The following is a 144179-nucleotide window of genomic DNA, read 5'->3' on the forward strand; positions in this document are numbered from 1 at the left end:
TAAAGAGAACAATTTTACTCTTATCAGAACACATTTGTCCTCGGGCTCTTTGGTAAACTTAGTTCTTTAGGTAATTTTAACAGATTTTGCATATGCTTTTTAATGGTTAAAGATTTATTTATTTTTTGACGCATAGGCTGTTGTTGCCCAAGCTGCTTTTGCTGCCACTTTACAGCCTTTGAGAGTATTTTACATGAACATTGAATAATTTGTTGTACTTTATTTTCACTTTTTCTTTCTCCAATCAACTTATATACTGTACATACAATAGTCAAAATTATTAGCTTTTATGTGATTTTTTTCTTTTTCAAAGATTTTCCAAATGTTGTTTAAAAAAGTCAGGGATTTTTCACATAATTCCTATAATTTTTTTTCTTCTGGAGAAAGTTTTAATTGTTTTATTTTGGCAAGAATAAAACACTTTTTTCATTTTATATAAAAAAACATTTTAGGGTCAATATTATTAACCCTTTAAGCAATATTTGTTTTTCGATAGTCTACAGAACAAGCCACTGTAATACAATGACTTGCCTAATTACCCTAACTTGCCTAAACTAATTAACCCAGTTAAGCTTGCTTTAAAAATAGCACTTTGGGCTGAATACTAGTATCTTGAAAAAATATATAGTAAAATAATATGTACTATAATCATGGAAAAAAATAAAAGAAATCAGCTATCAAAACTATTGTTTAGAAATGTGATGAATTATTTTTTTCAACAAACAATTGTTTTTTAAACAGAAATTGGGGAAAAACATACATACATATTCGTGTATATGAAATACGATTTTCTTGTTTAATGCATTTTACAGTTTTTTACAATTGCTATGACACTTTTATCAATACATTTAACAAGTTTCCTAAACTCTTAACACAGTTAGCACAACATCCGTCTTCGTGGGCTATACAATTAACACATTTCTTGTTGTTTTGACAAAAATGCATCCAGTTAACACAAATTTAAAATGCTTTAACTTCTTTTACACACAAGCACAACCAAGAACAAAGCAATGTAATTTTACAGTCAAATTTACAAATGCTTTAACACAGTATGTCAGAACAGATAACACCATGTTCTAAACAGAAATTATATAGGATAAAGTCAAAGTGAACAGCTGTTTTAATTGTGAATTGAAACACAAATTTATTTATTTATTTATTTATTTATTTATATAACTGCAATATGCTGTTTCTCATTGGCAACTGAAAAAAAAAAAAAAATATATATATATATATATATATATATATATAGATATATATATAAAACCGCAATATGAGTCTCTCATGTGTATATATATATATATATATATATATATATATATATATATATATATATATATATATATATATATATATATATATATATATATATATATATATATATATATATATGACAGCTGATTCCCATCTAGAAAGCACACTCATGTCTTGTTTTGGTTTTTCCAATCACATGATCATATGTTCTAATAGAGGACTCTTGTCTCTTGCCGTAGGAAAATCATAATAGGCCTAAGGGCCACAGTTACCGTGCCGGGCCACAGAAGATATCAAGTATAATGTGGATGAGAACATGTGGCAAAAGACCGGGCAGAATAGAAGATTACTTTGTTATTTTATTATAATTGTGGTGCTTTTTCTGTTTGCAGTGATGTCCTTCTGCAAAAAAGGGTTGTACTGCAGAAATTCTGTGTCTGTATTTTTCTTTACATAAACTGTAAATTTTATAAAGCAATTTTTTTTCTTTGTTTTGTATTGAATTTTTGCCGTAAATGAAAGAAAATGCATGCATTTACTTAACCCAACGAAACAAAACTGTAACGAGACTTCAAATATAAGGGCAGAGCTGACACATAAACTAATGCAGTTTCTGTAATGTTAGCTGATGATAGTGTTTTTATTGTCAGTGTGTTCTGATTGACTGAATGTTTATGTTGGAAGAGAACATGAGTTTGTGTTTTAAACAATAATTTCATTTTGAAACATGATTGCAGTGTTTTGTTAGACATAGTGTAGTGTGTTCGTTTATTATTGTATTTTGAAAAGTAGTTTAGAGGTTTAGTTTATAATGTTTGATTTTGAGCATAAAATTAACTGTTTTGCCAATTGTGTATTTTAGGTGTGTTGCTGTGTTAAGAGTTTAGCAAACTTGTTAAATGTATTGAAAAAAGTGTCATAGCCATTGTAAAAAACTGTATTACATTACAGTTTTTTACAATTGCTATGACACTTTTATCAATACATTTAACAAGTTTCCTAAACTCTTAACACAGTTAGCACAACATCCGTCTTCATGGGCTATACAAATAACACATTTCTTGTTGTTTTGACACAAAATGCATCCAGTTAACACAAATTTAAAATGCTTTAACTTCTTTTACACACAAGCACAACCAAGAACAAAACAATGTAATTTTACAGTCAAATTTACAAATGCTTTAACCTAGTATGTCAGAACAGATAACACCATGTTCTAAACAGAAATTATATAGGATAAAGTCAAAGTGAACAGCTGTTCTAATTGTGAATTGAAACACAAGTTTATTCCCTGTATTTTATTCAATTGCCAATGAGAAACAGCATATTGAGGTTATAAAAATAAATAAATAAATGTGTGTGTGTGTGTATATATATATATATATATATATATATATATATATATATATGACAGCTGATTCCCATCTAGAAAGCACACTCATGTCTTGTTTTGGTTTTTCCAATTATATGATCATATGTTCTAATAGAGGACTCTTGAGGTTTTTGAAAGGAACAGTGAGCGCATCAAAGAACTCTGTCACCAATACGTCCATGTAAGATTATGCAATACAGTCATTACTGTACTATACAAAGTGTTTTGCAGTAAACTACTCTTTAAACCTGGAGTTCATTAGTACATACAGTACATATACAGTACAGCATTTGCATACACTGTGTCTAATTACTTTCAGAGAGTCATGAAGTTAGAGGCCAATCAAGTACCACATGAAATTTTCAATGTTGACAAGGCTGGGGATGTCGCCGTAGGAAAAACATAATAGGCCAAAGGGCCACAGTTACCGTGCCGGGCCACAGAAGATATCAAGTATAATGTGGATGAGAACATGTGGCAAAAGACCGGGAAGTATAGAAGATTACTTTGTTATTTTATTATAATTGTGGTGCTTTTCCTGTTTGCAGTGATGTCCTTCTGCAAAAAAGTCTGTACTGCAGAAATTCCGTGTCTGTATTTTTTTTACATAAACTGTAAATTTTATAAAGCAATTTTTTTTCTTCGTTTCGTATAGAATTTTTTAGAAAAACATACATACATATTAGTGTATATGAAATACGATTTTCTTGTTTAATGCATTTTATTACATTACAGTTTTTTACAATTGCTATGACACTTTTATCAATACATTTAACAAGTTTCCTAAACTCTTAACACAGTTAGCACAACATCCGTCTTCATGGGCTATACAAATAACACATTTCTTGTTGTTTTGACACAAAATGCATCCAGTTAACACAAATTTAAAATGCTTTAACTTCTTTTACACACAAGCACAACCAAGAACAAAACAATGTAATTTTACAGTCAAATTTACAAATGCTTTAACACAGTATGTCAGAACAGATAACACCATGTTCTAAACAGAAATTATATAGGATAAAGTCAAAGTGAACAGCTGTTCTAATTGTGAATTGAAACACAAGTTTAGATATCAAGAAAGATATCTAGAGAATTGTGGTGCTTTTCCTGTTTGCAGTGATGTCCTTCTGCAAAAAAGTCTGTACTGCGGAAATTCCGTGTCTGTATTTTTTTTTTACATAAACTGTAAATTTTATAAAGCAATTTTTTTTCTTCGTTTCGTATAGAATTTTTGCCGTAAACGAAAGAAAATGCATGCACTTACTTAACCCAATGAAACAAAACTGTAACGAGACTTCAAATATAAGGGCAGAGCTGACACATAAACTAATGGAGTTTCTGTAATTTTAGCTGATGATAGTGTTTTTATTGTCAGTGTGTTCTGATTGACTGAATGTTTATGTTGGAAGAGAACATGTGTTAGTGTTTTGAACAATAATTTCATTTTGAAACATGATTACAGTGTTTTGTTAGACATGGTGTAGTGTGTTCGTTTATTATTGTATTTTGAAAAGTAGTTTAGAGGTTTAGTTTATAATGTGTGATTTTCAGCATAAAATTAACTGTTTTGCCAATTGTGTATTTTAGGTGTGTTGCTGCGTTAAGAGTTTAGCAAACTTGTTAAATGTATTGAAAAAAGTGTCATAGCCATTGTAAAAAACTGTAAACTACTATAAATTAAAGCTGATGGGGGAAAGGGAAAAAAACACCAGTTTCTCACAATCCTAATACATTTTTCTATTACTGAACATGTTCTCTAGGACTCTGTGAATTCAAAATATTACTCAGTTTAATTTTTCTGTAAAACAGGAAAGCAATTATAGGGGATTTGACAATACTATGTGGTTCCTTACTTAGATTAAATGTTTTTTACTTTATTTTTTATAATATTTACTATATTTACTTTATTTTTATAATTTGTGTCTTTCAGATAACATCTTGAAAGATGGCACCTCTTCTTTCCACACTCCTGACCTCATCGTTGAAGCCTCAAGGGCCATTCACAACAAGGACGATAACTATAATATAATGATAAAGACATTCTAGTTCTAATAATCAATCTAAGTGTAAAAGAATAGAGGGGTCTACAACATAACTATAATGGATATGGCAAAGAGTAACAAAATCAACAGAAAAGCTTTCAATACTATGTTTCAAGTGCATATCTTATGCTTATTCATATGCTTATTATTGTCTAGTATATGCAGTGGTGCAAAAAAGTGTTTTGTCCTTTAATGATTTCTCTTTTTTTTTTGCATATTTGTCACATGCACTTTAATGTTTCAGATCATCAAACAAACTAAAATAGTAGTCAATGATAACACAATTCAATACACTATTCATCATAATGGAACACAAAATACAAAACTACACAGCTGGTGTGCTTTGGATCAATTGTCCTGCTGCAGAACCCAAGTTAGCTTCAGCTCGAGATCAGATGGCCGACAATTCTCCTTTAGGCTGTTTTGGTATACAGCAGAATTTGGTTTCATTTATCACAGCAAGTCTTTCAGGTTCTGAAATAGCAAAACAGCAACAGACCATTATAATGCCATCACCACATTTTACCGTTGGTATAATGGGACACATGCCTGGTCAGTCCATAGAGTATTTCCCAGAAGTCTTGAGGATCATCATGATTTCTGGTAAAACTGAGACAAGGCTGAATGTTCATTTTGTTCACAGCAGTCATAAGCGCACCTTAAATTAAGCAAGTGAGACCTGCAATACTTTGGATGTTGTTGTGGGGCCTTTTGACCTCTTGGATAAGTTGTCACTGCGCTCTTGGTATAAGTTTGGTTGGCCAGCCAATCCTGGGAAGGTTCTCGCCCGTTCCATGTCTTTCTATTTTTATATAATGGCTCTCTGGTTAACTCCAGTCTCAATGCTTTAGAAATGGTTTTATAACCTTTTCCAGACTGGTAGATTTCAGTTATTTTCTGTTTCATTTATTTTTTAAATCTATTTGGATCTCAGCATGATGTCTAGCTTTTGATGATCTTTTGGTCTACTTCTTGTCAGGCAGGTCCTATTTAAGTGATTTTTTGATTGCGAACAAGTGCGGCAGTAATCAGGTTTGGATGTGGCTATAAAAATTGAACTTAAGTTTGAAAAACCAGAGTTAAGGTATGTTTTAACAGGGGGTAAACACTTTCACACAGGGCTATAGAGTTTAGATTTTGGTTTCTCACAATAATAAAAACCTTCATTTAAAAATTGCTTATGTTTACTTGTGTTATCTTTGACTAACATTTAATTTTGTTTGATGATCTGAAACATTAAAGTGTGACAATCATGCAAGAAATTAATAAGGGGCAAACACCTTTTCACACTTCTGTAGATATAAAGTTATTTTCAAATGATAAACGATATGGTGTTAATTCTGCATGAGTACAACAAATGTTTCAGTTTCATATTTTTTTCATATTTTCATGTTTCAGTTTCATATTTTTATTCTTCAATTATGTCTATCAACATTTTGTGCAGACATAACATCACATACAAAAATTAGTAATACCATTGCTGTTTTTTATCACACCCTAATCCTCTATCCCCTATTATACCAACCATTCAACACAACAAAGTACAGATGATCTTTTAAAATAAATCATAAAAGTTAAATGAGGTCATTATGAAATAATACAGTAAATGTACAAAAAGAAAAATTGGTTATGCCTCTTCTGCTTCAAGATCAGTAGTATCAATATAATTCTACAAAAGTTTCCATTCATTTATTGATTCATTTTCTTTTCGGCTTAGTCTCTTTATTACTCTAGGGTTGCCACAGCGGAATGAAACGCCAACTTATATAGCGCATGTTTTACGCAGCAGATGTCCTTCCAGCCACAACCCAACACTGGAAAACACCCATACACTCTTGTATTCACACACATACACTACGACCTTCTTGCTTTGAGGCGATTTTGCTAATAATTTTCAATGTCTTTTAAATTAAAGCTAAATTATTTGTAATAAAGAGTAGTTAAGATAACTATTGTTTTATCTAATACAAACTATTTGCATTTGCAAATAAAAGGCTGTTGCGACAAGTGACAGTAGCCAGCATGCGCCTGTAGCTGATAAATACTGCTGGGAGGAGGGTAAGGGTAATATCAGTAATTGCTACTCTAAAGTGAATGCACGTCTTAATTGTAGCTTGGCTAATAACAGTTAATGACTAGAAATAACAAATAATAGTGGAGTCAAATAAACAAAACCACTATGTTCATAAGATATGTTTAAATGTCAAGTGTTTTCTTTCTGTGCTTTACCTTATTTTGTACTCTTTGAGATTTCTAATTAATATGCATTTCATGTGACGCTTTTGTGTTTGCCTTCTGTTTTCATCAAACCTCATGTTGCAGATTAGAGAATAGAAGAGATGTAAAGAAAATGCATTTTGCAATCACAAACACAAACACATATGTTGTTGATTAGACAGCTCTCAATTGTCAGGCTTCATGTCATTATATGGTGTGTGAGTGTATGTTTGTCAATTTGTGCAAATGTGACAGGTTCACACATACCATATTGCTGTGCAATGGAAGACAAACATAAACAAACCAAAAAAATTTAAAATGCTAATCACCAAGTAAAAAAATGTGTTCAGTTTTTTTTTTTTTTGCTGTGCAATTAAATTGAGTTAAATATAGTATACACTTTAATTATGTATATTAATCAAATTAATCTTATTAATCAAATATATGCTTAGACAATGAACGAATGAATGAGTCAATCAACATTTTACTCTGCCGACCTTCACTGCCTATTGATGATTTATGTTTTTCTAAGTAGATTCACAGAGAGAAAGAAAGTCAAACAGGTTTGGCGAGTAAAGGATGACAGAATGCTTTTTCTAGGTAAACTATACCTTAATAGCACGGTTTGACAGTCTGTAAGCCATTTTGCAGCTATTCTACCTGTTGATGTAAATACAGCAAATCTAAGTCAAAGAATCTAAAACAATGATAAAGCGGACATCTGTTAGATGCCAACCATGTTATATCTTTCCATGATGCGCAGCCTATATGAACAGTTTGCTTATTCGCCGGTTCGCTATGATGAATCGACCTTACTGCATGAGCTGACGCAAATGACCCTGCACTCTTTGAAGAACTCTTTCAAAACGAACATGGCGGCAACTTAACATCTGGCAAAATGACTTTGGATCCTTTGGCGAGGAAAGATCCCACCTTGTCGGACCGAGGAGGCGAAATTCGGCGTGGTGAAACGAGGAGTCCTTGCGCTTTTCTCCAGAATCAGAGCGAGCGGCCAGACAGTGGCTTTTCCGTGTTGTAGCGGCTCTGCGCAAACGGTAAGAGCGGAACCCATGACAGACGAGCAGGGAGAGACATGTTGCTACAGATAGCTGGGTTTTTCTCCGGAGGAGGACGGAAAGAGGGGATACGACAATGAAACCAATAATCCCCCTGAACACAGCGACTGATTGGAAATTGCAGTTAATCGCGGAGGTGAGCAACGAACGCTCGTTAGCCATCGTTTAGTAGGCAAAACTCAAGGCAGACCTCCCGTCAATGACTATTGTGGCAGAAAAGCCCTCACGGTGGAGTCAGCCAGCGCTGCGCTTTCCTAAAATATGACCAGCGGTGCTCGAAAGTGTCGGCAGCGAGATAACGGCTTAAAAAATTGGTGTGCTCCCCGCGAGAACGAGAAGCCATTCACCGACTCCGAGAGGGCCCAGCGATGGCGACTGTCCTTAGCGTCCCTCTTATTTCTAACCGTTCTGCTTTCTGATCATCTGTGGTTCTGCGCCGAGGCCAAAATGACAAGGACCCGAGACAAGTTAGCATCAGAGGACATGAGCGCAAACCACAGACCCGACCTCCCTCCAACACACAGCAGCCTCAGAAGAAACGAAGATGCTATTTTTGTAGTCAATTCTACCAAACCTTTGTGGCAACTTGAAACTTGCCACACGGATAGTTTGTCTGAAAACTGCTTCACTTTTGTCGACGCCGACCACTTGTGCAGGGGCCTTTCGGAAACGGAGGGGACGCGGTGGGTGAACATGAGCGATTTGTACCTTTCCTTTTGTAATTCGTACTCCCTTATGGATTTGCTTTATGGATCATTAAGTCCGGACAATTTGAACTGCAGCCTCGACGCGGTCATGGACGGCGATCAAAACAGATGCAGTCTGTGTGTTCAAGCATACCAGCGTTACGACCTGCACGCACAGGAGAAATATGAGGAATTTGAGATGATGACAGACAAATACGAGACGGATGTGTACTCAGTGAGGACCTGCATGGAAGAATGCAAGGTAGGAATTTATGATCTGGATCTCTCGCTTTTGTACAGCAGAGTTGGTTCTTCGTTCTCAGTCGTCATGGTAACTGCTGACAGTAACGTGGTGATGATGATCATGATGATGATGATGTTTTAGGGGGTTAAAAGTGCATTTCGCTTCGCTTGTTGATGCCAACTTTGCTCTCATCTCATTCGTTGGAAACTTTTCTTTTGCTTGCTATCTTATTTTTATATTCAATGCTGGGGAGCGTGAACAACACGCATTGTTCTGGTCTAATTTTACGGAGGCAAATGAATGTTTCTGCTGATTCAAGGTTACTGTGTCAATGGACAAAAGCTGCAAAGCCAATCTTTCAGCGTGCGTGCGTCATTCTATAGCACGCAGGTGCCCGTGTGGCGTGTCTCGGAACTGAATAGAGCTGCTCCGCCAGGTGTTCATTCACGTCGTCCACCACACTGAGCAGACTACATTTCAATAACGCTAATAGGGCACTAGTGCTTTCTCAGCTAATCTGTCACAAGAGTCTTTTCCCTCGCTCATTTGTCGTGTTTGCACAGCACTCTGCGCTCGCTGCAACAGGGTGCCCTCTTAACTGCCATAAACTTGACATTAAGGTTAATTTTCGAGCTCCTGCTGTCATCTTTAATGGATTACTCATGGGCGACGAAAAAAAAACGACACTGTGTATAGCTCCTGAGTGCTGATAAGGAAGCGATCTTGCCTTACTCTTTACGTTTGTGTTGCTGTGTATAATTAATGGTCAAACATTTACCGAGAGCTTGTAAGTTGTCTTTTAAATGAAAGAGACATAGATAAGCTGCTGATTAAGTGGGTGGCTTGATTTGTTTGTTCACTGGTTCAGCTGGCAAAGGACTCCTCACAAAGGCTTTCTCACAGCACCACCACCGACGCGCCCGCATAGAGTCCGTCTTTGCTGCTTGGCTCTTCGCTGTCCGTGGTGCTGAAACATGCTAAGGTTAAGTTGAAGGGTACATGTTTTTTGATGCAGGCAGGGGCATGCAGTTTTCTCTAGATCATTACACCAATGATAATCATGAAAATGGGTGTTTGCTTCTACTTTTGTACCTGTCAAAAGCGTTTGAGTCATCTCAGTGAGAGTGTCTATCAACTTGTTGATAAGTTATCACAAATTTGTAGGCTACAATTGACTTATGCTACCACATGATCACCTTCTCACCCTTAGAAAACAGACTTTTTCCTGCATTAACATAACTGTCAAATCATGGTATTGCGGCTTGACAAACTACCAGTAAGTGTGAATGAAGACCATAATGTAGAGGGAAGGGGCAAGAGTCAGTCAGAGCCTCTAGCAAGCAGCTGCAAGGGAAAGCCAGTCACAGCTGTGATTAAGCAGCGAGAAATAGAGACAGAAAGAAAGACAGAGAGATAGAAAATGAGGGGAAGGGTAATCACTGTGACATGTTGTCTCTGACAGCTAGATCAGCCTTCAGGCTGATTTAATTCGGCATCTTCCAATCACTGCATTGGAGTGTGGGAAACACTGTTGCTTTTGTCTGTGTTTGAATTTGTAGCCTATTGTGTAAATGCGCTAAAGGTTTTGTTTCTTTGAAAATACTACACATATAGGTAGCAACCAATTGAACAAAGGCAGGTGGTTGTAATTAGAGAAATAAACTCAATAGTATGCTATTCTAGGAGTCTTCTATTCAAAAATACCACACACACACACACACACACACACACACACACACACACACACACACACACACACACACACACACGTGTGTGTGTGTGTGTTTTTCTCCAATTTGTATAAATTAAATAAATTATAATAATAGTTTGTTCTGTAGACTATCAAAAAAAACAAAAAAACAAAAAAACAAATGAGCTTAAAGGGGCTTTTGCTTTTGTTCTAGCCGAAATAAAACAAACAAGACTTCCTCCAGAAGAAAAAATATTATCAGACATACTGTGAAATTTTCTTTGCTCTGTTAAACATAATTTGGGAAATATTTAAAATAGAAAAAACAAAACAAAAGGGGCTAATAATTCTGACTTCAACTGTATATATTTATATACAGTTATACTATATACAGTATATATTTAAAATAGAAAAAACAAAACAAAAGGGGGCAACAAAATATGTGCTAATATATGAATGGAAATTTTATTTTTATTTAACTGAAAAAAAAATCCTATACTGCAAAACAATTTAGGTGCTTGTAATAGATAGTATTTATTATATTTTTTCTATTTTTATGAATTCTATGCTGTAAAGGACATGCAAACACTGCTAAATATTTAGCTATAAATTCTACTGACGGGCTTCTCCCTGGAACAATTTGACATAAGGAATCAACCTCCTTTCCTTAAATTGAACTTAAAATTCATGTAATTTTGTATTTCATTTTAAATTTTAATAGCAGTTTTACTTTCATACAGCAAGATTTTTGATCACGCCCCCATCACAAAGTCTGAGCTACTGAATGCAGATATAAAGTAAGGACTGAAAGGAGAGAGTTGTTTTTATGTAATTTAATACCACACACCAATAGTATAAACGTGTTCTGTGATGATGAAGGTGTGTGTCTCGAGTCTCCTGAAGCTCACTGTGTGTGTGTGTGTGAGCGCATGCAAATGTGTCTATGGTCTTTTACTGACTCTGTAGGTGTAGAGAACAGTGTCAAACAGTCGTGTGTGTATGTCTCATCCTGTCGCAAAATGCGACTAAAAGACCTACATGACGGTGATAGTTTGATTACGCTCTTTACTTTGCACTTCAATAATGCGTCTGAAGTAGGAATACTTCACATGATACTTCACATGAAGTGTTATTTTATCGCATAAATATGAAGCATGGTTAATGTGTGTGTCTGCAGTTGTAACCACTGTTGGATACGGCAGTAGCTGAACTCCAGTACAAAAACGACAACTAAGTTAAACAAGTTACACGCGCGACTCCTAAGCCCAGCCTGGGTTGCCAGGTGTGTGCAAAGCTGATTTGCAGTTCAAATCAATTCCTGCCTCAAATCTTCAGTGCTAATTTCACCCTTACGCTCCATCATAACATTACAACTCACTACTTTTCACCTTGACGAGAATAGAGATTCTAATTCTTTTTTATTAATGTTATGTTAGAATTATGAACTTTTAGCATGTATGGTGAACACTTTTTAATTCACTTTTAAAGTATGTGCTCTACAAGTGTAAAACCTAAATAATCAAACATATTTTAATCAAAATTAATTTATTTTCTTTGCAAGGTTTTGCAATATACAACTGCTAAAACCCATGAAACAATTTCAATTTCACAGGTCCCTTGAAACAAATACACTAAAACATCAAAAGTTTTGAAGTAAACATTATTTATGAGGTCTTTTAAAGTTCAACTGGCATCAATAATTTAAAAATACTCCAGCTTAGAAAGATTAAATACACAGAATGTTAAAATTAGGCAGCCTGCCCTAAAATACTGCTAAACTCCATTTCTGATCTTTACAATCAATAGCATTGAACATTCAAACTGGCCTATTTTTGTAAACATCCGCAAACAGTAAAAATAACAGTTGAATGTAGTGACCGTTCTGAAGTACCACTTCTTGCCACTTCCTTCAAATATTGTAATAAAAATTTGACTTAAAAAAAATAAAGAGTAATTTTTTTTTAAGACAGGCAGCCTGTCACAAAATGCTACAGTGCTCAATTGCTGATATTACAAATCATTTAAGCTAAACCCACCACAAAAATAGCAGTTTGTTTCAAAAAGAAAAAAAAAAAAAACTATGAATGTTTACTATTGACTAAAATGTTCTTTTACTATGTGCAACTGCCTTCAAATATTGTAAATAAACTTTATTGGAAATAGAAAAGGAACGTTTTGGACAGGCAGCATGTCGCAAATACTACAGTGCTCAATTTTTGATATCTTAAATTGTTCAAACCATTGATAAAGAAAATATTGAAACTGACTTCTAATCTTTGTAAATAGCCACAAACAATTTTACCAGTTAAAGCTGCCGAATTCCATTTAAAAATTTGGTGCTATCAACAAAGATAACATTAAAACTGGCCCCTACCTTTCAAACCAGAAACAATTAAAAATGTCACAAAAAAGCTTCTTCCTCTATTTCTTCCTTTATTTTTGAAGGTTGTGTACAAAACACAAAAAAGTAACACTGTTTATAGTCAAGTTAATTCCATCAAAAATACAGGTTGTAAATTTTGGAACATTTTGTATTAACTATGTGACTGTGATTGTGAAAACTGATAATTGCTTAACCCGGATCTTTAATATATCTGCTTAAACGAATCTGCAAAACAAGAGACAAATCTTCAAAAGCTACCATGTGTGAACGTAATCTTTGTAAGCACTCGGTCAAGAAGGTGAAGCAATATTGTAGCCAATGAGAATCATGTGTTGATTATGTGATGGTCAATCAGCTGCTTCAGAATCTGCTCAGGAGTGCTCAAAATTCCCCCAGGAAATGCTGGCATAATCACAATCTTTAAATTTCAGTACTGACTGGTACCGAAGTTCGTACTTTTGACAATCCCAAGTTAAATAAACTTTGTGTATTGATATTTCTTGACTATATTATGGGAATTTATATGGTTTAAATATTCACTGCCTGAGAACTCCTTCGTGAGGTTTTCATAGTCTTCATTAAGATACACAGAAGTGCTCTGAGAATGCAAGCTCTCAGAGTTAAAATAATATAATTCTGTAGAAGAGAGACATTAATTATAGACAATAAAAAAACACCACACTAAAGTGGTAATTATTTACAAACATCATTAATACAGAACAAACCTGATCAATGGTAACCATCATTTTGCAAATTTTACGTCCTGCAATTTCTCCTGTTTTAAGGTAGGTGCTGGCCAGCTTGCTTGTGTAACCATCCAGCTTTAACATAAATGTTTGAATTAGTGAGACAGTAGTGATTTGACTGAACTCAGCATCAATCTGTAGATTTAAGACAGATTATAATAAGGATAGCTTTCAAGTTTAAAAAATATATATTCATATTTATTGACATCTGAACACAAAAGCATTTAGGCTAACACTGCATGGACATGAAAAAAGCACTATTAAATTGAGTTAGGTAAATTAATTACTATATTTGTTTCATCATTTAATCATTCAACTATTAAAGGCATAAGTAGTTATAATATTTTATTTATCTCATGTTCACAAAACAGAGCTGGCCATCTGCTTTTGAAGTCAACATTAAAGTGCATCTCTTCAATCAATTCATGTCTTCTGGAGAATTTTTTTTTTCCATTTTGTTTTTAATAATTTGATGGTTGTCCCTTTTCTGAACCTCTTCCTCTAGGCTTTGTTTGTTCTCTTCAGCTGAATAATCAGTGTAAAAACTGACTTCAGCCTTCTTTGGCTTTTTGACTTGGTTTGGTTTTGTAGTTTCACTATGTTTGTGTTTTAAAGAACTTATCATTACTTCAGAACAGCTAACTGCTCACAGTGTACGCTGATAGTTCGTAGACTGATTTTCCAGCCATAGAACCGATCCCTGATCCCTTTTCCTGTAGGCATGGATGCTTTGTAATCAGCGCTTTTGCAACCTCTTTGTATTATTTAGTCATAGGGTACACTTTGTACTTCACTAGTTCTGCAGCCAAGGATTTCAGAATTTCAGAATTTTAGTTTGGGTTTTGATTCTATGTTCAGTAAAGTAACTCATCATGGGCTTTCTGCAGTTCCAGCTCTACCTCATAAGGAAATGTAGGGATTGGAAAGTTAGTTGGCCAGGTTTCACTCCTCAGCTTTGAGGAAGACAGCTCAGAAGTTGAGGCAGAACTGGCAAGCAAGATGGTCAATAAGATTGAGTTGATGAGCGTATATCAGTGTCTGCCATGACAGTTGAGGTAAGATTTAAAAAAAATCATCAAAGTCCATATCAAGATACTGCAGCCTGAAATCGCCTGTAACACCACATTGTTTCCTGATCTCAGATTTAAATTCCTCAACAGACTTGTGTATCTTTAATGAATCACTGTGTCCTAGAACGATTTTGAACTATTCAGGAGCACTCATTTTCACTGTTTGATCAATAACTCTAAAAAAGAAAAAAGACAACTGGTCAAACAGCGTGTTTGTAGCTTTTTAAGGTAACTATACAGATAGCACCAACTTTAGAATCACAGAGAGGATCACGGTCTGCCAATTCTCCCAGCTCTATGGATGAAACCCTTGGAGGTGGATCCAATTCAAAGGATCAATAGTGCTCATTGTACCAAGAACCTGTTTTGCCATAAAAAGCTATTTCATCTTTCAAAACACAAATCTCCACTATTTCTGCAAAATCAGGCAGCCCACTATTCCTTCCATGCACAGTGATCATGCCCTTTGTGTACTTTATGCCATTAGAAAATACTGTCTGAGCTAATTTAATAGCAGAAGTGTCCGGGTATCTTTGGTTAGAAGTGTGAGCAATGTCTTCATGGAGAACATCGACAAGGACAGCTGAAGTGCAAGTAACCTCTACAGGTAATTCATCGAACTGGGACGACTGCATAAATTGAACAACCATGAGCTGATGTTTTCTGGCCAAAGTATTGATGATGTTTTTGAAACAGTGAGTGTGCCTAGCTACTTGCTTAAAAAATGAAACAGGTGGACGAAATAGATGGATCATCACTGGATAAAATTCCAATAAATTGAAGTTATGGCAAAACATCAATCTCTCTGGAAAAAAGTAATTTGAACCGATTAAAGTGTTCAGATATTTTGCACTCTAAGTATGCAAAAGACAACAAGTTCAACAATTTCTTTCAGGAGAAGAATGAGTTCCCAGATCCTCAGGATGAACCGTTCTTTACCTACTCTGGGCCACGTCACTAGTCCACCAATGTATGCGGGAAACCACTAGAAAAAGCGGTGACATTGAAAAAGCCATTCATATGGACATAAGCGGCGCCCTGTAGTGTTTGTTTTAAGACAAAATGCAGCCATGCGCACTCCTAGCTAAATGATTTGCCATCTCCAGCAATGTATATTAGGGGGGCATGCTTTCAGAATGAGTCTATGTTGTCTAATTCAGCCCAAATGAGTTCTATAGAGTTAAGACCAGGACTCTGTGCAGGCCAGTTAAGTTTCTCCTCACCAAATGCTTCCACATCTTTATGGACCTTGCTTTGTACACTAGTGCTCAGTCATGTTGCAATGGGCCACCCTGAAACTGTTCCCAGAAATTTGGGAGTATGAAATTGTCCAAAATATCATGGTATACTGAATCATCAAAAGTTCCTTTTACCAACTAATACCGGTTTGTTGTAATACCACTAACAGTTGCCTGTGCAATATTAAGCAGTGCGTTCATGAATGAACTTATTGCACAGGTGGCTGCATGGAACTATGCTCAAATTCACTGAACTCCTGCAAATGACCTGTTCTTTCACAAATATTTGTAGAAGCAGTCTGCATGCCTATGCACTTGATTTTACACACCTGTGGCCATGGAAGTGATGCAAATTATATAAAACAGAAGACCCTTTGCTGTTATCATGTTTATGAAGGCACGTGTTTGCTTTGTCCTTTTAGTTTAGAAAAAGAAAACAGTCTTTCTCTATGTCTCATTAATACTATCCCTTTATTACTGCTTATGGTGGATGGAAGAGCCACTTTGTTTTTCTCGGTTTTATTTTAACATGGCATTTATTAGTTTCAGCTAACAGAAGATGACTATCAGAAGGCTGTTTTGTAAGACCTATTTTTGTTTTATCTAGATGTAACACCAACATAATATAGATCTGGATTTACACAGGACAAATATTGATGACAACCAAAAACCACTCTGGATGATTATATTAGAAATAATCTATCTGTCATCTGCTACATCAGATTTATACTCTACCTTAATTTGTACTTGTATTTTTGATAAAAATGTTTGTTTCAGATTGTGGAACATATTCAGCTTATATGTTCAGCTTATATATAAGAAAGAATAAGATAAAAAAGTGAGTAGATATGAAGCATACTGTAACAAGAGCTACAGTACAAACTGATTTTTTTCTCATGTAAGAAAGAAAGAAAGAGAGATTGTGAATGTGTGTGTATGTGTGTTTTCAATATTTGAGCCAGGCCCATTCACTTCAAGCTTTGCATAATCGGGTTCTTTTTTAATCATCCTAATGGATGGCATCCAGCTTATCAGGTAGTTGTTCCCCATTCTAAATATACACCTCACCATGATGTTTACAATCTTTTTGTTCAGGTTCAAATTTAGTGTAGCATGTAGAGACTGAAATGTGCTGAAATTTTTCACACATAATTTTTCGCCCTTCAATTGTGGATTCAGTCACATGCAACATTTAAACTCTTTATATTTTATAGTTTGTATAATGCATTGATAGGGAAGGAATACTATTCAGTTAAACTCTGGCTGGTATTTAGACCACCTGCTACCCCTGTTCGTTAAAATAAAGCAGTATATTGGATGGGATTAGAGTGATGGGTGGAGCTAAAAGGTTATTTCTGTGGCTGGGGTCAGGTCTCCATGGTTGCATTAGAATGCTGAGCATGTTTGCTTGTTCATAAAAGCCTGCCATGAGCTGCTGCAGCAGTTTTCCAGTGAGGGACACAACCGCAATGAAGGTCAGTGTCTCAGAGCTTTATTATTTCAGTGGCACTGCAAATAGGAGTCTGTATAAATGTGCCTGAGCAAAACATGGATGCTTACATTTACAATGTGTCTACCAGTGACCACTTGTTTTCTTTTCAAGTTTTTTGGCATCATTTTAAACAAACAAACAAACAAACAAACAAACAAACAAACAAACAAACAAACAAACAAACAAACAAACAAACAAACAAACAAACAAACATATATGTAAAGACAAAAATGTACTCCAGTAATCTATGTTCTGTTGTTGTTGTAGCTTTCAGCATTCCCATTAATTAACCATAACCTAAAGTCTCTTCTTGACAATCTGAAGTGTCTCTTTTCTGTGCCCTCTTACTACAGATTTTCTTCCCTCACCTTCCTGGCATCTTGTGTTCAAATGTGACCATCTTAGGGTGTTTTCCTTGAATGAGAGGGTCATGTTTAGGTGCTCATGTTATTCTTGGCCCTGCACACTCCACAGTGCAAGCAAATGTTTGTATACATTTGTCTCTCTATAGATCTCCATAAATTCACTGTTATCATCATAACGTCTCCTGAGTATTTACATACATTTTCAAGATGGTACATTAACTTGATAATATTTCACTGATTCAATTGAAAGCCTCTCACAGATATAGCTTCATATGTGTATTTTCACATACACTCAGTGCTTTACATATTCAGCTATTCTCCAGTAATCTTCTCATAGTGTTGCTTTTGCATCCTTTTCTGCAGGCTGCTCATCTTACACACATAGCACCGTTTTAGTGTGGCTCAGTTCTTCTTAAATACTTTTTTACCCATCTTTAGTTTACATGCTAACTGTACAATACTCATTCATTTTAGAGAATAAAAAAATAATCTTCATTGTTAATGCGATTTATTTAAGAAAAGGAAGACTGCTACTGACTATAGCATGCAGTTGTGTCTGTGATAAAGGTCAGAACACCACTGTATGGGTCAGCATTGCCTTTGAGTATAGGTTGTCAAGGAGACTGTATAGCAGCTTAATGAGTGTCACTGTGAGTTTGACGTCAACCAATCAACAAGAGCCTTGCGACTTCATGCAGATTTACTTTCTTTAATCTCCAAGACAGGTTTTTAAAATACTTTAGAGAATAGAGACTTCCATCTCTCTATTCTAGGCTTTAATTCATCATTGGGTATCCTTTAGAGGTAAAAAAACTAAAACAAAAAAGCCTTTTGTCACATAGCTCACCTAAAGTAAGTAAGAATATTATGCCAGAATTTACTAGCCCTCTTATTTCAAATGTTTCTTTGTTCCTGATTGATAGATTAAGTAAGTAAAGGGTACAATGGATACAATTTTTTTAGGCAACCTAAAAGAAAGAAAAAACACAAATATAAGGATGTTTGTTTGTTTATCCATACTACTACTACTACTACTACTACTACTACATAATGATAATAATAATAATAATAATAATATTTTATTAATTACGATGATTAATTACCCAGGCCTTGTACAGTTCTGTCTTTTTTCTTTGTCTTTGGCTAGGCAGAACCTCGGTCTTTAGCACTACATAGTGTTGAATCTGGTAATCATGCAACATTATATCTGGCTCATGACCACACAAAACAACATTGTTGGCATCCAAAGACTTGTAGGCCTTCAACTTCTCTCTTATTAAATCACCTGGAGATTGAATATTTATAATGAGATTGTATATTTCGGGCTGGATGCTTGGTCATTTCATCGTATCCAATATTCATTGGGAGGGTGCTAGCAAATGGACCTGTCAGATGAACATCGCTCACTTTAATGTTAATTTTTGCCAAATCACTGTGCTTATCAGTGCTGGGTGACGAGCTGTTATAATACGCTGAAAGCATTATGTAAATATTAAATACAATATATAATCAATGAATTTTATTTCTTAGACAACAACAAACTCTGTACCGCATCGGATGTCATTCCCTCGCTGTAAATGCTAGTGCTCCCGTTTTTTTTCCTGCCACCTCCCTGTGCTGAATGTTTACAGACATAGTAATTTGTCTATAGGAAGTACAAATACAAAAATAAAAAACAAAAACTTCATTGTAAATAATTTATTGCATTACATTTCCTAAACAGGTTACATTACATTGTCTTACAGAATACTAGATAACTATAATACAAGCCATAACAGCAGCCTCTGTAATTGTAGACCTTTGGTGACTTGATCTCTTGTTTCTTGAATAATGATTGATTTCACACTTTCCATCCTCTAAATAGTGTTTAAAGAGGTGACTCAGAGAACATCACCACATAATCATCCAGCTGGGGCTAAAACAGGGTGAGATATATTTAAGTCTACTTAACTATTACAGTGTGGCTGCACGTCAAAGAGAGCTCAATATAGGTTTCCACACCACATGATCTGTCAAGAGACACACGAAAAAGTGACAATAAACTAATTTCCTAACTCACACTCATAATTGAATGGAAAGTATAAAGACTGCAAAGAGGAGGTGAGAGAAATAAGAATGAATTCATGTGTTACAAACAGCTAGATGGTGAGCCATATATTGTATGTACAGACACCTACAGTATCAAATTGAGGCATGAGGGAGCACTGGATCAGGATCAGTATTGATTATTTCCTGTTTTTTTGTGTTTTTTTTTCTACGAGCCCAGTTTACTTCTGTTTGTCCTGCCTACTGCTGTTACTATCTGTTTCTCTTTTCACTGCTGCAACTAATTCCGTCACTGCTTTATCCTGATTGGTTCCTGCTCTACAACTCAACACCAGTTTCAGCCACTTTGATGCTCATAAATAATCATAAAAGTCCTCGTGCTGCAGGTATTAGGAGGTTTGCTGAAGGTGAAGCTGTCGTGCAGTGAGGGATTTGCGTCTTTAATAAACTATGACAGTTTGGGTTCATTGATCAGTAAGAATGATTAATAAATCCATATGAAACAGTCCCTTAAAAGTGATGTCATGTCTTATGTTTCAGTCTCAGGTGTGCTTTGCACTCAGACTACAATGTACCGTGCCAAAGCGCAAGTAAACCGCACCCTGGCACAACTCTTCCAACTAGGCTAGGTCCAGCAAACTGAACCGTGCCTGAGCCCAATTCAGAGCACTCCCATTTCTCAAACGAACCAGAAGCGTGCCTGGGCATGGTTAGGAGGGCATAGATAGAATGCACCCTTTGTCATCTGGCATACAACACGGAGATTTAGAGATACATTGCACATCTAGAGATACTATATAATAGGTAAGATGGTTTGTACCAACCCTTGTATTTTTGGTAAATTATTAGGGTAGATTAGGTTAAGATGTCACTGATATTGAATATTTATTCTTTTTCATATCTTTCGTTTACCAGATTAGATTCAAGGGGATTATTTTAGGATATTAAGACAAAAATAAAATATAAAGCTGAAAATAAAATGAATGAATGAATGAATGAATGAATGAAAAATACACAAGCATAGTCTCACCAATACATCTATACACATATACACTATGGCCAATTTAGTTTATTTATTTCATCTAAAGCAAATGTCTTTGGATTGTGGGCGAAACCAGAGCACCCAGAGGAAATCCACGCTAACCCGGAGAGTACATGCAAACTCCACACAGAATTGCCAACTAACTCAAACCAGCGACCTTCTTACTGAGAGGCAACAATGCTAACCATTGAGCCACCGTGTCTTATGCACTAAAATCAACTCATTTCAAATATATCAGTAGTTAATTTTGTAGTCTTTTTAAAGTATGCTAAACTTTGTGCTACCAGCGTAAAACTGAACACAACTCTTGTACAGCAGTTAATGTATTTTTACTATTAAATTTACTTGTAGTCTATTCGATAAGTTGACTGTAATTGCATAGATGCACTACAAATAAAGTGCATCAACCAACGTATTACAGTTTACCACTTTTGTTAGACTGCAAGAAAAGAAACACAGTTTTTCAAGCATCAATGGTTGCAGGAGTGTGCAGGACTATTTTTGAGTGCTGTGTATGTGTGTGAGTGTAAGTGGGCTTAGTGAACCCCAGAGTATTCTTGCTCTTGGAAAACCTACAGTAGTAAATCAGCAGCAGCAGCAGCCATTGACAGTTGGCATACAATCTAGCTCTTATAAAACAGTCCAGCTCTGAAGGTCCATATGAGTAGAGCTTATAATATGCTGGCAAACCACCATCAGTGCCTGGCACCCCCTTAGTGGAGCATATGCCACAGCATAACAATGCTCTGTACCCCCTCTGGTCAATGGGAAACACTGGCATATGGGTATATTCTTCTGCTTAGCCCTTTTCTCCCTACTCCGGATTATTGGTTGCTGAATCCTGGCATGGTTGATCAGCTAATCCGTGTCTGGCTGCTTCCCAGAGCATTCAATAAGTATCGCCACCAGCTTGCCTGAGGGCATCGAAGCTACTCTCTCTTGTGGTCAAGTTATATGTGAGCTTTGTCTTATGATCTTACAAGTTGAATTATCAACCATTCTTAAGACATAGCAAGTTGTAAATGACTCCTCTGTGTCTCTTTATATATATATCTTCTTCTTCTTCTTCTTTGGCCTTAGTCCTGTATGGTTGCGGGGTCGGATCTTTGGAAATGCTCTTTTAGACTTGTCCATATGATAACGACTTTTTTTTTACACATTCCGGTCGGTATATAAGTAAAGTTATTAACTAATCCTTAATCTGTTCACTTTGAAGGCTTTCACATCCTCAATTTAAATAACATTTTTAAATTGTATCCTCTAAAGTGCATGTGTGCAGAATTTGTTCCATCTGTATAATGGTCAAAAAGTTTGTGATTTAGAGGTTTAGGTCTGTATATTATGCACAAGCTATGCATGTTAAAATACATATTTATATATATGCAACAGTAGATATTTACTTAAAAGGTAAAGATGCGCCAGATATTTGTATGTGAAATTAAAAATAGAAAATCTCTTATTTACAGTTTTTTACAATGGCTGTGACACTTTTTTCAATACATTTAAATAGTTTCCTAAACGCGTAACACGATTAGCACAACGTCTGTCTTTTTTGGCTATACAATTACAGTTTTTTACAATTGCTATGACACTTTTATCAATACATTTAACAAGTTTCCTAAACTCTTAACACAGTTAGCACAACATCCGTCTTCGTGGGCTATACAATTAACACATTTCTTGTTGTTTTGACACAAAATGCATCCAGTTAACACAAATTTAAAATGCTTTAACTTCTTTTACACACAAGCACAACCAAGAACAAAGCAATGTAATTTTACAGTCAAATTTACAAATGCTTTAACACAGTATGTCAGAACAGATAACACCATGTTCTAAACAGAAATTATACAGGATAAGGTCAAAGTGAACAGCTGTTCTAAATGTGATTTGAAACACAAATATATTCCCTGTATTTTATTCAATTGCCAATGCGAAACATCATATTGCGGTTATATAAATAAATAAACAAATAAATGTGTATATAAATATATATATATATATATATATATATATATATATATATATATATATATATATATATATATATATATATATATATATATGTAAAAGATATGTATAAAATAAATAAATAAATATATATATATATATATATATATATACACACACACACACACACACACACACACACACACACACACACACACACACATATATATATATATATATATATATATATATATATTTATTTATTTTATACATATATTTTACATATATATATATATATATATATATATATATATATATATATATATATATATATATACATTTATTTATTTATTTATTTATTTATATAACCGCAATATGCTGTTTCTCATTGGCAATTGAATAAAATACAGGGAATATATTTGTGTTTCAATTCACAATGAGAACAGCTGTTTACTTTTGACCATATATTTCTTTATTTATTTATATAACCGCAATATGCTATTTCTCATTGGCAACTGAAAAAAAAAAAAAATATATATATATCTAGAAAGCACACTCATGTCTTTTTTTGGTTTTTCCAATCACATGATCATATGTTCTAATAGAGGACTCTTGAGGTTTTTGAAAGGAACATCAAAGAACTCTGTCACCAATACGTCCATGTAAGATTATGCAATACAGTCATTACTGTACTATACAAAGTGTTTTGCAGTAAACTACTCTTTAAACCTGGAGTTCATTAGTACATACAGTACATATACAGTACAGCATTTGCATACACTGAGTCTAATTACTTTCAGAGAGTCATGAAGTTAGAGGCCAATCAAGTACCACATGAAATTTTCAATGTTGACAAGGCTGGGGATGTTGCCGTAGGAAAAACATCATAGGCCAAAGGGCCACAGTTACCGTGCCGGGCCACAGAAGATATCAAGTATAATGTGGATGAGAACATGTGGCAAAAGACCGGGCAGAATAAAAGATTACTTTGTTATTTTATTATAATTGTGGTGCTTTTTCTGTTTGCAGTGATGTCCTTCTGCAAAAAAGTCTGTACTGCAGAAATTCTGTGTCTGTATTTTTTTTTTTACATAAACTGTAAATTTTATAAAGCATTTTTTTTTCTTCGTTTTGTATAGAATTTTTGCCGTAAATGAAAGAAAATGCATGCATTTACTTAACCCAACGAAACAAAACTGTAACGAGACTTCAAAAATAAGGGCAGAGCTGACACATAAACTAATGGAGTTTCTGTAATGTCAGCTGATGATAGTGTTTTTATTGTCAGTGTGTTCTGATTGACTGAATGTTTATGTTGGAAGAGAACATGTGTTTGTGTTTTGAACAATAATTTCATTTTGAAACATGATTGCAGTGTTTTGTTAGACATGGTGTAGTGTGTTCGTTTATTATAGTATTTTGAAAAGTAGTGTGTTGCTGCGTTAAGAGTTTAGCAAACTTGTTACAGTAAATGAAAAAAGTTGACAAAAGTGTCATAGCCATTGTAAAAAACTGTAACACATTTCTTGTTGCTTTGACACAAAATGCATCCAGTTAACGCCAATTTAAAATGTTTAAACTTCTTTTACACACAAGCTCAACTACGATTAAAACAATTTAATATTACAGTCAAATTTAAAAATTCTTTCACACAGTATGTTAGAACAGATAACACCATGTTCTAAACAGAACTTATATAGGCTAAAGTCAAAGTGAATTGTGAATTGAAACACATATACCTTCTCTGTATTTTTTCCATTGCCAATGAGAAACAGCTTATTGCACATATCACAGCTGATTCCCATCTAGAAACCAAACTCATGTGTTGAGTTTTTCCGAAACGCATGATCATATGTTCTAAAAGAGGATTCTTGATGGTCTTTGAAAGGAACAGTGAGTGCATCAAAGAACTCCGTCACCAATGCGTTCAGGTAAGGTTATGCAATACAGTCAGTACTGTACTAAACACAGTGTGTTTTGCAGAAAACTACTCTATAAACCTGGAGTTCATTAGAACATACAGTAGATATACAGTACAGCATTTGCGTACACTGTGTCTAATTACTTTTAGAGAGTCATGAAGTTGGAGGGGAGTCAAGTATACCACATGGAATTACCTATGTTGACGAGGCTGGGGATGTCTCCGTGGAAGAAACATAATTGGCCAAAGGGCCACAGTTACCGTGTCGGGCCATATCAAGTGTAATGTAGATGAGTACATGTGGCAAAATGCAGAAGACCGGGCAGAATAAAAGAATACTTTGTTTTTTTTTTATTATAATGGCGGTGCTTTTTCTTCTAATATATCTTGCAGTGAATTGCTTTTGCAAATAATGTCTGTACTGTAGCAATTCGGTGTCTGTATGTTTTTACATAAACTGTAAATTTTATAAGGCAAATTTTTTCTTTGTTTTTTGTATTGAATTTTTGCAGTAAAAGAAAGAAAATGCCTGCATTTTCTAAACTCAACAACACAAACTGTAGAGAGGCTTACAGTAAAATATATTTATGACACATAAAATAATGCAGTTTCTGTAATTTTAGCTGATGATAGTGTTTTTATTGTCAATGTGTTCTGATTGACTAAATGTTCCTGTTGGAAGAGAACATGTGTTAGTGTTTTGAACAATGATTTCATTTTGAAACATGTTTGCAGTGTTTTGTTTGACATGGCGTAATGTGTTAGTTTATTATTGCATTTTGAACATTAGTTTAGAGGTTTAGTTTACAATGTGTGATTTTGAGCATGAAATTAACTGTTTTGCCGATTGTGTGTTTTAGGTGTGTTGGTGCGTTAAGAGTTTAGCAAACTTGTTAAATGTATTGAAAAAACTGTCATAGCCATTGTAAAAAACTGTAAGTCAGGTCCTCAGTTAAAGTATACTGCATACCTTTTTTCTTCACACTTTTTGGCTGTCAACATAAAAAAGACAACATTTACATTTTATGTGACTCTTGTTCAGTTTGTTAAAATATAATGTACTAAATAACTTTGGAAGTATTCATTGATGAGTATTTAGTGAAAGCTAGTTTTGTTAGATCTAAGCCAAATAATTGTCAGCAACCCCAACACTTTAAAACAGAGAGACCAAAATCATGATGTACATGACAAAAAAAGTTTTGTTTATAACAATATAATATAAAAAAGCTATACTGCATTACTTTTGTGGACGAGTATTATCTCATAGAAAACTCAAACACACACACACACACACACACACACACACACACACACACACACACACACACACACACACACACACACACACACACACACACACACACACACACACACACACACACACACACACACACACACATATGCATGCATATATATATGGCATGCATATATATATATATATATTAGGGTTGTGACGATGAGGAAATTTCCCCACCGGTTAATCGACATGTGATAACACCGGTAATACTGGTATCACCGTGGGAGTGGGCGTTTCTTCTTTTTCTCTTTTTTTTCTGCTTTTTAAATGGCTTATAAATGCATGCGTATAATACTTTCACTTTCAGTTTTGCGGGAATTGCCAATTCGGCGTCAATTGTTTGAATGGACGAAAAGGAAACTACAAAAAAAAAAAAATCACTGTTATTAAACAAACATAACTTTTATTGACATAACGAATAAAACACAACAATGCTACAGGCTGAAAAAACTGTGGTAGTTAACTTGGAACCATACAAATAACAACCATAAATGCATGTATTATATATTAACAGTTTAATCCTTATGAACAATCCGTTTATAAAATACACTATTAACGAATCTATATTCTATTGAAGAATAAACCGAATATGAAATATGATCCTTGCATAATGATCACAACTAAACAGGCTGGCACTCATTTTATATATAAACTATGAATAAAAAAATGTTAAGAAAAGGAACATTATGTAAAAAAAAATGTAAAGACTACAGGCTAAATAAAGGCCTCCTCAGAGCTAAACATCACAGCACGCGTGTCAGTTTACAGCTTCTGTAAAGTTCAGACAACCTATACAGATCACACAATCTCAATAAACAACATGAAAATGTATAAATATTTCGATAAGTATTGTTATGGAATATTTATAACGATATGATCTTGCGTTTTGGTTATATCGATACCAGCTTTGATCTCTCTTAAAAGCGGCAGTTACAGGCGCTGCATAAGGGCGTCTTACACTGTCAGTGGCGGAATACACACAGCACTGGCAAAACGTTTTATTTTTAGATTTATTTGTTGCAGATTTGCGTGTTGCTCTTTTTTAAAAATAACTTTTATTTTTAAAATCTCTCAAGTTAATGTTGTCTATCGAGTAACACAATCTCCCTCGGATTGGAGTTCGGTGCGCAGTAAGACTAGTAGACCAACACCGCCCTGTAAGTTTACACACTGCATAGACTGTACAGGTCCACAGCTCTGGTGTGGTATGAATTACATGTTTTAAATGACAGCGGGACATGCTACGTTTAGTTTTATTGTAAAATATACATTATAACCCAGTACACAGTAAAATAATATGTTTTGAATGGCTTGTCTATTGGCGGCGTATAGCCGTTAAATTTAAATAGGCTAAGCATGTTTTCATTAATATTAAAACACATTAATACAAACTAGCCAGCCTTTGATTTTTTTTCGTTTACGTGAATTTTTATCAAACAAAAAATGCAATGAATTGTTTATTTTGGTTTTCATTTTATTATAATTAATAGGCCTATAATTACAGTTTTTTAGGATTGCTTACACACTAAAATTAAAAGTAGTACACTATTAGCAAAACCTTACACACAAGTATCAAAACATCAGCCCATATTTGCACAACTGTAAGCACATTGTCAACTTAACACTTGTTGCAAAACTCTACACACAGTGATTTTCAAAACACTAAACACACTTAACATACATTACACACTAAAATCTATCATGAAGTCACTTCATTGCAATACCAAAGCACGGACTGTCAAATTACTGCACCGTCCAATCAACTTGTTCAACACAGTCATCAGGTGTGCAAACACTTGTTTGATTTATTGTAGACACAACAATCAGGTGTTTAAGCACTGTAAAATGCCAGTTTCAATGAAAACCATCAGGTCTCAATATCAACACTGGCACACACCATAAAAAAAAAAAAAAAAACATATTCAAATGAAGCAAATTTATGGAGTGCCTTTAGAGCACAATTTCGAAAGGGTGAAAAGACTGTGGCATGATTATGCAAAGGTATGTATTCACTTTAGCAGTGTGATCTGGCAATCTGTCTCATTATATTTTACTGTACTGTAATACTAGATCTACACTGAACTACACAATTTTGCCTGACACTGTTCTTCAGGTAGTTTTACGAATAGATAGAGAGGAGATCCAGGTAGTTTTAGGAATGGATAGAGAGGAGATCCAGGTAGTTTTACAAATGGATGGAGAGGAGATCCAGCATGAGTTCATTATGTAGATGATTGTGTGTTCAACCTGACGAGAACACAGAGAAGAAGAAATATTGGCCACAGGGCTATAGTCAATGTCCCAGGGCAACGTGGGGGAAATATACAGTAACACATGTGCAGCCATTACAAAGAATGGGGTCCTCCACTGCCATGCCCATATGGGCCCTTACTGTATAACACAGCACATATACTTACATTCTTGGACCAATTGCACAACATAACAGCAGCAAATCAAATTGGTCATACCCAGTACATTGTTGTCTGGAACAATGTGTCTTTCCACCGTTCTGCTCTGGTTCAGAACTGGTTTTAGCAACATCCACATTTTACCGTCCTATATCTTCCACCATACTCTCCATTCCTCAACCCTATAGAAGAGTTTTTCTCGGCATAGTGGTGGAAAGAATATGATCTTCATCTCCGAGCTGAGGTACCCCTCATCCAAGCCACAGAGGAGGCCTGTGACCAGATGGAAGTAGCAGCAATACATGATTCTACATTCAAGACACTTCTTTCCAAGGTGTCTTGCTAAGGACAACATTGCAATTGATAATTCTCATGCCAGATCCAGCTTGGCGAAGAGACAATGTCTAACTTACAGTTCAATACGTAAAGTGACAGCATTGTTCATTGTTCTTGAGTAGTGTTTGGTGAATTTACTTTATATTTGTACTTTGTTGATGGTAGCCTACTCTAATCATAGGGAAGTAGAAGTGCTAAAAGTGTTTTAGGTTTATCACAGCAGTGTGTAACTCGTGCAAACAGTGTATAGTAAATGTGAAAATGTGTGTTTCTTATGGTACAAAAGTGTGTTTTTTAAACATAAGTCTATAGTTTTTATAAGAGTGTTTAATTATGCAAAGGATCTGTAGTGTTTTGCTAATTGGGTGTGTGGTTGTGCTAATTGTGTGTACTGTTTTGAAAACACGGGCCCTGTTTTGAAAATTGTGCTTAAGCAATCCAAAAAAACTGTAATAGGCTACACAACTCTCACATAACTTTGTCTCCAATTGCGTTTTACAGATATCCTACCAATAGACTTTTTTGGCTCAAAGACACTTATGCCTGTTAAATTCAGTGGTGTATTTTGACAGATTTCGCAAAGGGTTCAGCTATTCTACCTGTCTGCACCTGCCTAAGTTTTGCGACTTGACTTGTGTTGCGGCTTGATGTTTGAATGAGAGAAAGGGGTCTATTTTGACGGTCCATGCGCAGAGCGCAAAACGCAGGGCGCAAACGCTTTCAGGGTGTGTCAGAATGCATTTTTGCTAATTTATGGACGGGAAAGTCCGCTTTGCGCCAAGGCCCATGGTCTAAAAGGGTTGAGTTTATTTTCTTAATGAGTTATAGGTGTGTTTTGAGAATAAACCAAGTATAGTCTCATCTTCCATTCCCTTTAAGAGCCAGCTGCGTCGCGCCAAGAGCGCATTCGCTATTTACAGGACATAAAGTAAGTCTAAGTGGAAAAACTGAGCATTTCACTAGCTAACAGTCAACAGTTTTTTTTAACAGAAAACTGCTAAACAGAGCATCTACTGCGTGAGAATGAGAGATAATGGAACACTTTTACTTTCACTCTTGGATAGGGAAACCTTTACGCACAGACATCAATTAGTCTATAAATAATTAATTGCGTTTGTTAAGCGCAAATATTCGTTTCAAAACTATTTCTAAATTTAGTTCTGATTTCCAGCAAACGAATAAATGAACAATATTAACGAAGTGTGTTCAAAAACCTGAGTTATATCCTAAAACACATGCTGTGCCCCTAATGGTCTAAAACCTGACAGGTGGGCAAATCTAAGCTTGTTTTTAATAAAACAAATATAAATATGGATATAATAAATAATACTGCTAATAATAATAACATTATAAAAAAGCTAATTTTTATGTATGAACTGAAAAAGCCTCCCGAGATGAAGAAGGCATAAAAGCAGTGATTTTTCATATTTATGTTGGCTAGAAAATAATGTTTTGTAATATTTTAATCCTTTATATTTTTATCCAATATCTATTTTTATTATATCCTATATGTATCCTTAATATTAAATTTTTTTCATATGTAAAGATATTTGCCTATTGCTCTCTTGTGCGTATTAAGCAGTGCGTAAGCGAGGCGCAACTCTGCGCCGGAGTTTAGACCGGGTTTGTTTTGGTCTAATGAAAAATCTATTTTAGTTTCTCAAAATAGCGACGCGCCAGCAGTGCGCCTCAGAACGCCTGCCTTTTTAGACCAGAACGCCTATGGACGCACATATGAGCGCTAATGTATTTGCTATTTAAACAGCGTAGCGCAAGGCCTGAAAACGACTCTTGCGCCCAGCTGAAACTATTGCGCCGCGCCTTGTGCCACATTGCGCCGGGTGTATGATAGGGCCCAGAGAGAGAGAGAGAGATCAGCCCACAGATTCGATGTGTGGCCACACGTCTCTATAATATTGGCTCATCTAAATGAACTTTTCATTCGATTAAAAGCCGAAATATTGCCAGACAGACGAAGCAACTTTCGGTTTTTGAAGAGAGCGGCCTCAGTTATAAAAGATGCGCGCACACACAGGGTGCACTCTTGTCGGCCTATTCATTATAGATTTTTTTTAACATTGAACACATAATCAAGTGGAAAAAAGAATAGCTGAACTTCGGAAAAAGTGCTCACGTTGCCACAATGTTGTTTCTCTGCAGTTGGATTGTTAATGGCGCGGCATTGCTAAATTACTCGTTTTAATAAAATAATAAGATATTTATTATTAAACATTGTGAGATGATGGTCGAGTGATTTTTAAAATGAGAGTATGCGTTGCCTATTTATGGTCATCGATCTATCCGCGACCCACCCATAGTTAAACATGAAGGTGGGTGTATAAATTAGTTAGCCTATGTTTCCTCTAGATACTGCCACCTTTGTCAGGCAAAGTTTGCAGATTGCCTCATTAACGTCTTCAGGTTCTCTTTTGCATTTAATTTGAACCCAACATTTTGCCAAACAGGGGCTTTTGCATTGCGTTTTGACACTAAATCGTCCGCCATCCTCTTTCTGTAAATTCGACTCCTCTTTTCTCCTCATGTGATAAATGAAATATGACGCATTGTAGCTATGTTTAGATTTTAATTATAGAGCATGCTCTCGTCTTAAGTCTATTTATAATTATATTTTCCATTTAATTCAAATAAATGTTTAATAGAAAAAAAAAACGAATACTTAAAAAAAAAAAACAAATGTATGTGGGCACGGTGTCACGGCGGAAAAGTGATGTCACCAGTGTTGCGTCTTAACACCGGTATCACCGTCAACACCGTCTATCGTGGCAAGCCTAATATATATATATATATTACACACACATACATACAGTATATATACAGGAAGGTAATGTTGTTTTGTGATGTGGCAGAATCAGGAGAATAAAAAGATGATGCAGATTTATAAGGGTTCTAGAAAAAAAAACTTTCTAAATAATATAGTTTAACTATATTAACTCATTTCTAATGTGCATTATTTTACCAGTATCTTACAAAATGTTGAATTTATATTTGGTGTAATTATGCTGTGGAATTAACTGTTATTAACTGTGGAAGCGGTAGGCTGAGAAAAATAATTGTACATTTCAGCTGCCATTGTCAAGTTACTTTTTGGCAGTGGACTACAATTAATGTAGCACACATCCAAAACACACAAATGCATATGCACACACTTATTGCCCTATTGCTTAATTTCCTGGACATTTACGTCAATGCCTTAATGAAGCCTCCAGGACAAACTAAATAGGCCCCTACACCATGTTAAATCAGATAGCTATTGTCACTACTCCAGAAAGCAAATCAGTAACAGCCTCTCTGGAACAACAGAGGACTGTGTTCAGTCAGGGAACCATATGAATGGTAAACAAAGACAAAACAAAAGAGGACTTTTATGATTGGGTACAACATTTTAGCTTCTCTTGCTTTTTTTCTGGGATCTGTTGAAGACATTTTAACTTTTTTTAAATGGCTTAAATATTATATATACATTGTTAATGTTATATAAATATTGTATATTAATAAAAAAAATATATAAAAATATATAAATATATATATAGATGGATGGATGGATGGATGGATAGATAGACAGACAGACAGACAGACAGACAGACAGACAGACAGACAGACAGACAGACAGACAGACAGACAGACAGACAGACAGACAGACAGACAGACAGACACATCCCTCAAAATTTCATAAATAGCGAGCACCAGATCCTCCTGAATCCTCTGAATGGCAGGCACCAGATCCTGCCAAGTTCCCCAAATGGCAGATGACAGATATGCCCGAGTCCTATTACAGTTTTTTTTTTACAATGGCTATGACAGTTTTTTCAATACATTTAACAAGTTTGCCGAACTCTTAACGCAGCAACACACCTAAAACACACAATTGGCAAAACAGTTAATTTCATACTCAAAATCACACATTGTAAACTAAACCTCTAAACTACTTTTCAAAATGCAATAATAAACTAACACATTACGCCATGTCTAACAAAACACTGTAAACATGTTTCAAAATGAAATAATGATTTAAAACACTAACACATGTTCTCTTCCAACAGAAACATTTAGTCAATCAGAACACACGGACAATAAAAACACTATCATCAGCTAAAATTACAGAAACTGCATTATTTTATGTGTCATAAATATATTTTACTGTAAGCCTCTCTACAGGTTGTGTTGTTGGGTTTAGAAAATGCAGGCATTTTCTTTATTTTACTGCAAAAATTCAATACAAAAAACAAAGAAAAAATTTGCCTTATAAAATTTACAGTTTATGTAAAAAAATACAGACACAGAGTTGCTGCAGTACAGACTTTATTTGCAAAAGGATTTCACTGCAAGATGTACAAAGAGAAAAAGCATCGCAATTATAAAAAATAAATAAAAAAAAGTATCTGACCAGCCACATTTGGCCACATGTTCTCATCCACATTATAATTGATATCTTCTTTGGCCCGGCATGGTTACTGTGGCCCTTGTGGTACTTGATTGGCCTCAAACTCCATGACTCTCTATAAGTAAATAGACACAGTGCATGTAGATGTACTGTACTGTACTGTCTACTGTATGTACTACAGTTTTTCCAATTGTTTACACACATTTTCTAAGAGCAGGTCTCATATTGTCAGAACTCTACACACAAATCACAAAACACACACACATTGGGCAAAACTCTTCAATTCTTCTGCAAAATGAAACTCTATGTTCAAAACAATGTGATTTCTTCTCAATATGGTCTTTTGTTTTCAAATGACACACACAAACCATCACATGAATAGACATTCATAAGATCAGTTAAACACTGATGTGTTTAATGTAAAACACTCTGACCACTTCTTCTCCATTCATCATAATGACTTTCTGGTAGCCTTTTTTTGTTCAGTGTTACACTTTACTACAGACAGTAGGTCTACAGAAGTGTATTGTAAAATATTTTAGAATATTGTTTTTATACAAAACAAACAAATACCAAATGTATTTTACTGTATTTTCCCCACAAATACAGTTTACACAGAGTTCATACCAACCAACACAAAGTAGCAGATAACGTGGTCTACATATACCGTCAACAGAAGTATTTACTGAATACAGTCACAGTAAAAAAAATAAAAAATAAAATAAATAAACAGCTATACTGCATCCTCTTTTCTGTTTTGGTCTGGCCAAGCAGTGGGGGAAATGTCACCTTGCATGGCGAATCCAGCCACGAAAAGCATCAACTGCTATGGCTTGGAGAAGGGGTGTGTGTGGATTTCGTGCATACACTTTACATCTCCAGGCAGAAAATAAATCCTCAATAGGTTTGAGGGATGGAGAATATGGAGGGGGAGATAAACAACTAAAAAACATGGGTGGGCAGTAAATCAGTTATGAATCAGATAAGCTCTAATTTCTAAATTGCAATTTTGTGTGACAGGTGTTTACTCATGTGATAAGTTAGTATACAAGGCAAGGCAAGGCAAGGCAAGTTTATTTATATAGCACATTTCATACACAATGGCAATTCAAAGTGCTTTACATAAACAAGAATAAAAGAAACAAGTAAAATAAAAATAAAAACAAATAATAAAAATGCGTAAAAACAAAACAAAACATAAAAACAGGTAAAATGTGATATAAAAGAATGAAGAAGAAGAGAAAAACATGATAGTGCAATCTGTCGGACGCAGCACAGTGCTCATTCAGTAATGCAAAGTAGAAAAACTGACTTTACAATTGTGAATGACAGTGTTTTCCTTCTGAAAACAAAAGATTTTCTGCATGAAAATTGTGCAAAATGCAGAGAATTGAAGGTTGTGTTTTGAGAAAAAGTGTTTTTGAAACCTGCAATTTGAGTGTAAAGCAGGAATTGTGCTTGTAGTTAAGCAGAATTGGATCAGGGGGTTGGGGCATCAGTTACATGTTGTAGTCATTGTGTCTGAAGTACAAGTTATAGTGTGTAAACAATTGGAAAAAACTGTAATAAACTCCAGGTTACAGTTTTTCTTGATTGCTTTGATGTAGCCGTCAACTGAAACTCCACATTTTCAAAACAGTTAACACACAGGCCTAAACAGTGGCACTCTTGGTCAAAATGACACATTTTGCTTGCAAAACACACATACTGTGTCAAAACATTTACAACATGCAACAAAAGCTGGTTTTACCTTCAACCAACACATCTTGCAAACATGTATATGAGCTCTTTCAATTAATCATTACACAATGGACAACAAAATACAAAACACAGAACTTTGTGAATCAGTTTCTTGCTATTGTAGCTTATTGCCAATGCCATTTGTTGTCTTTCTATTTGGGCTGTCAAATTTGCCTTTTTGCAGAAAAATTGGATCCTGAATAAGAAATGCTTTGATTAAATTTATATTGAATTCATGACTATTCAGTATTAAAATAAAAAATGAATTCAGTAATAAAATACTGTAAATATTAGAGAAAACACATGTAAACCAATATACAGTCAAATCTATTGAGAGTATAGGACATAATGACCTCCTCCATCCCTGCTGGCACAACTATATAACAATACAGACCTTCCACCGTTTTTATAAGGTTTGCAGACTGATTGCTAATTGAAGTTCCCCTTCGAGTGGGAAACTCCAATGCTATTAGTGGATTTGATTCTAAGAAAATCCATGAATGGGAGGATTCGGTTCAGAAGCTGTTTGTCTGAAAGAATATGGAACGGGCCAATGAATGCCAATGAATTCGCAGCGTAAGCTTGCGCACGTGTGCTTCATTGCCAATTAACCCCGCATAAAAGCACAGATGGAGCAAGCATTCGCTATCCTTTTCACTTCAGAGACTTTCTGATCGAGTCGATGAGGGTTCTTCTTGCTGAGTTCAGTGATTCCGAGCGATCGAGTGTCTCCCGGTCCAGAGTGGGTATGCGCCGCGGCAGAAGGTTGAACTGGGATTCTCCCTTGCCTGGCGTTCTTTGGGTCCGGTCCTCCAAAGCGGTGCGTATAAGTTGCTTTTTTTTTTCCTAAAAGTGCAACACAGTCGTGCAGCACGTCCTTTTCAGGATGTCGCTCTGACTGTGCATTTCTGGATGCGGGGGTTTCCTGTCTCCGATTGACACGATCACTCCATTACATGTTTGGGGGTCCAGCATGTTAATGTAGTGCTCGCAGGCGGTCCATGTCGTCCGATGTCATGACCGTTGCACAGCTAAGATCGTGGCTAGCTTTCATAAGAAAGCGAACCACCCCTGCTGTCCCCTGCTCTGCAGCGGGCACTCGGGCAGATCTGAGGGTCTCAGCGGGAGATAATCCGCCGCCCACGGGCTCGCGGACCTCCCGCTCCTTCAGGCTCTCTATCCAAGCTTTGGGCAGTGGGAGTGATCCGTCTAATCAGATAGTAGCAGATCCCTTTGATCCACTTGATTCAGTATCTTTAAGATTTCTGTCCCTGAAGACAGCTCTGCTGGTCGCATTGGCTTCCATTAAGAGGGTCGGGGACCTGGAGGCACTTTTGGTCAGTGACTCGTGCCTGGAATTCGGGCCGGACTACTCTCACATTATCCTGAGATCCCGCCCGGGTTATGTGCTCAAGGTTCATATCACACCCTTCAGAGATCGGGTAGTGAGCCTGCAAGCGCTGCCCCCGGAGGAGGCAGACCCAGCCCTTTCTTTGCTTTGTCCAGTTCGCGCACTGCGTATCTATCTGGACCGTACTCAGAGTTTTAGATCATCTGAGCAGCTCTTTGTCTGTTATGGCGGTTGGCAGCAGGGAAGTGCCGTATCGAAACGAAGATTATCCCACTGGATTGTGGAAGCCATTTTACAAGCTTATCAGAGCAGAGGTGAGTCGTGTCCCCCGAGAGTGCGTGCGCACTCCACTCGGAGCATTGCATCCTCTTGGGCGCATGCACGCGGAGCCTCTCTAACAGACATCTGTAGAGCTGCGGGCTGGGCGACACCCAACACATTTGCAAGGTTTTACAATCTGCAAGTGGAGCCGGTTTCCTCAAGGGTATTAGGTAACCCTTGGTGATTGAGGAAACAACTCGGTGAAGGTGTTGAAACACGCTTGCTGCGCCATTCTCCCTAACACGGAGATACGTGCGACTTTTTATCTGTCAGTAAAGTTCCCCGTCAGGTGAGCCCTGCAGATTCTTCCGAGGCCCCCAGCACTGACTCAGCGGAGGAGTCACTTGCTGGCCCACTACGTTGTAGGTCTGCCCACTAATCAGCCCGCGTTTTGGGTATAGGTGCCCGCTATGCGTGATACCCACTAGGCGATCCCATACGCTTATTCTGCCACGGTTCAGTCCCCCCCCCCCTCGGGCGGACCCGTGTCTTCCCTCTCCGCTAACCACCTTTTATTATGCGCACTACCCTCCTTAGGGCTAGTCCATATGTATTTGCTATCCCCACTGGGTAGCAGATGGCCTCCGCAGCGTCCTCACTTCGGGACTGCACGCTTCCCAACGTACTGTCGTATTATTCCTAGAATTATCTAGATGCTTGCGACTTCCCAAAAAATATATCTAAATCCGTAAACTTCTGTTGAAGTGAGATAAGTAAGGGCCAGGGACACGTTGGAGGACCCGCCTCCCATGATGTAGGAGCGTTCACGCTTGCTTGACAATCCTCTCATCGGAGGCGTTGGTAAGGTGCAGTCATTATGGCGTTTTCCATAGTTCTCCCATTCGTGGATTTTCTTAGAATCAAATCCACTAATAGCATTGGAGTTCCCCACCCGAAGGGGAACGCTCTGGTCCTTAAAGTAACCCTCGTTCCCCGAGGAGGGGAATGGAAATGCTATTTACCATTGCCATAATGACTGTCCCTTAGCTGTTAGTAAAGTCTTTTCAGCTTAAAAGGATAGCGAATGCTTGCTCCACCTGTGCTTATATGTGGAGTTAATTGGCAATGAAGCACACGTGCGCAAGCTTACGCTGCCAATTCATTGGCATTCATTGGCCCGTTCCATACTCTTTCAGACAAGCGGCTTCTGAACCGAATCCTCCCATTCGTGGATTTTCTTAGAATCAAATCCACTAATAGCATTTCCGGTAACTTTAGTAACCAGAGCGATTTGTGTGAAGGAGTGTCAAACCGGTGCTTCAGTAAATTCATACTGATCTTGGTAGTTTCTAATGGTTAGGAATAGATGGTTTCTGTTTAGTTACCATAGCTAAAACAATCGAGTATGGACTGCTTGAATGACATCTTTGTTAACTGTTTTGAAAAATGGTGGGGGAAATGTGTCAACATTTGAGAAAGGGTTTACACATTTGCAAGACCTGTCTTCTGCTCTGCTGGGATAGTGATAATGAAACAAAGTGGAACCTAGTTTCTTTAACCAGGTCAAAGCAAACAGGAAAAACTGTAATAGAGTAGTTTACTGCAAAACACACTGTGTATAGTACAGTATTGAGTGTATTGCATAGTTATATGTTTCATTTTTAACTTTCGACTTCTGTTGTAAGAAAGAAAATCCTCCGCATTTCGTGACTCGGTGTTCCTTTAAGGTAATAAAACCACTGCTACATTGGCTACACGGTAGAAGTATAATCTTAATCATATTAAAATCGGTGTATAAGTGTCTTATGTGAATGTACTCAGAAAGTCTATGGTGAAGTTGCGAGCTGTCAAAGACAGGGCATTACTCTGCCTTTCAGCATGAGCCCTCCAAGTTTAGCGTGTTTCCTCATTAAACGCAACGAAAGCGTATGCTTCGCATTGTTGTGTCAGAATCCTTGTGAAATACAGTAATACTTTAGGACGCTTAGTTTAAGCAAATTTGATGAACGTGATCATGCGTGTTGAATCTGAGGGGAGTCGCTCCAGTATGGAAGGCCGTTGGGGTCAAAATGTCTGCAGCGCGTTGTGTGTGTTTGTGTGTGTTTCTGTGTCAGGCCCGTTGAGGGGTGTCAGGGGTGGAGTGAGCAACGTATCTGAGTAGAGGCGTGTGCGCGCGAGACGTACCTGAAGGACGGTGGGGGTGAGTTGCGTGCGACATAGGCTACCTGAAGACCTAGGAGGGATGCGGGGGAGAGGGGTGTGCAATGTATTTAACGACCGGTTTGCAAGAAATTATCATTCATTTGCGGGCATTTGGGAGTCACTGTGCACTTGCGGGATACTCCTAGTCTTAGCAACTGGATGAATGTAAAGGAGGATTAAGCAAAATTGTTTCTACTCTATAATTAATGTTCTCAACTCACAGCAATAAAACTTTACAATGAGTGCAACAGTTTGTATTCTATAGTATATTATTATAATTTTTCATTTTCCATATCTGTAATGCCTGTATTTTAGCATTTTTTGCAGTCCACTTAGAATTCAACATGGAAATCAATGTTTTCTTTATTGGCATTGATTGTTTTGAAATTTAAATGTCATTAACATGCCTGTGTTTTAATTTCTTTAATAAATATGGCTGTCAAGCCAGGATCTTGATGGTTTATTGTGGGTATGTTGTTTACATGAAGAAATCTTTGTTACAAGTTAAACAAAAATTCTATTAAACAATCTTATTTTGAATTTTAATTCTAATAAACAGTTATATTTTGAATTTAAATAGTTTTTGTCTTGCGTTTACATTAATTTTACATTTGAATAGCCAAAATTACAAGTTTCAGTATTTTAAATGCGTTTCATTCAAAAGGGTATCTGTATGCCTGTTTTGTCCAGAATTGTTTTTTGGTCTTTTTCCTCCTCCTCCTCATCTCCCTTCTTCTTCACTATGTCCTCTTCTTCCTCCTCCTTTTCCTCCTATCTGGTGTCCTTCTTCTCCTCCAACACCACTCTGGTGTCCTTGACCTCCTCCTCTTCTTCTTCTTTCTTCTTCACCACTCTACTTCTTTTTCTTCTTTTTCTGTTTCATCCATCATTTCAAACCTGAATGAGTTGATTTTAGCCCTTTTATTTATCCATCGAAGTTTCTAACTGGTGTGTGATAAATTTTGACTCCTAGTGTTTTCACTTGGTTAATTATGTGGTGAGCTCTTGCTGTGCTGACTTTAGTTAACATTGTTGAATGCTAGTGCTTTCTAAATGACCACATGATATGAGCACAGAAAAACTTAGGAATTAGTGTGTAGAGTTTTGCAGTTACAGTTCACTAAACAAAACTTATGTGTCAAAGCAGGGAATATTGTTATGGAATATTGAAGTGCCATGAATGGGAGGATTCGGATCAGAAGCCGCTTATCTGGAGAGTATTGAACGGGCCAATGAATGAAATTAATTGGCAGCGTAAGCTTGCGCAGGTGTGCGACATCTGCAATCATCTCAGCATATAAGCACACCTGAAGCCAGCAGACGCCATCCTTTTAAGCTGAAGAGACTTTCAAACAGCTAAGGGACAGTCATTATGGCGACGGAATATGGCACTTCCGTTCCCCTCCTCGGGGAACGAAGGGTTACTTCTGTAACCTCGAACGTTCCCCTACGGTTGGGGAACTTCAGTGCCATGAATGGGAGAATATGGAAAGCGCCATAATGACTGCACCTTACCAACACCCCCGATGAGGAGATAGTCAAGCAAGCGTGACGCACCCACATCATGGGGGGCGCGGTCCTCCAACGTGTCCCTGGCCCTAATTTATCCTACTTCAAGAGAAGTTTTACGGATTTAGATATATTTTTTGGGAAGTCGTGAGCATCTAGATAATTCTAGGAAATACGACAGTACGTTGGGAAGCGTGCAATCCCGATAGGGAGGACGCTGCGGAGGCCATCCGTTACCCAAGGGGGGGATAGATGGCAGAATTTACCTATGGACTAGCCCTAAAAAGGGGGAGTACGCATAGCAAAGAGTGGTTAGCGGAGAGGGAAGACACGGGTCCGCCCAGGGGGGGGACTTAACCGTGGCGGAATAAGCATATGGGATCGCCTAGTGGGGATCACGCATAGCAGGCACCTATACCCAAAACGCGGGCTGACCAGCGGGCAGACCTACAACGTAGTGGGCCAGCAAGTGACTCCTCCGCTGAGTCAGTGCTGGGGGCCACGGAGGAATCTGCAGGGCTCACCTGACGGGGAACTTTACTGACAGATAAAAAAGGCGCACGTACCTCCGTGTTAGGGAGAATGGCGCAGCAAGCGTGTTTCAACACCCTACCGAGTTGTCTCCTCAATCACCAAAGGGTTACCTAATACCCTTGAGGAAACCGGCTCCACTCGCAGATTGTAAAACCTTGCAAATGTGTTGGGTGTCGCCCAGCCCGCAGCTCTACAGATGTCTGTTAGAGAGGCGCCGCGTGCACGCGCCCAAGAGGATGCAACGCTCCGAGTGGAGTGTGCACGTACTCCCGGGGGACACGGCTGACCTCGACTCGAATAAGCGAGTGAAATGGCATCCACAATCCAGTGGGATAATCTTTGTTTCGATACGGCACTTCCCTGCTGCCGACCGCCATAACAGACAAAGAGCTGCTCAGATGATCTAAAATTCTGAGTACGGTCCACATAAATGCGCAGAGCGCGAACTGGACAAAGTAAAGAAAGGGCTGGGTCTGCCTCCTCCGGGGGCAGCGCTTGCAGGTTCACTACCTGATCTCTAAAGGGGGTGGTAGGAACCTTGGGCACATAACCGGGGCGGGGTCTCAGGATAACGTGAGAGTAATCCGGCCCGAATTCCAGGCACGAGTCACTGACCGAAAATGCCTCCAGGTCCCCGACCCTCTTGATGGAGGCCAACGCAACCAGCAGAGCTGTCTTCAGGGACAGAAATCTTAGAGATACTGATTCGAGTGGCTCAAAGGGATCGGATCGCAGACTCGTGAGAACGAGGGCGAGATCCCAAGAGGGCATGAGAGGGGGGCGAGATGGATTAATTCGCCTAGCACCCCTAAGGAACTGGATGACCAGGTTATGCTTTCCCACGGTGCCGCCAGCTACCGCGCTATGATAAGCGGAGATGGCGGCCACGTAAACCTTGAGAGTGGAGGGCGACAGCCTGCTGTCCAACTTCTCTTGAAGGAAAGAGAGCACAACACTAATCTGGCAATTTCGGGGGTCTTCTCTGCGAGAGACGCACCATTCAGTGAATAGACTCCACTTCAGGGCGTAGGCGCGCCTCGTGGAGGGGGCTCTAGCCTGAGTGATGGTATTAACCACCGCAGTCGGTAGGTTACCTAAGTCTTCCTCGCGTCTAGGGACCACACGTGGAGGTTCCAAAGATCGGGGCGAGGGTGCCAGATGGTGCCCTGTCCCTGAGAGAGTAGGTCCTCTCTCAAAGGGATCCGCCAGGGGAGGGCCGTCGCGAGGAGTGAGAGCTCTGATATCCAGGTCCGGTTGGGCCAAAGGGGCGCAACTAGCAGAACCTGTTCCTCGTCCTCCCTGACCTTGCACAGAAACTGCGCGAGCAGGCTCACTGGGGGAAACGCATACTTGCGCATGCCCCGAGGCCAGCTGTGGGCCAGTGCATCCGTGCCGACAGAGCCCTCGGTCAGGGAAAAAAACAACTGGCAGTGAGCGTTCTCGGGGGAAGCAAACAGATCGATCTGGGCCTCCCCGAATCGCGCCCATATCAGCTGAACAGACTCGGGGTGGAGTCTCCGTTCTCCAGGGCGTAACAGCTGTCGTGAGAGCGCATCGGCTGCACGATTGAGCGTGCCTGGGACGTGAATGGCGCGCAGCGATTTCAGCCGCGGGTGACTCCAGAGGAGCAGATGGCGGGCGAGCTGAGACATGCGGCGAGAGCGCATACCCCCCATGCGGTTGATATACGCCGCCGCCGCCGTACTGTCCGTCCTGACCAGCACGTGTTGCCGCTCCAGCACCGGTAAAAAGCGGTGGAGAGCGAGGAACACTGCCAACAGCTCTAGGCGATTGATATGCCAATGCAGCTGGGCACCCTTCCAGAGGCCCGCAGCCGCATGCCCGCGACACACGGCCCCCCAACCCGTGTTGGAAGCGTCTGTTGAAACAACAACATGGCTGGACGCCTGTCCTAGAGGCACACCGGCCTGTAGGAACGAGGGGTCGTTCCAAGGGCTGAGGGCGCGGCGACACAGCGCAGTAACCGAGACCCGGTGTGTGCCCGCGTGCCATGCGCGTCTGGGGACCCGATCGTGAAGCCAGTGCTGAAGTGGTCTCATATGGAGCAACCCGAGCGGCGTGACGGCGGCTGCGGATGCCATATGCCCCAGGAGCCTCTGAAAGAACTTCAGTGGGACCACTAGTTTGCTGTCGAGCTCCCTCAGACAGTTCAGCAACAGGCGAGCGCGTTCCTCGGAGAGGTGCGCTACCATGGTGATCGAGTCCAGCTCCATCCCGAGAAAAGAAACCCTCTGCACGGGGGCGAGTTTGCTCTTTTCTCGGTTGACCTGAAGCCCCAGTAGGCGGAGATGCCGAAGCACCTCGTCCCTGTGCATAATCAATTGCTCCCGCGAGTGGGCTAAATCAGCCAGTCGTCGAGATAACTGAGTATGCGAATGCCCGCGAGCCGAAGGGGCGCTAGGGCACCCTCCGCGAGTTTGGTGAAGACCCGCGGAGACAGAGAGAGCCCGCAGGGGAGGACCTTGTACTGCCACGCTCGACCCTCGAACGCAAACCGCAGAAATTGGCGGTGGCGTGGAAGAATGGAGACATGGAAATACGCGTCCTTCAGGTCTATGGCTGCAAACCAATCCCGAGGACGAACGCATTGGAGAATGCGCCTCTGCATGAGCATTCTGAACGGCAGCTTGTGCAGACAGCGGTTCAAAACGCGCAGATCTAGGATTGGCCGTGACCCACCGCTCTTTTTGGGTACGATGAAGTATGGGCTGTAAAACCCACTCTCCATCTCGGCTGGAGGAACCGGCTCGATTGCACCCTTCGCCAGGAGGGCAGCAATCTCCTCTCGCAAGACAGGGGCGGACAGGGGGTTGACCCTGGAGAAATACACGCCCGTAAACTTGGGGGACCGTTTCGCGAACTGAATCGCGTAACCGAGTCTGATTGTGCGTATGAGCCACCGCGAGGGGCTGGCCCGCGCTAACCAGGCAGGCAGAGCCCTCGCTAATGGAGTCATCGCTACAATCGCTGACGTACCAGCGGTGGGGCAGCGCGGAGTGGGTGTGCTGATCCGGGAAGCACGAGGGTCCCGCGGAAAAGCTGGAGGAGAGCGATTCGCTCTGGCTCCGCACCCTGACTCCGGAGAGGGGGCTGGAGGGCTGAGGGAAGGGAGACCGTCCCCCCAGCGCTCGTGAGCCACTGGCGAAGCATGTAGAGTCTGCGAGCCGGAAGGCAGCGCGTCCCGGACTGGCAGAACTCGTGCAGTCACATCCGGGGAAGGGAAAAAGTGCTCTTTTACTGATGTTTTGGTGGCACTGAAAAGTACCGTTGTTATCGGGGCCCCGCCCTCCAGCGGGGAAAGAGCAAGTTTCCTCTTCTCCGGATGGCCTGTCTCAGGGACGCTTCGCGGTCCGTTTACCGGACTTAACGGCGCCCTGGGCAGGAGGGGCTGCCTGCTTTCGAGGTGAACGCCGCGCCCGCTTGGCCGGAGGCGCAGGCGGGGGCGGGGCAGCACTCGTTGGCGGGCACCCTCGGCGAGGAACAGCGGAGGTGGATGGCTCGGCGGGCGGAGCGGGCTTACGGCCACGCCGATAGATGACATTGCCCATCGCATCCGACTGCTCTTTCACCGCCTTGAATTCCTGGGTGAATTCACCGACGGTGTCGCCGAACAGGCCAGCCTGGGATATGGGCGAGTCAAGAAAGCGAACTTTGTCAACGTCGCGCATATCGGCCAGGTTTAGCCAGAGGTGGCGTTCCTGAACCACAAGTGTGGACATCGTCCTCCCCAGCGCACACGCGGCGGACTTAGTAGTCCGAAGAGCGTAGTCGGTCGCGGTGCGCAGCTCATGTAATAAGCTTGGGTTGGACCCGCCCTCGTGCAGCTCGGCCAGCGCCTGCGCTTGGTAGCGCTGGTAGGTGGCCATCGCGTGCAAAGCAGAAGCAGCCTGGCCCGCAGCCTTATAAGCTCTGGCTCCGAGGGAGGCAGACAACCTACAGGCTTTGGACGGGAGGCGGGGCAAACCCCGCCACGTAGAGGCGCCGCGCGGACAAAGATTGACCGCGATAGCGCGCTCCACTGACGGGATCGCCTCATACCCCCTGGCAGCTCCGCCGTCAAGGGCGGTGAGGGCGGAGGCACTCGCAGCACGGGCAGAGAAAGGTGCCCTCCCGGACTGCGTGAGCCTACTGTGCACTTCCGGGAAGAAGGGGACGAGAGGCTTCGAAGGCTTCGCCTTCTGGTCCTCTACGTAGCACCCATCTAGTCGGTCCGGCCGCGGAGCTGGGGGATAAACCATCTCCAACCCCACGGCCGAAGCAGCCCGGGAAAGCACGGCTAACATGTCCGCTTCAGGATCCGATTTGACAGCGCTCACCTGCCCGGAGGGGGCGAGCGGGTCCGGATCTTCGTCAGACAGTGAAAGCCCACCCTCCGATGCCGCGGAGGACATCTGATCTCCGGTGTCAGCGAGTGTGAGAGCTACCATCTGGTTAGACGGATCACTCTCACCACCCGAAGCTTGGATGGAGCGCCGTGAGGAGCGAGAGGTCCGCGAGCCCGTGGGCGGCGGATTAGCTCCCGCTGAAACCCTCAGATCTGCCCGAGCGCCCGCTGCTTTTTTAGAACAGGAGGCAACTGGGGTGGCTCGCTCTCTTGCGAAAGTTAGCCGCGATCTTAGCTGTGCAACGGTCATGGCATCGCAATGACGACATGAACCGCCCGCGAGCACCGCATTAACATGCTGGACCCCCAAACATGCAATGCAGTGATCGTGTCCATCATCCGGAGACAGGAAACCCCCGCATCCAGAAACGCACAGTCGGAGCGCCATCCTGAAAAGGACGTGCTGCACGACTGTGTTGCTCTTTTAGGAAAGTTGCAACTATACGCACCGCTCTGGAGGACCGGACCCAAAGAACCGCAGGCAAGGGAGTAACCCAGCTCGACCGTCTGCCACCGCGAAGACCCACTCTGGACCGGGAGACACACTCGTTCGCTCTGAAGTGCTGATCAGCAAGAGGAACCCTCATCGACTCACTCAGAAAGGATCTGAAGCGAAAAGGATGGCGTCTGCTGGCTTCAGGTGTGCTTATATGCTGAGATGATTGCAGATGTCGCACACCTGCGCAAGCTTACGCTGCCAATTAATTTCATTCATTGGCCCGTTCAATACTCTCCAGATAAGCGGCTTCTGATCCGAATCCTCCCATTCATGGCACTGAAGTTCCCCAACCGTAGGGGAACAGATGTGATGGCAGGTCAGTGTATATGTTCCGGTGTATGTGCGTGGTATGTATGCAAATGTAGTCTTTCTGGGAGTCCTAGTGCACTACAGCACCCTCAGGTGGTCACTGACGGATGTGACAGAATTTAAGTCGTGGAGTTGTTTTTTTTTTTGTATGGCTTCCTGTCTGATTTTTGCTCTCTTATTATTACAGTAAACATTGTCTTTGACTGCGGTACCTTGCTGTTTGATGTTGTAGAACTGTTTCCATTTTTTTTTTAAGATTTATTTATTAGATTTTTTTTGACAGTTAACAAACAAAGTAAAAAGAGACAATAACAGTTCAAACAGAAAAAAATACATAATAGGACAACATTGATTAAAAAATTTATTAATTAATAAACCACACTATAACCCTCATATTGTGCGAAACACAGTATATGACATGCATAGACACTATATGATGTGCATAAATCAATTTTCAAATTGAGCATATAAACAGGTCTGTACCAGACGTTGAGGTTGACAACATGGTGTATTAAGTAAAATAAACAGTAATAATAAAATAAAATAAACAAATAGAAAAAAATAGAAAAGAAATAAAAAAAAAGCAAGAGAAAAGGGAAAATGTATTAAACTAAATAGGCTGGGGGGTGGCACATTCTTAACTTGTGGTTTTATGTCAAGAAAAAGTTGTATATTCGTGCTATATCAGCAGCACTAATACTCAACTGGAAGCACAGATCAAAACAAAAATGCAAGAATGGCACCCATTCACTCCACAGTAATTGCCTCAAGTCTCAGAGATTTGACATGTTCCAAAAAAGGCAACCAAATATTAGAAAATTTGACCACTGAACCTCGAAGACTATGTTTAATTTTTTCTAATTTAACAAAAAATAAGGCATCTTTAATCCACTGAGTATGGGATGGGGTTCAGGAGACTTCCACTGCAACAAAATGCATCGCCTAGCTAATAAAGACAGAAAAGCTATTAATTCAGAAAAATAAAATGGTAACTCACAGTCAGGGGGAAGAACTCCAAACAGGCCAATTAACGGAGAAGGATCAATATTAATAGATGTAATTGCTGAAAATGAATCAAAAACAGACTCCCAAAAAGGAAACAAAGCTGGACAGGTCCAAAACATGTGAACTAGATTTGCAGGTTCAGCATGACATTTGTCACAGGTTGGATCAATAGCAGGGAACATGCGAGCCAGTTTACACTTAGACCAGTGAACTCTGTGAACTACTTTGCACTGTAAAATCCCATGGCGAGCACATACAGATGATGTATGGACCTTTTGTAAAATTGTTAACCAAATATCTTCTTTTATGTCTATGTTAAGATCCCTAGCCCAAATAAAACGCAAATTTTCAGATGTAGAAGTATGAGACGTGAGCAAGGAGTTGTATATTTTAGAGATGGCTCCATTTTGACCGGGATTTATATTAGAGATGGTATCGATCAGGGTAGATGGTGGTATAGTAGTGGTATAGTGGTATAGTAGTGGTATAGTCACTGCTACACATGCTACTCTTTGTGCTAATTTCTCTTTTTCCCACACTCCTCGTCACACAGGGAGAGGGGGTGGGACTGGACTACTAATTTCCAAAGAATGGAAATTTACTCTGATAACGTCCCTGCCTACAATCAGCTCCTTTGAATTCCATGCAGTCACCATTATCCACCCCTTCTACATAAATGTGGTTGTCATCTACCGCCCACCAGGTAAATTAGGTCACTTCTTAGATGAACTGGATGTTCTTCTCTCATCTTTTTCTAATTTTGACACTCCCTTGTTGGTGCTAGGTGACTTCAACATTTACGTTGACAAACCGCAAGCTGCAGACTTTCAGACTCTGCTTGCCTCTTTTGACCTAAAAAGAGCACCTACCTCTGCTACCCACAAATCAGGTAATCAGCTAGACCTTATTTACACACGACACTGCTTCACTGATCAAACAATAGTAACTCCACTACAAATATCGGATCATTTCCTTCTGTCTCTCAACATCCACATTACTCCTGAGCCACCACACACTCCGACACTGGTTACCTTTCGCAGAAACCTACGATCTCTCTCACCCAATAGACTATCCATCATTGTTTCAGACTCTCTTCCTCCATTTTGCAAACTCTCTGCACTTGATTCGAACAGTGCCACTGATACACTCTGCTCCACACTAGCATCATGTCTAGACCAATTATGTCCTCTTGCATCCAGGCCAGCCCGTGCCAGTCCTCCTGCACCCTGGCTCTCGGATGCTCTCCGTGAGCATCGCTCAAAACTTTGAGCTGCAGAAAGAATTTGGCGGAAAACTAAAAATCCTGCACAGCTCTTAACATACCAAACTCTTCTGTCCTCTTTCTCAGTTGAGGTTGCTTTGGCAAAGCAGACATATTACCGTCTGAAAATCAACAATGCCACTAATCCTCGCCTACTTTTTAAAACATTTTCCTCCCTCCTCTATCCTCCTCCTCCACCCGCATCCTCCACACTTACTACTGATGACTTTGTTATATTCTTTTGCACCAAAACTGCAAAAATCAGCGCTCAATTTGCTGCACCTACAACAAACACGCAAGGTACACCAGCAACACCACACACACTCACCTCTTTTTCTCAGCTCTCTGAGTCTGAGGTGTCCAAACTCGTGCTATCTAGCCATGCAACCACCTGTCCACTCGATCCCATTCCCTCTCATCTCTTGCAAGCCATCTCTTCTGCAGTCATACCAACACTGACTCACATAATTAACACATCTCTTGACTCTGGTTTATTCCCCACTTCATTTAAGCAGGCTAGGGTAACCCCACTGCTAAAGAAACCCAACCTGGACCATACGCTACTTGAAAACTACAGACTAGTATCCCTGCTTCCATTCATGGCCAAGATTCTGGAGAAAGTAGTGTTCAATCAAGTCCTGGACTTTCTTACTCAAAACAATCTCATGGACAACAAGCAATCCAGCTTTAAGAAAGGCCACTCAACTGAAACTGCCCTGCTCTCGGTCGTGGAGGATCTCAGACTGGCTAAAGCAGACTCTAAATCATCAGTCCTCATTTTGCTGGACTTGTCAGCTGCTTTTGACACTGTCAACCACCAGATCCTGCTATCTACGCTCGAGTCACTGGGCGTTGCGGGCACTGTTATACAATGGTTCAGATCCTACCTCACTGACAGGTCATTCAGGGTGTCTTGGAGGGGAGAGGTGTCCAACCTACAGCATCTAAACACTGGGGTACCTCAAGGCTCTGTTCTTGGGCCACTTCTCTTCTCCATCTACACATCATCTCTAGGACCAGTCATCCAGAGACATGGATTCTCCTACCACTGCTATGCTGATGATACCCAGCTATACCTCTCTTTTCATCCTGATGATCCCTCGGTTCCAGCTCGCATCTCAGCCTGCCTGTTGGATATTTCACACTGGATGAAAGATCATCATCTTCAGCTGAACCTCGCAAAAACGGAAATGCTTGTAGTTTCTGCCAACTCGACCCTACACCATAACTTTTCAATCCAGATGGATGGGGCAACCATTACTGCATCCAAAATGGTGAAAAGCCTTGGAGTAACGATTGATGACCAACTAAACTTCTCTGACCACATTTCTAGAACTGCTCGATCGTGCAGATTCGCACTCTATAACATCAGAAAGATCCGACCCTTCTTATCTGAACATGCAGCTCAACTCCTTGTTCAAGCTCTTGTTCTCTCCAAACTGGATTACTGCAACTCTCTACTAGCTGGGCTTCCAGCTAGCTCTATCAAGCCTCTTCAACTGCTCCAGAATGCAGCAGCACGAGTGGTCTTCAATGAACCTAAACGAGCACATGTCACTCCGCTGCTAGTCCGTTTGCACTGGCTGCCAGTTGCTGCTCGCATCAAATTCAAAGCTCTGATGTTTGCCTACAAAGTGACTTCTGACCTTGCTCCTTCTTATCTGCTCTCGCTTCTGCAGATCTATGTGCCCTCCAGAAACTTGCGTTCTGTGAATGAACGTCGCCTCGTGGTTCCATCCCAAAGAGGGAAGAAATCACTTTCGCGAACGCTCACGCTCAATCTGCCCAGTTGGTGGAATGAACTCCCTAACTGCATCAGAACAGCAGAGTCACTCGCTACTTTCAAGAAACTACTAAAAACCCAACTATTTCGTCTCCACTACACTTCCTAATCTGCAATTGCCTCTCTGAATATCACACTAACTGTACAAATAAAATAAAATAAAATAAAATAAAAAAAACTAATACTACTAATACTTCCCTTCTTAGACTTTACAGACCTGAAACTTGCCTATAGCACTTATTCATTGTTGCTCTTGGTTGTGTAAATTGCTTCCTTGTCCTCATTTGTAAGTCGCTTTGGATAAAAGCGTCTGCTAAATGACTAAATGTAAATGTAAATGTAGTAGGGAAACCGGGAAAGTATTTACGGACAAAATCCTGAATCTGAAAATATCTGAAAAGTTGTGACTTTGGTAGACTGTACTTTTGAGTTAGTTGTTCAAATGACGCAAAAATATTATCAATGTAGAGGTCTTTGATAGAAACAATTCCACATCTCACCCATGTTACAAAAGCCTTATCATTAAGCGAGGGAGGAAAAAGAGGGTTAGAGTGAACAGGACATAGAAGAGGTGTGATCTGTAAATTGAAGTGACGTCTGAGCTGAACCCAGATCTTAAGACAATTTTTAACTATAATATTTTTAGAATACTGGGATGGTGAAAATGGTATGTTTAGGCATAAAAGAGAAGTGAGTGAGGGAGTGCCACATGAAGCCTCCTCAATCCGTAACCAAGCAGGAGGTTCAGCATTAGAAAGTTGCCAGAATAGCATGTTGCGGATATTTGCAGACCAGTAATAAAACAGGAAATTTGGTAATGCTAACCCACCCAACTCCTTATTTTTTTGTAATATGCCTTTTCGAATTCTAGGAGTTTTTCCATTCCAGATAAAATGAGAGATGGCACTATCAAGGGAATTAAAGAAATGTTTTGGAATAAAATTGGTATGGATTGAAAAAGATAAAGAAACTTGGGCAGTATGTTCATTTTAATACAATTTAAAACAAAAAAAAAAGAGTAATTCTTGGTTGTCTTGGGAGTTTAGAAAGTTGGTATGCTTCAGCTGGAGAATTTATAGGCAAAAGTTCACTTTTATGAAAATTTAGTTTATATCCTGAAACTAGCCCAAATTCCTTCAGCAGGTCCAACACACAAGGTATAGATCGGTCCGGGTCAGAAACGAAAAGTAAAAGATCATCCGCATAAAGGGACAGTTTGTGCACTGAGTCTCCTCTAATAATTCCCTTCATATGGCTGGACCTGAGAGCTATCGCCAGTGGCTCAATAGCAATGGCAAACAGTAGGGGTGAGAGTGGACAACCCTGACGAGTGCCACGCTCCAAAGGGAAATAATCAGAATAATCATTATTGGTACGGACACGGGCCAGGGAAAGGGCATAAAGAAGTTTAATCCATGACATAAACTTACTGCCAAATCCAAATTTTTTTAATGAGTAAAATAAATAAGGCAACTCCACCCGATCAAAAGCCTTTTCCGCATCCATTGAAATAACCAATTCTGGGGATTTTGAAGTAGAGGGAGAGTATAAAATATCAAATAAACGTCTAATATTGTGGAAAGAATGTCTACCCTTTACAAACCCTGTTTGATCGGAGGAGACAATTGAGGGCAAAATATCTTCTAAACGCTTTGACAGCATCTTAGCTAGGATTTTAACATCCACACATAACAGGGAAATGGGGCGATAATTACTGCAGGAAAGAGGATCCTTTCCTTTCTTTAAAATAAGAGAAATTGTGGCCTGTCTAAGAGTGAGAGGTAGTGTGCCAGATTCTAAGGAGTCATTAAACATATTTAAGAGTAGTGGAGAAAGCTTATCAGCAAAGGCCTTGAAAAACTCAGTAGGAAATCCATCGGGCCCAGGGCATTTCCCATTCTGCATAGCCGACAATGCCTTTTTAACTTCTTCTACTGAAAAGGGCACATCCAATCTGGAAGAGGTTTCAGAGTCGATTGAGGGAATGTTAAGGGACTGAAAGAAGTTATCTAATTGAGCTTCATCAGATGAGGACTCAGACTTGTATAATAAATAGTAGAAATTCTTAAATTGTTTATTAATATTTTGAGGGTCGATTGAAATACCATTGTCAGTGTTAATTTGTGTTACGTGTTGCGCTGAAGCATATTGTCGAATCTGATGGGCTAAAATTTTGCCAGGTTTGTCTCCAAACTCATAATACTTATGACGTGATTTAAGTAACGCTTCAGTTGCTTTATTAGCCATCAAGATATCAAATTCTGCCTTCTTCATAAGTAAATCTTTATTGAGTTCAGGGTCAGGTGTATCCACACATCTAGATTGCAAATCTGCCAGTTCTTTAGAAATGGTAGTGCTTTTTTCTGCAGTGAGCTTCTTACGGTGGGCAGAATAAGATATTATCTCTCCACGCAGGTAAACCTTACAAGCCTCCAAATTGTTGACGCGGACACATCTGGAGTAATATTAGTAGAAAGAAAAATATCTAAGAGATTATTAATGGTTTGAATAAAGTCAGGATCAGTGAGTAAGAGTGAGTGAGTTAAAACGCCATGGCGAACGTGTTGAAGGACTACCCGGAAAAGATATGTCCATTGTGACAGGAGCATGATCTGAAATAACTATAGGATTATATGTACAGGTTTTTACAAAGGGGAGTAGTTTCTTGTCGATGAGTAAATAATCAATTCGTGAAAAAGATCCATGCACGGGGAAAAAGAAAGAAAACTGTTTATCGCAAGGGTTGAAAAAGAGCCATACATCAGAGACTGAATGCTGCTCCATAAATAGCTTTATGACTTGGTAGATGAACGATCCAATAAAAGACCTAGGCAGCAATTAAAATCACCACCAAGAATAAGCTGGCAATAATTTATATCTGGAAGAGAATACAGGAATTTACTAAAAAAATCCATGTTGTCTCAGTTTGGGCCATATACATTAGCAAGAATTAAATTGTTGCCATTGAGCTTCCCTACTACAACAGTAAAGCGACCATTAGGGTCTGAGATTATTTTAGTTACCAAGAGTCAGGCCCGGATTGGCTAATCGGGAGGACCGGGAGAATTCCCGGTGGGCCGGTCCGTTTTTTGGCCGCGAGGGCCGGTGTCCCTAGCTGCAGAATCTGTCGCTCTCAGCAGTCACACTTTTTAAAAAATAATTTATTTATTTACTTGACCACAGCCTTCTTATTCATCATGTTACCGCAGCTCTGCTCTTTTTATCTATTTTCTCTCAGCCTCGTGAGCAAGATGATAAGATAGATAAGTCACCATTTATTTACAGCTGTTGTGGTACAGTGGTTAGAACTTTAAGTTTTGGCACCACCAACCCGGGTTCGGTCCTCGACAGAGTAACATTTTTTTTTTTTCATTTTTATTGTTAAGACATATAATACTGTAAGGGTTGTTGAACATTTGAAGTTCTAAAACAGCTGTTTTCTCAAAAAAGACGTGATAGTGTAATTAGAAACTGAATTAGAAATGACCTTATTTTAATATAGTCAGTGGTGAACTGAGGTGGGCTGTTTCTAAGGCTTGAAACTCCAGGGCTGAAAAAGAGTCCCACTCCGGCCCTGCCAAGAGTGGTACTGACTTGTGCACAAGAATAGCGGTGCCTCTTGCCTTATTTGAAAATGAAGAATAAAAAAGCTGGCCCACCCATCCTTTACGAAGTTTAAGATGGTCCGCTGGTATTAAGTGCGTTTCTTGCAAAAAGGCGATTTTAGTGTTTAAAGATTTCAGGTGGTCAAACACTTTGCTGCATTTTACTGGCGAATTTAACCCTTTCACATTCCAGCTAATGAGTCTCAGTGTACCACTTGGTACTGTTCTTACATTACTTGACATAAAATCATTTTAGAGATCATGAATCTGTACATATTTGCTCTACACTTCAATTGTGCCCCCGGTAGCACACAAAAATGAGATGATGAATAAAAAATCAAAACAAACAAAAACAAAAGAAAAAAGAAGAAAAAAAGAAAAGAAAAAGGAAGAGAAATAACAACATTAAACAAATCAACATTTAAATGAGTGATGCGCAGTCTCGCTGGGTACAGGAGCGCTGGTTTGTACCCCCGCTTGTATAGCTCGGCCATCGGACCTCTGTATTCAGCACGCTGTTTCAAAACGTCAGGGCTGTAATCATCAAAAAGGCGTATTGGGTGGCTTTTGTAGTACAAGGTTCCCCGTTTACGAGCTTCGCGGATAACCAGGTCTTTAACTTGGAACCGGTGAAAGCGTAAGATTACTGGCGGTGGTTTTCCTCCTGGAGCTGGTTTTGGAGCAAGGCTTCGATGTGCTCTATCAAGTTCGGGGGGTGAAGCAAGGACATCCGTGCCAAAAACATCCGCAAGTAGTTTGGAAAAAAACTCGGTTGGACGGGGACCCTCGATTGATTCAGGTAAGCCAATGATCCGTACGTTTTGGCGTCTGCTGCGGCCCTCCAGGTCAGATACTTTAAGTTTGAGCTGCTCGTTATCCTTCTGCAAATCGGAACAAGTTTTTTCCAGCTGCTGCAGCCGCTGGTCAACGAGCGTGGCATTTGTTTCCAGAGAGCCAATGCGTTGCCCGTGGTCGGCAACAGTGGAATTAATGCTGTCCAACGTTGAAGCGAGGGACTCAAACGAGGAATTAAAATCGCTTGACAGGCCCTCTCTGTGTTCCTCCAGGAGCGCGCTAATGTCGGCCATAGTTATGCTAGATGCTGACGAAAGTTCCTTGTCTTTTTCTGATTGCTTTCCTTTAGCCTTTGACATGGTAACGCGATCAAATTGACTGCAGTAAGTTATGAAAACTGTCGTTAGCCCAATAACTGAAAAAACGATGTCTATTAAGATAATTAAAGTAAAACTGTGGGAGCAAGCGGAGCACGCGACTACCCTGCACGCCTCATAACCGGAAGTCCGCTGTTTCCATTTATCTGGCACCAATTGCCTGTTTCTCTGCTGCCAGATTGGTGCTCCTGTGGCTTCCCTCAGTCCTGCAACTTCCCAGTCCCACTTTACAATGAGGTTTCTGCACACAGGAAACAGGTGTGGAGTCCAAATGCTAGTGACAATGGAATTTATTTAAATAAACACCAAATGTCATAAACAGTCAAGCATGAATCCCAAATAGTCCATAGAGCACAGGATGTCATACGCCATCAGTAAAGTTTAGTGCAGGTTATATTCAGTGATCAAAAATACTTCCAATTACAAAATGTAACAATTTTCGAGATCAACAAATTGTCACTAGACAGGAAGATTCAGTCCTGACAAAACATGAACAGAAAACTTGAGAAAACAACAAACTGACAAAGCAACACTAAACTTTCGGCCAGTAAATTGAGGAACACCTGGACCTCTCTGATGAAAGAGCTGAGCAGAAAAAAACAGAAGCCATTTGATACAAACACAAACACGTGCAAAGGACAACCAAAACACACAGCAAGCGCTCACACAACATAGGTGCACAGCGAGAGCACACAGAGCTATATACAGTAACAGATTCATTAGTCAATGCTAGTGATTGTATTTACTAACATGAATTAATGAACAATACTTGTACAGCATTCATTAATTATATTTCAACATTTCCAATTATTGATTTCCGATTATTTATTCTTAAAATCCAAAATCATGCTTGTTGCTATTAGTTTACAAACTATAGGTTAAGATGAACTACAAATTCACAACTTGTACCTAATGTTACTAATACCTAATGTACTAATGTTAACAAATATGAATAAATACTGTAATAAATGCATTGTTCATTGTTTGTTATTGAATACATGGACTAACACTAACTAATACAGCTGTACTGTAAAGTGTCCCAGTGTCAGCTAATATGATAACCCATGGTGAAACTTGTTCTACCAGTCACCTCATGTTTTCTTGCCTCTATATCCATTTTCCTCGCTGCTTTTTTTATTTTTATTTTTTTGCATTTTTGCAGAACTTTGATTTTGTTTCTGAGTGAGGCATTTTAACAATATGTGAAGCAGAGACAAAAGAAAACCAAGGAGAGCAGAGAGTGTAGGGATGGACAGTGAATGGAACATTGTTCTAATAGTCCTCTCAGTAAATGTTAAGAATCCTTGATCGGCTCACACTGTGTTTTCTTGGGTGATTTTTCTTTTTTTTGGGTTTATTTAGGTATAGTCAAATAATTAGAGCTCAGATCATGAAAAGTGCCATTCCATAAGGTTCAAAAACCATTCTTTTCTAATTCTTATGCAAGTAATGTGACTGTAAAACCCAGTGAAAAACAGGCCAATCAAAACACAGTATCGACTATTGCAATGCTCACGGGGATATTCATTAGCATATCTAAACATTTAAATGTACTTTATGTCACATTCCACATCATCTAGATATGAGAAGTAGCATCGTTATCAGTTCAGCAGACAAAACACAGGATCATTACTTTTTTTTTTTTTTTACAGTTAGACGTTATGAATGTGTGATTAGTGTTTTGAAAATATGAGGCATAGTTTCAATAAATGTGTTTAAGCAATTGACAAAAAACTGTCAAATGCATGTCCATGGCTGTGTTAATTTACTGTGTACATTGGACTTTCATTATAAAAATGGTAGATCCATGATCCATCTGTTTGTTAGGATGCAAAAAACTGGATATATAGTTTATAGGTTTATTCAGCTCCAACCGATAAGGCATAAAGTATGCTTAATTGTGTCTTTTGTTAATTTATTGTGTTTATTGTGAAATTTGCTGCATTTGTTTCAACAAACACAAGTGGACTGTTGCGTATAAAATTTATGACAAATGCATCATGTCATTGCATCAAGTTTAGCACTTCAATTGGTTTTTGCTTTTCTGTAAGAGAGGTCACGCTGCAAGAAAGTGTCTGAAATCTTCTGACACAGAGAGTTTTATTGCAACGGCCAGTAAATAGCTGTCAGTGAACACGTCAAACCATCAATCAAAGATCACAGATTTTTGCTGTGGATTATAGGATTTTTTTAGGATTTCCAAAATATATCTCAATTGACTAAAAAGTGTTTGGAATCGCACAATGTAAGCAAGATTTTACAGTGTCTTTTTCCTCTATATTGGTAGTCTTTTTGTATTATTGTGGCAGTCTTATTATTAGTCCAAGCCCTGGCAGCTTTTCTGAAAACAAAAGATTCAATGTAATAAATTAATGCTGAAACTCCTTATTCAATATTTTAATGTGATGTTGTTTGTGTGAGAAAATATTTATTAAACATTTAAAAAATGTAATTAAATGACTAATATAATTAATTATTATAATTAATAAATGTACTGTAACCTTTTCCTGAGCCGTTTAGTTACACTGAAAGATCTGATTAAATGTTAACAAAACACACCTGTGCTCATTTCAAATATACCTATTTTTAGGTGCTTGATTACAAGATTAATGTCATTGAGTAGCTCAGATCAGTGCTGCTTTTGCAGATTTCAAAGGCTATTTCATTTCATGTCGAAGTCTTCTGTGGAGAACTATGAATTTGGAACAAAAAGACAAAACCTGAACACAACTCTCATGCTGTCCTATCAAAATTAAGAGGGCAGTTAAGAAAAGGTATAGAGTGAAATCAGTAATCCAGTTAGAAACCTGTTTTGCTAAAATATCAGAATGTATTTAGAAATCAACAGTCTATTCAGTACTTTACAAACAGATAATAGCCAGATCGAAGACAACTAAGTTTGAAAAAAAAAATAAATAAAAAAAGGTTTGGGAGTAAGTTGCTGTAGTTTTAGATTTTTTGAGCTCTTTGAAAGCCAATTGCTATCTTAGTTTATTGTAGCCCAATGCCCAGGTAACACAAATTTTTGTTTTGTGTTTTGGCCAATGATGGAAACACACACATGGCATTAGGTTGGCTACACCTGAGGTCCTGGCAGGCTTTTAAATCTCTCAAATATATAAATATGACCCATTTCTTTTATTCTCTTCATCTCTGCAGAATGTGATAGCATGGAGGTACAAACACCAACATAGTAGAGTATAATCCAAACTGCTAAAAAACTTTTCCATGTGCTTTAATATAAGTTAAGAAGATATAAGAGTTATCTTCAGCTTTTTGTCCCACACATTCTCAGTGATTGAAGAATTATATTTAAACACATCAATGGGCTGTTTGCACACAGACTTTTAGTTTTCAGTGAGCCAGCCCAAGCGCTTTCAGTGAACGGCCTTTTCATTACAAAATCACTACTTTTAAGATGAATAAATTTATTTTTTTTATTTAAACAGGGAAATGCACAAAAATTACATTAACCTAAAAAAAAGGAAAGATTCATTGTGCCAGGTTGAAGGATTGCTATTTACCACCTGCAATCCCTGGGCAGGTAAAAAACAAAAACAAAAAAAACAATAATAGCCAATTAAAAAGTCAGTTTAAAACATACAGGCATAATTGCATATAAACTAAAACACTGACAAATCAAAAACATCTCACTTAGTGTGTACAAATTTGATTTGACAAAAACCACCTCCTAGTCAGGCATGAAAACATCTTATAATTTGTACATGTGATTATTTCTGTTGGGAGGGTATTCCATAGATTTGTGGCTATATAAATGAAAGAAGATTGACCAAAAGAGGTCTTACGTCTAGGGACAATACATTCCCCTCTTACCATAGAACTTGTCGTTTGCAATGTAGGGAGGGAGAGAAACGGAATTGACCATCAGCTATTGTAAACGTCTCTGGCCAGGGCCGAGGCAATGTCACAGCTATCAGCCTACAAGGGCTACTTCACCATCATACCATCAGAAGTTTTTTTTTTTTTCCTAGAATGGTAGTGAAAAGGGTATGACAAAGAACCTTATGAAGGGTATGACAAAGACTATTTTGTTTTTGTTGTTGTTGTTCTGTGTGTGTGTGTGTGTGTGTGTGTGTGTGTGTGTGTATGTGTGTGCGTGTATGCATGTGTGCGTGTGTGTGTGAGTGTGTGTTTGTGTCTGTGTGTGTGTGTGTGTGTGTGTGTGTGTGTGTGTTTGTGTGTGTGCGTGTGTGCATGTGTGCGTGTGTGTGTAAGTGTGTGTTTATGTGTGTGTGTGTGTGTGTGTGTGTGTGTGTGTGTTTGAGGCCTTGTGTGTGATGGAGGAAGACAAAACTTGTAGTCTATTATAACATCTACAAAGATGCTATTAATGTGAAACTAAACATTGCGATGGTGTAGTGGGTAGCACGATCACCTCACAGCAAGAAGTTGCTGGTTTGGGCCCCGACTGGGTCAGTTGGCATTTCTGTATAGAGTTTGTATGTTCTCCCCGTGTTCGTGTGGGTTTCCTCTGGGTGCTCCGGTTTCCTTCACAAGTCCAAAGATATAAGGCAAAGGAAAATTGGGTTGGCTAAATTGTTCATAGTGTATGTGTGAGTGTGTATTGATTTTTTCTAGTAATGGGTTGCAGCTGGAAGGGCATCCGCTGCGTAAAACATATGCTGGATAAGTTGGTGGTTAATTTCGCTGTGGCGACCCCTGATTAAAAAAGGAACTGAGCTAAAAAGAAAATTAATAAATTAATAAATGAAAAAATCACATAATTAATAAATATCAAACAAGTTATAACTAGTTTTATTTATGTAAAACTTTCCATTTAGTAGTTTAGTGTGTGTGTGTGTGTGTGTGTGTGTTCCTGTGTCTGTGCCTACTTGTGGGTCTGTCTCTGCACACTCCCATGTCCAATCAAACTTCATTAACCGTGAGTTCCTCATTAATGATTCAAATCTAATTAAAGTGCTTCCGAGGATCATTATAAAGCATCAATGTTAACTAATTACATGAAAAAAAGACTTGCCACATTAATACAGAACACGATTCGATTAAGAAACCTGGAGTTTATGCAATACTGGATATGATTTAAATGTGAATTAAATCAGCTGTAGTTGAATTTTAAGGCCATGTGAAAATGGTTCTCCTATATCCCTGTTTATTATGCTTATGCTTTTTTTCTTTGATTGTTTAATGCTTTGGACTGCAGCTTTTTTAAAGTAGAGGTGATACTAGTAGTCTGTTCTCAGCCACTTTTGTTTCTTACAGATGACCCGTGCTGTTTAGTTCAAACTGCCCAACAAAATTAGCATTTCTAGCTGTAATATTAAAATGGTCAAAAATAATGAATACCAAACATGCATGCAATAATTTAAGGTCATGAGCTTAAACAATAAAACTGAAAAGCCTCCAAATATGTTGAATATGTTACAATTTGTTTTCATAAAACTACACACAGATTTCTCTTTAAAGCGATATAGAAAAATCATGCAGACCCTTTAGCTTCACCTAGTGGCCTGATTGAGGACCTCATATGCCAGTCTGAAACCCCCTGATCTGTTAAGATGATTCATAACAATGTTATTTAACTGCTTTTGCTTGCCAGCAGTAAAGAGATAGTTTTGTTCAAGTTACATTTTTGTCATAAATAGCTTACACTAATTTTGTTAATAGCACATGCAACTTTTATATCAAACAAACAAACAAACAAACAAACAAACAAATACCAAACAAACAAATAAAGACAATGCAGTGATATAGAAAGAACAAAAATCAGCTACTGTATTTGAGCAAAATTACAGATACCCAAATAAATATTACTCCATGATAATTTACTGAATACTTCTTAATAATTTACCTTAATAAAAGTACTATTTGTTTTTAGATACAGTACTTAAAAAATTGAGTCATCAATCACTCATTCACATGCCACTTCTTTCTCATCTTGAACACAAAATAAAATATTTTGAAAAAGCCAGTGGCTATTTGAGATGCTATTATAGAGATGCTATTTAGACTAAGTTCAAATTGCATCAGATGCTACACAATATAACAAAAAGTATGGTAGATGCTATTTGCACTCACCTTATAGAAAGTAAATGTCATTAACTCTTTTAGTGTTTATAGAAGGTAGATGCTATTTCAGTGTTACTAAAAGTATGATGTTATTTACACTAAAAATTAATCATACACTGCTCTATAGGACTTGATAAACTAAATGTTATTATTTGGTTTATGCCATTTACAGTTAAAACATGGTATTTACACTACATATTAATAAACAGTAATTGCTGTTTAAAATACACTGGTCATGTCACATTACTGAAGTAAATCATGAAAACAAATACTGATTGCTGTACATGTTCATACCTTCAGTACTCAACATTTGTTACAAATCCTTTTTACTTGTCTCAAGTAATATTCAAATTTTATGAGATTCTGATTTGAGTTTTTATTAGCTGTAAGCTACAATGTTCAAAATGAAAAGAAAAACACTTGAAATAAACCAGTCTGTGTGTGATGAATGTATATAATAAAGGAGTTTCAGTTTCACTTTTTTAATTTACAGTTTTTTACAATGGCTATGACAGGTTTTTTCAATACAATTAACAAGTTTGCTAAACTCTTACCGCACCAACACACCTAAAACACACAATTAGCAAAACAGTTAATTGCATGCTCAAAATCACACATTGTAAACTAAACCTCTAAACTAATGTTCAAAATGCAATAATAAACTAACACACTTCACCATGTCTAACAAAACACTGTGAACATGTTTCAAAATAAAATTACTATTCAAAATGCAACACAACTCTTCCAACAGAAACATTCAGTCAATCATAACACACTGACAATAAAAACACTATCATCAGCTAAAATTACAGAAACTGCATTAGTTTATGTGTCAGCTCTGTCCTTATATTTAAAGACTCTCTACATTTTCATTTTGTTGGGTTTAGTAAATGCATGCATTTTCTTTCTTTTACTGCAAAAATTCAATACAAAAATAAAGAAAAAAATTGCTTTATAAAATTTACAGTTGATGTAAAAAAATACAGACACAGAGTTGCTGCAGTACAGACTTTATTTGCAAAAGTAGAAAAAAAGCATCGCAATTATAATGAAAAACTAAATAATTTTCTATTCTGCCTGGTCTTCTGCATTTGCCCGTCTTCTTCTCTGGCCCAGCATGGTAACAATGGCCCTTTATATATATATATACTAGTGATATACTAGATATATATATATATATATATATATATATATATATATATATATATATATATATATATATATATATATATATATATATATATATATACATACTAATGAACTCCAGGTTTATTCCCTATATATATATAGGAAATATATTTGTGTTTCAATTAACATTATGAACAGTTGTTCTCGTTGGCTTTAGCCTATATAGGTTCTGTTTAGATCATGGTGTTATCTGTTCTGACATACTGTGTGAAAGCATTGGTAAATTGGACTGTAAAATTACATTGCAATTACAACATTCTTGGTTGAGTTTGTGTGTAAAAGAAGTTCAAAAGATTCAAAGTAAATCGGCACACTGCCACTTTAGCTCTCAAAAAAATTTTAATGTCAATATTACAAAATCACAACGTTTCGACCGACATGGTCTTCATCAGGTAAAGCGTTGCAAATGGAAGTCCTCCAGAAACAGTCAAACAGCTCTACACAGCACCTGCAGTCAATTATCACAATCAGCAAACAAGCCGGTAAACAGGAACATTTGCATACAATAATATACATCGAAACAATGTGAAAAACCTGCATACTATTACAAACAGACATTTAAAATACAAATACAAATTCTCACTATAGAATTCCTCGGAGACAGTATTCTATAGGCTAAATAGATATAGCGCATCACACCTGCACAAAATCACATCAATCAAAAACAAGGCCAGAAGACCTTTGTTTTTTGATCGTGCACCTGCCTTAAGGATTTTCTAGATGTGCGCACATTTCTGTTTTTTAAAAGAAGTTCAAGCATTTTAAATTGGCGTTAACTGGATGCATTTTGTGTCAAAGCAACAAGAAATATGTTAACTGTATAGCCCACGTAGACGGATGTTGTGCTAACTGTGTTAAGAGTTTAGAAAACTTGTTAAATATATTGAAAAAAGTGTCATAGCCAGTGTAAAAAACTGTAATCAGTATTATATTATGGAATCATTAACTTAATATTGAATAAAAGGTAGTACAGATATTAAAATAAAATCACCCAGTAGGTGGCGGTATGATCTTAAGGCATTAATAAATCAGTAAATAATGATGAAACTGATTGCATTTATAGAGGACTTTCTAATACCAGGTACTCTGAAAAGATTTAATAAAGATTTTTTTTACTCATACTGGAACATTTACAAATAATAGTTAATATAAATGTATATGCATAGCAGCATCAAATTAATTAATAAATTTATTATTGAGGAAATAAACTAAATAAATTAAACAGTTGAAAATATATACTTTAATTGATAAACAGTAGTTTACTCATATTCCAAAATAACTTAAAAAATATTTTTCAAACTCAGAAATCAGTTTAGTATTAAAAAAATATATTTGGACACATGCCAAAAATTTAATAGTCTTAAAATCACAATGTTCATTTTTTCAGTTGTAAATTTTCTCAAGTATCCCATTCATTCAAAGGTAAACTGGAACTAATACACATACTTAACTGTATATTCTTCATTTTCTGAAAAACAATTAAACATCAACATCAGTTACTACCATTGGCAGAGAAAAATATATCCTAAATATAAAAAGAGACGCAAGTTATACCTGACTCTTATGATCACTTTAAACTTGTTTTTATAAAATCATACTGTTTCTGTTTTAATTGGGCGAAGCAGTGGTGCAGTAGGTAGTGCTGTCGCCTCACAGCAAGAAGGTCGCTGGGTTGATCCTTGGCTCAGTTGGCGTTTCTGTGTGGAGTTTGCATGTTCTCCCTGTGATTCCGTTCTTGCAAAATTTGAATATTCGTGCCGTAATTTACCAGAATTTGACCCCAATTAAAGCACAGAAAAAGGAAACATAAAGGTTTGGAACCACTTGAGGGTAGGTAAAGTTCCTTTTCTTTTGGTGGTGAATTCTTTAAGTATTAAAAGTAACAATGACTTAATGTAAATTATATAATTTGCAAAAAAGTTATATACTGACCCTGCTATTCATAACTGTTACACTTAACACAAGCAAATATTTTAGTTTCATCTAGCTTGGCATATGCACTTATATGTACTATGGCAGTGGGCAAGGTGCATTTGTGTCATATTACTGTTTTATTTTTGTTACGAAATCTACTTTATTTATAGAGTTATTCAAAATGTGGACATGAAGCAATTAAACAGGTTAAAAGAAAAAAACAGATTGTTCACAAATCAAAATTGCTATTCTGTTTTTTGGAGTTGTACTAAATGTGACCTGTGTTATACTTAAAGATTAAAAGTTCAACCAAAAATCTTTTCTGACAAATGTAAAGTTAAAATATTTTTTTATACAAAATTGCAACTTTGTCATTAGAAATGCATTACAACAAATGCATTTACATGCTTGATAAAAGAACAAGTATATTATTTCCACAATAAGTAAACTTATTATGTATAATTATATGCTGAAGTGTGCTTCCTTTTCATAAAAATGCAAATGAGGTTAGTGTAACCTGTTTCAAATAATATAAGATGCTACCTTGCCATAAGCCGATGTTTAGGTGTACCAGAGAACATCACAACCGTGTTATGATCTTATTCATCCCTTACGCCTGTCTGATTCTTGGTTTTGTTATTTGTACCATTATTATAATGTTTCAAGAGTTCGACCTTAGCTGATGATTGATTATGAAGCTAGTTTGGCATGCTGTCCCAGGAGATTGCCCTGAACACATGAGATCCTCGAGTCTGGGGCTCCCTCCTGTTGCAGGGCGAGAGGAGACTCTGAGTTCAGGGGCCTCATGTACGAAAACTTGCGTGGAAATCATACTAAAACATTGCGTACGAACAAAGCTGTAAATGTGCGTACTCAGAAAAAATTCAGATGTATGAAACACAGCGTACGCCGAATCCCACGCATATTCTTTGTACATACGAATGGACGTGAAACCCCCCCCCCCCCCCATGAATATGCTAATGACTCTACTTTGACAAAACCAAACGAAAAAACAATGGCAAAAGTAAGCAAAAAGAGAAACTTTGAACATAATGTGAATTGGAGGTAGACCGGAAATAAACGGTGTTATTTGCAAGGTGTCCTCCGGAATTAATAACAAAAGAAAAAAAATAGAGTGGGGAGAGTTTAGCTGATGCGGTTAACACAGTTAAATCTGAACATAACACTGAGTGGATTTAAAAAAGAAATAGCGAGATGTATAAGTGCAAAAATGTTGAAGTGCCTTTATCAGTCTGGGTGGTGCAGCTCATAAAACGCATGTCAACATGTTTTGACGCATTCGAGTATGAACTCGGTTCGAATCCAGCGTCTGATGAACTCATTCTTCTTTTTTTCCCTTCCGCTACATATCAGATTTTGCCTACTATTTATCACGAGGAAGACAAGTAGGAATCATTAATAAGTCTGTGCATCATATTTTATTTGCACATTTATTGAATGGAAATACTTCTGATTCACGCATGCAAATTCATCTTCAGATAGTGTCTTTATAGCAATGTGCATGCAGTAGATAGCTCCGATTACATTGGGAAAACCGGCGATCGCTGCAAATTGCACTTTAATGTTTGGCTGGTCAACTGCATGGTATGGAAACCCTATATACCTGCTAGATGAACCTGTCTCATACAGCTGCCATTGCACGGCTCAAAGACAGTTTGAAGAGTGCAATTTAACAAAACTGCCTCTAGGAGTCACCAATGGAAACAAAACAGACACACACAAGAAATGTGCGTACGCCAGCCATGAAATTGGCGTGGAGCTGCGCACATTCTCACTTTTATTTCATCGTTAGTAAATCCAAACGTGAGCAATTCTGAGCGAGAAACCTGGTGTACGCAAAGTTTTTGTGCGTACGCAGCGTTGATACATGAGGCCCCAGGTAGGTCTCGAGAACTCCCCTGCTTGATAATGTTGGAAGTAGATTGATGCTTTGTCTGTCAATTCGCTTATGTTATGTTATGTTTTTTTTTTGGTCTGTGGGAGGAAACCGGAGAGCCCGGTGAAAACCCACGTAAACACGAGAAGAACATACAAACTCTGCACAGAAATGCCGACATGGCCAGGAAGTGTCCGAGCCGGTGACATTCTTGCTGTGCGGCCGTGGTGCTAATCACTAGGCCTCCGTGCTGCCCCGACAAGGAAATGGGAGGAGTAGGGTTGGAAGGGGGATTCTTCAAGACGAAGATGGCTGAAGTAAGATACTCAGTACATCAGTGTTAGCTAATGTGGACCAGGTGCTATCAATCATAAACACGTGCTCCTCTCGAAATTAGTTTATAAATAAACTTCACTTCAAGAGCTCGCTCTTGATTGATTATGAAGCTAGTTTGGCATGCTGTCTCAGGAGAAAGCCCTGCACTCGTGAGATCCTCAAGCTCCCTCCCATTGCAGGGGGAGAGGGGAGTCCGAGTTCAGGTAGGTCTGGAGAACTCCCCTAAATGCTTTTCACTCGGGACAACAGTGCTGAAGAACCCCACAAGGCAAGATATCGCTGCCATATCCGGCTGCTGAATATAACAGAGAAAGATGAAAAAGGCTACTGCGGTAGCCTAAGTGGGGATAACTCCTGCTGGAGTCAAGCTTGGGGAACTCCTGCGAGAGTTAGCTTCGGGGCTAGTCTCCTGCTGAAGTCGGTTTGGGGGGCAGTGAAGACTCCAGCGGGGAGGGGCTGTAGACTCCTGCGGTAGTCGAGCTCAGGGACAACTCCTGCAGGAGTCAGAGCTGGGGAGTGAGGGCCTATGCAGAAGGAAGAATTGAAGCTTTGAAGGCTTTTGCTAGAATATAGAAAGATGACAAAGAGACTTAGGTGTTGAAAAAGACAAAAGGGGGAAGCAGGGAAGCGAGCCCTGCTGAGAGGGAGAAGCGGAGTATTTCTATGCTTAAAGGAAGCAGAGCATCACGCTAGAAATAAGAGAAGCGGAATACTACAACGCTAAAGGAAGCAGAGCATCAACACTAGAAGGAAGAAAGTTTTTTTTTTTTCTCTAGAGCCAGGTGGGGGCAGTGACTGATTCTTGTGGGAATCGATGCTCGGGGGCAACCCTGCAGGAGTTAGAGCTGCGGGGCCATTCTCCCGTTGGAGTCGGGAAAGGGACAGGGCGGTGTAAACTCCTGCGAGAGGGGGCGGGGCAAGGAAGCTTAGCTCAGGGTAACTCCTGCAGAACTAAAAAAGGCTAGTGTGAACATGGCATCAGGGTGTGGGCTGTGTAAGTAGAAATGTATCCTTTGTGTAGAGTGTGGATGAGGGTCAGCTTCTGGAGCCGGTAGTCATGATTTCTAAAATTGAGAAACAAAGAGAGTCAGAAATGAAATCTTTACAACATAATACATGTACAGCAGACATGAAAAATTGCTTTAGCTGATATGCATGCAAGGCATCTTAATAAGGGCATGGGCGACTGTAAAATGGAAGAGCCTTGTTAATGCATGGTCCGACAGCTTCGTTGACACAATGTGCAATGATGGTAGGGGTGGGCATTCGTCCCCCCATGGGCGGGATATGAGCTGGGGATATGGGGTGTGGCTTGTCTGGTGGTCCTGGAAGACTGGTACCTCTTGACGACTGAGCCGGTGAAGTCATGGTGGAGTTTAAACTTCTATTCATAGCAGTCAAGCAAGAATTAAACTTCCTCGCCGTTTCATATCCTATCAATTGACCATTATAAGCTTACATATGGCACTTGTGTATGGACATATGAGTTACTATGTTATATTATGATCTGACTTCTATGCTCAAAGGGTTGAGTGTTTTTCTCTGACTGGGTAATAATTAAACAGCTATCGGATGAATTTTATTTTTTTCATAATTTAATTTAATTTTTATGTATTTATTTATTATTTAATTATTTATTTATTCATTTATCTTTTTTATTTACTTTTATTTTTTAGCTGCTGTTGCTGCTGCTGTGGCTTGAAGCTTGTGGCTTGTAGCTGGTGGCGGCTTGTAGCTTGTGGCGGCTTGTAGCGGCTTGTAGTGGCTTGTAGGTTGTAGGTTAACTGTTGATGGTGATGCGGAGCAGAGCGGTCTTCAAGACGAAGATGGCGGAAGTAAGATACTCTGGTTATTTATAGTGGTTAAGGAGTCGTCTGATTGGTAAATCATTGTTAGCTAATGTGGACCAGGTGCTATCAATCATAAGCACTAATCTCAAAATTAGTTTATAAATAAACTTCACTTATTTCTTTGTCTAATAGGCCTAATTTGTATTTATAGTTTTGGAAGCTGCATGTCATGATTAACAACCTCAGACATGGCCCTGTTGGTTTAGATCCACTAATCAGGTGATGTTTTTTTCTGCCCCCTTGAAGCCAGATGAAGCAACATGTTGATGACATTTGTTGTGTGTCCTTGGCTCTCCAGATGTGAGCAGTGCTAGCAGCAGACATCTGCGCTGCTGACTCACGCTGCAGCCCCGGGTGCTGTCAAAAAAAACTGGCTGGCAATAACACACACCTTCCTTTCGCTGAATATTTAGAGCTCCAAGACTAAGCTTCTTGCTATGGTGTCAAAATAGTGACTTTGAGTGAATTTGTGTCCTTCCGCAACCTACACTTTCATACTGTAGGCTCAGCAGTTGCAAAAATGTCACCATCGTCCCTTTTCCCTAAAGGCCTTTTTACAAAACAAACAAGCATGCTGTCAATTTTCCTCCTATCCACTTTTTAGCTTTGGACATGTGTAGTTCTGAGTCAAAAATGTGAAGCTAAAGATTAAACGACTAGATTCAATCAACTGGTAAATGGTAGCAAGCTTCAAAGAGATTCTGCTGTTTATGAGAGAATTTCTAAAATTATGCCTTCATTAATAAATACCAATATTCTTTTTCCTTTCTTTCTTACCTACTGTATAAAGCAAAATATTTTCAAAATGTTAAGCAGTTTGATAATTATGCAAATCAAATCATAATCACATTTTGACCACAAAAATAGATGTCTTATTTTTAAGTTTTATCACAACAGCAAACAGAACTTATTCAATTCCTATTTTTCAGTATTAATCAGGAATTAAATTGTTTTCTCTGGCTATGTAAATGTTTACCCAAACAAAATGCTCAAGAGATGATATTCACATGGTGTTTTCCTCATGAATTTCAATTAGACAGGGGCATACAGGACAGCAGGCATTACTCAAATACTGCCTTAATGCTTTGTCTGATGTCTCTCAGTCTACCACATGCACAACCCTGCTGGCTCTAATTGGACTTGATACCAGTGCTGCTTGAAATCTCTGTTTCACTATTTCACTTACACCCACTAAGCCCTCGAGGAGGAAAAAAGAACAATAACCCAAAGATGAGCTACTAAACCCAGTCAAACGACAGTCTAATTATTATTATTATTATTATTTTGCTGCTAGTTTAAACTAAAACAATACAATTGAAACACAATTATAACACAAGCTAAAACAACACAATTCTTTTGGGATAACTTTATTGTTATTTGCTCAATGTACTTTAATTAAATTAGTAATTAAATTAGTAATTAAATTAAGTTAATAAGTAATAAAATTACTTAAATTTGCAAAAACAATTACATTAACTAAATTGTTGGGACTATATATATTAATGTATATTAGTATATATATTAATGTATGTACTGTATGTATATATGTCTGTGCACATGTGTATGTGTTATTATTACCAATTGATATGCTGCTTGGAACCAAATGAAAAGCTTAACACTGTATGGCTTTTTGAGTCTTTTGATTCAGTGAAACTGAAAAGACAGATTTGGTTTCCATAAGGCATTGGCAGTAGATTCATCTTCATAAATAATACATTATATGGACTCAAATGACACAATGCACAGAGAAGCTAAAATGGCTTTTAACATTATAAGAACATGAAAATACAAAATAGATGACTGATGCTTGCCAAATAAATCTGTAAAATGAGATATCATGCTGTCATATACTGGAGCTTAATGTCCCAATTTGTAGCTCCAGTCATTTTTCTGTAAACAACCGCTGCATTTCAATATTTAATTGTTGCCAATTATTTGCCTGTTATTTATTCATCTGGAAGCTGCTTATGTGTTTCGGCTGGGGGCCGAGACTAACAACTGGAGTGGAGAAATATAAGCCATCTGCCAAAGAGCATCTCTCTCAGCCTCTGTTTCTCAACACACACACACACACACACACACACACACACACACACACACACACACACACACACACACACACACACACACACACACACACACACACACACACACACACACACACACACACACACTCACACACTCACATACAGATATTCATAAAACACAAAATAAAATGGATTATATTATACGCTCATCAAAAAGGTGCAGGAACATGCAATAAGTGCAGGTTGAGATGGATAGGGTTTGCTGTTGAGTTTGGGAGGTTTAGTCAATAAACTCGAAAAAGTAAACAAGAACAGGTCCATTATAAACAGAAAAAACTTACATTAGTCTGCAGAAAAACAGCAACAGGCTGAATGAAAATGCAAATTCACTCTTAAAATGAACAATGCTGTTCTGAGGATGAAGCTCAGCCTTTTCCAGCTCTGTATATAGCAACTACTTTATGTACTTTCATTGTTTTACTCTCATTACATACAAATTTTGCAAGAAGAGCTAGGCATATTACATCAGAAACAGTAGTTTGATTGATAATGGGCTTCCTGTTTAAGCATATTATATTATATACCACCTTAATCAAATTATATACATTCATGAAAAGGCAAGCAAATATTTTTTAAAGCTTTGCATTATATGGTTTATTTTAATATATGGTGATTATAAATCAGATAATAAAGATCGGATTCTTACATGCTAGGGATGTAACGGTATCAGAATTTCACGGTACGGTAATACCTCGTTATGAATGTCACGGTACGGTATTTATTGAATCATTTACAGGAAAAAACAAAACTTATGAAAATACTCCAAAAAAGTGCCAAAAGTGTCAATGACATACAAATTAGCCATCTATCTGTAAGCTTTGAAACAGGAACTTCAATTTTAATAACAAAAAAATATTAAACCATGTAAAAAAAATAAAGTTTCAATTTAGTATTGTTGAAAACTCATCACATTCAACATTTAATCACTCACTCACTTAGATAGAGATGGGTTTAAAGGAAAATTATCATATAAGTATAATCTGGTAAAAGCTGGTATCTCTGGGCATTTACAATGTCCCCTGCAACAGAAAAAAAACCCTCTCATTTGGGACTGAGGTTTCTGTGACAAGAGAGATATGACTTGGCCCAGGTTGACAGCAGTGGGTAACGTTGTGCATTGTCTTTCCCCCACTTGAGAGGACAACCCATGAGTAAGATAGAGGTCTCATGTCTGCATCAATCTGAACAGTGTGCTGACAACACCGCTATTCAGTACGCGTGCGACAACACAGCTGATAAGAACTCGCGCGACAACACCGCTATTCAGTACGCGCATGACAACACAGCTGATAAGAACTCGCGCGACAACACTGCTATTCAGTACGCGCGCGGCGACAACACCCGCTTTAGAGTTTTCCAGCTCTTTTTCATCCCCGCTTCTAGCAGCACACTCCATTTCCGCATTACTGGATCTGTAGCGACAACAGACCGCAAGGGATGATGGTCAAGCATGGGCTGATGGGAATTGTAGTTTCCGGTACCTCCCGTTCGCTTCATTCGCCTGAGCAAATTTTCTCAGAAGACCTATAGTTTTACCGAGTCATGCGACTTCGGTAATATCGAAAAAAATTAATATTGCGGTATGACGGTATTTACAATACCGTTACATCCCTATTACATGCTGTACTTGGTCTCAGTCATCCTCTTTATGCTGATCATAATTTAATGCATGAACTATTTTTTCACTGGAATAAATTTGATAGGTTATGCATAAACATATACTAAGGGAACAAAACCTTTACAACTCATCCACTTTTGACTACATTACAAATTGATTTAAAAAGCCCCTGAAACTGCAACATTCTATAGCAGCGTTGACCATGCCATGGATAACTCTTTCTCTTCAAGACTGCATCTTCATTGCACGTGTGTGTGGATTGCCTCATCACTGTTGTTTCAGCCATTTGAGGAGATAGTGATGCATACACCTCACACTATTGACATCAACAGCTCATTAAACAAGTATTAACTACATTCCATGAGCAGACAAGCACACATCAATGGATCATCAAAGTGTGCTTTGAATCATATTAACTATGCATGCTCAAACTCACATACTTTAAGACAGTGGTCTAAAACTCAATTCCTGGAGGGCTGCAGCACTGGACACTTTGGCTCAAACCACCTCCAACTCACACCTGCTTAATAGTCTCTAGTAGTCTTAACGCCTTGATTAGTTGGATCAGCTGTGTTTGATTAGGGTTGGAGCGAAACTGTGCAGAGCTGTGGCCCTCCAGGAATTGAGTTTGAGACCAATGCTTTAAAACATACACGATGGTACACAAGTGTTTCCTAGTCATAAGCTTTTCTCTTTTGTTTTATAGTGTGTCCTGTTGCTCATGAGTTCCTATTCTTCACATTTGCATTTAGATTGAAAAGCAGAGCGTATGACTCCCCCCACTCTCTTGTGAGTATGCAAGTGTGTGGGTGTTACACTCCTTGGGTCGCAGGCAAGCTCACGCGTGTTGTTTTCTAGGAACAAGGAGTTTGCTTTGTATCTCAAATCTTGCTGGCACCCTCCCACCTCTTCCTTATTTTTTCTTCCACATCCAGTGGGACCAGAAGTGTGCATGGTGTTGTGCATAGATTTGTCTACTTTCCCTGACAAGCAGTGACATGTCTATATGAGAGTTAACATTCAATTTAAAGAGAGTCTAGAAGAGTCTACAATTTTCATTAATTAATTTATTTTCTTTTCGATTTAGTCCCTTTATTAATCAGGGGTCGCCACAGCGGAATGAACCCCAAACCTTTCCAGCATGTTTTACACAGGGGATGCCCTTCCAGCAGAACTCTTGCATTTACACCCACACATTCACTATGGCCAATTTAGCTTATTCAATTCACCTACAGTATGGCGCATGTCTTTGGACTGTGGGGTAAACTGGAGCACCCAGAGGAAACCCATACCAACAAAGGGAGAACGTGCAAATTTCCACACAGAAATGCCAACTAACCCAGCCGGGGCTTGAACCAGTGAACTTGTTCTGATGTGACAATGGTCCCCATTGACCACCATGTCACCCATCAACAGAATTTTAATATTGCAATTAATATTAAATATCAAATATCAAGCATTTCACATTGAATCGTTCACAATCTGGATTGAATCTACACGATTCACTGAATGTTATTATAACAGTTTTTGAGTTGACAGGTCACTGGGAGAAAATCAATGAACTTTCACTTTTCACACAATTCAACAATTCAACAGCCAAAAGCAAACTTGTCTTTATAGCTTTTTGTCACTGTAACCTTAATTGGACAATTTGGGCTCTATTTTGACGGTCCATGTGCAAAACGGAAAGCGCAGGGCGCAAATGCTTTCAGGGCGTGTTAGTATCTATATTTGCTAATTAAAGGACGGGAAAACCCGCTTTGTGCCGTGGCGCATGGTCTAAAAGGGTTGAGTTTATTTTCTTAATGAGTTATAGGTGTGTTTTGAGAATAAACCAATCAGAGTCTCATCTCCCATTCCCTTTAAGAGCCATCTGCGTCGCGCCATAAGCGCATTTGTTATTTACAGGACGTAAAGTAAGTGGAAGTGGAAAAACTGAGCATTTCGCAAGCAAGCAGTTAACAGTTTTTTTTTTAAACAGAAAACAGTTAAACAGACCATCTACCACGCAAGAATAAAAGATAATCGATCTACTTTCACTTTCGCTCTCGTGGATAGGGAAACCTTTAATCACATACATCAATTAGCCTATAAATAATTAATTTCGTTTTATTAAGCACAAAGATTTGTTTCAAAACTATTTCTAAATTCAGTTCTAATTTCCAGCAAACTAATAAATGAACAATAATAATGAAGTGTGTTCAAAAATCTGAGTTATATCCTAATACACATGCTGTGCCCCATATGGTCTAAAACCTGCAGGTGGCAAATCTAAGCTTGTTTTTTTTTGTAATTATTTTTTGTTAGGGGTTTTCACCTTTATTTTTGAGCTAGCGTCTAGATAATTCTAGGAAATACGACAGTATGTTGGGAAGTGTGCAATCCCTGTAGAGAGGACGCTGTGGAGACCATCCGCACCCAATGAGGGAGACAAAATGGAATACATATGGACTAGCCCTAAGAAGGGGGAGTGTGCATAAGATGGTGGTTAGCGGATAAGGAAGGCACGAGTCCACCCGAGAGGGGGGACTGAATCGTGGCGGAAAAAGCAAATGGGATCGCCAGAGGGGATCGCACATAGCCGGCACCTATACCCAAAAACGAGGGCTGACCAGCAGGCGGACCTAATGTAGTGGGCCAGCAAGTAACTCCTCCGCTGAGTCAGTGCTGGGGGCCTCGGAGTAATCTGCAGGGCTCACTGAACGGGGAACTTTACTGACAGACAGGAAGGTGCACATCTCTCCGTGTTAAGGAAGCGTATATAGCGTAATAGCGCAAGCGTATTACAACACCCCACCTAGTTGTTTCCTCAATCACCAAGGGTTACCTAATACCCTTGAGGAAACCGGCTCCACTCGCAGATTGTAAAACCTTGCAAATGTGTTGGGTGTCGCCCAGCCCACAGCTCTACAGATGTCTGTTTAAGAGGTGCTGCGTGCACGCGCCCAAGAGGATGCAACGCTCCGGGGGGACGCGGCTGACCTCTGCTCAAATAAGCACAAGAAATGGCCTTCACAATCCAGTGGGATAATCTTTGTTTGGTCACGGCACTTCCCTGCTGCTGACCGCCATAACAGACAAAGAGCTGCTCAGATGATCTAAAGTACTGAGTACGGTCCACATAAATGTGCAGAGCGTGAACTGGACAGAGTAAGGAAAGGGCTGGGTCTGCCTCCTCCGGGGGCAGCGCTTGCAGGGTTACTACCTGGTCTCCAAAGGGAGTGGTAGGAACCTTGGGCACATAACCCGGGCAGGGTCTCAGGATAACGTGAGAAAAATCTGGCTCGAATTCCAGGCACGAGTCACTGACCGAACATGCCTCCAGGTCCCCGACCCTCTTAATGGAGGCCAACGCGACCAGCAGAGCTGTCTTCAGGGACAGATCTCTTAAGGATACTGATTCGAGTGGCTCAAAGGGATCTGAACGCAGCTCGTGAGAACAAGGGTGAGATCCCAAGAGGGCATGAGAGGGGGGCGAGTTGGATTAATTCGCCTAGCGCCTCTGAGGAACCGGATGATGAGATTATGCTTTCCCACGGTGCTGCCAGTTACCCCGTCGTGATAAGCGGAGATGGCGGCAAGGTAAACCTTGAGAGTGGAGGGCGACAGCCTGCTCTCCAGCTTCTCTAGAAGGAAAGAGAGCACAACACTGATCTGGCAAGTTCGGGGGTCTTCTCTGCGAGAGACACACCATTCAGTGAAAAGACTCCACTTCAGGGCGTAGGCACGCCTCGTGGAGGGGGCTCTAGCCTGAGTGATGGTATCAACCACCGCAGACGGTGGGTTTCCCAAGTCTTCCTCGCATCTAGGGACCACACGTGGAGGTTCCAGAGATAGGGACGAGGGTGCCAGATGGTGCCCTGTCCCTGAGAATGTAAGTCCTCTCTCAAAGGGATCTGCCAGGGGAGGGCTGTCGCGAGAGAGGGAGAGTTCTGATATCCAGGTCCGGTTGGGCCAGAGGGGTGCAACTAGCAGAATCTACTCCTCGTCCTCCCTGACCTTAAACAATAGCTGCGCGAGCAGGCTCACTGGGGGAAACACATACTTGCGTGTGCCTCGAGGCCAGCTGTGGGCCAGTGCATCCGTGCCGAGAGTGCCCTCGGTCAGGGAAAAGAACAGCTGGCAATGAACGTTCTCGGGAGAGGCAAACAGATCGATTTGGGCCTCCCCGAATCGTGCCCATATCAGCTGGACAGACTCGGGGTGGAGTCTCCATTCTCCAGAGTGAATTGCTGCCGAGAGAGTGCATCGGCTGCATGGTTGAGCATACCTGGGAAGTGAATGGCACGCAGCGATTTCAGCCGCGGGTGACTCCAGAGGAGCAGACGGTGGGTGAGCTCAGACATGCGGCGAGATCGCATACCCCCCATGCGGGTGATATATGCTGTCGCCGCCGTACTGTCCGTCCTGACCAGCACGTGTTGCTGCTCCAACACCGGAAAAAAGAGGTGGAGAGCAAGGAACACTGCCAACAGCTCTATGTGATTGATATGCTGGGCACCTTTCCACAGGCCCGCAGCTGCATGCCCGTGACACACGGCTCCCCAGCCTGTGTTGGAAGCATCTGTTGAAACAACAACACGACTGGACGCCTGTCCTAGAGGCACACATGCCTGCAGGAACGAGGGGTCGTTCCAGGGGCTGAGGGTGCGGCGACACAGTGCAGTAACCGAGACTCAATCTAGAAGCCAGTGCTGAAGTGGTCTCATATGGAGCAAACCGAGCGGCGTGACCGCCGCAGCGGATGCCATATGCCCCAGGAGCCTTTGAAAGTATTTCAGTGGGACCACTATTTTGCTGTTGAGCTCCCTCAGAAAGTTTAGCAACAGGCGAGCGCGCTCTCCGAAGAGGCGCGCTACCATGGTGACCGAGTCCAGCTCCATCCCGAGAAAAGAGATCCTCTGCACCTGGGCGAGTTTGCTCTTTTCTCGGTTGACCTGCAACCCCAATAGGTGAAGATGCCGGAGCACCTCGTCTCTGTGCATAGTCAATTGCTATTGCGAGTGGGCTAAAATCAGCCAGTCGTCGAGATAATTGAGTATGCGGATGCCCGCGAGCCGAAGGGGCGCTAAGGCACCCTCCGCGAGTTTGGTGAAGATCCGCGGAGACGGAAAGAGCCCAAAGGGGAGGATCTTGTATTGCCACGCTCGACTTTCGAACGCAAACCACAGAAACTGGTGGTGGTGCGGAAGAATGGAGACATGAAAATACCCGCTCTCCATCTCGGCTGGAGGAACCGACTCGATTGCACCCTTCGCCAGGAGGGCAGCAATCCCCTCTCGCAAGACAGGGGTGGACAGGGGGTTGACCCTGGTGAAATACACGCCCGTGAACTTTGGGGGCCATTTCGCGAACTGAATCGTGTAGCCGAGTCTGATTGTGCGTATGAGCCACCGCGAGGGGCTGGCCCGCGCTAACCAGGCAGGCAGAGCCCTCGCTGATCCGGTAAGCGCGAGGGTCCCGCGGAAGAGCTGGAGGACAGCGATTCGCTCTGGCTCCGCACCCTGACTCCGGAGAGGAGGCTCGAGGGCTGGGGGAAGGAAACCGTCCCAGTGCTTGTGAGCCACTGGCGGAGCGCACCGAACCTGCGAGCTAGAGAGCACAGTGTCTCAGACTGGCAGATTTCGGGCTGTCACATCCGGGAAAGTGGAAAAGTGCCCTTTCATTTCATGGCAGTAAAAAGTGCCGTTGGAAATGGGGCCCCACCCTCCAGCGGGGAAAGAGAAAGTTCCCTCTTCTTCAGATGACCTGTCCAAGGGGCCCTTCGCGGTCTGTTGCCGGACTTAGTGGCAGTCTGGGCAGGGGGCTGTCTGCTTCCGAGGTGCTCGACGCGCCCACTTCGCCAGAGGCGTGTGCAGGGGCGGTGCAGCTCTTGTAGGCGGGCACCTTCGGCGAGGAGCAGATATGGATGGTACGGCGGGTGGAGCGGACTTACGGTCCCGCCGAAGGTGACATCACCCATCAGACTGCTCTCTCACCGCCCCGTATTCCTGGGTGAATTTGCAGACGGTGTCGCCGACCAGCTTGGGATATGGGGGAATCAAGAAAGCAGACTTTGTCGACTTCGCGCATATCAGCCAAGTTTTAATCAGGGGTGGCGCTCCTGGACCACTAGTGTGGATATCGTCTTCCCCAACGCACACACAGCGGGCTTAGTAGTCCGAAGAGCTTAGTCGGCTGCGGTGCGAAGCTCATAAGCCTGGGTTGGACCCACCCTCGTGCAGCTCGGCCAGCGCCTGCGCTTGGTAGCGCTGGTAGGTGGCTATCGCATGCAAGGCGGAAGCAGCCTGGCCCGCAGCTTTGTAAGCTCTAGCTCCGAGGGAGCAGAAAACTTACAGGCTTTGGATGGGAGACGAGGCGGACCCCGCCAAGAAGAGGCGCCGCGCGGATTGACCGCCATCGCGCACTCAACCTGAGGAACTGCCACTTACCCCCTAGCCGCACCACCGTTAAGAGTGGTGAGTGTGAAGGGACACGCAGCACGAGCAGAAAAAAGTGCCCTTTAAGTCCGCGTGAGCCTACTGTGCATCTCCGGGAAGAAGGGAACGCCCCTCTAGTCGGTCCGGCCGCGGAGCTGAGGGATAAACCATCTCCAACCCACGGCCTAAGCAGCCCGGGAAACCACGGCTAACATGTCCGTTTCAGGATCCGTTTTGACAGCGCTCACCTGCCCGAAGGGGGCGAGCGGGTCTGTATCATCATCGGACAATGAAAGCCCACCCTCCGATGCCGCGTAAGAGCTACCATCTGTTAGACGGATCGTTTCCACTGCCCGTGAGCAGCACGTTAACATGCTGGAGCATGTAACGCAGTGCCCGTGCCATCATCCGAGGACAGAAACCCACAGCATCCAGAAACGTACAGTCGGAGCGCCGTCCTGAAAAGGGCGTGCTGCACGACTGTGTTGCTCTCTTTGTGAAGTTGTAAAATTATACGCACCGCTCTGGAGGACCGGACCCAAAGAATCGCCAGGCAAGGGAGAAAACCCAGCTCGACCATCTGCCGCTGCGTTGTGCACACTCTGAACCGGGAGAAGGCTCTCGTTCGCTCGGTATTGCTGGATCACAGCAGGAGGAACCCTCATCGACTCGATCAGAAAGTCTCTGAAGCGAAAATGATGGCGTTTAAGGTGGCAATGAGGCACGCCTGCGCAAGCTTATGCTGCCAATTCATTGTTTTCATTGGCCCGTTCAATACTCTTTCAGACAAGTGGCTTCTGAACCGAAACCTCCCATACATGGATTTAAACATCAAATCCACTTATAGCACTTCCGTTCCCCTCCCCGGGGAACAAAGGGTTACTTCTGTAACCTCGAACGTTCTTCCCAACCAACACAACATTGCACATAACATGGTCTACATGTACCATCAACAGAAGTAATTACAGTACTTATAGCACTGGAGTTCCCCAACCGAAGGGGAACACTGTGTACACTGTTTTTGTGGGGAAATACAGTAAAATGTATTTGGTATTTGTGTGTTTTGTAAAAAAAAAATATTCTGAAATATTTTACAATGCACTTCTGTAGGCCTATGTATGTCTGTAGTAAGTGTAACACTGAATGAATAAAGGCTTACGGTAAGTCATTATGATGAATGGAGAAGAAGTGGTCAGAGTGTTTTACATTACAGTTTTTCCCAATTGTTTACACACAATTACTTGTACTTCAGACACAATGACTACAACATGTAACTGATACACCAACCCCCTGAACCAATTCTGCTTAACTACAGGCACAATTCCTGCTTTACACTCAAATTGCAGGTTTAAAACACACTTTTTTTTCAAAATACTACACACAATTCTCTGCATTTGGCACAATTTTCATGCAGAAAATCTCTTGCTTTCACAAGAAACACACTGTCATTCAAAATTGTAACGTCAGTTGTCATACTTTACATACTAACTCCTCACAGAGGTAAACACCAGTCACACAAAATTGCAATTTAGAAATCAGAGATCATCTGGTTTTTAACTGATTCACTGCCCACCCATGATTTTTTGTTGTTTAGCTCCATCCATATTCTCCATTCCTCAAAACTATTGAGGAATTTTTTCTGCCTGGGATGGAAAGTGTATGACCGAAATTCACACACACATAAACCCCTTCTCCAAGCTATAGCAGTTGATGCTTTTCATGGGTGGATTCACTCTGCAAGGAGACATTTCCCCTGCTGCTCTCCCAGACCAAAACAGAAAAGAGGATGCAGTATAGTGTTTTTTTTTTTGACTGCAACCGTATCCTGTAAATACTTCTGTTTATGATATGTAGACCACATTTTGTGCAACTTTGTGTTGGTTGGGATGAACACTGTTTACACTGTTTTTGTGAGAAAAATACAGTAAAATATGATTTGTATTTGTGTGTTTTGTATAAAAACAATATTCTGAAATATTTTACAATGCATTTCTGTAGGACAATGTATGTCTTTAATAAGTGTAACACTGTCATCATGACGAATGAAGATGAAGTGGTCATAGTGTTTTACATTACAGTTTTTTACAATGGCTATGACAGTTTTTTTAAATACATTTAACAAGTTTTCTAAACTCTTAACGCACCAACACACCTAAAACACACAATTGGCAAAAAAGATACAGTTTTTTCCAATTGTTTACACACATTTTCTGAAAGCAGGTCTCATATTGTCAGAACTCTACACACAAATTACAAAACACACACACATTGGGCAAAACTCAATTCTTCTGCAAAATGAAACTCTACGTTCAAAACAATGTGATTTCTTCTCAAAATGGTCTTTTGTTTTCAAATTACACAAACAAGCTATCACATGAATAGACATTCATAAGATGAGTTGAACACTGATGTGCTGAATGTAAAACACTATGACCACTTCTTCTCCATTCATCATAATGACTTTCTGTAAGCCTTTTTTTGTTCAGTGTTACACTTTACTACAGACTGTAGGCCTACAGAAGTGCATTGTAAAATATTTCAGAGTATTGTTTTTATACAAAACAAACAAATACCAAATATATTTTACTGTATTTTCCCCACAAATATAGTGTACATAGTGTTCATCCCAACCAACACAAAGTTGCAGATAAAGTGGTCTACATATACCATCAACAAAAGTATTTACTGAATACAGTCACGGTACAAAAAAAATAAAAAAAATAAAAATAAATAAATACAGGTATACTCCGTCCACTCTTCTGTTTTGGTCTGGCCAAGTAGTGGGGGAAATGTCTCTTTGCATGGAGAATCCAGCCACGAAAAGCATCAACTGCTATACTGTAGCTTGGAGAAGGGGTATAGGTGTTGTGGATTTTGGGTATACACTTTACATCTCCAGGCAGAAGGTTTGAGGAATGGAGAAAATGGAGGGGGAGATAAAAAACTAAAAAAACATGGGTGGGCAGTTAACTAGTTGTGAACCAAATGAGCTCTGATTTCTGAGTTGCAATTCTGTGTGACAGGTGTTTACTCATGTGATGAGTTAGTATGCAAAGTAGGACAACTGACTTTACAACTGTGAATGACAGTGTGTTCCTCGTGAAAACAAGAGTTCCCCTTCGGTTGGGGAACTTCAGTGCCATAGAGTGGATTGATTGAAATCCACGAATGGGAGGATTCGGATCAGAAGCCGCTTGTCTGGAGAGTATTGAACGGGCCAATGAATGAAAATGAATTGGCAGCGTAAGCTTGCGCAGGTGTGCTGCATCGCCAATTATCCCAGCATATAAGCACACCTGAAGCGAACAAACGCCATCCTTTTCGCTTCAGATCCTTTCTGAGTGAGTCGATGAGGGTTCCTCTTGCTGTTCAGCACTTCAGAGCGAACGAGTGTCTCCCGGTCCAGAGTGGGTTTTCGCGGAGGCAGACGGTCGAGCTGGGTTTCTCCCTTGCCTGCGGTTCTTTGGGTCCGGTCCTCCAGAGCGGTGCGTATTGTTGCAACTTTCCTAAAAGAGCAACACAGTCGTGCAGCACGTCCTTTTCAGGATGGCGCTCCGACTGTGCGTTTCTGGATGCGGGGGTTTCCTGGCTCCGGATGATGGACACGATCACTGCATTGCATGTTTTGGGGGTCCAGCATGTTAATGCGGTGCTCGCAGGCGGTTCATGTCGTCATTGCGATGCCATGACCATTGCACAGCTAAAATCGCGGCTAACTTTCGTAAGAGAGCGAGCCACCCCAGTTGCCTCCTTTTCTAAAAAAGCAGCGGGCGCTCGGGCAGATCTAAGTGGTTCCAGTGGGAGATAATCCGCCGCCCACGGGCTCGCGGACCTCTCGCTCCTCACGGCACTCCATCCAAGCTTCGGGTAGTGGGAGTGATCCGTCTAACCAGATGGTAGCTCTCACGCTCGCTGACACCGGAGATCAGATGTCCTCCGCGGCATCGGAGGGTGGGCTTTCACTGTCCGACGAAGATCCGGACCCGCTCGCCCCTTCCGGGCAGGTGAGCGCCGTCAAATCGGATCCTGAAACGGACATGTTAGCCGTGCTTTCTCGGGCTGCTTCGGCCGTGGGGTTGGAGCTGGTTTATCCCCCAGCTCCGCGGCCGGACCGACTAGATGGGTGTTACGTAGAGGACCAGAAGGCGAAGCCTTCGAAGCCTCTCGTCCCCTTCTTCCCGGAAGTGCACAGTAGGCTCACGCAGTCTTGGAGGGCACCTTTCTCTGCCCGTGCTGCGTGTCCCTCCGCCCTCACCGCCCTTGACGGCGGAGCTGCCAGGGGGTATGAGGCGATCCCGTCAGTGGAGCGCGCTATCGTGGTCAATCTTTGTCCGCGTGGCGCCTCTACGTGGCGGGGTTTGCCTCGCCTCCCGTCCAAAGCCTGTAGGTTGTCTGCCTCCCTCGGAGCCAGAGCTTATAAGGCTGCGGGCCAGGCTGCTTCTGCTTTGCACGCGATGGCCACCTACCAGCGCTACCAGGCGCTGGCCGAGCTGCACGAGGGCGGGTCTAACCCAAACTTATTACATGAGCTGTGCACTGCGACCGACTATGCTCTTCGGACTACTAAGTCCGCCGCGTGTGCGCTGGGGAGGACGATGTCCACACTTGTGGTTCAGGAACGCCACCTCTGGCTAAACCTGGCCGATATACGCGATGTTGACAAAGTTCGCTTTCTTGACTCGCCCATATCCCAGGCTGGCCTGTTCGGCGACAACGTCGGTGAATTCACCCAGGAATTCAAGGCAGTGAAAGAGCAGTCGGATGCGATGGGCAATGTCCTCTATCGGCGTGGCCGTAAGCCCGCTCCGCCCGCCGAGCCATCCACCTCCGCTGCTCTTCGCAGAGGGTGCCTGCCAACGAGTGCTGCCCCACCCCCGCCTGCGCCTCCGGCCAAGCGGGCACGGCGTACACCTCGAAAGCAGGCAGCCCCCCCTGCCCAGGGCGCCGTTAAGTCCTGCAAACGGACCGCGAAGCGTCCCTGAGACAGGCCATCCGGAGAAGAGGAAACTTGCTCTTTCCCCGGCTGGAGGGCGGGGCCCCGATTACAACGGTACTTTTCAGTGCCACCAAAACATCAATCAAAGAGCACTTTTCCCCTTCCCCGGATGTGACAGCACGAATTCTGCCAGTCCAGGACGCGCTGCCTTCCGGCTCACAGATTCTACGTGCTTCGCCAGTGGCTCACGAGCGCTGGGGGGACGGTCTCCCTTTACTCAGCCCTCCAGCCCCCTCTCCGGAGTCAGGGTGCAGAGCTAAAGCGAATCGCTCTCCTCCAGCTCTTCCGCGGGACCCTCGTGCTTCCCGGATCAGCACACCCACTCCGCGCTGCCCCACCGCTGGTACGTCAGCGATTGTAGCGATGACTCCATTAGCGAGGGCTCTGCCTACCTGGTCAGCGCGGGCCAGCCCCTCGCGGTGGTTCATACGCACAATCAGACTCGGTTACGCGATTCAGTTCGCGAAACGGCCCCCCAAGTTCACGGGCGTGTATTTCTCCAGGGTCAACCCCCTGTCCACCCCTGTCCTGGCGAAGGGTGCAATCGAGCCAGTTCCTCCAGCCGAGATGGAGAGTGGGTTTTACAGCTCATACTTCATCGTACCCAAAAAGAGCGGTGGGTCACGGCCAATCCTAGATCTGCGCGTTTTGAACCGCTGTCTGCACAAGCTGCCGTTCAGAATGCTCACGCAGAGGCGCATTCTCCAATGCGTTCGTCCTCGGGATTGGTTTGCAGCCATAGACCTGAAGGACGCGTATTTCCATGTCTCCATTCGTCCACGCCACCGCCAATTTCTGCGGTTTGCGTTTGAGGGTCGAGCGTGGCAGTACAAGGTCCTCCCCTTCGGGCTCTCTCTGTCTTCGCGGGTCTTCACCAAACTCGCGGAGGGTGCCTTAGCGCCCCTTCGGCTCGCGGGCATCCGCATACTCAATTATCTCGACGACTGGCTGATTTTAGCCCACTCGCGGGAGCAATTGATTGTGCACAGGGACAAAGTGCTTCGGCATCTCCGCCTACTGGGGCTTCAGGTCAACCGAGAAAAGAGCAAACTCGACAGCAAACTAGTGGTCCCACTGAAGTTCTTTCAGAGGCTCCTGGGGCATATGGCATCCGCAGCCGCCGTCACGCCGCTCGGATTGCTCCATATGAGACCACTTTAGCACTGGCTTCACGATCGGGTCCCAAGACGCGCATGGCACGCGGGCACACACCGGGTCTCTGTTACTGCACTGTGTCGCCGCGCCCTCAGCCCTTGGAACGACCCCTCGTTCCTACATGCCGGTGTGCCTCTAGGACAGGCGTCCAGCCATGTTGTTGTTTCAACAGATGCTTCCAACACGGGTTGGGGGGCCGTGTGTCGCGGGCATGCGGCTGCGGGCCTGTGGAAAGGCACCCAGTTGCATTGGCATATCAATCGCCTAGAGCTGTTGGCAGTGTTCCTCGCTCTCCACCGCTTTTTACCGGTGCTGGAGCGGCAACACGTGCTGGTCAGGACGGACAGTACGGCGGCGGCGGCGTATATCAACCGCATGGGGGGTATGCGCTCTCGCCGCATGTCTCAGCTCGCCCGCCGTCTGCTCCTCTGGAGTCACCCGCGGCTGAAATCGCTGTGCGCCATTCACGTTCCAGGCACGCTCAATAGTGCAGCCGATGCGCTCTCACGACAGCTGTTACGCCCTGGAGAATGGAGACTCCACCTTGAGTCTGTTCAGCTGATATGGGCGTGATTCGGGGAGGCCCAGATCGATCTGTTTGCTTCCCCCGAGAACGCTCATTGCCAGTTGTTTTTTTCCCTGACCGAGGGCTCTCTCGGCACGGATGCACTGGCCCACAGCTGGCCTCGGGGCATGCGCAAGTATGCGTTTCCCCCAGTGAGTCTGCTCGCGCAGTTACTGTGCAAGGTCAGGGAGGACGAGGAACAGGTTCTGCTAGTTGCGCCCCTTTGGCACAGCCAGACCTGGATATCAGAGCTCTCACTCCTTGCGACGGCCCTCCCCTGGCGGATCCCTTTGAGAGAGGACCTACTCTCTCAGGGACAGGGCACCATCTGGCACCCTCACCCCGATCTTTGGAACCTCCACATGTGGTCCTTAGACGTGAGGAAGACTTAGGTAACCTACCAACTGCGGTGGTTAATACCATCACTCAGGCTAGAGCCCCCTCCACGAGGCGCGCCTATGCCCTGAAGTGGAGTCTATTCACTGAATGGTGCGTCTCTCGCCAGATTAGTGTTGTGCTCTCTTTCCTTCAAGAGAAGTTGGATGGCAGGCTGTTGCCCTCCACTCTCAAGGTTTACGTGGCTGCCATCTCCGCTTATCATAACGCGGTAGCTGGCGGCACTGTGGGAAAGCATAACCTCATCATCCGGTTTCTTAGGGGTGCTAGGCGAATTAATCCATCTCGCCCCCCTCTCGTGCCCTCTTGGGATCTCGCCCTCGTTCTCACGAGTTTGCGAGCAGATCCCTTTGAGCCACTCGAATCAGTATCTCTAAGGTTTCTGTCCCTGAAGACAGCTCTGCTGGTTGCGTTGGCCTCCATCAAGAGGGTCGGGGACCTTGAGGCATTTTTGGTCAGTGACTCGTGCCTGGAATTCAGGCCGGATTACTCTCACGTTATCCTGAGACCCCGCCTGGGTTATGTGCCCAAGGTTCCTACCACCCCCTTTAGAGATCAGGTAGTGAGCCTGCAAGCGCTGCCCCCGGAGGAGGCAGACCCAGCCCTTTCTTTACTTTGTCCAGTTCGCGCTCTGCGCATTTATGTGGACCGTACTCAGAATTTTAGATCATCTGAGCAGCTCTTCGTCTGTTATGGCGGTTGGCAGCAGGGAAGTGCCGTATCGAAACAAAGATTTTCCCACTAGATTGTGGATGCCATTTCACTCGCTTATTCGAGTTGAGGTCAGCCGTGTCTCCCAGGAGTGCGTGCACACTCCACTCGGAGCATTGCATCCTATTGGGCGCGGGCACGCGGCGCCTCTCTAACAGACATCTGTAGAGCTGCGGGCTGGGCGACACCCAACACATTTGCAAGGTTTTACAATCTGCGAGTGGAGCCGGTTTCCTCAAGGGTATTAGGTAACCCTTTGGTGATTGAGGAAACAACTCGGTAGGGTGTTGAGACATGCTTGCTGCGCCATTTTCCCTAACACGGAGATACGTGCGCCCTTTTATCTATCAGTAAAGTTCCCCATCAGGTGAGCCCTGCAGATTCCTCCGTGGCCCCCAGCACTGACTCAGCGGAGGAGTCACTTGCTGGCCCACTACGTTGTAGGTCTGCCCGCTAGTCAGCCCGCGTTTTGGGTATAAGTGCCTGCTATGCGTGATCCCCACTAGGCGATCCCATATGCTTATTCCGCCACGGTTAAGTCTTCCCCCTGGGCGGACCCGTGTCTTCCCTCTCTGCTAACCACTCTTTGCTATGCGTACTCCCCCTTTTTTTAGGGCTAGTCCATATGTAAATTCTGCCATCTATCCCCCCTTGGGTAACGGATGGCCTCCGCAGCGTCCTCCCTATCGGGATTGCACGCTTCCCAACGTACTGTCGTATTTTCCTAGAATTATCTAGATGCTCACGACTTCCCAAAAAATATCTAAATCCGTAAGACTTCTGTTGAAGTAGGATAAATTAGGGCCAGGGACACGTTGGAGGACCGCGCCTCCCATGATGCGGGTGCGTCACGCTTGCTTGACTATCCCCTCATCCGGGGCGTTGGTAAGGTGCAGTCATAATGGCGCTTTCCATACTTCTTCCATTCGTGGATTTCAATCAATCCACTCTATGGCACTGAAGTTCCTCAACCGAAGGGGAACGTTCGAGGTTACAGAAGTAACCCTTCGTTCCCTGAGGAGGGAAACAGAAGTGCCATACTCCGTCACCATAATGACTATTTCTTAGCTGTTTGAAAGTCTCTTCAGCTTAAAAGGATGGCGTTTGCTCGCTTCAGGTGTGCTTATATGCTGGGATAATTGGCGATGCAGCACACCTGCGCAAGCTTACGCTGCCAATTCATTTTTATTCATTGGCCCGTTCAATACTCTCCAGACAAGCGGCTTCTGATCCGAATCCTCCCATTTGTGGATTTCAATCAATCCACTCTATGGCACTTCCGTTCCCCTCCTCGGGGAACGAAGAGTTACTTCTGTAACCTCGAACGATTTTCTGAATGAAAATTGTACAAAATGCAGAGAATTATGTGTAGTGTTTTGAAAAAAGTGTGTTTTAAACCTGCAATTTGAGTGTAAAGCAGGAATTGTGCTTGTAGTTTAGCAGAATTGGTTCAGGGGGTTGGTTCATCAGTTACATGTTGTAGTCATTGTGTCTGAAGTACAAGTAATTGTGTGTAAACAATTGGAAAAAACTGTCATTTTATGCTCAAAATCACACATTGTAAACTAAACCTTTAAACTAATGTTCAAAATACAGTACTAAACGAACACAATACACCATGTCTAACAAAACACTGCAAACATATTTCAAAATAAAATGATGATTCAAAACACTAACACATGTTCTCTTCCAACAGAAACATTTAGTCAATCAGAACACACTGACAATAAAAAACATTAGCATCAGCTAACATTACAGAAACTACATTATTTTATGTGTCAGGTCTGCCCTTATATTTGAAGCCTCTCTACAATTTAGTTTTGTTGGGTTTAGTAAATGCTTGAATTTTGTTTCTTATGCTGCAGAAATTCAATACAACAAATGAGCGACCATCTCAGAGTAACTTTATAAAATGTAGAGTTTATGTAAAACATAAAATACAGACACAGAATTGCTGCAGTGCAGACTTTATTTGCAAAAGGACATCACTGCAAGATATACACACAGAAATAGCACAGCAATTATAATAAAAAAACAAAAACAAAGTAATCTTCTATTCTGCCCAATCATCTGCATTTGCCCAGCTTCTTCTTCTCTGGTTTGACATGGTAACGGTGGCCCTTTGGCCTATTACGTTTCTTCCATGGCGACGTCTTTTCGCCGAGTTGAAATCAGCCTTGTCAACATAGATCATTTCATGTGGGACTTGATTGGCCTTCAATTCCATGACTCTCTGAAAGTAGACGCATAGTAGATATGCAGCACAGTACAAAATTTACACTATGTAGAAATTAACTCCAGGTTTATAGAGTAGTTTACTGCAAAGCACACTGTGTAGCACAGTAATGACTGTATTGCATAACCTTACCTGGACGTATTAGGGACGAAGTTCTTTGATGCGCTCAATGTTCCAAAAACCTAAAGAGTCCTCTTTTAGAGTCCTCTTTTAGAACCTCAACACATGAGTGTGGTTCCTAAATAGGAATCAGCTGTCTTTTATATATATATATATATATATATATATATATATATATATATATATATATATATATATATATATATATATATATATATATATATATATATATACTGCAATAAGCTGTTTCTCATTGGCAATGGAATAAAATACAAGGAATATATATTTGTGTTTCAATTCACAATTCACTTTGGCTTTACAGTTTTTAAAAAAAATGGCTATGACAGTTTTTTCAATACATTTAACAAGTTTCCTAAACTCTTAACGCAGTTAGCACAACATACGTCTTTTTTGGCTAAACAATTAACATATTTCTTGTTGCTTTGATACAAAATGCATCCAGTTAACGGCAATTTAAAATGCTTGAACTTCTTTTATACACAAGTACAACCAAGACCAAAACAATGTAATATTACAGTCAAATTTACAAATGCTTTCACACAGTATGTCAGAACAGATAACACCATGTTCTAAACAGAACTTATATAGGTTAAAGTCAAAGTGAATTGTGAATTGAAACACAAATATATATTCCCTGTATTTTATTCCATTGCAATGAGAAACAGCTTATTGCAGTTATGTATGTATATATATATATATATATATATATATATATATATATATATATATATATATATATATATATATATATATATATATATATATATATATATATATATATGTATCAGCTGATTCCCATTTAGGAACCACACTCATGTTTTGAGGTTTTTCCAATCACATGATCATACTGTATGTTCTAAAAGAGGACACTTAAGGTTTTTGGAACATTGAGCGCATCAAAGAACTTTGTCACCAATACATCCAGGTAAGGTTATGCAATACAGTCATTACTGTGCTACACAGTGTGTTTTGCAGTAAACTACTCTATAAACCTGAAGTTCATTACTACATAGTGTAAATGCTGTACTGTACTGCATATCTACTATGCATCCATCTACTTTCAGAGAGTCATGTAATCGGCGTTTTATTGTAATTGTGGTGCTTTTTCTGTTTGTATATCTTGCAGTGATGTCCTTTTGCATATAAAGTCTGTACTGCAGCAATTCTGTGTCTGTATTTTTTTTACATACAGTAAACTGTAAGTTTTTTAAAGTTACTCTGGGATGGTCATTCATTTTTTGTATAGAATTTCTGCAGCATAAGAAACAAAATACATGCATTTGCTGTACTAAACCCAAAAACACAAAAATGTAGAGAGGCTTCAAATATAACGGCAAACCTGACACATCAAATAATGCAGTTTCTGTAATGTTAGCTGATGGTAGTGTTTTTATTGTCAATGTGTTATGATGATTGACTAAATGTTTCTGTTGGAAGAGAACATGTGTTAGTGTTTTTAATCATTATTTCATTTTGAAACATGTTTACAGTGTTTTGTTAGACTTTGTGTATTGTGTTAGTTTATTATTGTATTTTGAAAATAAGTTTAGAGGTTTAGTTTACAATGTGTGATTTTAAGCATGAAATTAACTGTTTTGCCAATTGTGTGTTTAAGGTGTGTTGCTGCATTAAGAGTTTAGCAAACTTGTTAAATGTATTGAAAAAACTGTCGAAACCATTGTTAAAAAAACTGTAAATTGCAGGTTTAAAACACACTTTTTTAAAAACACAACACACAATTCTCTGCATTTTGCACAATCTTCATGCAGAACATCTCTTATTTTCACAAGAAACACACCGTCTGTCAAAATCGTAAAGCCAGTTGCCCTACTTTGCATACTACCTCATCACATGAGTAAACACCTTTCACACAGAATTGCAATTTAGAAATCAGAGCTTATCTGGTTCATAACTGGTTCACTGCCCACCCATGTTTTTTGGTTGTTTATCTCCCTTCATATTCTCCAATCCTCAAATCTTTTGAGAATTTTTTTTCTGCCTGATGGAAAGTGTATGACCGAAATCCACACATGCATACCCCTTCTCCAAGCTATAGCAGCTGATGCTTTTCATGGCTGGATTTGCAATGCAAGGTGATCTTTCCCCACTACTTGGCCATGACCAAAACATAAAAGAGGATGCAGTGTAGCTTTTTTTTTTTTTTTTTTTTTTTTTGCTGTAACTGTATTTTGTAAACACTTCTGTTGATGGTACATGTAGACCACATTATATGGAACTTTGTGTTGGTTGGGATGAACACTGTGTACAGTTTTTGTGGAAAAAATACAGTAAAATGTATTTGGTATTTGTGTGTTTTCTAAAAAAATATTCTGAAATATTTTACAATGCACTTCTGTAGGCCTACTGTCTGTAGTAAGTGTAACACTGAACAAATAAAGGCTTACAGTAAGTCATTATGATGAATGGAGAAGAAGTGGTCATGTGTTTTACATTAAGCACATCAGTGTTCAGGCGAGGCAGTGGCGCAGTAGGTAGTGGTGTCACCTCACAACAAGAAGGTCTTTGGGTTGCTGGTTCGAACCTTGGCTCAATTGGCGTTTCTTTGTGAAGTTTGCAAGTTCTCCTTGCCTCCGTGTGGGTTTCCTCCGGGTGCTCCGGTTTCCCGCACAGTCCAAAGACATGTGGTACAGGTGAATTGGGTAGGCTAAATTGTCCGTAGTGTGTGAATGTGTGTGTGGATGTTTCCCAGAGATGGGTTGCGGCTGGAAGGGCATCCACTGCGTAAAAACTTGCTGGATAAGTTGGCGGTTCATTCCGCTGTGGCGACCCCGGATTACAAAAGGCACTAACCCATTTTTATTACCATTTTGAGAAGAAATCACATTGTTTTGAACGTAGTTTCATTTTGCAGAAGAATTGTAGTTATTTTCCAATGTGTGTGTGTGTTGTGATTTGTGTATAGAGTTTTGACAATATGAGACATACTTTCAGAAAATGTAAGCAATCAGAAAAAAAACTGTAAAACAAATAAAATGCTACTTATTAGGTTAGACTTATGTTGTTTATTTGTAATTGTGAAATTTACTACCAATTTCTGTTTTCTAGATTATTTCTACACATTGAATGTTCTAAATTCAGCCTCTTTTTATGAACAGATTTTTTGCATCCCATAACTCAGTAGTGTTGTAGCATAGACTGGGAACATAATGTGAAGTGCATGAGACACATACTCCTATCTATATTTATGCTGTGTGCATGTGTGTGAAAAGATCTATAATTGAATACAGCTGATATGTCACTATCATGACTCACCATCTTTTAATAGTAGCAGAGTTCTTTTTTATTTTAACCCTCACAAACAGAACACAGGCATTACAGTTTTTTTTTCCAATTGTTTACACACATTTTCTAAAAGCAGGTCTCATATTGTCAGAACTCTACACACAAATCACAAAACACACATACATTGGGCAAAACTCTTCAATTCTTTTGCAAAATGAAACTCTACGTTCAAAACAATGTGATTTCTTCTCAAAATGGTCTTTTGTTTTCAAAGACACACACAAGCCATCACATGAATAGACATTCATAAGATCAGTTGAACACTGATGTGCTGAATGTAATGACCACTTCTTCTCCATTCATCATTATGACTTTCTGTAAGCCTTTTTTTGTTCAGTGTTACACTTACTACAGACTGTAGGCCTACAGAAGTGTATTGTAAAATATTTCAGAGTATTGTTTTTATACAAAACAAACAAATACCAAATATATTTTACTGTATCTTCCCTACAAATACAGTGTACACAGTCTTCATCACAACCAACACAAAGTTGCAGATATTGTGGTCTACATATACCGTCAACAGAAGTATTTACTGAATACAGTCACAGTAAAAAAAAAAAAAAAAAGACATCCTCTTTTCTGTTTTAATCTGGCCAAGCAGTGGGGGAAATGTCACTTTGCATGGCGAATCCAGCCACGAAAGACATCAACTGCTATAGCTTGGAGAAGGGGTATACGTGTGTGTGGATTTCGGTCATACACTTTACATCTCCAGGCAGCAAAAAATCCTCAATAGGTTTGAGCAATGGAAAATATGGAGGGGGATATAAACAACTAAAAAACATGGGTGGGCAGTAAACTAGTTGTGAACCAGATGAGCTCTGATTTTTTTACAGTGTTTTATGGTGTTTACTCATGTGATCAGTTAGTATGCAAATTAGGACAACTGACTTTACAATTGTGAATGACAGTGTGTTCCTCGTGAAAACAAAAGATTTTCTGCATAAAAATGCAGTTTTGAAATAAGTGTGTTTTAAACCTGCAATTTGTTGTAGTCATTGTGTCTGAAGTACAAGTAATTGTGAGTAAACAATTGGAAAAAACTGTAAATGAATAAAAGGGTAGCATTTTGACTGGTTGTGTTTGAAAACGGAAAGCAAGTGGCTTCTTGTTAGGTTAGGTTTGTGTTTTAGCTAGAGAATTGTGTGTAGAGTTTTGAGAAAAGTGTTTATACAATACTAAATTGGTTTCAAGGCAGAGAAACAGATTCTGGTTTCTGATATTTGAGGTGTAGCTTTGCTTTTCAAGTGAGAGCTTTCAGAAATCATGTGAAAAGAAAAAAAATTGTGTGTAAGCAGTTAGAAAAAACTGTAATTGGTTGTGTTTGTTAAAGGAAAGCAAGTAGCTTCTTGTTAGTTTTTTATGTTTTAGGTTGAGAGTTGTGTGTAGTGTTGTGTGTAGTTTTGCATTTTGAGGGAGAGGTTTCAGAAATCGTGTGACAAGAAAAGATTTTGTGTGTAAGCAGTTGGAAAAAAACTGTAAATGAATCTCATGTCACTTCCCTCAGAATAATTGTGGTTTGTCAGCAGAGAGCACATAAAGAGCTCAACATATTGGCAGAATCATTGTCCTTAACAAAGCAAAACTCCCAAACAAAGCAGTTGAGCAGTTCACTATAACTGTTTGTTATGTTGTAACTTTTATGAATTATTAAATGGCACATTAATTACATACTGCTTTGCTAAAGAAACCACTGCTACAGAGAAAAACAGACTCTACATATACATTTTTTGTTATTTAGCATATATTGCTATCTTTCTTCTCTGTATGCTATTGTCTCTTAAATCATTCTTTTTCCTTTCTTTTTTTCCCCTCAGGGAGCTTGCTTTAATTTTGTCTCTGCTTTAGTGTGACAGAAAAGATAGCAGGAGAGAAAAAGTCCATAAAATAAATGTGTAAAACAGAATTGAGAAGAAGCTGCTTTTGAAGAAGTGGATCTGTGGAAACAGGCTTAGATCTCAGGGTTGTCAATCTATGGCAATGAGTCCCCTTTGATGTGCCAACGTGAAAGAGTCACTGATGTGTTTGTTCAGATGGAGATTTCCCCTCTGTCTTGCTGAAGGTCTGACTGGTTTTGTGCAGGAAAATCACACTTGCTCACTGGTTGATTTTGGAAAAGCATGTGCAGTACCATAGTACACTCAAATAATAAAATACAGATATATTGTACACTGTTAGACCTTACTAGACCTTGCTTTTTTACAGTGGAATACAGTTAGTCACTGCAATGATTTGGTCACAGTGAGTAACTGGCAACAGTGTTCCACCGTAACAGTGCAGTAGCGGTAACTAACTGGAAACTGCTTACATTTAATACTGTACTTTAGTGCTGATACTCACAGCATAGCATAATGCAGCAAAAGTATATAATAGTATAACTGTAGAATTACTCAATCGTTTTTCTTTTCTATTTAAAATAGGAAGCATATACATTCTTCAGACAAATTTTATTGTTTTGGCAGCAAACAAATATGCAACAGAAAATGCAACAGAAGGTATGAATACATTTTATATTTACAATGAAACAAAAAGGTTAAATTGATGAAAAAAAAACCTGCAGTGTGTATAGCACAGATGTCAAACATTTAAATATCAACTTACTAAGACAAATATAAAGCCGCGGACACACTACAGCACACTACAGTGCTCAACCTTGTTCCTGGAGATCTACCTTCCTGCAGAATTCAGCTCCAACCCATTCCAAACACACCTACCTGTAATTATCAAGTACTGTTCACCCCTGCACTAGAGTTTGAGCATGCAAAATTCTGTACAGTGACACGAAAGCTAAAGCACATGGACACTCGTCACTTATTCAGAGATCGCACTGACATAAGCGCCTAAAAAAAGAGTATTATTTTTTTATATAGTTAAAAGCAATGACAGGAGCATTTTTGCTATTCTTTTTAATTGTGACTGAGACATAATTCTTTGATGAAAATCAAATGAGCTTTATCTGCTGCTATTCATGATACCAACTGCATATTCCTTGACTTTGGCTCATGGCCATGTGGTCATAAGAAATCCCTTGATGTACCATCACAGTACCATCTCAGTGCCTAGAGGTGTTGCAAGCTTTAACCTTTTGACCTCCTGTTACCACTGAGTATGTTGTGGGAGGATTCACAATTGTTCATAGCCCTGGAACTTTCACAGATGCAGAAACATAATGCTGATTTACTTTCATTTAAAGGATCAAGTTGTTCTTTTCAATGCCAGAGTGATGTTGCAAAAGACTATATATATATATATATATATATATATATATATATATATATATATATATATATATATATATATATATATATATATACTGTCATTGTCAATACAGTTATAGACAAGAGAATAATGTTTTTGTTGTAAAATTCTTCAGCTATGAAACAAGTTCGGCTTCACCTGTATGGTACTGCAGCTTTACTGGATATAGTGTCATTATTGAGCTAGCTTTAGTTTAGTGTTGATTCAACAGACAACTCCAAATCAGAAAAAGTTTATAGAAAGTATAGAAAATCCAAATAAAAAAGGAAGTAGGGATTTCTAAAATGATTTTGACAACACAACAAACATTATTTCATGGTTTAATTTAAAGTATTCCAATTTTGGTTCTTGCAACACATGTTATAAAGTTTGAACAGTAAAACATTTACCACTTTGTAATGTTGCCATTCCTTTTTACAACATAAGATGTTAGGTACTGAAGACACCAAGTAATGAAGTGTTTCAGGTGTAATTTTGCCCCATTCTATCTGCAAACAAGTCTTAAGATGGGCAACAGTAGGGGATCTTCGCTGTTGCATTTTGTGCTTCAAAATGCACCATATATTCTTTATTAGAGACTGCAGACAGGCCACTTAAGTACCTGTATCCTCTTCCTCTGTAATGTGTGCACTGTGGCAACTCACTGGCATAATGCAGAATCAAAATTTCTAAATTTCTAAATTTTATTACTATAACTTACTATAACTTGATGATTTTGATAAGTCATATGCTTTTCTCTTCTGAAATTTATCAACACTATAGAAACAACCATTTCCTGTGACTGTTGAGTTTTGAAGTTGAGAACCTAACCAGTCTTATGAAACAAGGCCTAAGCTAAAGTTACAGTCACAAAGACCTAGCCAAGACCACTGGTACTCTGAGTCACGTTCTCATTAGCCCCTTTCACACATACAGACCTTTCCGGAAAATTGCCGGCAATTTTCCGGAAAGGTTGTATGTGTGAACAGGTCCTTTTTGAAAATACCAGTAAATTCGTTCTGGCTATTTTCCGGAAAGAGAAGTTGTAACATTACCAGCAATTTGCCGGAATGCTGCGCTGTGTGAATGCAGAAGGAAGATTACCGTAATAAGCGCGTGCACGTCTAGAACGTGCTGACGTGAGACGTCTGCTTTAGCCAATCACAACAGTCAGACGCATTTACGTCCGCGCGGTTTGTGAGAATAAAAGCCTTTGAATGTTTTTCCAGACACATTTAGCTGCTAGAAGTTAGTCAGATCACGTTTATATGTTCTTCTTAATGCCAACTGTGTAAATAATCATCGATGAGATGCTTATGATAAGCCGTTGTTTGTTTACCTTCAAGCTTTGCGTGTGCCTGTGAAACAGCCTGTGAGCGCCTGCACACGCATATTATGAACATCTCGACATGCGAAAGTGATCCTGCGAAAGTTGTTCACAATATTGATCATCCACAGAGTTTGTAATTTAGTCAAATGTTTACAAATACAAGCGCAGCCGTTTAAAGCTCATTTGTGGTGAATGATGTCAGAATTTACCGGTATTTTGGAATGGATGTGTGAATGCTCTTTTCTGGAAAAATTCCGTAACGTCCTCGCCTGTTTGAACAGCGCTTTTTTGAATATACCGGTAAAGTCGTTCCGGAAATTTTCCAGATATTTACCGGTATCACTTTGTGAAAGGGGCTATTGTCACCATTAAGCTAAGTGACAGGCAATCCTCCCAGCACAAGCTGACATGTGTGCAATCTTGCATCAACCAGCTAGAACTGGAAACTCAGGAAGGACCGAAACAGCCAGATGAGACTAATCAAGCTGCCAAAAAGGAGATTGATACACTTCAAGACATTCTATCTGCCACCAGGCAAGAAATGGAACAAGTCAAAGCCGATGATGCAAGCTTGAGTATGCAGAACAGCTACTGGATTAGGTAAATGCTGACTTTAAATACAAGAACCGCAGAATCAAAGCCCTTGAAAGTAACCTAGCAAGAAATAAGATCAAATGACTAACATAACTGGACTACAAGCATGCATATGAACTGACACAATGAGAAAACTGAGGGGTCTGTGCTAAAACCCTCACCAGCTCCTTCTGCTCCAGTCAGCCATGTATTACCATATGGCATGGACCTCAGAGACCTTGACAAGCTAGTCAAGAACCTGGGCTAGTACAGTCCGAATTTGCCAGACAGCCTTGATGTCCATGCCTAGATGTCCATGCCATGCCATCTGCAAGATATTCACTTTTGCCTGAAAATGAGATCCAATGTCACTGACAAAGATAAACTGTATTTTCTCTGTGAGCAAGCTCTAGCCCTAAAGTGTGCAGCTTTCTTGACCGTCAGCCTGCTCACACAAAGACTGACTACCTTTTGATCCAAAAAGCCCTTGTCTGAACATGGACGTTTAGCTGCCTTGGAAATGAAACAAGGTCACCATAAATCTTCTCAAGCCTACTACAGTAGACTCAGATCAGGCTACTCTCGCACTCGCAATGAACCTAAGATGGAAGAGGACATGAACTTCAAAATTCTCTTCCTGAGAAAACTTCATCCTGCACTGTTAACCCTTACTGTAGATTATGCAGTAAATAACTGTAAAATAGCCAGTGTTTTGCTGTAATAAAAGGAAACAGTATTTTACTGTAAAAGGAGCAGGATTTGTATGAAATTTTGTAGTGCAAAGAATAAATTACAGTAATTTACTTTATGTACCCATTACAGATAGTTACTGTGATAATAAATGGTAAATTACTGCTCAACCATTATTACCCCATGTAGCTTTATGTTGCTATATATATATATATATATATATATATATATATATATATATATATATATATATATATATATATATATATATATATATATACTGTTTTGTTTTGTGTATGGTCTGTATTGAGGAGAAAGTGAGACAATGCATTGATGGTAAGCTAATTTTCTCTGCAGCGATCTCTGTGTTTTCTTTGGTTCCTTTTATGTTTTTAACATTGAGTATCAGAAGTCAACCAATGTCAATGTCACAGAGCTAATTAAAAGGTAAACATATCGACAAGATGCATTTAAAGGCAAAAATATTCACACAGAGCAACCAAATTATCACAATCATTTTTATAAATTTGTTTACTATTCTATAATTAATCTAATTTGCCTAGTTTAGCCAATAGTTAAGCTTTTAAATTGCACTTTAAGCTAAATATTAGTATTTTGCTAATTAACTAGTTAAAATGTGTTATTTAAAAAATATCTTAAACAGCACGTACATACATTTTTGCAGAGACTCAATGAATTTGTTTGGAAAACTTCAAAGGAAGTAGGTAAAAATGGCATTAACAGTATAGTATAAAGACTTTCCTAAATAAATGTATTAATCAGGTTTTTTTTTATTTTTATTATTATTATTATTACTACAGGTTTGGAACAACATGAGGATCAGATTATTTATTTATTTTTAATTTTTTTGCTTTGGATGAAGTTTTTATATTTTTATTGTTTTATTCAATGATATGTGCTTAATTGTGATAAATGTAGGCAATTCCTTTGAAAATATGCTTTGTACCAGGGATGTCAAACTCCTGGAGGGCCACAGCCCAGCAGAATTTAGTTCCAGCCCTGCTTCAACACACTACCTTTAGATTTAGTTTGATCAGGTGTGTTTAATTAGTATAACTCAATGTTACTCTGTAGATTGTGGAGTAAATAACTGTAAAATAGCCAGTGTTTTGCTGTAATAAAAGAAAACATTTATTATTTATTAACACATATTATTTTACTGTAAAAGAAGTAGACTTTGTATGAAATTGTGTAGTGCAAAGAATAAATTCCAAGAATTTTCTTTATGTACTCATTACAGATAGTAACTGACAATAAATAGCAAATTACTGTTCAACTATTACTGTCCCATCTTTTCTGATGGATTATGTTGCTATTTTAGAGACGTGCATTTTAAAGGCAGAAAATAATGATTTAGGCATCACCATACACTACCACAGGCTGTCTTTCTAATTCTAAACACAAAGATGTTAGAAAGAGTTTTCAGAAAATGCTGGCCCTTTAAGGGAGCCAGGTGTTTGATTTGTTTACTGCTGAGTGTGCTCTATTCTCTGTCCATCAATTCAGATGTAGAGTCTGATATGTTTTAGGCTTTAAATAAGAATCTACAATGAGTAAGTAAAATGTGTTCAAATGTTTTTGAGGGTTTCTAAAATAAGGCTGTGTTTTAAGTTATATTGTTGTTATCTTGAACTGTGTACTTGAAAGCTACATTGTTAGCTAGTTAGCCTCTCCTCATATAACTTCTTACATTACTTTTGTTTAAGTATTTATTGGATATTGCATACTGCCATAATGTACAGATGCTAACAGTTGTATGTATCTTTCTGGCAACTAAGCCAAAATTAAATTCCTTCATCTCAGTGTGGTAACATGTGCACATCATCAGAAGGGAATCACAAAAACATGATACACATAACCATCCACACACAAAAGCTCCACTGTCAGGTCCCATGTTGTGAGTTTGTTGCTAAGTATTTTTCAGAGCAGTGTTTCCACCTATGAATTTATATTAGAAACAATAAAAAAGTTTGTTGTCATGAGATAATTATAACAATAAAAGATTGGATCCTTTGGTTTTTCGGTGTTGCCAACTTTATTTTTATTTTTTATAATTACTTTAAACTTTTTATTGAGATTTGACACAGTTTTTAATTATTTAAAACTTAAAAATTTTAAATAATTATGTTGTGTTTTTTGATGTTCATTTGCTGATCCACCTTCCTGCAGATTTTAGTTGCTATCCATATCAAACACACCTAAACCAAATAATTAGGACCTGAACACCACTTGATAATTACAGGCAGGTGTGTTTGATATGGGTAGCAACTGAAATCTGCAGGAATGTAGATATCCAGGAAAAGGATTGAGCACCCCTGCTATATACCATGGGGGTCAAACTCCAAGTTCCTGGAGAACTGCTGGGCAGCAGAGTTTAGTACCCACCCTGCTTCAACATTACCTGTAGATTTCTAACAAGCCTTAATTAGTTTAATCAGGTGTGTTTAATTAGAGTTACAGCTTAAAGTCCCGGTCACACTGCACTTTTCTCCCTATAGACTTCCATTCATACGCATGTGAGTACTGTAGACCTGGAATGATAGCTCATGTGACAAATTTCATAATTCGCAGAATTGGAAAGATCAACCTTGGAGAACGCTGACATGCGAAATCACATCATGTGATTGCTTGATACCAATCAAAGATCAAAACATGACCTCTCTGGCTTGCTTTTTCAATCTCTAATTATTTTGTTTAATTCCACTACTCGCTTTGTTTAATTCCACTTCGCAGTGCAGTATGACAGAATTTTGCTTGCTCAAATGTTAGTGTGACCGCAGCCTTACTGTGCAGACCTGTAATATGCAAGACAATATTTATATCTGCTGATTTCTTAATTTTGTTATACTTTTTTCTGTTATTTATTTGTTTGGTGCCAAAACAATAAAATTTGTCTTAAAAATGTTATGCTTTCTATTTTTAAATAACAGCTAAGAATACTTATTAATTTTAGTAACACTACAATAACTATATATGACATACTATTAATGTGTATGCAGTATAATGCTGTTATCTGTAACACTATAATACAGTAATTAACTGTACACAGTTTCCAGTTAGTTACCACTGCTGCTCTATTACAGTAATTAACTGGCAACACTGTTGCCAGCTGCTCCCTGTATCGGTTTAGTTACAGTAAATAACTGGCAACACTGGTGCCAGCCACTCATTGTAATGGTTCAGTTACAGTAAATAACTGGCAACACTGTTTCCAGCCACTCACTGTAATGGTTCAGTTACAGTAATTAACTGGCAACACTGTTGCCAATTACTTACTGTAACCAAACTTTTAAAGTGAGTGGCTGGCAACAGTGTTGCCAGTATTCTACTGTAAAAAAACCCGGTAAGGTCTAACAGTGTGGGGTAAGCCACCATCTTGGAGTTCTTGCATGCCCCCACATGATGAAAGAAAGGCTACACTAAACACAAGATGACCTCAGAAAAGAATGCCAAAATCATTGCTGTTTATGACTTCTGGCCCTTGAGGTCACCCATTGCCTAGACAAGGCTAAACAACCTTCCAGGGAGTGGAATGTGTCATCTTCTGACAGACAATGAGACTATCATGCTGAAACTAGACCTAAACAGTGGAACAGCCACTCAGATGGACCTCCTAGTTGACAAAACTCACCTGAATGTCACCGGGAGAGATTGTAGAACTGGTTAATTCATTTGCCAACCAAAGGGGAACAAGCTTGTTGGAATTCAATGGTACTTCCAAGGTAATATAACACCACTTTGAAACATCCAGCTTAACGCCCGATTCACACAGGGCTTCAGCGTCAGCGCTTGACAGAGGGCGTGTCTGAAGTAAGGGCTGATGCTATCGTCATAGCAGCGTCAACCAATGAAATTTGTATAGAACTGAGTCACTGAGACAACTTCATACTATGACAGACTTGTAGCTGGTAACAGTCTAGATCAGGGGTGCAAAGTTTAGTTCCAACCCCAATTGGACACATCTGCACTAGCTAATCAAGCTTTTACATGGCTTTCTAGAAACATCCTTGCAGGTGTGTTGAGGCAAGTTGGAGCTAAAATCCGAAGGACACTGGCCCTCCAGGGCTGAGTTTGGACACCCCTGGTCTAGATGATCTTTGGTCCGGAGCACATGGCATTCATTCCTCCCCAAAAAATGCCTGCATTACCGATTTATCTACCACAGTGCACGTTTCCACTGTGTGATGGTCCATATCCCAGATGCCTCGGAGCTCAGAAAAGTTAACGGCACCTCTGATCACTGTTAACAAAGGGCTTCCTTTTGGCACAGAACAGTTTTTACTGGCTTTTGTGGATGTAACTACGTATTATGGTACTTGAAAAAAGTTTGCCAAAGTAGCCCTGAGCCCATGTTGTAATATCAATGCATTGCTGCCTTTTGTTGACATTTGTTAAGCTTATGTATGCGCCATTGTCCTTTACACACTGAAATTCCTCCAGATTCCTTAAATCTTTTAATTATGTTATATGTTGAAGGTGAAATATCCAAATGCCTTCCTATCTTTTTTTGAGTAACATTGTTTTTAAAAATTTCAATCATTTTGACAAAAACTGGCAATCCTCTGCCCATCTTTGCTCCTAAAGGATTAGACCTTTCTTGGAAGCTGCTTTTGTACCAAATCATAATTACAATCACCTTTTGACATCACCTGTTTTAAATCAAACCATTATTTAAACAATTTACATGATTACTAGCTCTAAATTGCTCCTGTACCCCCCCCCCCCCCCCCCCCAAAAAAAAGTTGTTTTGAAATGTGTTGCGAATGCACTTAGGAAAAGGGAGGAAATTAGATCTCAGGGACTAACTGGTTAGGTCTGTTGGCTATTTCCTTTGATTATAGCACTTCTAAATTCAAATAGAACATTTCAGCATGCCTTTACGAATCTGAAGCTTGAAAGTTTTGAAGAAATAAAAAAAATAGAGATAGACATCTCATGAATTTAGGTGTTTCTTAAATCATCTTCTTTTCTTTTTTAAGATGATAAACATTTATTTGTTAGAACTGATTTTAGATTATCTCACTTTGAGACAGAACTTTGAGTAATGACCTTTTATAAAGTTTGTCACAGAGAACAAAGAGAAGGTCCTTATGCAATTCAGAAAATGTTTTTATAATAGAATAATTTTAAAATAGGACTTATTATTCAAATTTATTTAAAAACACACAGTTTAGTTCTTAAACACATAAGTGCAAATTTATGATGTGTCTAGATGTACAGTACAAATCAGTAATCAAAACATTTGTTTTTCGGTAACACTTTACAATATGGTTCATTAGTTAATGCATTTACTAACATTAACTAATTATGAACAACACTTGTACAGCGTTTATTAATCATAATTGAACATTTACTAATGCATTATTAACATTCAAGTCCATGCTCGTTAACATTAGTTAATGTACCATGAGTTAACATGAACTAATAATGAACAACTGTATTTTCATTAACTAACGTTTATTAACATGAATATATACTGTAGTACATGTTTTGTTAAATGTTTGTTCATGTTAGTAAATGCATTACTTAACATTAACTAATGAACCTTATTGTAAAGTGTAACCTGTTTTTCAACTCCATCTAGCATGCAATGGGTAAGCTGAGGGTCAGCAGCCCACAATGGCATGTCATTTCATGTTATTCTGTTACAGATGTCTTGATTTTAAAGAGGTTTTAAAAAGAGAGAGAGAGAAAGGGAGAATCCACTTAGAAACCAGCCTTCACTAATAAGACAGCAGTACTGGATTCTCTGACAGCCAGACAGTGCTAATGACGACCTGTTTTTTTCTATGCCTCCTGTTCTCTTTTATTAACACACACACACATTCACACATGCGCTCTGGCATCATCCTTTCTATTTCCTCAACAGCAGGTCAAAATATGTAGGGCAAAATAAATGAGCAAAGTCTATTCTTATACTGACTATGCACTGACCACTGTGTTCCTCTGCTCTTAAATTATTTTGTATAGGCCTACTGTATAAGATATTATTAGTGTGTCACAGTGTTGAAGTAGATCAGATGTATTAAAGGTAGATCATATAGCAACAGTGTTTTTATGAGGTCTGCATGACCTGCTTGGTCTTCTCTGTATGTCACTGAAACAGCACAAACGGAGCTGTTGTAAGAAAAATAATTGAATCTAGCAAACAGGTCTCATGTGGTGAGCTGGTCTCATGTGGTGAGCTCTCCATCTGCTGGTCTTTATGAGTTCTGCACAACTGATTTACGTGAATATTGGTTAGCACTGTCACCTCACAGCAAGAAGGTTGCTAGTTCGAGTCCCAGCTGGGTCAGTTGGCATTTCTGTGAGGAGTTTGAATGTTCTTCCTGTGTTTGCCCTGGTTTCCTCCGGGTGCTCTGCCAAAAACATTCAGTATAGGTGAATAAAATAAACTAAATTGGCCATAGTTTATGTGTGTATGGATGTTTCACAGTATTGGGTTGCAAATGGAAGGGCATTTGCTGTGTAAACATATACTAGACAAGTTGGTGGGTCATTCTGCGGTGGCGATCCCTGATGAATAAAGGGACTAAGCCGAAGGAAAATTAGTTAATGAATGTCAGTTATTTGCTATAAAAAAGTTCAACATATCATGGTAATGTGGTGACAGTAACTCTGACAAGGGTGGTTTAACAACTCTGGGTTTGTAAATACACTGCATTTCACTGTATAAAATGTGTGTAAAAATGCAACTTGAGCTTAAATTATTTTCTTTAATGTATTTTTTAAATGATAAAATATTATTCTAAAATAATTTTCATTTATTCACACTGTTTTTTTCTTGTTCTTTTTGCAGACTGTCTACAAGCCCTGGCTCTGTGCTCAGTATTTCCAGAGCCCTCGGTCAGCCTGCAGTCATAAGATTCCATGTGAGCAGTACTGTCTTGAGGTACAGCAGAGGTGTCCATTCATATTGCCTGACAATGATGACCTCATACACGGTGGCACTCCCAGTTTTATATGTACAGGTTGGTATACAATTATTTGAGAATTCAATTAAAGTGAGAAATTTCTTGTACTGAAGATCTGTTGGTCACAGCAGTAGGATCTTGTAGGCTTTTTATTACAGTGTGTAATATAAAATGTATAATAAATTGTAAACATATGACACTGTAAATATTAAATTTTTTAATATTTAAAAACATGTTAACTTTGATAGCTAGGCAGAATTCTTCTATTGCTAATAATTAAATAAAAGTCCACATTTAACTACGCATCTAAACCTTGTGTCAGTAGCTGTGCATGAAAACATTTGGATGCTTGTGAGTGTATTAAATATATAAATTATAAATATAAATAATAATTGTGTATTCATATTTAAATCAATCAAAAAATGCTGCTTTTTGAGTTTTTCCATTTTTTATATATGAATACTTTCCCTCTGCAGTTTAGTTTTTTAAGTAAATGGTACAATGTATATTGGAGCTTATTGCTCTAACAAATGAGATCAAAATGATAATTTTTGAGCGCAACACTTCAGCTCTACAAAGCTCCAACAGTTGATAGTACAGATGAGATAGAATATAGTCTGATCATTTCTAAACAGAAGAACCCTTTCAATCCACACAACCTTTCTTCTCAGCATCCCTCACAGTCAGACATACAGCATTCAAAATGTTTGTCAATGGAATGTCTCTATGAGTGATCAAGGCAACATTGCCTCTTTTCTCTTCTTCTTAAAATTGTCAATTACTTAACTCGAACTGTTCTGAATGACAAAAAAAAAAAAAAAAAAAAAAGACAATAAGTGAGATTGTTTGGAGCCTGTTAGTATTGAGTAGATCAGTATTGAGTTTGATTGGCCAATTGTAGTAGTTTAGTTATTAAAATGGCATTTAATGTTTCTTAACAATTTAAAACTAGTTCATGGTAATAGGGATGGTTGGTTTACCTGAGTAGATGTGTTTAGTTACATAATAAAATAATAATGTAATTGTTTATTTAACCCTCTACTGCACGCATTATTATAGATCTGAAAAACATGCTTTTCTTTTCTTAGAATGGCTTAACTTTAAGTGCTGTAAAAAAGAAATTTGGAAAACATTTTTTTAAGGTACTTTATGATATGTTGCTATATGGCAACAACATCCAACAGTGGATCTAACTTAAAAATTTCAAATTTAGAAATTTCCTTATAATTAATAATTGTGTTGTTTGAAATGATTTAAAGGGCACCTATGGTGAAAAATCTACTTTTCAAGCTGTTTGGACAGACATGTGTAGATATAGTGTTTAGACCATCACATTGGGGTGATATAAACACACCCAGTCCTTTTTTTAATTTAACAACATGAAAACAGTGGACCAATTGGAGCGGTTTTCAGACTGACCGCAACTTGACTTAGGAGTGCGGTCCCCCCGCCCACCAAATTGATTGACAGCTGCGCGCATTTACATGTCCTGGTAGCCACGTGTATAACCATGTCAACTAGACCAGACGTGCGCAAAGCAACCGGGAATAAAAGGTCTGTTCAGTTTGCTAGGATCATCAATCATCATCAAATGTGATCAAGAGTAAGTTTCAAATGTTTCAAATGTTTTAAAACAGTGCACGTGTGTAATGAAGTACAGCGATTTACTTCAGCTTTACTTCATCAGCACAGCTGCGTGTCAGAACAATTATAAAGGAAGACGTGTCAATCCCGGTTTGTGGATGTTAAATCAGGTTTATTTTGTACATTATCATAACAGATATCCACACAGCAGTGGAGATTAGCCTGTATTCTGTCACATTTGCGTGCAAAAACTGTGCAAAGCTAAGCGTGCTCTGTCTGTCTGTCTGTCTGTGTGTGTGTGTGTTTGCTGCAGTGTGTGTGTGCACGCGTGAACTTTGTAACAATATTTCGTGTGACTCATCAAAGCAACTGCACAACAAATACTCATTGGTAAAGCTCTTACTGTAGTATTTCTCACAAACGCTACGTTAGACCTTCTTGCTTTAAGTCTGTCTGTTGTCTGACGGAGCCGAGGGAGAAGATTAAGGAAGGCACGTAGAAACAGTAGGCGGGGAGTACTCGCCTTAAAGCTCAGTACGACAAAACGACCCCCTGGTGGAAAAATGTATAAAACATGATCTTGTAAAAGGCATAATGAAAAACCTGATAGGTGTTTTGAGCAGAAACTTTACATACACATTCTAGAGACGCAAAACAGTTATATTAAATCTGGAAAAAAATTATACATACTTTCCAACAACTCATATTCCAAAAGCTTTTATTTATTCTATTCTTTTTTGCTGAATATTCTTAAAAACAAACATAATTATCAAACATAATTATGTATTATCATGTATACAGCATACAGTAAATATAAATATTTTCTTCAGTTAATATTACAACAAATAAGTAACAAGTCTAATATATCCAGGTGCATCAGAATAATGTAGCTACTGGCTAACAATGTTAATACATTATACTATATACTATACTACACCTGTCTTATATGCCTCTAAGCTAACTTACCTAAACTGTCTCAATCACTGCTCTTATCAAATGTCCAATCTGCATCATTCTCATGATCACTAAAACCCATTTCATCCTTACTTTCAACTGCAGGAAGAGCCAGTTCTGTCCTTTTCTTCTTTCACTTACCATAGAACATGGCGGTCCTTACTAACACACTGTTCCCTGTATTCATATTTATTCAAAAGTAGTATTGCCATTAAAATGAGATTTTATTCATAATTCAAATGGCATTAACATATGACTAATCAACATTTTATACTAGCATTCATGTTGTTATTGTTGCAACTTAAAAGATCACAGCTGACCTTGCTAGCTATCTAACCTATTGCAATATTGCACATTCCACTATTGCACAGTGTTGCCATTTGGCAACACATACATTTGATCAATTTACAAAAAACTAAATTTTTAGAAACTTTTTGGAGTTGTGAATATGTCATCAAAACTTACTGGAGGTGATGTCTAAGATTTTTTTGTGGATCTGACATAATTTGATCCTAATCTGTTTTTATTGACGTTTACATTTGCATTCAGCAATTACTCACAATAAACGCTAGTTTGTCAGAAATCATGCCACAGAAAAACACTGCATGTCATGTGATTTAACCAAAGCACATCATTGGCTAATCTAAGGTCTACTCTTTTCAACAAAAAATTTGAACGTTGGTCTTAAAGAAACAGTGGCAGGGAAATTAACATTAATATCATTTTGCCATATGGCAACACCATGCAGTAAAGAGTTAATTATTTTCTTATTGCCATGCTAGCATCTATGGCTCTATTTAGCGCCATAACCAGTTAATGTGTACATAAGACTTTGTTATACACAAATATTTCTTCCACACAAGAAATGTAAATAATATTAATGTATGTACTTTTTATAATGTTCTAATAATACTATATTCATATAATCTAATAGATTCAACTAAGATAACTTTAAAGGCACCTATTTTGAGAGGGGTCTGGATGCAGACCTGGTGCTGTGCAATCTGAGCTGCATCCAGTGCTTTTTATTGGGCTCATAAACCCCACCCCTAACCCCACCCCTCATAGTGAAATCACTCGCTCCATTTTAGTTTTATTGTGTCTGACATTGCATCGCTGAGTGATGAAATCTCAGCTTGCATTATAAAGGCTGCATCCAGTTTCTATTGCTTATTTTACCCCTTTTTCAAGATTTAAGATAAGTTTTTTGTGTCTCCAGAATCTGTCTGTAAAGTTTCAGCTCAAAACACCCATCAGATCATTTATTAAATCTGCTCTGAACACATTGTAGCTGTTTTTGTTGCCTGTGCCTTTAATGCAAATGAGCTAGTTTTCCCCGCTCACTGTTCCCACGTGCCTACCAGAGTGTGTCCATCTTCTGTGGCAGATAAACGGCACAGTAACAAATATGAAGGAAGCATATCTCACGTAAAGTTTGTGAGAAATCCTACAGTAAAAACGTTTCCAATGATTATTTGATGTATTTGTTGTGGCGTTGAGTCAAGCCTTTATGCAACGATGAGTCACACACAATGTCGTTACAAGGTTTAAGCATTGTCCTGACACAATGCAGATGTGGTAATAAATTATGTACAGTAGCTATTTTACGTATGTTTTTTTCATCATAGATGCCCTTTAAATAATAATATATCAGATTATGAGTCAACATTTTAATGGTGAAGTAATATCATATTTTAGGTTAAACAATAAACAAAAGTATATTTTCAGCAATGAACTAGCATTTTTTTAAATCAAAGTAACTTCTGCTTAAAGGGATAGTTCACACAAGAAACATTATTTACTCACATTCAAGTAGTTTCAAACCTGTTGAACACAAAAGAAGTTATTAGTAAAAAAATGTTTGATGCAAATGATGACATAATTTTCAGTTTTGGGTCAACGATTTCTTTAAAAGCAGTCTTTTGTAAATTTTCCCAATGAGTTGACCATTTAATTCTCCTCATTCAGCTTTCATGTGCATAATAAGTCACAGAAATGTTGGTACCATGATAAGCAATTGATAGGCACACTTACGGTAAACATGTATTTCATTTAACTCTGCAACCATGTACTTATCTTTCATTTAGCACAAAATAGTATGAAGCAAATTCCTTAAATCCTTGTACAAAACCCTTTACATTAGGGATCACCAAAATTGTTCCTGGAGGTCCGGTGTTCTGCAGATTTTAGCTCCAACCCAAATCAAACACACCTGAACAAGCTAATCAAGGTCTTACTAGGTATGCTTGAAACACCTAGGCAGGTGTATTGAGGCAAGTTGGAGCTAAACCCTGCAGGTCACCAGACCTTCAGGAACAAGATTGGTGACCCCTGCTGTGCATAATAAAAGTCTTTAAACTTGTATTTTATTATTATTATTGTTTGTAAGTGTGTGTACAGTTAATTAAATACCTTCAACAATTTTAACAATAAGACGACGCAGTGGCGCAGTAGGTAGTGCTGTCGCCTCATAGCAAGAAGGTAGCTGGTTCGAGCCTCGGCTGGGTCAGTTGGTGTTTCTGTGTGGAGTTTGCATGTTCTCCCTGTGTTCGCGTGGGTGTCCTCTGGGTGCTCCGTTTCCCCCACAGTCCAAAGACATGTGATACAGATGAATTGGATAAGCTAAATTGTCCGTAGTGTATGAGTGTGAATGAGTGTGTATGGATGGGTTTCCCAGAGATGGTTTGCAGCTGGAAGGGCATTCGCTGCGTAAAACATGTGCTGGGTATGTTGGCGGTTCATTCCACTGTGGCGACCCTGGATTAATAAAAGGACTAAGCCGAAAAGAAAATGAAGGAATAAATGAATTTTAACAATGGCCTTTTAAGCAAAATGTGCATAAAATTAGTAGTTAGTTAGAGTATTATTACTTGGGCTCTCTTAATAATAATAAAAAAATCCTAAATTTTGTTTTGTGTATCAATGAAAGTTTTAAGTGTGGTGTACAGTATTGAAAGGATTTAAATCTTTGGGTGAACAAAATGTAATTGTAAAATGTGATCAAAGTACTCTGTTTAGTGCAACTCTTTGTATAAAAAGTCACAGATTTTTTTTGTATAAATCACAGGGCTTTCAAAAAGACCAGACATCAACCAAGAGCCAGAGTGCTGTGATGTGCGATGGGACCAGATGTCCAACAACCTTTCCCGCGGCACTTTAAAAAGAACTCAACCTTCCTGCCAGCACACATCCGTGACCTCTTCGGGGGCTCCACGGCTTGGACACAGCCGGCTAAAGCTTTGCTTGCTGGTCCTAGTTCTTCTTCACACTGTGGCTACCATGACGGCCAATCAGAACTCAACCTGCCTGACCACCATCTTTCCATTGGATGACAATGCCCCCAGAGAAGAGTGATTGGACAAGGCTGGGCTGTACAGGCAAATCTGCACTCTCCAATAGATCTCGCATTGGGCTTGTCAAAAAGAAGCCCCTTACTCAGAGAGAAGCTGAGTGTATTGGGTCTATGTGAGCTAATGATCTCAACAAGACAACACTTACAGTAACAGGACTTGTCATCAGCACCTTGTGGGGTTTAGGAAAAAAGCGAACAGAACACAGGAGTAGCAGAGGACAAAAGATGAGCATAATATGAATAGTCAGTCCCAACAGAGACTTCTCACTCTCTCCTGAAATGCACACACTCACACACACAGTCAAAATGCCATTTCACTTTGCACTAGGAGATTATCTAACTTTCCCTTTTTAGTTTCAGCTGTTATTTTCATTTCAAGATGGTTTACAATTCTGTTCAGTGGTTTCAGAGCAACCTGGAATATAACATTTGGGGTCGATTGACCAGTCAAATTATACCTTTATATGTTGCGTGCCAGATTTGGTTTCCTTTTGAGAGTGAGCATCCCATTAAAAAGTTATGAGCACACGTCAAAACACATTTTCTAATACATCCATTATTTAAAATCCAACAATTGAGTTTTCAAACTTGATCTACTCAAATACCAATAACAGCCGGCCCTCACAATTAAGCCACATTTCTGTTAAAAAAGACTAATTAGTCTGAAAATGACAACCTAACATTTAAACTTAATTCAAGTCAAAAATATAATACAAAATTGCTGACTCAATCTCAGTTCAATAATCTACATATGTATATCACCAGTGCTACACTGGATGGCTCAATTTTGTTTTAACTGTTGTTAAGTCATTTTGATTCTTCATCTCAAAATAGTATGCTGAAAATGGTTTGTTGCTGTTTTCTGTAAACTATAGAATAAATATAAATATCCATATATAAAGCTATGAAGTTATAATGACACAATTCCATTTGTTTTGAGGTCTTTGAACATGGCCTACTGAAAGGTGATTTGGGTCTCATTTAAACACACATACTGTAGTATCAAACCAAATCTACTGGGCCTTGGCACACAACTGTAAAGATTGAGGATGGTACATATTGTCATATAGTTTATTGTGCACTTTATTCATTTAATAACGCACTGAAAACACATCAGTCGTTCTGCATTATTGACATCACAGATGTTCTGTGAAAACAACCCTTCAAGCAGCAAAAATGTCATCATAGGCTCATTCTGAAAATGTTGCCTATGTACATTTCTGGAGATCGCCAATTATGTAGCTAGAGCTACATTTTTAAAATGAAACACTACTGTGGGGTGGTATGATACCATTCCTTTTTGTGCTTACCAGCTCACTGCTTACATCGACAGACTTTAGTCGCAGAGAGTAGTTCAGCATGAGGACGGGGTACAAATCAGGTGAAGAATGGTTCCACAAAGCATGTAAGACAAAAACTAAATCCAAAAAATAAAATAAAAAAGTTAATAACAGGGTAAGAATGTGGTAAAATCTGAAAATGTGGTAAAAATCAGACAAAGGCTTTTCTTTTTTTTTGGATAGCTTTTGAAAAATGTTGGTTGGGTTTACAAAAGTGGGTGGACACATCAACAAATGCATTTGGTTAGGTTTAGGAAAGGCGAAGGGTGGGTCAGTTGATCAGTCAGTCAGTCAGTCAACTGCGGCCTCTGGTGGGTTTATGCGAGAACAGCAGGCATGAATGGCACTCAAATTGAGATTAATTTAGATTGAGAAAGGATAAATTTGAGATCTCAAAAAGGCATGGATGGCATTCAAATTGAGGATAATTGAGATTGAGAATGGATAAATTTGAGATCTTTAAAAGCGTACACAGCAGCCTCTGGTGGAGTTGTGAAAATAAAAACTGCAAAAAACAAAAAAAAACAAAAAAAAAAACACGTAAATAAAAAACGTAGCTTCTGGGACATATTTGGGGCTCTCCAGAAATGTATATAGAGGTACATTTTCAGTATGAGTGAGTTGCAAAATATTGATATTTTTGGTTCATTGCATGGCACAATCTAAATGCATTCAAATGCATTTAACATGCTTGTATGTGAGGCTGATCTCAGTTAGGTTGACTGCTAAGTTCATGCGCAAACAGAATTGAAACAGCTGAACAGAATGTGCTGTTCCATCATACGCAATGACACTGTAATTTTACCATCATTTCCCATTCCAAAATAACTATCTATTGTGTAAAGGGCTTAGCAAATAGTAGAGTATCGAGAAGGAGTTAAGGGCTTACTCTAAATTTCTCCTTCTGTCTTCAGTGTTTGACTGTAATGGCTAATAGGGATTATGTGTTGTTTTGCCTTTGTCTGGAACTTTTTTTTCCTGATTATCCTCGTGTACACCTGTGCATCGACACATTCCTTTGGTCATGTTTTACTTGTGTGCTTACCGAGTAAATTCACCAGTGTTAAATGTATTTTTGTTAAGTTAAATTTTAATTCTTTAAGAGCAGAGACATGCAGAGTGGCCAGTGATATTGACCCAACTGGACAATTGTTTGTTACCCAGTAAATGCCTCTATTAAAATTAAACTATATGTAGATTAATGTCTATATTTTTTCATAAATTGTATTTTGTTAATTTTGTAAAATGGGTTATTAATAATAATAATAAAATCATATGTCATGAGATGATAAGAATAAATCCTGGCTTGGAATACTATTTGTTTTGAGCTAATGCCCAGAAAACCATTTCTGTTTGTCTCTACTTTAAGAGTAAATTTAACTGTGCTGGTGATTAAATGCTCTTGGTTTTACTCTAGAACGTATTTCTCAGTGTTATTAAGTTGTTTTTGAGAACTGTCTGTTTATTCCACATAATCGGTTTTTGTTTTCAGCATTGTCCTCAATTATGGCCTTTATCCACTGTTTTCACCATCAAATGATGTACTGTGCTAACTTAAAGGATGTCAGTTTTCCATGGATGGTTTTGTTACATTGTGATGATCATTTAATGGAAATATTATGCCTTCACCCAGTGTAATAGATATTCACCAGTGTATGATGCCAAAGTTTTCAATAACTTGTTTTCTTTCTTTCTTTCTTTCTTTCTTTCTTTCTTTCTTTCTTTCTAATTTTGTTTCTTTCGTCTTTTTCACTCGAGCGATAAAAACACAACCACCTGGCACCAGATTTTCTCAGTATGATAGCATAATAACACAACATCTATCACACTAAGTGAAGGCAGTTTCAGCTCCTAAATTATCATTGTTTTTATACTGTTATGCAAAGGCAATGCACAGCAACAGAAATGAATAAAACTTTCAGATGTAACTGAGCATATGTTTATTGACAAAAAAAAGAGTTTGAATTTATATCACATCCATTAAAATTATTGTGTTTTTTCATTCTAAGTTGCTGTATTTTTTGTGTTTTACCTTTGTGTGGCAATATACAATAAGAATATAAAATTAAAATAAAACGATCAGATTAAGATTGATTACAGATTATCAAGAGACAATAAAAAGTATGAATGTTAATCTTGGAAAAGCTGCATAATACATATTGTAATCCATCTGATGCTAACCTGTTTGAGAATTGTCTTTCATTTTCAAATTTTCATTTTACAAAATGTATTGTCAGAAACCATACTGTATTCACCGTAATGTCAAAAACTTCTCATGTGTAACCTGTCTATATCAGTTATACATTTTAAAGGACTGGTTCCACAGGGTATTTTATCAGTTGAAATCTATTGTCATATACCATACCCAGTCCTCATCTGTCAAATTGCTCTGCATTTTATATAGATTGAAAGGTTTATTTGAATGTATCCTGTCCTTTTTTGAGGTTTCTATGTGCTTTTGTTATTGTTTCTGATGTTCAGACATCTTCATTTATCACATTTAAACAATTTTAATCACTGTTCAACACTCATGAAATGTTTGACTTACTCAGATCAATGCTCTCCTCTGGAAAAGGTTGCAAATGAGCTTCAGCACTAGCAAAGAAATGGACAGTCTATAGAAATAACAGTTAATATTACAGTGTCATATTGTCATACAATAGATGCTTAAGTTCAACTGTTGTCTTTGATTTTTTTTACACAAAGACTTTGATTAATATTTATAAAGCAGTCTCACTGGTCAACACCTTTTTTGAAGGTAAGATGAAAATACAGCTACATTTATTAAAGTTCTGTTCTAAGGGAAAATAAATAGAGATATAAACATTTCAATCTGTGGTCTGTTTTTTATTGTCACTTATTGTATTCATTTGTCTTTATTTTTTGTTATGGAACCTGTGTTTTAAATGCTGTCTTTTGTAGAGTACATTCTCACAATAAAAGAAATCATGATAATGCTTATAATAAGTGTTAAAAACACTAGGGGTATTAGCTAATTTCTAAGCTTAAAATTGACATATTTGTTATGATGATGATTATTATTATGATTATTATTATTAATAAGAAAAAAATAACATTTTCTTATTTTAATCATATCGTTTGTTTAATTGTTTGAAAACCCTGAATATATGAGAAAAATCCTTATTTCTTAATATTTTACTAGTTTACATGAAATCACAATTTAAAAACATTTATTCATTCATTTTCCTTTGAATTAGTCCCTTATTTATCCAGCATATGTTTTACACAGCAGATGCCCTTACTGCCATAACCCAGTACAGGCCAATTTAGTTTATCCAATTCACTTATGCTGCATGTCTTAATTTGGACTGTGGGGGAAACCGGAGCACCAGGAGGAAACCCACGCCAACACTGGCAGAACAGGCAAATTTCAAACAGAAATGTTTTCTGCCCCAGCAGGGACTCGAACCAGCGACCCTCTTGCTCTGAGGCGACAGTTCCAACCTGCCACCATGCCGTCCTTTAAAAACATAATAATAATAATGACAATAATGATAATACTAATAATGATCTGCAATATATTTTGAACCAGGTACACTGTATTTTACAGAAGTGCTAAGAGGCCATGCATTACAATATGTCTCTTGTTTTCTTGAAATCACAACTTAATTATCTGATGATCTCGACAAAACATTTTTATTTTCTCGTTAATATCGACATAACAGCTGTTATGTTGTGATCACGGTTTAATTTTCTCGTGATCTCGACCTAACAAAAAGTTGTTGTCATGATCACAAACTTTTATTGTCTCGCGACTTTAATTGTCTTGCACAACTTTAATTGTCTCGTGAAACTTTAATTGTCTTGCGGACTTCCATAAAAACATTATCATCGATGTAGCCTAAATGTATCCCGACAAAACCTTGTGTGCTGTTTTTGCGATTTAAGTCATCAAGTTTTAAATCATACATCAAGATGGACTTTATTTCTGCACTAAGAGAGAGGGGTGTACATTGGAAGAACCTGACTAAAATGAAAGAAGATAAGGTAGGTCTAATCTTACCAACATGCTTTTTCAAGTCTGGTTTTATTGTTATTTAAAATGTGTCACACGGGGATGAATGTTTAATAGTCTCAAATATACAGACCTTTTACTACGTAAAGTTTGGATATCATTATGCCCTACTCATTTATCAGCTACTAATGCTTTTTCTTTTGGTAGCTTTGTGTATCCCACTTTTTAGATATAGCCTATAGGGTGAATTCATGTAATCTAGAACACTTTGCTATTTTGACCTTAGCTATTTCAAAGTCCATCTAACTAATTACATCAACATATTAGACTTTTCTAAAATCCTAAGGTGTTTTCTTAGTAGATGTAGATATTATACCGAGAGGAGTCATGCCACACTTATTATCAATTACTTTAACCATATCAATTCAACTTACCAAAAGGTGGCAACAAACAACCATCAAAAATATGTCACTGAATATTTTTCAATAATGATACATCCAGTATTGAAACATGACATTTTATGAGATTTTTTTTTTTATCTTTAATTGAAAATAAAAAATAAATATGATGTGTTGTAGAAGATTAATGTTAGATTTATACATTTAGCCTGATCAGCAACAATAGCAAAAATTATTTTTCACTATTGAATATTTAACTTTTTTATTCACCTTTATTATTTCTTGATTTTTATCTTCATTAAAATAACAGGTTCTAAATTGGGTTTGTTGTTGTTTTTTGCAGCTACATTTTTGTAATAAATGGAAAGCAAATGAGATTTGTCATCTCCCTTTTTGGTGATGTGAAAAATTGTCCAATCTGTGATGAAAAAAATGTAGTATGATCCGAACCATGGAATTTGTGATCAGTTACACCACAAATTAGTGTTTATTTTGTTTATGCTTTATTTTATTGTTTTTTTATTATTATTCTTTGACAACTAGACCTAAACACAGTAAAAAAAAAATATGATTTTCCCCAGATTGATCCTGCTGTCACACGACTTCAAAATTAAGAAGAACTGTCTTATACTGTCTTAAAATTAAGAAGAACTGTCTTACTGAAGTATATTCCTCGATGGATACAGGGCTTTTGCAAAGAACTGGATGAAGAACATAGAAATGTAGACAGAAAACTGAAACTAATTAACCGATTATGAGAAAAAATTTAACTACCAGCAGTTCAAAATCAGAAAAAGTAGTATGGATTTGGCAATAGGAATGCTGAAACTAAGGCTCAGAAAAATTGAACTTGGCTGCACGAACTACCAAGATAGTAGCTGCAAACAAGTACAAAGACCTAAAGGAGGTGTAATACAGGAAATTGTTGTTAAAAAAGAAGACAATGTGTCATATGTCTTGAATGTGGGGGGAATTTTTTTTTTCCTAATGGTGAATCAGCAAAAGAAAATACTCCTGATTTCCCTTTTATACTCTGTGGTAGTGGCTCTGAAGATCCACTTAAAGAAGATCAGACAATTGGCAGTATGAGGCAACACATTTCACACTTCAGGCTGTATGTGTGTGCAAGACTAAAAGATCAAGAATCTGATTGATCACAATTGACACTAGTCTGACTGTAAAGAAACCCTGGCATGCTTCCACACCAAGTCCATATACTTCTGGTTGTAACAATCAGAACAGATGTCAAACTTTGCACTCCCCTACTTTTATGCATGTTGGCTCAATTGATGTACACTGTTAAAACTTACCAGGTTTTTTTTTTTTTTTTACAGTAGAATACTTACTCACTGTAAAAGTTTGGTTAAAGTAAGTAACTGGCAACAGTGTATATATATATATATATATATATATATATATATATATATATATATATATATATATATATATATATATATATATATATATATAAATAGCAACATAAAGCATCAGAGTAGATGGGGCAGTAATGGTTGAGCAGTAATTTACCATTTATTATTACAATAATTATTTGCAATGGGTACGTAAAGTAAATTACTGTAATTTATTCTTTGCACTACAAAATTTCATACAAATCCTGCTCATTTTTACAGTAAAATACTGTTTCCATTTCATTACAGCAAAACACTAGCTATTTTACAGTTATTTACTGCATAATCTACAGTAAGGGTTAACAGTGTACTTCAGTCTTCTGATGAAGATGTGTTTTTTTCTGGGTAATGATGTGGACACATTCTTTCACATGGTCTCTGACACACTTGTATACTCACCTGTACATGTAGATTACTGTATGTTGATGACAACATTTTTGTTTAAACAACCCCAGAAACTGTTCCACTCAATTAATATCCAGATGTTTTTGCAGGTAACTCCTTTTTTGAAATCACAAATGCTGAATAAATAGTGCCAAAAGACAGTGTCAGTGCCATCTTACACAGTTGACTTTCAGGAAGCAAGATACATTCTTTGAAAACCCAAGAAATGTTATTGAAAGAGAAACCATTGTAAACTGCAGAGTTCACTGTGTAACTGACATGATTCAAGCTTTCTCTGACAAACACATTCTGCATGCCAGTTTAAAACATTTAAACGTGTTCTTTAAAATGGTGAGGTGGAAGCTGGCATTGGTAATGGAGTGTTCTAGGACTGTATTACTGAATTTTGTTATGTATTTTATGTTACCAGAACCACAGCTGCACAGTACTTCCAAAGAAGTACTGTGCAGAAAATACTCGACGAAACTGCACTCGAAGAGACGGTGCAACAACCAGCGTACAACAACCTGGTGACCCGTTCTCCAATTTGTTGGGGACAACAGAAAGTCTGGACCAGATAACTAATAATCTCCAACTAAAGGTGAAAAATGTTGCCAATGACTCAAAGTTCCCACAATCAATGTGACCATCTGAAACAACTGTGTCAAACCATCTCTTTCAATTCATTAGGGAGCGAGACCAGAAGAAGCTTTGTCTTTTTCTGATACTGCACAGGGTCTGATTTATTTTTCTCCAAGGCGATTCAAGTAACGTTTAAAGATATGAACAAGTTTTCAAGAAGGCCAATTGCCCACACTTGAACACATCACCTGGAATTGGCAAGTGACCACAGCATCTATGCAGAATTTAGGGCAGAGTTTTCCTCTGTGCTAAACAGTGGAGTGTGGGCAATGGATATTTTATAGCCATACAAGGGTTAAAGTTGAAGTGTGCTAAACGTCAAATTGTGCTAAACAGTGGAGTGTGGGTAATGGATGTTTTAATTTGCATACAAGGGTTAATGTCTAAACGAAATATGGCTTGATGTATGTTCAAATACATATAGCAGTTCATGAAGTTGAAACAATGATAATTTTAAAAACTATAACAATGTAACATTTAGTTGTCAATGGTAGGCTACCTCAGATTGTATACCTTTTCTTTCAGACATGTAGCTAATTTTTCTTTCATTTAATTTTACTTTTATTCAATACATAAATACAATACATTTTATTGACTTGTATGCAATACATTCAACTGTTAGTCCCTGAACAGTAACCAAAACCAAACATAAAAGGTCTGGTCCTCTCTGGTTAACATTTGCACCGCCTTCTTGACTGCTGCCTTGGCTCTTAGCCAACCCCTCATGATAGTAGTCAAACTGAGCCATATAAAATACTGAGAGAAAATGAAAAGGTGATGCAGGTGTTATGAAGGCTCAGTGATTGTGAGTTCCAGAGTTTAGGTGCCATGAAGGTAAATGATCTACCACCCATAAAGGACAGTCGGAATCTTGGGGCAGCTAACAGTTTGAGATCAAAGAACCTGAAAGTGTGAGCAGGTGTGCAATTCCACAGTACTTCAGAAGCAAGGTCATTGAGGCATTTACAGGCAAATATTAACGGTGAATATGAGCACAAACAGGCTGCCAGTGTGACTTACTATATGCTCAATGACAAGCAATATGGTTGAATCCTAATGTATGTGCTAGACTTATTTGCAGACTACGGGGTTTGCTGATCTGGTAATTGAGTTTTAACAGGCAATTCAATCACAATGGAAAAATATAGGGTGGTGCGGTGGCGCAGTGGGTAGCACGTTCGCCTTACAGCAAGAAGGTCACTGGTTAGAGCCTCGGCTGGGTCAGTTTCTATTTCTGTGAGGAGTTTGCAGGTTCTCCCCGTGTTTGCGTGGGTTTTCTCCGGGTGCTCCGGTTTTCTCCACAAGTCTAAAACATTTCGTACAGGGGAATTGGGTATGCTAAAATTGACCATAGATTATGAGTGTGTGTGTGAATGAGTGTGTATTAATGTTTCCCAGTGATAAGTTGTGGCTGGAAGGGCATCCGCTGCGTAAAACATATGCTAGATAAGTTGGCGGTTCATTCCGCTGTGGCGACCGCAGATTAATAAAGAAACCAAGCCAAATAGAAAATGAATGAATGAAATTTTCATATTTTCTTGGCTCTATATTAGGCAGATGTTGAAAAGGGGTAAATGTGTGGGACTGAAGTGCAAGGCAAGGGTAAAAAGCTATGCCAAATAAGACAGTATATATGTACAATGCCACAATTTAACCATGCGTTTGGTTTTGTCTATATTTTAAACAAATCTAGGTTGTGTGGAGAAAAAGGAATTTATTTTTATTACTTTTGTGCCTTTATGTATTAGAAAATTGTTTAGACTAACAACAGATTAGTCAATCTTTTTCTTTTGTATAATACCATATACTGACCAGGCATACTTCTTCTTTACTGTGTTGCATACTTTTTTTTAGAAGAAACTGCTGACAAGAGGGAAATAGCTGAATGAATATAGTGCAGGGGCCCTTGACTGCTGTCTAATAAGAAGTCTAAAAATGTCACAAGGAGCATGATGCTTTTAGAAACTGTGAAATATATTGAAGATGCACTTAATTGGTCAGTTCTGGTATGCAGAGAAAGGTTGCAGAAATGAGGAAGTATGTCTGGGTGCCACACTGCAGAATGACTGATAAGTGACGTTACACCAAAACTTCACCTGTTGATATCAGTTTTGTATTTATGCAGGAGTCAGGGAAATGTAAGTTAGTTGCGAACTTCTTGAATGTAATTCTTGTATTGCATTGGGTAAAGTAACCCAGAGCTCTGTCATCGAATTATTCATTTGTATCAAATAAATTACTAATATTTTTTGGCATTGAAGAAAACCCTTTCCTGACCTTTTCTTATTGAATGGAATTGGCTTGATATTCCAACACTAACATTCATTCATTAATTTTCTTGAACCCATGCAAACGCAGGGAGAACATGCAAACTCCACACAGAAACGTCAGCTGAGCCGAGGCTCGAACCAGCAACCCAGCGACCTTCTTGTTGTCAGGCGACAGCCCAACACTAACATAATAGGCACATATTATCAGAACTCCAATAATAAAAATAATATCACTGGAAAGAAGCATGAACATTAAAACCGAAAGAGCCAGGATTAGAAACATAAAGGATACCTTAAAGCAGGGGTGTCAAATTCAGTTTCTGAAGGAGCCGCAGCCTTGCAGAGTTTAGTTCTAACCCTGCTCCAAAACACTTACCTGTAGGTTTCAAACAAGCCTGAAGGATTCATTTAGTTTGATCAGGTGTGTTTAATTAAGGTTGGAACTAAACAGTGCAGAGCTGAGACCCTCCAGGAACTGACACCTGTGCCTTAAAGGGATAGTTCATACAAACTGAAAATTCTGCAATTATTTACTGACTTGTCACATATACGTTTGAGATCATTTAAACACAGAAGATGATATTTAAAAAAAAGGTTGGAAATAATCTGCCAATGGTGTAAGAAAAATAATCTTGTTTTTCGATTTGTGATAAGATTATTTTGCTTACCCCACTGGCAGATTTTTTTGCTTGATTTAAGGAAAAACTCACTTCATTTTGTCATATTATTTCTTAAAACAAGACAATATGTTTTGCTTGTCTAGAAAATGCTTCTTGATTTAAGAACTTTTACATATTTAGACTAGAAACAAGACAAAAAAATCTAAGTGAGAAAAGCATTTTTTGCAGCGCAGTTAGCAAATGCCACTTTCAGTTCATATTTGTTCAGAATTCAATCAACACCCTTTATGTGCAGAGCTGTGTTTGTCAGCGTGGTGTTGCTGGTTTACACACTAACCAGCTCAGAAACAGCAGCTGAACGTTTTTTAAAGAATACTGGTGTTAATTTTCAGATCGTTGGTGTAGTCCTGTGATGTACTATTATTACCCACCTCAATCTCAAAAAATAAACAAATAAACAAACAAAAAAAATAAAAATGAACACATAAAATGTTAACATTACATACATATAACATACTGTGTGTAAAATCAATGAGCCGAATAAATTTTATTTTACATTTGATGTTTAAAAATATATAAAAGATTTTGTTTGAGCGCAGTACCAATCATCACCACCAGATGACATCAAGGTTCCATCAATGACCATAATGGCACCCCTATTTCTCTTTTGGTTTGAGTGATTTAAACCTTATTCACACTATTTACTGAATTTATGATGTAAACAGCATATTATAAAGAAGTAAGGGCAGTTTGGTGGTATTAGATTTTAATTTATCCTCTGAATAATGAAGAAAATTCTGGCTGGCTAAAATATGAAATATTGAAGCAATATATATCAGTAACAAAAAAATCTTACTGAGTTAAAAATATTTTTGTACAAAAATACATGATTTTAAGTTTCAAATTTCATAATACAAACCACAACACTTATAATTTTATTTTACTGTTGTTGTTGTTGTATTTGCTGCAAATTACAAATTTACTGCTTTCCATAGGTTGAAAATTTATGAAATTGTACTTTATGTGTCCTGTGTGAAAGTTGGTTGTGGACCAATGACTGTACTATTTGGCCTGATCATTGTTTGACGGGGAAGTACACAAGAAGCACAATGCTGTTTCAAGCAGACTGCCCCTCACTGTACATATAATAAGTGCAGTTAAATTTGTCATCTCATGTAACACTGGTAAACTTGAGATAGAGTTGGCGAGGTTTGCATCATGCCCACTTATGATTGTCTGAGAATGAATAAATTCAAATGGTGGGTAAAAAAAACACTTAAAAGTTAAAGTGGTAGCTATCACAAGTAAATAATCGATGTTTTACTCAGCAAATCAGTTCATTAAAATGGTATACAATTTTACTGATCCTCAGAAGTTCTGGAAAAAGTAAGCATACACAGTAGTATTGCTATGACTGCACCACTGGTATTTTTCTTTGAATACATTCTTTGATAATGGCAAGCTACAATATCAAGCAATGACGAATTTTATGAAATGATTAAACTCGTAGAAGTCGGTTGAGTTGAAGCTAGAAGGACTACATCAGCAGCTATTTATTGTATGGATGTACAGGGATTGGAAAATGAAACTGAAACACTGGCCAATTTAGTGTTAGAAGTTTCATGGCTAAATTTGGCCTTCTTCATTGATTGCACATTAACCAGTAAAGCCACATTCACACTGCACTTTTCATACCATAGACTTCCATTCATGGAACTGCGGCAGACAATAAATGTGTGAGACCAATAGAAGATCAAAACATGACCTCTCTAGACAGAAACATAAAATATGGACCAATCACTCGCTTCCATGCAATTCACCAATGTTTAATTATCTTGTTTATTCCAGAGCCTTTTCTCAACATAGAGCGACAAAATATTACATGCCGAAACTCTAGTGTGACCGTGGCATTAAAATGGTGTGAAGGTTTAATTAGCAGAGTAAAAATCCAGTTTTGCCTCAAAAACTGCAATGCACTCAACATTATGGGTGAAATATCAAAGTTGAAAGAGGACAAATTTTTGGTGTGTCTTGCTACCACAACTATGATTAAGACAGTAAGTCTTTGTGATGCATCAAGAGCCACGGTGTCCACAGTATCAGCATCATACCACCAAGAAGGATGAACCACATCCAATAGGACTAACTGTGGATGCAAGAGGAAGCTGTCTGAAAAGATTGTCCAAATGCTAAACTGGATTTTATCTAAAAAAAACATAAAACCCTGCCCAACTCACTGCAAAATTAAATGTGCACCTCAACTCTTCTTTCCACCAAAACTATTTAGTAAGTAAGTAAGTATTTGCTGTGGACAATGTGAAACATGTATTGTTCTCTTTTGAGCCCACCTTCTGTCTTTGCCACATCCAGGAGAATCCCCAAAGAAGTGTACCATCCAGACTTTTGCATGCCCAGAGTGAAGCATATGGGTGAATCAATATCATGCAATATCATGGCATTCTCTAGGCCTAATACTTGTCCTAGATGGGCGCATCACTGCCAAGGACTATCAAACCATCTTAATGAACCATCTGTACCCAGTGGTTCAAATATTGCATCCTAAAGGAAGTGCCATGTATAAGGATGATAATGCACCAATACACAGATCAAGACGGGTTGAGAGAGTGGTTTGATGAACAAGAAAGTGAAGTTGTGAAGATATAAATACTATTGAGACACTTTGAGGAATTTTGGAGCAATGAGTCAGGTAGTGTTTTTCTCCCCCATGGACACTTTTCTGCAAGAAGAATGGCTCAATATCCCTCTGGTCAGTGTGCAGGACTGCATGACTATCTGTCATTCTTCAAACAAATGTATGTATTTTCGCTGCAAAAAAGGCCTGATACCATACAAATTTTTTGTGATCTAAACTCCGGAATTTCAGTTTCATTGTCTAAACCCTGTAGGAATAAAAAAGGGTAGAGGAGGAGGGATGGCAAAGAGAAGAGTGGATGAAGGGCAACGGGGTAGGTGTAAGCATTAATCAAACACAAAAGGTTACTGTAAAAGGTAGATTTTAAAAGTGAAGAAAAGTCGTTATATTTTAAAGTTTATGATGGCAAATACATTTTTTACTAATAAATGTAGTACATAAATACATTTTATAACAAGAAATGCTACATACATATAAAAATAGGAAGAGCAAATTTAGATTTTATAGTGCACATCCTGGTGATTATAAGGAGATACAAATAGTTGACATTTAAGCAAATAGATAGCATCAGTCAAATCCCCTTGTTGAAAAACGTGTTGAGCAAATATTTGCTGAGAAAGGTGTGTAAATATTGTGCTAAATTATTCACACTCCTGAGAATTGTTTACCTACCGAATAAATGTTAGCATTTTCTAACATCACTTCTGCAATTTGGTTGAAAGGAAGTGTATTTGATGACAGTCATGCACCTGAAAAGCTAACAATACCCTTGGGGATTCTTTTAAGCTTTGAAATAAAATCTCTCATAAACCATCTCCGATAGATGCCATCAAGGCTACCTAAAATATACATGAGTAAGAAAGTAGAGGTAAAATGATCCCATAAAATGACCTCAGAGTTTGTGAGCCATTTGGGTTCATATTATATTACATTTTATAAGAAACATTAAATTTGCATGAATTGAAAACTGTCCATGTTCTACAGTGTTAATTCTCTGTAGCATTGACTTGCTACATTACATAAGAACAGTAAAAAGACAATAAGCAAGATAAGAAAGACAGAAAGAAAGAATGAGGTTGAGAATGAATTTAAACCTCGATGAAGGTTAATTATTTAATATCATTGTGATGATACGGTATATAAAAAAGATAAGTGTATCTGGCTCAGGACCCCTCATGCCAGTGTGGCCTGGTGTATCTTGTGGTAATGTCAGGTTGGCATTTGTCTAAAGGGAGTTGCACATCAGATGTGCTGCTCAGCAATGCGGCGTGTTGCGCCACGCAGTGCCACACAGCGCCTCACAGCGCCATGCATTTTGGAATTATAATTATAGATTTCTATCAGGGTACACACACTGGCTGCGTCTTAAACCGCATACTTCCATACTATGTAGTACACTAAAATCAGTATGCGAGCCGAGTAGTATGTCCGAATTCATAGAATTCGAAAATCGGTATGCAAGAAGTACCCGTATGACTTACTACTTCCTGCGAGATTCTGCAGTGCGCATCCCATGCACGCTGCACTATCCCATAATGCCCCGTGAGAGAATTCATAAACGGAAGTGAAGCAACGCAACTGACGCAGGTAGATCATGTGACCATGACAAAATGACGAATGTTGTACATCCGAATTCCATTCATACTTTTCACATTCATACTGTATAGAAAGTACTTTTCTAACGGCCGAGTAGTACGTTTAAACTCAAATGCAGTACCTACTGAGTGGCCAAACCATGGACAAGGGACCGATTGTCAAGGTAGAGCAGATGGATTCTAAATCTGAGGTGGAGTCAGGGGACTTTCACACCAAAATACAGCTGAAGATCATGTGGCCTAAAGCAGATCAGATCAGATCCCTATCAGATCCCTATCAAGTGATGCCACAGTGTGAGAAGCAGAACAGCTTACAGGAACAGGTTTATAAACTGGCTGGTACTGGCAAAGGTGGCAGGAGTGGTAAGCCAGGTGGAACCCTCAGTTAAGTAGGAGACATTCAGCACTCTGACAATGGAGACTTGGACCTGCCAACAAAGAAGACTCAGTGCTTAGCAAAAACAACAATGGACAAAATGTTGATGGTGTGGAAGGATAGACACCGTAAACCAAGAAAGTGGAAAAGGGCTGTACCAAGTTACATACCACTGAATTAAAAGGGACAGTCATGAGTGCAGGTTCTCACACCTGGTCAAACATAATGACTGGCCTATGTTGAAGAGTACAAAGGAATTCATGCTCTATACTGAACTTCATACCCTGTGTGAGGTCTTTATTGAGCTTCAGCCCTGACTCTTGTCTTGTAATGGTTTCAGGCTAGGATCTGTAATGTGTATTTTACTGTATTGTGAAAAGGGTACAGTTAGCCATTTAGTAGAACTCATTAGACAAGATCTTTTCTAACTCGGGGTATACAAGTTTGGTCTTGACTGTAGTCCAGCAGAGTGTTACTCGAAAGCTACAGGCATGTGAGGTTTTTTTTTTTAAGGCTGAATCAAATAACTACAGAACTTGCCTATATTTGGTCCAACCCCTGCCATAAGTCAATATTCAAAGTACTGTCACTCCATGACAAAGGGTGGCAGAGCTTGAGGAATCCCTCAAAGTAGTCTTTAAAAAGAAAACCATCTTGTGCAAAGGAAAGGAACAGTTCAGTGGGTTGGACAAGTGATTATCTAGAGTCCTTCAGTCTGTTTTTCATGTCCAGCATTCTGAAACAATTAGAAACGCAGGATACACAAACAAGTATTTATTAAACTTTAAAAACATATGGCAATGAATAAAGATACAGATGACTGAAGGACATATTGGTGTTTTGTTTTTGATAGAATGGAGTATGTGATAGAACAGGAGAATCATGCACTTTAATGGTGGTTATCCACAGGTACTGTACTTGCAGGTGAGGAAGACACACTAGGGGAAGAAGGACTCTCATAGGACACCACTGGAGGTAAAGGTGGAAGATGTTGGAGAAAAAAATGCAAAGATTACTGGAGAGAGGTGTGTAGATCTGTTCAGATCACCAGATCAGATCAGATCACAAGAGGCAGACTGGGATACAATTCCAGGCCAGAACATTCTACACCCTCCCAGTCCATCCTTCAAGTAAATGAGCAATCACTGGTTGAGGATTTGGCATTTGGAACAGTTTAAAGACTGTAAATCTTTACAGTATGTTTACAATTTTCTACTGTATTCTGACTTTATGAAGGTTATGAAAGGCTTGTTTTTTAGGGCTTTGTTCGATGTTTGTGAAAAAGAGATCTAGTGTTTCTCCTTAAACTACTCTCTTCCATTTTCTATCCCCTTAAGATAGAAAAGCACACAAAGTAAATAAGAAAACCAGTGTTCCTCAGAAATGAACCACCCTGTGGTCGACTAATGCGGATATGCATATCAGCAGATTAAGGCATAAAATACCTATTATTATTTTATCATATTGATAAGACAAACACAGATTGGAAAACTGTAAAGGGTCTATCTTTATTTGTATATACTTATAATTACAACAAAACAATCAGTTTTTGTAAAATTAGCAAAACATACAGGGAGTGCTTTCTCTTTCCGACTTTTCTGTCAACATGACTGTCTAACTGAAGGAGAGGGGTCTGGATGCAGATCTGGTGCAGTGCAATCTGAACTGCATCCAATGTTTTTTAATGCGCTCACCTAACCCCACCCCTAACCCTACCAGTCACAGTGACATCACTCACTCCATTGAGTGCATTGTGTCTGACATTGCATCGCTGAGTGATGCAATCTCCACATGCATTATAAAGGCTGCATCCAGATACTATTGAACTGAAGGGGCACTGACATCAGAGTTGAGGATTCACATGCAGTTTATTAAACAGACAATGGACAGGCAGGCAACGATCATACAGGTACATATAGTATCATAAGGGTAATCCGGCAGCATAAAAACAGGCAAAGGGTCAGGACAGGTGGCAACCAATCAGAAAACACGACAGGCCAAATAGGAAAAATTGCTTTGTGGTGTTACAGAAAAGTGAACAAGACCCCAAATGTATGTGTGTGTGTTTGTGTGTGTGTGTGTGTGTGTGTGAGAGAGAGAGAGAGAGAGAGAGAGGGAGGTGAACATAAAGTCCAGGTAATCAGTCCATAATGAGTTACCAGCTGTGTGTGTGTAATCAGGGGGAATCAGGAACTGGTGTGTGGGAGGTGCATGATGGTACCTGTAGTCCAGTTCAGTGAAAGATGTGTAGTTCCCCTTCGGTTGGGGAACTCCAGTGCTATAAGTGGATTTGATGATAAAATCCACGTATGGGAGGATTCGATCAGAAGCCGCTTGTCTGAAAGAGTATTGAACGGGCCAATGAAAACAATGAATTGGCAGCGTAAGCTTGTGCAGGTGTGCTGCATCGCCAATTAACTGAGCATATAAGCACACCTGGTGCCAGCAAACGCCATCCTCTTCGCTTCAGAGACTTTTCTAATCGAGTTCATGAGGGTTCCTCTTGCTGAGCTACAGCCACATCAAGCGAACGAGTGTCTCCCGGTCCAGAGCGAGTCCACGCAGCGGCAGACGGTCGAGCTGGGTTTCTCCCTTGCCTGGCGTCCCTTTGGGTCCAGTCTTCCAGAGCGGTGCGTATTGTTGCAAAGCTTCCTAAAAGAGCAACACAGTTGTGCAGCACGTCCTTTTCAGGATGGCGCTGCGACTATGCGTTTCTGGTTGCGGGGGTTTCCTGGCTTCGGATGATGGACACGATCACTGCATTACATGTTTGGGGGTCCAGCATGTCAATGTGGTGCTTGGGGGCGATTCATGTCGTTACTGTGATGCCATGACCGTCGCGCAGTTGAGATCGCGGCTAACTTTCGTAAGAGAACGAGCCACCCCAGTCGCCTCCTGCTCTGCAGCGGGCGCTCGGGCAGATCTGAGGGTTTCAGCAGGAGATAATCCGCTGCCTAAGGGCTCGCGGACCTCTCGCTCCTCCAAGTGCTCCATCCAAGCTTCGGGTACTGGGAGTGATCCGTCTAACCAGATGGTAGCTCTCACGCTCGCTGACACCGAGGACCAGATGTCCTCCACGGCATTGGAGGGTGGGCTTTCATTGTCCTACGATGATCCGAACCCGCTCACCCCCTTTGGGCAAGCGAGTGCCGTCAAAACGGATCCTAAAGCGGACATGTTGGCTGTGCTTTCCCGGGCTGCTTCGGCCGTCAGGTTGGAGATGGTTCATCCCCCAGCCCCGCGGCCGGACCGACTAGATGGGTGTTACGTAGAGGACCAGAAGGCGAAGCCTTTGAAGCCTCCTGTCCCCTTCTTCCCAGAGGTGCACAGTAGGCTCACGCAGTCCTGGAGGGCACATTTCTCTGCCTGTGCTGCGTCCGCCTCCGCCCTCACCACCCTGGATAGTGGAGCTGCCAGGGGGTATGAGGCGATCCCGCCGGTGGAGCGCGCCATTGCGGTCAATCTCTGTCCGCGTGGCGCCCCTATTTGGCGCGGTCCGCCCCGTCTCCCGTCCAAAGCCTGTAGGTTATCTGCCTCCCTCGGAGCTAGAGCTTACAAGGCTGCGGGCCAGGCGGCTTCCGCCTTGCACACGATGGCCACCTACCAGCGCTACCAAGCGCAGGCGCTGGCCTAGCTGCACGGGGATGGGTCTAACCCAGGCTTGTTACACAAGCTGCGAACCGCTACTGACTATGCTCTCTGGACTACTAAGTCCGCCACGTGTGCGCTGGGGAAGACGATGTCCACACTTGTGGTCTAGGAACGCCACCTCTGTCTAAACCTGGCTGATATGCGCGATGTTGACAAAGTTTGCTTTCTTGACTCGCCCATATCCCAGGCTGGTCTGTTCGGCGACACCGTCGGTGAATTTACCCAGGAGTTCAAGGCGGTGAAGGAGCAGTCGGATGCGATGGCCAATGTCATCTATCGGCGGGACCGTAAGCCCGCTCCGTCTGCCGAGCCATCCACCTCCGCTGCTCCTCGCCGAGCAGCCCCTCCTGCCCAGGGCGCCGCTAAATCCGGTAAACGGACCGCGAAGCGTCCCTGAGACAGGCCATCTGGAGAGGAGGAAATTTGCTCTTTCCTCACTGGAGGGCGGGGCCCATATCCCAACGGTACTTTTCAGTGCCACCAAAAATTCGGTAAAAGAGCACTTTTCCCCTTCCCCGGATGTCACAGCTCAAGCCCTGCCAGTCTGCGATGCGCTGCCTCTCAGCTCGCAGGATCTACATGCTCAGCCGAGATGGAGAGCGGGTTCTACAGCCCGTACTTCATCGTACCCAAAAAGAGTGGTGGGTCACGGCCAATCCTAGATCTGCGCGTTTTAAACCGCTGCCTTCGCAAGCTGTCGTTCAGAATGCTCACGCAGAAGCGCATCCTCCGATGTATTTTCATGTCTCCATTCTTCCGCGCCACCGTCAGTTTCTGCGGTTTGCGTTCGAGGGTCGAGCATGGCAATACAAGGTCCTCCCCTTTGGGCTCTCTCTGTCTCCGCGGGTCTTCACCAAACTCGCGAAGGGTGCCCTAGTGCATGGCATGCGGGCGCACACCGAGTCTCTGTTACTGCGCTGTGTCGCCGCACCCTCAGCCCCTGGCACGACCCCTCGTTCCTGCAGGCCGGTGTGCCTCTGGGACAGGCGTCCAGTCATGTTGTTGTCTCAACAGATGCTTCCAACACGAGCTGGGGAGCCGTGCGTGGGGAGCTGCGGGCCTGTGGAAAGGTGCCCAGCTGCATTGGCATATAAATCGCCTAGAGCTGTTGGCAGTGTTCCTTGCTCTCCGCCGTTTTTCTCCGGTGTTGGAGCAGCGGCAGCGTATATCAACCGCATGGGGGGTATGCACTCTCGCCGCATGTCTCAGCTCGCCCGCCGTCTGCTCCTCTGGAGTCACCCGCGGCTGAAATTGCTGCGCGCCATTCACATCCCAGGTATGCTCAACCGTGCAGCCGATGCGCTCTCACAGCAGCAGATTCACTCTGGAGAATGGAGACTCCACCTCGAGTCTGTTCAGCTGATATGGGCGCGATTTGGGGAGGTCCATATCAATCTGTTTACCTCCCCCGAGAACGCTCATTGCCAGTTGTTCTATTCCCTGACCGAGGGCACTCTCGGCACAGATGCACTGGCCCACAGCTGGCCTCGGGGCACACGGAAGTTTGCGTTTCCCCCAGTGAGCCTAATTGCACAGCTACTGTGCAAGGTCAGGGTGGACGAGGAGCAGGTCCTGCTAGTTGCTCCCCTCTGGCCCAACCGGACCTGGATATCAGAGCTCTCCCTCCTCGCGACGGCCCTCCCCTGGCAGATCCCTTTGAGAGAGGACCTACTTTCTCAGGGACAGGGCACCATCTGGCACCCTCGCCCGATCTCTGGAACCTCCACGTGTGGTCCCTAGACGCGAGGAAGACTTAGGTAACCTGCCGTCTGCGGTGGTTGATACAATCACTCAAGCTAGAGCCCCCTCTACAAGGCGCGCCTACGCCCTGAAGTGGAGTCTATTCACTGAATGGTGTGTCTCTCGCAGAGAAGACCCCCGAACTTGCCAGATCAGTGTTGTGCTCTCTTTCCTTCAAGAGAAGCTGGATAGCAAGCTGTCGCCCTCCACTCTCAAGGTTTACGTTGCCGCCATCTCCGCTCACCACGACGCGGTGGCTGGTGGCGCCGTGGGAAAGCATAACCTCATCATCCGGTTCCTCAGTGGTGCTAGGCGAATTAATCCAACTCGCCCCCCTCTCATGCCCTCTTGGGATCTTGCCCTCGTCCTCACGAGCCTGCATTCAGATCCCTTCGAGCCACTTGATTTAGTATCCTTAAGATTTCTGTCCTTAAAGACAGCTCTGCTGGTCGCGTTGGCCTCCATTAAGAGGGTCGGGGACCTGGAGGCATTTTCGGTCAGTGACTCGTGCCTGGAATTTGGGCCGGATTTTTCTCACGTTATTCTGAGACACGTTATTCTTAGGCACGGGTTATGTGCCTATGGTTCCTACCACTCTCTTTAGAGATCAGGTAGTAACCTTGCAAGCGCTGCCCCCGGAGGAGGCAGACCCAGCCCTTTCCTTACTCTGTCTAGTTCGCGCCCTACGCATTTATGTGGACCGTACTCAGTACTTTAGATCTTCTGAGCAACTCTTTGTCTGTTATGGCCATTTCATGTGCTTATTTGAGCAGAGGTCAGCCGCGTCCCCCGGGAGTGCATGAGCACTCCACTCGGAGCATTGCATCCTCTTGGGCGCGTGCACGCGTCACCTCTTTAACAGACATTTGTAGAGCTGCGGGCTGGGCGACACCCAACACATTTGCAAGGTTTTACAATCTGCGAGTGGAGCCGGTTTCCTCAAGGGTATTAGGTAACCCTTGGTGATTGAGGAAACAACTCGGTGGGGTGTTGTAACACGCTTGCGGTGCCTCTTTTCCCTAACACGGAGAGATGTGCACCTTCCCATCTGTCAGTAAAGTTCACCGTTCGGTGAGCCCTGCAGATTCCTCCGAGGCCCCCAGCACAGACTCAGCGGAGGAGTCACTTGCTGGCCCACTACGTTAGGTCTGCCCGCTGGTCAGCCCGCATTTTTGGGTGTAGGTGCCGGCTATGTGCGATCCCCTCTGGCGATCCCATATGCTTATTCCGCCACGGTTAAGTCCCCCCCCTGGATGGACCCGTGCCTTCCCTATCCGCTAACCACCTTCTTATGCGCACTCCCCCTCCTTAGGGTTAGTCCATATGTAATTCCATTTTGTCTCCCTATTGGGTGCGGATGGTCTCCGCATTGTCCTACCGGGAATGCACGCTTCCCAACGTACTGTCGTATTTCCTAGAATTATCTAGGAATTATCTAGCGACTCCCAAAAAATATACCTATTCCGTAAAAGCTTCTTTTGAAGTGGGGATAAGTTAGGGCCAAGGGCACGTTGGAGGACCGCGCTTTCCATGATTTGGGTACGTCACGCTTGCCTGACTGCCCTCTAATCGGAGGCGTTGGTAAGGTGCAGGCATTATGGCGTTTTTAATGGCTCCCATACGTGGATTTTAACATCAAATTCACTTATAGCACTGGAGTTCCCCAACCGAAGGGGAACGTTCGAGGTTACAGAAGTAACCCTTCGATCCCCGAGGAGGGGAACGGAAGTGCTATACTCCGTCGCCATAATGACTGTTCCTTAGCTGTTAAAAGTCTCTTCAGCTTAAAAAGGATGGCGTTTGCTGGCCTGCGCAAGCTTACGCTGCCAATTCATTGTTTTCATTGGCCCGTTCATTACTCTTTCAGACAAGCGGCTTTTGAACCGAATCCTCCCATACGTGGATTTTAATGTCAAATCCACTTATAGCACTTCCGTTCCCCTCCACGGGGAACGAAGGGTTACTTCTGTAACCTCGAACGTTCTCCAGCAAAATTCAAGGATTAGATCACTGGTGATTGTAACACTGGCAAACATGTAGGAAAAACAGTTGAATCATTTTGTCCTTAGATACATGAGAGACATACATGCATAAAGCTTGGATTGTGCACCGTCAAACACTTTTTGAAAACAAATGTTGTCACACTTAGTTATCAGAACAATAGAACATTAAAGCACTCTTCGCAAAAACCTGTTCTGGCCTCCACCATTCAAACATAAATGATAATGATAGCCACTCGAACTTTTGCATGCTCACAAACAAACACAGCGATGCTGGGTGGAAAGGTTTCATTTTCATTCTAAGGAATAAAATGGAGTTACAGGTATGACCCATTTCACCTCATCAGACTAGTGTGATTATGCTGCTTTCTTCAGAAGGTGAGGCGTTACCACAGGTGTTATTTATATAATTATGTATTTATTTTATCGCAGCTGAACTAGTCAAAAGTTAAAAAGAGCCAACTAAGGCTGCGATTATGTGAGCAAAAATATAAATAAAAGGTTGTAAAATATTATTTTGATTTAAAGTAATTGTTTTTCATGTTCAAAATAATATTTCTTTAGGCTACTTCAGTGTCTCAGAGTCATTCAGAAATTATTATTAAATACTGGATTAATAGACAAGAAACTGTTTTTATTAAAGCAGTGTTGTAAACACCATTTAAATTTTTTTTTCAGTGAAAAAAACACTAAACATTAAATTGATGATAAACAACAATAAACTATTTTACTGCACTCGCAAGTTGATCTTAAGTTGTTTTGTGTGATAGCTAAATATATTCTCAATAAAATAAAAACAGAAAATAATACTAATGCAGTGTAGCCCAATTTATGCAGTATACAGTGATATTAGACTTTAGCCAATTATATGTTTATAAGCATCTGAGGAAAAGATAAATGTCAGGGCACATCAGAATTTCCCCAGTCTTCCAAAACATCCTCAGACCCTAAAGGGTTATACCATTAACAAGACAAATTTGCAACCGGCAGAATTCTTTTAACATTTACCATTTATTCCTCATCCAGCTGTAAAACTCTGAAAGTAATCGATTGATTCTGCAGATGTTCATATGTTAAAGTTGTCATTTCAATAAGCCTATAATAAGAGAATCTGTGTATATGTAACATCCTCCAGTGTTTAGAAGGAAACACAATGCTTAATGTCATAAACCATGATGAACTCTAATTTGAAAATAATATGTTCCAATTCAAACCAATAGACTAAAGGAAAAGAGAAACTAAATGGAAAATCTAATTTACTGTTGTTATTTGCGAGTACAGTCAACCACAATTTTATTGTCCGAAGCTTAAAATAAATGTCTGCAAGAAGATTTTTACATCCTGACATTTTTAAATACAGGTCAAAAATTCAGAACTGCAATGTGCACGGAATCTGTTAAATTTAATAGAAGGTCTGTGCAGATATTTTAATATAGATCATTTTGAATGGTGGATTGAAGAGGGTCAGAGCCTGCGTTGCATGTGATGTTTAAGTTGTAGAAATATGCAATTCAAATGCAGTGTCCCGGCTTGTGGGTGTGAATTTCTAAAATGTTGCGCAAGTAATATCTCTGTAAAGTACTCTTTAAAAACTTATTTGAAAAATTGTAATTTAAATTAGGATAATCAATGCAAATTATTTTCTTCATAGATTATATCTTTGCAGTTGGTATTACGTCAGACATTCTGTTGCTTATATTTGTAGTTAAAGGGCACCTATGATGAAAAATTACTTTTGTAAGCTCTTTAGACAGAACTGTATGTATGTATGGCGTGTCCACTGCCATATTGGAGCGATAGAAAAACAAGTCTATTTTAATTTACTGATGTTTGAAACCTCCACCTCAAATACATCAAATAAACTTACTCTGTAATTTTGACTCATGGCCTTATCTCAGCTTCGTCTGTGTTTGTTTCTATCATTTATGGCTGTCATTTGGCGTAATGCAGCAGAAACATGCATGTTGGAGCGGTGGCAGGGAGAAGCAGCTCATTTGGATGTAAAGCCACAGACTACAAAAACAGCTACATTGTGATCAGACAAAAATAGGCAGATTTTACATTATATAATAAATAATTTGATGGGTATTTTGAGCTGAAACTTAATAGATAGATTCTGGAAACACCAAAGTCTTATCTTACATCTTGTAAAAGGAGTTAAATAGGTGTCCTTTAAGCTATGTCATCAACTGAATGTTATAAGATTGCTAAAAGCCTGCTTTCTTAATATCTGCTACAGTAACTCTTAATGTTGGTGATATCCCAAAATTATTCTGCTTACTGTAAGTAATTTGTTATATGAAACCTAAAGCTAATGCTGACATAATTGTACTAATACTCTTAAGACTCTAATAAAAGTTCTAACCAACAAAAATATTTTAATTATTCAACATTTCAAGATGGACCATCAAAACAACAAAATGTGTTTGCATGAACAATTCAATAAAATAAAACCTAAAAGTATGCATTTTGACAAACAAGGGTTCAATACAAAAGTGTCACAATCCACATAATGCGGTATTTGTAACTGTATTTAGAACTCAGTCATACAAGGACACATTCTTCACTTATGACAAACAGGGGCAAGTTTTTGATATTGTTGTTAATATGTTACAGTAAAATATACGTACTGACATTTGTATTATAAAATGTGTCATAAAATCATCAAAGCACATGGTTTGAGTGAAATCGAAACACACTGTAATAATTTAGGTTTAAAATTATGAGATCTATTATTAATCAGGGATGGTCAGTATTTATGAAACATAAATTTAAAATACCTATTTCAATAAAAAGTATTCTTTTGTCATTGGTATTTGAAAGGGTTAATGAAAATGGCCCAATATTTGTATAAAAAATTACATGAAATATAAAATTATTTAAAACATTGTCTACATGATGATGTCACAAAATTATAGCTTCTGCTTGATCAGTTGTAGTACTTGAAGTAAATTTTTGATCACATAAAAAGAAGGTAAAAGACAAGTTTGAAAAAAGAAATTAAGATGTCTGGCAGACTGAGGAGTAAGCTAATAACCATTAAAAAGAGTATAAAAGAGTAAAAAAAAATCATTTAAAGATGGTGTACTGTTGTTTTCTAAGGGGTCAAATTGAGACACATTGTTTTATTAAATAAGTCTTGTAAAAACCTTACAAAAAATTGCTTCATTGGTTGTTTCAAATATGATCAATTCCAAGTTGATCTACAGCTGCTCTGTATAGTTAATAAAAAAGAAAAAGCATATTCCATGAGGTAAAATAGTGACAACATAAGAAACGTTTTCTACAGATGGGTCATCAGGTTGTAGGGCAGCAGCACTATGCAGTATACATATACATTGCATACCCTTTTTAAAATGTAAGATTTTTAAGAGGTTGACTAAGCATTTTACCATTTTAAAAATAGAGATGATGGCAATTTTACTGGCCATGCAATGGGTGCAAACACAACCAACGCACTCTAAATGTTCTGATTCATTATATTAATTAATTAATGCGTACTGTAACTAATGACGTAGGAGTAGAGGAAAAATAGGATTACATGGAAATGTAAAAATTTGATCTGTTAGCTGGTCGCTCATGTCAGATTTAATGCTTAAAATTGCCAGAGAATGGCTTTTGCCAGCATGCATGGTTCATTTCATTGAGTCAATGTAATGGTGAAGGGACTGACAAATAGGCAAATTGATGGAAGTTTTGCAAAGACGTCATGCTTACTTTAAAAGGTATGTTTTAAAGTATTTAATTAAAAAGATACTAATCATGATATTATGTAAAAAGATATTTTTTTCAAAGATATTAATCATGATTGTTATTATTTGTTCAAATTGCATCATTAAAAAGTATAGAAGATTATGTTCTATATTAAATAACTCTGCTTTGTCATCCCTCACTGCACACTGAACGGTGTAAGGATGGAGCGGTTTTGTACAAACAAAAATACATGAACCAAATGCATCCTGCTAGCCATCCTGACTCATGTTTGACCCTGCTCCAACTCTTCTCTGCACCTCCTTTGCTCATCCATCAAACCTAGGAATGACCAACGAATCAGACTGACAGTGCCACATAGTGACTATCCAGGTTTCATCAGGCACACGGGGTTGGTTAATGCTGACAGCTGGATCAGACAACCATCCTTAAAGCATGTGCGGCCACTGGATGGAATAAGAGACAAATGAGAGTCTAAAGAGCATGCAAATAAAGGAGTTATGCAAATAAATCTAATGTAAACATTTAAGATAAAAGGACTTCCCTAGGTTTGTACTGCATCTTTGCACTTTTATATACATTTTTGATAATTTTCCTAGAAGTGGAGTTATTGAATACTAATTGCTGATATCTGCTTTAAAGCTCTTTCCAGAATCACATGAGATGCATTAATAGCAATCTTTTTAATAGTCTCAGATCTGACTAGATCTGATGATATAATCACACATTACAAAATATGGAACAATATTTCAATATGTTTTTCAAGTTGCTTTTTGTTTTGGAGCATTATTATTACTATTATTATTACTATCATTATTATTGTTGTTGTTGTTGTTATTATTATTATTAACTATTTTACTTTGGGGAATTTTTCAAATTGCTTTTTGTTTTAAAGAATCATCATCATCATCATCATCATCATCATCATTTTCATCCGCTTCTCAGACTCCCCTCTCCCCTGACACTTCCTCCAAGCTCTCCGGGGGGATCCAGAAGCTCATGACCATAGATTGACCGGTAAATCAAGAGTTTTGCCTATCGGCTCAGCTCCTTCTTTACTACAACGGACCGGTGCATCGACCGCATTACTGCTGCCGTTGCACCGATCCGTCTGTCAATCTCACGCTCCATCCTTTCCTCACTCATGAACAAAACCCCAAGATACTTGAACTCCTCCACCTGGGGTAAGGACCTTCCTCCAACCTGGAGATGGCAAACCATCTTTTTTCAGTGGAGCACCATGGTCTCGAACTTGGAGTTGCTGATTCTCATTATTATTATAATTATTATTATAATTATTATTATTATTATTATTATTAACATAACTATTTTACTTTGGGGGATTTGATGCAATTGTGAACTTAATATTTATCCAAAGAAAGTTATCAATCACTGCATTAATGAGTGCATTAATCTAGTTATTAATTTTATTTAGAAGGGTATGATTCACAATCATTAAATAATTACTTTGTAAATCTTGGATACTGTACAGTAGGCCTACTTCATTACAGACCACCAATCACACAAATAACTGCTTGGTTAAAACATGCAATTAATTATTAAATTATAATGTATTAAATATATATTGTCTATATATTGTACTTTTATGTTGCATTTAGTCTGATAATAACAAACAACAGAACAAACAACAAAATTATTCAACTTATTCACCTAAAGGGGGCACTGTATTGCTTTTAATATCTATGTAAGCTTTATATAGCTTTATATATTTGTTTCCATGCACAAATACTTTATACATTTGTTCAATACTTTTGAGATAATTTAGATATGATCTTAATTTATGTTTTTATCATGGCTTAATATTCCAAAGATACAAGTATAACCCCATATAATCCACAACACATAAACTGCACAGACTACACATTACCCATGATTAAAAATCATTATACAGTTTGACTTAATTTATTTGATTAGTAGATGCTTCTTACTTACAAATGAGTAACAACCAACCTAAGCAATGTATCATAGGAGCCAACAATATTCATTAGTAATGCAGTACTCTGTGCCAAATTTTAGGTATAAACTAGATTAAGAACACATGCAAAATGAATCGCAGAAAAAAATGTATCTTTAGCTGTTTCTGGAAGTCATGAATTATGATTCAAACATGTGTGTCTTTGATGAATATGTTCGATATCTTCCACACAATATTTTAATAGCTATGATGGAATTCTGAAGTTGGAAGAATATTGTTCTGAGGAGAGAACAGAACAAAAGGGGATTTATTAAACTGTCATGCTATGAATGAAGAACAATTCAGACAGAACATTGACAGTTTAAATTTAGCCCTCTAAATTGGACAGAGCAGTTTTCTTCAATGTTTCATCTGAGGATAATTCACCAGGAAGAAATGAGACAACAGACCAGAGACAGAGGAGACTCTGACATTCAAATAGAGGTGAATGCATGAGCAAAGCCCTTCTTTAAGAAGCGCCTGTTGAATAATTCAGAAGAGCTTTTGGCTACAGTCCATTTATAAGGATGCTCAATGAAACCATAACTCAGAGCTCTCAATATAAACTGGAGCATTTCAAGAAGAACAAATTCTGCCAGATGAAAGATTTATACATTGAAGAAACTTATTCTATTCTGACTTGAAATAAATGCTGTAATGTGTTTATTTGACAAGGATCTCAGAATTGTCTTTATTTTATTATATGTATTTACTGACAGCAACTTTTTAAAGCTTTTTTTATTTATTTAATTATTATTTTTATTTTGACCTATCCTTTTTCAAAGGGTGCTCCCTAGTGAGTTAGCTAGAGTCTGTCTCAACAAGCCTGTGTAAATAAGTGTAAATATCACATCCTCACCATGACTCCATGGTAACTGCACACTGTCTCACTGACAGTTTACTAACTATAGCATCATCATGTATTTGTGACATGGAGGCAATAGCACATGCAAACTAGAATAACCCCATTAGACCTCAGTTGACTTTTTAATTAAGACGAGACATGTGTATTGTGCTTCTGTGTCTTTATATTGTAAGAGTCAGCGTTGCGTAGAGCTGGAGGGATTACATTGAAGCCATTTATATCTGAGGATGGCAATGAGAAAATTGTTCCATTCATCTATACCAGAGAGCTGTATGGGGTGAAGACAACTACTGAAGAGATAAAAGCTTTACTTCGGTATTTTTATTGTTATTATATACACACACACACACATATATATACACACACACACACACACACACACACACACACACACACACACACACACACACACACACACACATATATATATATATATACACTGACACGCACACACACACACACACATATATATATATATCTTCAAAGCTTCCACATTTTTTTGTTACAGCCTTCTTCCAAATTGGATAAAAGTAATTTATATCCTCAAAATTCTACACACAATGACCCATAATGACAGTGTGAAAAAGGATTTTTTGAAATTGTTGCAAATTTATATTAAAAAAAAAAAAAAATCACATGTACATGAGTATTCACAGCCTTTGCTTAATACTTTGTTGATGCACCTTTGGCAGCAATTGACCCTTCGCTAAGCCCCATCCAAAAACCGCCATCCACCAATCGTGGCTTAGCAACCGTAGCCACGTGCAGGGGCTCTGTCAAGCTTTAGGGGCTCTGTCTTTTTTTTCAGACATTACTGAACTTTATATTTCCATCTATATCAAGCTACGAAGATTTGAAATTACAAATCAACAAAACAAAACCTAGATATGATCTCAAACTGAACACTTGCAATCAATATACTTTACCAGCAGCTGTTTTTCAGTCATTAATAAAGAGCACACAAACATACTGACAGTTATAGGTAACTTACTGTACATTGTTATGGGTCAATGATGCTATTATTTGGCACAAATCAGTCAGTTTCCCCTTTCTGGCTGTTCTTTTTATGAATGCATGACATAAAAGCACTGTCATGCATGTTTGCTCATCGGTTAGTAACGTTATATTTCATTGCACAACAATTAATCTATTAGGTTTTTTGCCTAAAAATAGAGAAATCACGGTTTAATTTGTTCTCATTAGATTTTTTTTTTTAAATTTCACCTCTCCTGCTGAGCATAAGCTAAGCTGCTGAATGGTCAGCGTATGAGGCGGCTAGACTAATCTAGCTTCAATTTTGATTTAATTATTTTCTAATCGGTTGCCTATTATGTGGTAAATATACATCTGTAATGCATACTGTAGTCCTTTTTTGTCTGGCTTTCTCGGTCATCTCACCTGTAAGCCTTACACATTGTAAAAGCTGTGCCAGAAACGAAAGCTTGACAGGCGTAGCAACAGTAACTAAGTAACTCCAATTAAGCTGCTGAAACATCTCAATGATCAGTGGAAACAGAGGCTGTGTCCGAAATGCCTACTACTCAGTAGGTACTGCATTTGAATTTAAAAGTACTACTCGGCCGTTAGAAAAGTACGTTCTATAAAGGCAAGGCAAGGCAAGGCAAGTTTATTTATATAGCACATTTCATACACAATGGCAATTCAAAGTGCTTTACATAAACAAGAATAAAAAAAAACAAGTAAAATAAAAATAAAAACAAATAATAAAAATGCATAAAAACAAAACAAAACATAAAAACAGGTAAAATGTGATATAAAAGAATGAAGAAGAAGAGAAAAACATGATAGTGCAATCTGTCGGACGCAGCACAGTGCTCATTCAGTAAAGGCACAGCTAAACAGATGTGTTTTCAGTCTTGATTTGAATGTGCCTAATGTTGGAGCACATCTGATCATTTCTGGAAGCTGATTCCAGCAGCGAGGGGCATAGTGGCTAAAAGCCGATTCACCCTGCTTTGACTGAACTCTTGGAACTTCTAGTTTATATGATCCTAAAGATCTGAGTGATCTGTTAGGTTTGTATTGAGTGAGCATATCTGTGATGTATTTAGGTCCTAGGCCATTTAGTGATTTATAGACCAGTAATAATACTTTAAAATCTATTCTGAATGTAACTGGCAGCCAGTGTAAAGACCTGAGGACAGGTGTGATGTGCTCTGATTTTCTGGTTCTGGTTAGAATTCTGGCTGCAGCGTTCTGGATGAGCTGCAACTGTCTGACTGTCTTTTTAGGAAGGCCAGTGAGGAGTCCATTACAGTAATCCACCCTGCTGCTGATAAAAGCATGAACAAGTTTTTCTAAATCTTCACTAGAAACAAAGCATCTGATTCTTGCTATGTTTTTGAGATGATAGTATGCTGATTTACTGACTGCTTTGACATGACTGTTGAAACTCAGATCTGACTCCAGAGTCACACCAAGATTCTTGACCTTATTTTTTGTCGTTTGACCTTTAGTGTCAAGGTACGCATTTACCTTGAGAACCTCATCTTTGTTTCCAAACACAATAATTTCAGTTTTCTCTTTGTTTAACTGAAGAAAGTTTTGGCACATCCAATTGCTCATTTCATCAATGCATTGGCAGAGGGTGTCAATGGGGCTGTAGTCATTAGGCAGTAAGGCTAGGTAGATCTGAGTGTCATCAGCATAGCTGTGGTAGGAGATTTGGTTCTTTCTCATTATTTGGCTTAGAGGGAGCATGTAAAGGTTGAACAGGAGAGGTGCCAGAATCGAGCCTTGTGGGACTCCACACGTCATGGGTGTCCACCTCGACCTATGGTCACCTATACTGACATGGTAACCTCTACCTTCTAGGTAAGATCTAAACCATTTGAGGACCGTGCCAGATAGCCCGACCCAGTTTTCCAGCCTATCCAGAAGTATGCTGTGATCGACAGTGTCAAATGCAGCACTGAGATCCAACAATACGAGCACTGTTATTTTACCTGAATCTGTATTTAGGCGTATATCATTGATTATCTTTATAAGAGCGCTCTCTGTACTGTGATGTGCTCTGAACCCCGATTGAAAATTGTCTAAACACCCCCTGAAGTTTAAGAACTTGTTAACCTGGTTAAAAACAACTTTTTCAATGATTTTGCCAATGAAAGGGAGATTTGAGATTGGCCTGTAATTGCTCAATAGGGTGTTATCCAGGTTGCTCTTCTTCAAGAGGGGTTTAACAACTGCAGTTTTAAGTGAGGTTGGAAAAATCCCTGAGAGAAGTGAAGCATTTACCACTTTTAGAAGATCCATTTCTAAACAGGTAAACACCGTTTTGAAGAATGATGTGGGGAGCGTGTCAAGACTGCAGGTTGATGTTTTCATAACTTGCACAGTCTCTTCTAAGATTTTGCTGTTAATTGCCATGAAATCAGACATAGTGTCTGATTTCTTAAGTTGTGGTTGAGCTTGTTTGATATCGACACAACTTGGCTGATTGGATGAGCTGATTGCCTTTCTGATATTATTAATCTTATCAGTGAAGAAATGAGCAAACTCATTACATTTGCTTTCAGAGAGGAGCTCACTGGGAATCTGACTGGGGGGGGTTGTGAGTCTCTCTATCGTTGCAAAGAGTGTACGAGCATTATTTAAGTTGCTGTTTATAAGGCTTGAAAAGAAAGTCTGTCTAGCAGTGTTTAGTTCCATATTAAAGGCATGAAGACTGTCTTTATAGATGTTATAATGGACTACTAGTTTCGTTTTTCTCCACATACGCTCAGCTTTTCTGCACTGTCTTTTCATCATTTGTACTCTCGGTGACCTTGTCCAAGATCCCTTTTGCCTGCCAGTCATCTTCTTGACTTTAACAGGAGCGATGTCATTTATGACATTCTCAATTTTAGAATTGAACAAATCAAGGAGAGAATCAACAGAATCTGCAGATATACTTGGTGCTAGCGATATGGCCTTCATAAACTGCTCACTAGTGTTCTCATTTATGCATCTCTTTCTGACAGAGACAGATCTGTCTTTAATAGCTGGAGTGATCAATATATCAAAAAAGATACAGAAATGATCAGATAGTGCCACATCCTTAACAACAGTTGATGAAATGTGTAAACCCTTAGTTATAAGTAGATCAAGAGTGTGTCCACGATTGTGTGTGGGTCCTTG

General features: G+C 39.4%; 1 protein-coding gene across 1 annotated transcript; it reads left to right on the forward strand.

Moving 5' to 3' along the window:
- Positions 1 to 7738: 7738 nt before the first annotated feature.
- nalf1a (NALCN channel auxiliary factor 1a) lies at positions 7739 to 114606 on the forward strand. Its single transcript, XM_087237276.1, has 3 exons — positions 7739 to 8912; positions 104430 to 104601; positions 110150 to 114606. Exons 1-3 carry the CDS (start codon positions 8226 to 8228, stop codon positions 110434 to 110436), a joined length of 1146 nt encoding a protein of 381 aa, XP_087093402.1. The 5' UTR covers positions 7739 to 8225; the 3' UTR covers positions 110437 to 114606.
- The last annotated feature ends 29573 nt before the right edge of the window (positions 114607 to 144179 follow it).

The sequence above is a fragment of the Danio rerio genome, chromosome 1, assembly GCF_052040795.2.
Source record: "Danio rerio strain M-AB ecotype USA chromosome 1, GRCz13ab, whole genome shotgun sequence".
NCBI classification, from domain to species: domain Eukaryota; kingdom Metazoa; phylum Chordata; class Actinopteri; order Cypriniformes; family Danionidae; genus Danio; species Danio rerio.

Coding starts and splice junctions, on each gene's coding strand:
- nalf1a (XM_087237276.1), top strand. CDS start 8,226: ATGACCAGCGGTGCTCGAAAGTGTCGGCAGCGAGATAACGGCTTAAAA. Junction 8,913..104,429: donor CCTGCATGGAAGAATGCAAG/GTAGGAATTTAT, acceptor TTCTTTTTGCAG/ACTGTCTACAAGCCCTGGCT. Junction 104,602..110,149: donor TCCCAGTTTTATATGTACAG/GTTGGTATACAA, acceptor TATAAATCACAG/GGCTTTCAAAAAGACCAGAC.